The sequence below is a fragment of the Harpegnathos saltator genome, unplaced genomic scaffold (assembly GCF_003227715.2).
Source record: "Harpegnathos saltator strain DR-91 unplaced genomic scaffold, Hsal_v8.6 scaffold714, whole genome shotgun sequence".
In the NCBI taxonomy this organism is placed as follows: domain Eukaryota; kingdom Metazoa; phylum Arthropoda; class Insecta; order Hymenoptera; family Formicidae; genus Harpegnathos; species Harpegnathos saltator.
Genome location: NW_020230554.1, coordinates 813,842 through 937,924, shown reverse-complemented (window position 1 = coordinate 937,924; position 124,083 = coordinate 813,842). Strand labels below are relative to the sequence as shown.

At 39.6% G+C, this 124,083-nt stretch overlaps 17 protein-coding genes and 1 long non-coding RNA gene across 27 annotated transcripts; 8 read left to right on the top strand and 10 right to left on the bottom strand.

Moving 5' to 3' along the window:
- The first annotated feature begins 10,446 nt into the window (after positions 1 to 10,446).
- On the top strand, positions 10,447 to 14,924 carry Hmt-1 (ABC transporter ATP-binding protein/permease Hmt-1). Its single transcript, XM_011145782.3, has 11 exons — positions 10,447 to 10,776; positions 11,150 to 11,349; positions 11,476 to 11,638; positions 11,756 to 11,967; positions 12,083 to 12,229; positions 12,302 to 12,525; positions 12,810 to 13,090; positions 13,212 to 13,312; positions 13,418 to 13,761; positions 13,838 to 13,995; positions 14,098 to 14,924. The coding sequence occupies exons 1-11, from the start codon at positions 10,462 to 10,464 to the stop codon at positions 14,482 to 14,484; spliced, it is 2,532 nt and encodes an 843-aa protein (XP_011144084.1). The 5' UTR covers positions 10,447 to 10,461; the 3' UTR covers positions 14,485 to 14,924.
- Positions 14,925 to 15,738: 814 nt separating this feature from the next.
- Positions 15,739 to 16,653, top strand: LOC105185924 (oligosaccharyltransferase complex subunit OSTC). Its single transcript, XM_011145783.2, has 4 exons — positions 15,739 to 16,016; positions 16,093 to 16,166; positions 16,237 to 16,454; positions 16,522 to 16,653. Exons 1-4 carry the CDS (start codon positions 15,878 to 15,880, stop codon positions 16,538 to 16,540), a joined length of 450 nt encoding a protein of 149 aa, XP_011144085.1. The 5' UTR covers positions 15,739 to 15,877; the 3' UTR covers positions 16,541 to 16,653.
- Positions 16,654 to 17,125: 472 nt separating this feature from the next.
- On the bottom strand, positions 17,126 to 18,606 carry LOC105185925 (calcium and integrin-binding protein 1). Its single transcript, XM_011145784.3, has 5 exons — positions 18,323 to 18,606; positions 18,198 to 18,232; positions 17,859 to 18,106; positions 17,572 to 17,770; positions 17,126 to 17,496 (listed from the first exon to the last, which is right to left on the bottom strand). Exons 1-5 carry the CDS (start codon positions 18,371 to 18,373, stop codon positions 17,475 to 17,477), a joined length of 555 nt encoding a protein of 184 aa, XP_011144086.1. The 5' UTR covers positions 18,374 to 18,606; the 3' UTR covers positions 17,126 to 17,474.
- A 95-nt stretch (positions 18,607 to 18,701) lies between these two features.
- On the top strand, positions 18,702 to 19,468 carry LOC105185926 (uncharacterized). The gene is made up of 2 exons (XR_849986.3): positions 18,702 to 18,893; positions 19,221 to 19,468. It is a non-coding gene; the product is annotated as an uncharacterized LOC105185926 (long non-coding RNA).
- A 156-nt stretch (positions 19,469 to 19,624) lies between these two features.
- Positions 19,625 to 26,898, top strand: LOC105185927 (maestro heat-like repeat-containing protein family member 1). The gene is made up of 22 exons (XM_011145787.3): positions 19,625 to 20,008; positions 20,131 to 20,276; positions 20,385 to 20,593; positions 20,731 to 20,897; positions 20,972 to 21,251; positions 21,357 to 21,563; positions 21,682 to 21,772; positions 21,833 to 21,985; positions 22,054 to 22,197; positions 22,287 to 22,567; positions 22,685 to 23,225; positions 23,304 to 23,461; positions 23,539 to 23,623; positions 23,700 to 23,887; positions 23,960 to 24,218; positions 24,338 to 24,515; positions 24,617 to 24,807; positions 24,907 to 25,284; positions 25,392 to 25,709; positions 25,785 to 26,138; positions 26,228 to 26,397; positions 26,474 to 26,898. The coding sequence occupies exons 1-22, from the start codon at positions 19,966 to 19,968 to the stop codon at positions 26,661 to 26,663; spliced, it is 4,731 nt and encodes a 1,576-aa protein (XP_011144089.1). The 5' UTR covers positions 19,625 to 19,965; the 3' UTR covers positions 26,664 to 26,898.
- Positions 26,899 to 27,057: 159 nt separating this feature from the next.
- Positions 27,058 to 28,698, bottom strand: LOC105185928 (uncharacterized). 3 transcript variants are annotated; one of them, XM_011145789.3, is made up of 5 exons: positions 28,421 to 28,698; positions 28,137 to 28,303; positions 27,799 to 28,012; positions 27,426 to 27,542; positions 27,058 to 27,348 (listed from the first exon to the last, which is right to left on the bottom strand). In XM_011145789.3, the coding sequence occupies exons 2-5, from the start codon at positions 28,284 to 28,286 to the stop codon at positions 27,149 to 27,151; spliced, it is 681 nt and encodes a 226-aa protein (XP_011144091.1). In that variant the 5' UTR covers positions 28,287 to 28,303; positions 28,421 to 28,698; the 3' UTR covers positions 27,058 to 27,148. The 3 variants fall into 3 exon arrangements, with proteins under 3 accessions (XP_011144091.1, XP_011144090.1, XP_011144092.1); XM_011145788.3 differs by having other exon boundaries at positions 28,131 to 28,303; positions 28,421 to 28,690; XM_011145790.3 differs by having other exon boundaries at positions 27,426 to 27,506; positions 28,131 to 28,303; positions 28,421 to 28,689.
- A 231-nt stretch (positions 28,699 to 28,929) lies between these two features.
- On the top strand, positions 28,930 to 33,120 carry LOC105185929 (kinesin-like protein KIF23). The gene is made up of 15 exons (XM_011145791.3): positions 28,930 to 29,089; positions 29,256 to 29,819; positions 29,921 to 30,091; positions 30,169 to 30,367; positions 30,441 to 30,579; positions 30,639 to 30,838; positions 30,926 to 31,030; positions 31,108 to 31,193; positions 31,302 to 31,432; positions 31,518 to 31,621; positions 31,707 to 31,811; positions 31,883 to 32,029; positions 32,117 to 32,275; positions 32,383 to 32,619; positions 32,698 to 33,120. Exons 1-15 carry the CDS (start codon positions 29,079 to 29,081, stop codon positions 32,872 to 32,874), a joined length of 2,535 nt encoding a protein of 844 aa, XP_011144093.1. The 5' UTR covers positions 28,930 to 29,078; the 3' UTR covers positions 32,875 to 33,120.
- Positions 33,121 to 33,433: 313 nt separating this feature from the next.
- On the bottom strand, positions 33,434 to 35,153 carry LOC112590099 (uncharacterized). Its single transcript, XM_025305798.1, has 2 exons — positions 34,119 to 35,153; positions 33,434 to 34,057 (listed from the first exon to the last, which is right to left on the bottom strand). Exons 1-2 carry the CDS (start codon positions 34,305 to 34,307, stop codon positions 33,626 to 33,628), a joined length of 621 nt encoding a protein of 206 aa, XP_025161583.1. The 5' UTR covers positions 34,308 to 35,153; the 3' UTR covers positions 33,434 to 33,625.
- A 248-nt stretch (positions 35,154 to 35,401) lies between these two features.
- LOC105185930 (protein KIAA0556) lies at positions 35,402 to 40,106 on the bottom strand. Of its 2 annotated transcripts, none has more exons than XM_019842693.2 (14): positions 39,276 to 40,106; positions 39,089 to 39,211; positions 38,494 to 39,002; positions 38,002 to 38,348; positions 37,768 to 37,905; positions 37,415 to 37,552; positions 37,189 to 37,342; positions 36,873 to 37,135; positions 36,608 to 36,794; positions 36,370 to 36,531; positions 36,061 to 36,200; positions 35,872 to 35,973; positions 35,670 to 35,779; positions 35,402 to 35,578 (listed from the first exon to the last, which is right to left on the bottom strand). In XM_019842693.2, exons 1-14 carry the CDS (start codon positions 39,368 to 39,370, stop codon positions 35,467 to 35,469), a joined length of 2,580 nt encoding a protein of 859 aa, XP_019698252.1. In that variant the 5' UTR covers positions 39,371 to 40,106; the 3' UTR covers positions 35,402 to 35,466. The 2 variants fall into 2 exon arrangements, with proteins under 2 accessions (XP_019698252.1, XP_025161585.1); XM_025305800.1 differs by having other exon boundaries at positions 39,089 to 39,203; positions 39,276 to 39,414.
- Positions 40,107 to 40,529: 423 nt separating this feature from the next.
- On the bottom strand, positions 40,530 to 44,668 carry LOC105185931 (monocyte to macrophage differentiation factor 2). 2 transcript variants are annotated; one of them, XM_011145794.3, is made up of 5 exons: positions 44,502 to 44,668; positions 44,117 to 44,412; positions 42,351 to 42,596; positions 41,995 to 42,247; positions 41,651 to 41,905 (listed from the first exon to the last, which is right to left on the bottom strand). In XM_011145794.3, exons 2-5 carry the CDS (start codon positions 44,314 to 44,316, stop codon positions 41,651 to 41,653), a joined length of 954 nt encoding a protein of 317 aa, XP_011144096.1. In that variant the 5' UTR covers positions 44,317 to 44,412; positions 44,502 to 44,668. The 2 variants fall into 2 exon arrangements, with proteins under 2 accessions (XP_011144095.1, XP_011144096.1); XM_011145793.3 differs by having other exon boundaries at positions 40,530 to 41,905; positions 44,117 to 44,668.
- Positions 44,669 to 45,196: 528 nt separating this feature from the next.
- Klp3A (kinesin-like protein 3A) lies at positions 45,197 to 50,360 on the bottom strand. The gene is made up of 13 exons (XM_011145797.3): positions 50,216 to 50,360; positions 49,449 to 49,674; positions 48,927 to 49,362; positions 48,583 to 48,848; positions 48,064 to 48,504; positions 47,585 to 47,972; positions 47,147 to 47,513; positions 46,747 to 47,041; positions 46,552 to 46,679; positions 46,347 to 46,478; positions 46,038 to 46,232; positions 45,742 to 45,915; positions 45,197 to 45,611 (listed from the first exon to the last, which is right to left on the bottom strand). Exons 2-13 carry the CDS (start codon positions 49,672 to 49,674, stop codon positions 45,561 to 45,563), a joined length of 3,099 nt encoding a protein of 1,032 aa, XP_011144099.1. The 5' UTR covers positions 50,216 to 50,360; the 3' UTR covers positions 45,197 to 45,560.
- A 565-nt stretch (positions 50,361 to 50,925) lies between these two features.
- On the top strand, positions 50,926 to 58,739 carry Wdr81 (WD repeat domain 81). The gene is made up of 22 exons (XM_011145800.3): positions 50,926 to 51,141; positions 51,216 to 51,375; positions 51,463 to 51,718; positions 51,818 to 51,980; positions 52,104 to 52,508; positions 52,578 to 52,778; positions 52,846 to 52,991; positions 53,069 to 53,256; positions 53,328 to 53,923; positions 54,002 to 54,423; positions 54,502 to 54,798; positions 54,904 to 55,061; positions 55,165 to 55,869; positions 55,957 to 56,132; positions 56,210 to 56,499; positions 56,592 to 56,724; positions 56,811 to 56,985; positions 57,071 to 57,486; positions 57,584 to 57,877; positions 57,961 to 58,110; positions 58,199 to 58,305; positions 58,399 to 58,739. Exons 1-22 carry the CDS (start codon positions 50,926 to 50,928, stop codon positions 58,628 to 58,630), a joined length of 5,886 nt encoding a protein of 1,961 aa, XP_011144102.2. The 3' UTR covers positions 58,631 to 58,739.
- Rint1 (RAD50 interactor 1) lies at positions 58,586 to 62,252 on the bottom strand. 3 transcript variants are annotated; one of them, XR_003113996.1, is made up of 13 exons: positions 61,882 to 62,251; positions 61,571 to 61,809; positions 61,329 to 61,502; positions 61,111 to 61,245; positions 60,742 to 61,003; positions 60,428 to 60,653; positions 60,186 to 60,351; positions 59,958 to 60,123; positions 59,666 to 59,886; positions 59,422 to 59,587; positions 59,095 to 59,228; positions 58,781 to 59,019; positions 58,586 to 58,664 (listed from the first exon to the last, which is right to left on the bottom strand). XR_003113996.1 is itself a non-coding variant. In XM_011145804.2 (13 exons), the coding sequence occupies exons 2-13, from the start codon at positions 62,005 to 62,007 to the stop codon at positions 58,833 to 58,835; spliced, it is 2,202 nt and encodes a 733-aa protein (XP_011144106.1). In that variant the 5' UTR covers positions 62,008 to 62,045; positions 62,130 to 62,252; the 3' UTR covers positions 58,716 to 58,832. The 3 variants fall into 3 exon arrangements, 2 of the variants coding, with proteins under 2 accessions (XP_011144106.1, XP_011144108.1); XM_011145804.2 differs by lacking the exon at positions 58,586 to 58,664 and having other exon boundaries at positions 58,716 to 59,019; positions 61,882 to 62,045; positions 62,130 to 62,252; XM_011145806.2 differs by lacking the exons at positions 58,586 to 58,664; positions 61,882 to 62,251 and having other exon boundaries at positions 58,717 to 59,019; positions 61,629 to 61,798.
- A 2,364-nt stretch (positions 62,253 to 64,616) lies between these two features.
- LOC105185936 (forkhead box protein J1-A) lies at positions 64,617 to 71,293 on the bottom strand. 2 transcript variants are annotated; one of them, XM_019842691.2, is made up of 4 exons: positions 70,808 to 71,293; positions 66,644 to 66,934; positions 66,178 to 66,356; positions 64,617 to 66,000 (listed from the first exon to the last, which is right to left on the bottom strand). In XM_019842691.2, the coding sequence occupies exons 2-4, from the start codon at positions 66,888 to 66,890 to the stop codon at positions 65,521 to 65,523; spliced, it is 906 nt and encodes a 301-aa protein (XP_019698250.1). In that variant the 5' UTR covers positions 66,891 to 66,934; positions 70,808 to 71,293; the 3' UTR covers positions 64,617 to 65,520. The 2 variants fall into 2 exon arrangements, with proteins under 2 accessions (XP_019698250.1, XP_011144109.1); XM_011145807.3 differs by lacking the exon at positions 70,808 to 71,293 and adding an exon at positions 67,178 to 67,377.
- Positions 71,294 to 71,867: 574 nt separating this feature from the next.
- LOC105185937 (dual specificity mitogen-activated protein kinase kinase 4) lies at positions 71,868 to 75,108 on the bottom strand. Its single transcript, XM_011145809.3, has 9 exons — positions 74,786 to 75,108; positions 74,512 to 74,583; positions 74,314 to 74,428; positions 74,144 to 74,233; positions 73,896 to 74,073; positions 73,689 to 73,808; positions 73,322 to 73,621; positions 73,009 to 73,235; positions 71,868 to 72,915 (listed from the first exon to the last, which is right to left on the bottom strand). Exons 1-9 carry the CDS (start codon positions 74,826 to 74,828, stop codon positions 72,750 to 72,752), a joined length of 1,311 nt encoding a protein of 436 aa, XP_011144111.1. The 5' UTR covers positions 74,829 to 75,108; the 3' UTR covers positions 71,868 to 72,749.
- Positions 75,109 to 77,859: 2,751 nt separating this feature from the next.
- On the top strand, positions 77,860 to 79,814 carry zuc (Mitochondrial cardiolipin hydrolase zuc). 2 transcript variants are annotated; one of them, XM_011145810.3, is made up of 5 exons: positions 77,860 to 78,062; positions 78,255 to 78,669; positions 78,789 to 78,973; positions 79,075 to 79,386; positions 79,637 to 79,814. In XM_011145810.3, coding segments are annotated over exons 2-5 (894 nt in total). In that variant the 5' UTR covers positions 77,860 to 78,062; positions 78,255 to 78,274; the 3' UTR covers positions 79,639 to 79,814. The 2 variants fall into 2 exon arrangements, with proteins under 2 accessions (XP_011144112.1, XP_011144113.1); XM_011145811.3 differs by lacking the exon at positions 79,637 to 79,814 and having other exon boundaries at positions 77,862 to 78,062; positions 79,075 to 79,155; positions 79,235 to 79,356.
- A 7,314-nt stretch (positions 79,815 to 87,128) lies between these two features.
- meng (serine/threonine-protein kinase meng-po) lies at positions 87,129 to 93,553 on the bottom strand. Of its 2 annotated transcripts, none has more exons than XM_011145812.3 (2): positions 93,042 to 93,553; positions 87,129 to 90,354 (listed from the first exon to the last, which is right to left on the bottom strand). In XM_011145812.3, the coding sequence occupies exon 2, from the start codon at positions 90,352 to 90,354 to the stop codon at positions 89,191 to 89,193; it is 1,164 nt and encodes a 387-aa protein (XP_011144114.1). In that variant the 5' UTR covers positions 93,042 to 93,553; the 3' UTR covers positions 87,129 to 89,190. The 2 variants fall into 2 exon arrangements, with proteins under 2 accessions (XP_011144114.1, XP_011144115.2); XM_011145813.3 differs by lacking the exon at positions 93,042 to 93,553 and adding an exon at positions 90,526 to 91,176.
- A 7,265-nt stretch (positions 93,554 to 100,818) lies between these two features.
- Positions 100,819 to 103,823, top strand: LOC105185940 (uncharacterized). The gene is made up of 2 exons (XM_011145814.2): positions 100,819 to 100,917; positions 102,843 to 103,823. Exons 1-2 carry the CDS (start codon positions 100,909 to 100,911, stop codon positions 103,155 to 103,157), a joined length of 324 nt encoding a protein of 107 aa, XP_011144116.1. The 5' UTR covers positions 100,819 to 100,908; the 3' UTR covers positions 103,158 to 103,823.
- Positions 103,824 to 124,083: the final 20,260 nt, after the last annotated feature.

Below are 124,083 nucleotides of genomic sequence, written 5' to 3'. Positions count from 1 at the left end.
CTAACGGTTAGAGATACAGGCTTCGGACTGGTACCAATTAAAAGCCTTCAAAACCCTACATTTTGGACTACATGGACGACCTGCTACTCAGTAGAAGCGGAGTATCGACGGAGAAGGCTGGATATCGACGGAGAAAGGTTGGAAAACTTTAACTTCGATATCTCCTAAACGGTTAGAGATACAGGTCGGACAGTACCAAATTAAAGCCCTTCAAAACCCTACATTTTGACTACATGACGACCCTCTACTTCCCAATAGAAGCGGAGATATCGACGGATGAAGGCTGGATATCGACGGAGAAATGTTTGGAAAACTTTAACCTTCGATATCTCCTAAACGGTTAGAGATACAGGCTTCGGACAGGTACCAAATTAAAGCCCTTTCAAAACCCTACATTTTGGACTACATGGACGACTCTCTACTCCCAGGAGAAGCGGAGATATCGACGGAGAAAGGTTGGAAAACTTTAACCTTCGATATCTCCTAAACGGTTAGAGATACAGGCTTCGGACAGGTACCAAATTAAAGCCCTTTCAAAACCCTACATTTTGGACTACATGGACGACCCTCTACTCCCAGTAGAAGCGGAGATATCGACGGATGAAGGGCTGTGATATCGACGGAGAAAGGTTTGGAAAACTTTAACCTTCGATATCTCCTAAACGGTTAGAGATACAGGCTTCGGACTGGTACCAAATTAAAGCCCTTTCAAAACCCTACATTTGGGACTACATGGACGACTCTCTACTCCCAGTAGAAGCGGAGATATCGACGGATGAAGGCTGGATATCGACGGAGAAAGGTTGAAAACTTTAAACCTTCGATATCTCCTAAACGGTTAGAGATACAGGCTTCGGACAGGTACCAAATTAAAGCCCTTTCAAAAACCTACATTTTGGACTACATGGACGACTCTCTACTCCCAGTAGAAGCGGAGATATCGACGGAGAAAGGTTGGAAAACTTTAACCTTCGATATCTCCTAAACGGTTAGAGATACAGGCTTCGGACGGTACCAAATTAAAGCCCGTTCAAAACCCTACATTTTGGACTACATGGACGACCCTCTACTCCCAGTAGAAGCGGAGATATCGACGGATGAAGGCTGGATATCGACGGGAGAAAGGTTGGAAAACTTTAACCTTCGATATCTCCTAAACGGTTAGAGATACAGGCTTCGGACTGGTACCAAATTAAAGCCCTTTCAAAACCCTACATTTTGGACTACAATGACGACCCTCTACTCCCATTAGAAGCGGAGATATCGACGGAGAAAGGTTGGAAAACTTTAACCTTCGATATCTCCTAAACGGTTAGAGATACAGGCTTCGGACAGGTACCAAATTAAAGCCCTTTCAAAACCCTACATTTTGGACTACATGGACGACCTCTACTCCCAGTAGAAGACGGAAGATATCGACGGAGAAAGGTTGGAAAACTTTAACCTTCGATATCTCCTAAACGGTTAGAGATACAGGCTTCGGACAGGTACCAAATTAAAGCCCTTTCAAAACCCTACATTTTGGACTACATGGACGACCCTCTACTCCCAGTAGAAGCGGAGATATCGACGGATGAAGGCTGGATATCGACGGAGAAAGGTTGAAAACTTTAACCTTCGATATCTCCTAAACGGTTAGAGATACAGGCTTCGGACAGGTACCAAATTAAAGCCCTTTCAAAACCCTACATTTTGGACTACATGGACGACCCTCTACTCCCAGTAGAAGCGGAGATATCGACGGAGAAGGGTTGGAAAACTTTAACCTTCGATATCTCCTAAACGGTTAGAGATACAGGCTTCGGACTGGTACCAAATTAAAGCCCTTTCAAAACCCTACATTTTGGACTACATGGACGACCTCTACTCCCAGTAGAAGCGGAGATATCGACGGATGAAGGGATATCGACGGAGAAAGGTTGGAAAACTTTAACCTTCGATATCTCCTAAACGGTTAGAGATACAGGCTTCGGACAGGTACCAAATTAAAGCCCTTCAAAACCCTACATTTTGGACTACATGGACGACCCTCTACTCCCAGTAGAAGCGGAGATATCGACGGATGAAGGCTGGATATCGACGGAGAAAGGTTTGGAAAACTTTAACCTTCGATATCTCCTAAACGGTTAGAGATACAGGCTTCTGACTGGTACCAAATTAAAGCCCTTTCAAAACCCTACATTTTGGACTACATGGACGACTCTCTACTCCCAGTAGAAGCGGAGATATCGACGGAGAAAGGTTGGAAAACTTTAACCTTCGATATCTCCTAAACGGTTAGAGATACAGGCTTCGGACAGGTACCAAATTAAAGCCCGTTCAAAACCCTACATTTTGGACTACATGGACGACCCTCTACTCCCAGTAGAAGCGGAGATATCGACGGATGAAGGCTGGATATCGACGGAGAAAGGTTGGAAAACTTTAACCTTCGATATCTCCTAAACGGTTAGAGATACAGGCTTCGACTGGTACCAAATTAAAGCCCTTTCAAAACCCTACATTTTGGACTACATGGACGACTCTCTACTCCCATTAGAAGCGGAGATATCGACGGAGAAAGGTTGGAAAACTTTAACCTTCGATATCTCCTAAACGGTTAGAGATACAGGCTTCGGACAGGTACCAAATTAAGCCCGTTCAAAACCCTACATTTTGGACTACATGGACGACCTCTACTCCCAGTAGAAGCGGAGATATCGACGGATGAAGGCTGGATATCGACGGAGAAAGGTTGGAAAACTTTAACCTTCGATATCTCCTAAACGGTTAGAGATACAGGCTTCGGACTGGTACCAAATTAAAGCCCTTTCAAAACCCTACATTTTGGACTACATGGACGACCCTCTACTCCCATAGTAGAAGACGGAGTATATCGACGGAGAAAGGTTGGAAAACTTTAACCTTCGATATCTCCTAAACGGTTAGAGATACAGGCTTTGGAAGGTACCAAATTAAAGCCCTTTCAAACACTACATTTTGGACTACATGGACGACTCTCTACTCCCAGTAGAAGCGGAGATATCGACGGATGAAGGCTGGATATCGACGGAGAAAGGTTTGAAAACTTTAACCTTCGATATCTCCTAAACGGTTAGAGATACAGGCTTCGGACAGGTACCAAATTAAAGCCCTTTCAAAACCCTACATTTTGGACTACATGGACGACTCTCTACTCGCAGTAGAAGCGGAGATATCGACGGAGAAAGGTTGGAAAACTTTAACCTTCGATATCTCCTAAACGGTTAGAGATACAGACTTCGGACAGGTACCAAATTAAAGCCCGTTCAAAACCCAACATTTTGGACTACTTGGACGACACTCTACTCCCAGTAGAAGCAGAGATATCGACGGATGAAGTCTGGATATCGACGGAGAAAGGTTGGAAAACTTTAACCTTCGATATCTCCTAAACGGTTAGAGATACAGGCTTCGGACTGGTACCAAATTAAAGCCCGTTCAAAACCCTACATTTTGGACTACATGGACGACCCTCTACTCCCAGTAGAAGCGGAGTTATCGACGGAAGAAGGCTGGATATCGACGGAGAAAGGTTGGAAAACTTTAACCTTCGATATCTCCTAAACGGTTAGAGATACAGACTTCGGACAGGTACCAAATTAAAGCCCGTTCAAAACCCAACATTTTGGACTACTTGGACGACCCTCTACTCCCAGTAGAAGCGGAGATATCGACGGATGAAGTCTGGATATCGACGGAGAAATGTTTGGAAAACTTTAACCTTCGATATCTCCTAAACGGTTAGGGATACAGGCCTGGTTCTGGCACCAAATTAAAGTCCTCTCAAAACCCTACATTTTGCCGTAAGTGACGACTCTCTACTCCCAGTAGAAGCGGAGATATCAAAGGAGAAAGCTTGGAAAACTTTAACCTTCGATATCTCCTAAACGGTTAGAGATACAGGCCTGGTTCTGGCACCAAATTAAAGTGCTCTCAAAACCCTACATTTTGCCGTATGTGGCGACTCTCTACTCCCAGTAGAAGCGTAGATATCAAAGGAGAAAGCTTGGAAAACTTTAACCTTCGATATCTCCTAAACGGTTAGAGATACAGGCCTGGTTCTGGCACCAAATTAAAGTGCTCTCAAAACCCTACATTTTGCCGTAAGTGGCGACTCTCTACTCCCAGTAGAAGCGGAGATATCAACGGAGAAAGCTTGGAAAACTTTAACCTTCGATATCTCCTAAACGGTTAGAGATACAGGCCTGGTTCTGGCACCAAATTAAAGTGTTCTCAAAACCCTACATTTTGCCGTAAGTAGCGACTCTCTACTCCCAGTAGAAGCGGAGATATCAAAGATGAAAGCTTGGAAAACTTTAACCTTCGATATCTCCTAAACGGTTAGAGATACAGGCCTGGTTCTGGCACCAAATTAAAGTGCTCTCAAAACCCTACATTTTGCCGTAAGTGGCGACTCTCTACTCCCAGTAGAAGCGGAGATATCAAAGGAGAAAGCTTGGAAAACTTTAACCTTCGATATCTCCTAAACGGTTAGAGATACAGGCCTGGTTCTGGCACCAAATTAAAGTGCTCTCAAAACCCTACATTTTGCCGTAAGTGGCGACTCTCTACTCCCAGTAGAAGCGGAGATATCAAAGGAGAAAGCTTGGAAAACTTTAACCTTCGATATCTCCTAAACGGTTAGAGATACAGGCCTGGTTCTGGCACCAAATTAAAGTGCTCTCAAAACCCTACATTTTGCCGTAAGTGGCGACTCTCTACTCCCAGTAGAAACGGAGATATCAACGGAGAAATGTTGGAAAACTTTAATCTTCGATATCTCCTAGATGGTTAGAGATACAGGCCTCGGTCTGGCACCAAATTAAAGTCCTCTCAAAACCCTACATTTTCGACTACACGGACGACTCTCTACTCCCAGTAGAAGCAGAGATATCAACGGAGAAAGGTTGGAAAACTTTAATCTTCGATATCTCCTAAACGGTTAGAGATACAGGCCTGGTTCTTGCACCAAAATAAAGTCCTCTCAAAACCCTACATTTTCCATTAAATGACGACTCTCTGCTCCCAGTAGAAGCGGATTTATCAACGGAGAAAGGTTGGAAAACTTCAATCTTCGATTAAACTTTATTGAAACAATAAATGTTCCCCGGGGGCTTGCCCCCCGAGGTAAATACAATGTATCGTCAGGCATAGGCCCGACGCCAATGTTATATACTTTATTGTCAGGGGACAATTTGCCCCCCCCGACAGTGGTCAGAGAATAAATTTTCCAGTATGTATTATACTGGCGGGGGATATTATGCCCCCCCCGACAATGGGCAACACGACGCATATACCTATATGCACGTAGGAATAATAGTATTATTGCCCAAGCAGACTTGGGCAATGTGCTTCATCCTCCACGTGCTCTATTTATCACATTTTTAATATATTTTCTGCAGGATCACCCGCTCTGTGTCCCGCCCGCAAGAAGCAGAATTCTCTGCTATAGGGACGCCGGTCCTTCAACCAACCTGTTAGATACGCGACATCCACACTCGATTATCCTCGCGACACACACTCCGACGGCTCACCAAGCTGGGAGAGGGACCTGAGAACGCATGGTAAGTCCGTGTGTATAAGGCACGTCTTCCATTTACATTATATAAAAATAAAATTAAGGACAAATAAAACAATAAATAAGACCACTCTTTCTATATATGTACATTGAGCCTAATTAACGTCCGTCATCATAAAATATTTCAGCCATGGGGACAGGGAGGGAGGTCTTCCGTCCCCCCCCCCCGCGGCAGTCCATATTTCAGACAACACGACATATATAAACTAAATAATTAAAATAAGTATAATATAATGCAGTCCGCCGTCTAAAAAGAAATATCAGCCGCGGGCGCGACGGCGGAGCACATCCGCTACCGCCCCCGCGGCAGTCAACCCTCCCGAGGACGGACAAATAAATAAACATGAATAAGTATATAAATAAATAAATAAATAAATAAATAAGTAATATAATAAATAAATACAGAACTTATTTTTTGCTGCGGGAACACCTCTCCAGCCGGTGGCCCCACGCGATGTTCATCCGCTCGGACATTTATATCTCCGCCGCCTCGTCGGCTCGCGGGCCGGCCACACGGCGGCAAATCGCGCGCGGCGGCGAGACATCGGGAACATCGCCATCGGCTCGGCGTAGAGGAGCCCTATACTGGCGGACGCCAGAGACGTGCTCCACGTAGATATGTCCCTGGACCAGCGTATGGTGTCCGACACGATGAGCCTGCGCATCATGGACGCATACGTACTGCCGATACGCAGCAGCCTCAGCACAGGTTCATTGCGCGGATCCCAGGAGCCAAGCGCACCAACGACGAAGGCCGTCACGACGACACGGTACCCGAGTCGACCGAGCGCCTCCGCCAAGGGAGCGTACTTGGCGAGTTTATGCTCCCTAGCTTCCTCGAGCGCTATTGGCCGATTCTCGAATGGCACCGTAACATCGCCGAGTGTCGCATATGACGACACTCTTCGACGGCTCGTGCCTGATCACGAGATCAGGTCGTAGCTCGCCGAGTTCCCCCTCGATGCCCTCGACCCGCTGGTTCACGGTCACGTTCCCTGGCCAAGGAGATGCGAACCACCGACCTCAACCCCGCGAGCCCAGCGTACTTCCATCAAGCCACACGCTCTTTGAGAAGCTCGCTCCTTCATTTGGTTCATGAAGCACTCGCGATTTTCAATCGCGACTTTCTTGCAAATGCTTCAATGCTACGCCGTATCTTTAAGTGCAATGTTAATTTGTCATGCAAATCTATCGACACGAGTTTAGTCGAAATCGACTGCTATTGATCATCTCGTTGGATTCACGCCGAGAGTGAAACGTCAGTCTCGGCCGTGTGTCGGGAAACACAATCTCGGCAACGTTGCAAATCAGAGCGAGATGGAGCGAACACATTCCCTCTCTCTCTCTTTCGCTTGGCTCGTCAAAACAAGCCGAGCGGGGGCGGGACTTCAGACGGATAGACGGGAGCAGTTTTTCTGTGTGTGTGTGCCGACTACATTCTTACATAGAAACGTACGACAATTGAAAATGTTTAAGCATATACCCTGAGATTCTATCTGTTGCGTATGACACGTGTGTGTGTGTGTGTGTGAGTGCGTATATGCACACGTACGTCACGCACACTTTCAATGCAACACATGCACACGGACACAACTGTGCTAAAAAACGCCTGCCGTAGTATAAATAAATACTAACGTAACGCTGAAATATTTTGGAAAAATAATTTTGGGTACACACAAAATATTATCTTATTATCATATATTTATATATCGATATAAATCGTATATAATCTTCATGATGTTAATCATATACAATCTCAATTCTTATTTTTTTTGTGCATGTTAACATGTTAATTCATGTTACAAATGCATAACAATGCGCGAGACCGTGCTTGTCAAGTACGCTACTATGGTTGTAGCACGGACATAAACCACCTGAAAGTGGATGTAGCATGGACAGCCACCAGATGCAGATTTTACCGTCGAGACCTAAAAGTGGATGTAGCATCATAGTTCTCCTCTCAAAATGTATGCAGATAGCGACCATTCCCAGTGCGAAAAATCGGTGTCGCCAAAAACGCCGTGTTTGCCGCTCTCAGCTTCCTCTCTGGTTCTAGTGATGGGCAAATATCGATCGATGAAACAAGCATCGATTGTTATTTTCTTGAAAAATCGATTATCAGACCGATATTTGATTTGAGGCTGTTTATTCTCTAAATAGATTATTTTTTCGTCGATTATATTGCTAGATTTGTTACTAAATTTGTATCACTAGGGAATTTGTTTACTACTATTAAGGCCCCTCTACAATAGCTGCGGAAAATAAAGCTGTAACAGTAAACAGTAAAAAATAAACCAACAGTTATTATTATACTATATTTAACGACTATTATTAGAACAACCGACTTTAATTGGTTTATTTCTTGTAGCTTACGCTTATAGCCTTATTCTTATTCTAACATAAGCTTATGCTTGCAGCCATTGTCAAAAGGGTCTTTAAGGTTTTAATAATATATTAATTTATTGTTGCAACATATAACTCTTCACATTAATTTAAGATAAACTAGGAAAACCGATTATTTTTAAGAAAATATCGATTATACAAAAACAATTTTTTTGATAATCGATTAAATCGAAGACGATGCTTTTTTTTTGACGAAGCCCATCCCTAGTTGGTTCTATTTTTGGCTCCGGACTGTTCCGAAACAATGTCCACATGCCATTTTCCAGTTAAGGCTAGAAAGTCGCCTTGTTTGCATTTTTGACTTACACTCTTACACTTAAGGGAGAATTGGGGAGAAAAAAGCAGGAAGCTGAAAGGCAGACTCTCTTGAGCTGTAGTAGCTGATGCGCGCTTAATGCGATAGAGGTGGGGGGATTCTAGGGAATTCTATACGCCACCAATGCACGCATTAGCTGAAACGGAACGGTTCTGGATGCAGTTAATGCGCTTTCCATCCATCTTCGGAAATGCACCAATCAGAACGCAGTATTTTCATCCAGCAAGCAATCCAGCACAAAAACAAGCATCGTGTGCCGCTGGCTTTAGAGCTTACGGCTTAGAGATAAAATATTTTCTTAAAGAGAGGTTGTAGACATACACTAACGTATTTAAAGAGATAGCCAACTTCCTTAAATCCACTAACCAACCATTTAATCCTCCCTTAACGCAGCTGGAGAATGGCGTATGGGTACACCTTTCTACTTAAAGCCATATACCGAACTGAACTGAACTGAACTGATAGTGTAATAAAAGTCTTTGGTTCGCCTCCGTGACGGTTGGATGTGGTTCTTGTAACTACGCATTTTTTTTGATCGTGGGGACTGCGTATGCGCTGTCCCTGTTTTTCTTTTTACATCATACTACTGGGAAATGGCGTATAGACATTGCTGTATGCAGTCCGGAGCCATATAACGAATAACAAATAGTGTAATAAAAAGTGTTTACTAACCCAGACAACACCGGACATCCAATGGATGTACGTTTCACGTCCAATTTATGCCGGTATGTCCGATTTACGTCCGTGGACTTAAATTGGACGTAACAAGGATGTCCTTATTGGACATTGGACCTGTAAGACGTTCGATGTACGTCCATCGGACGTCCTATGTCTGAAGTTGTGACAAACGTACGTCCTATGGACGTTTTTTGTAAAAAAATGGACATAACGGACGTCCAATGGACATCCGTGTGCTGTCTGGGAAGCTGTTTTTCTTCTGAACGCAACCATTCTGATTATGTATATGAAAAATTTTAATCGTTTTTAACGCAAGTGCCGTAACTGCCATTTCACGGCAATGAAATCACGGCGTTGCGTCTACCCTGACCTTGATACCTGACTATGTTTTAAATCAGCAATATAATCTAGATAAAACAAAAAAAGTGAGAGATATAAAGTAACGCAGTATGAATTGCAACCTTTCATAATTATCAGTTATAACATAAACTGTGATAATTTAGATAAGACAGTGTGAATCAATTATTTGATGATATAAGCAAAAATTGGAGACCACTAAGAAAAAGGGAGCAGAAAAGAGAGGACGCGATATACTATGTTGAAAAAAGAGTAAGTATTTATGAGAATAGAACAGATCAGGGTAACGTGTCTAAGTAATTAAATTTCCGGGACGTTAATTTATAGTATTCGCGTTAGAACCAAACTCTTAACTTTATTATTCTAATAAAATACATTTGAAATGGTATAATAGACTGATAATTCGATACTATTAGTGTGTCTTAATAAATCTACCTACTCAACTCGTATCTCGCGCGCGCGTATACATCGTATCCATGATCCGTTACATGAGCCGGAATGACGATACACAATTTTCTGTACATTTTTTACGTACAGGTAATGTAACATAATTTAACATATCAAAGTTACCGATGAAAATAAATATTATTAGATATTAAAAGTTTGTATTCCATTCTATATTAATTTGTTGTGATTAGTTACAGAAATTCTTTAATTTCTAATTATATTTGATGTGGTAATATGACATATAAATGATACAAGCATTATAAAGTAAATGTAGTTTACAGTTGAATCTTAACAATGACAGATGTTTATTGATAAGAAAATATATATATGAAATAAATTTATAAGAACAGTGTTATCTTCTATAATAAGATATCATAAAATTGATATCGAAAGCATATTTCTAATATGCCTTAACGTCGCCTATTAATATGTTAATAGACATCATTTATGATACATATTTAAATATATTAATAACTATGTTTCAGATATGATTTAATCTAACTCATATGACATTGGATTCTAACATGCATATTATTCATTCAATTTTATAAAGGATTATAATACCTAAAGATTATAATATCAGAAACCAAATATATAGGAAAAAAGAAAATTTTTAAACAATGAAACAATATTGAATATTTTAAGCCATTTGAGGATAAATATGGATACAAATATGGAAATAAGATATTGTCCACCAAATGTTACATTTAATGAAATTTGGATAGAACATGGCATGTCTAAATGTTTCATGGATACTGTCAGTACTACTGTAATTTCCTTGTATTTAATTATATTTGGATCTATTCAACTTTGGATGTATCGCAAATATGGAACAGAAATTGATGCAAGTACATTGCCAAAAAGCAAATTGTACAATTTACAAAAATTTATTTTGTACTTTGTCCCTTTTTTGAGTGTATTAAGAATAATTTTACAAGCTACAATCTTGAATGATGGAATGGTATATGGTTACATGGTAAGATATAGTCTAGTATAATATAAAATTGTAGTATAATATAAGATTTCTGATTACATAAAGTCTGTTCTTTTTCGAAGGACTTTTGAACTAGTACAATAGCATACAAGTTGCAGTAAAACAGGTATACTTTCTTTTATTCTAACTTATCACACTAGTGTTTAGTTCAAAAGTTCTTCAAAAAAGAACAGATCCATAGAATATCTTGATGAATAACATGTTCTCTATTAAATTTTTGTGAATATACTTCATGCTTATTGTACTACTAATGCTACATATAAATTAAGTATATAATATATTAGTAAAAGAATGGTTTAGTGATTCTTTCTTTTTTGTTAATATGACTAAGTAAATAAGTCTTTTATTTTTGTAGATATTGACAACAACATTGACAGTAGTGGTTTATCCTTATTCTGTCTATATCTTGAGAGTTGAAAGACATAAGCTGTTGCCAAGTGTACCACCACATGGTCATGGATTAGTACTACTAGGTTTTTGGACATTAACATTTGTTGCTGAAAATCTTGTTTTTATTAACATCGGAAAGCTGGAATGGTGGTTCCATTTGAATTCGTAAGATAATATTTTTAAAATATTAGAAATAATTTGACGATCACAAAATTTTATGAGTGTAAAAAGTAGATAAATCTTCCTAAAGTCAAGCAGTTATTTAGTCTGAAATTTTTATATCTTTTGCAGTGTTACAGATCAGATTGAAATGGCTTTATTTGTCTTGCGTTATGTTAGTAATCTGCTGATTTTTGCTCTTGGTTTACGAGCTCCTGGTATTGCTGGTAATCAGGATTCTGATTACCGTATACTTAACGATGGTTTGACCAGGCAGTCGCAATTTTACCAAAGAGTAAGTAACATATTGTATGATATTCTATATAGTATGTGTGAGAAAGTATTAATTAATAAATATTAATTATTAATAGTGCATATGAGAAAATATTAATTCATACCAAAATATTTACAGAGGCCAGATGATAATTCTTCCACTTGGGCAAATCTGTGGTACAAGATTAAAATCTTGGCACCATTTCTATGGCCAAAATCTGATTTTCTACTTCAATTGAGGGTAATATTTTGCTTTTTGCTATTGATGTCTGGACGTTTGATAAATCTTTATGTACCAATTTACAATAAAAAAATTGTGGACAGTGTTACGATTGTTCCTGTGAGATTTAGGTGTGTAGAATCATAATATGATTAAATTTGTATAAATCTTTATGTACATACTACTTACTAAAATTTTCATAACATGTCAATTATCGCTTCAGTCAGATGCTTACTTTTATTACAGATGGGATATAATACTGATATATGTAGCGTTTAAATTTTTGCAAGGTGGCGGTACCGGAGGTATGGGTTTGTTAAATAATTTAAGGTCTTTTCTTTGGATCCGTATTCAGCAATATACTACACGTGAAGTAGAAGTAGAGCTATTCAGGTTAGTCTTTTCACAGTTATATATTTAATGAGTCAATGTGGACTTCATTATTTATCTTCATTTCTTTTGTAGACATTTACACGGACTGAGCTTGCGTTGGCATCTCGGAAGGAAGACCGGTGAAGTATTAAGAGTCATGGATCGTGGCACGGACTCTATCAATAATTTACTTAATTATATTCTTTTCCAAATTCTGCCGACCATCGTCGATATTATCATAGCCATCGTATTTTTCGTCAGTGCATTTAACAAATGGTTTGGTCTTATTGTTTTTGCAACTATGATTCTCTATATCCGTAAGTAATGTGATAGTGATGTTATAGTAGTAATAATAATTAATAGAGAAAAGTAGCAATAACAATGGTAGAAATAATAATAGTAATGAAAAATTCTGATAATGAAAAATACATCTTGCGGTCTGCCGTACACTATATAACTTAAGGGATCAGGAAGAATAATATTAAAAATAACGAGACAGATTATAGTGCCTTTATATGAGAGCTAACAACTAATTAATTGCAATCGGCGGACCGCAAATTACCAATTCTTATTTCTCATGCGTTCTGATTTCAATTCTTAGTTGCCACGATCGCAGTCACTGAATGGCGCACGAAGTTCCAAAGGCGCATGAATCTGGCTGACAATGCTCAAAAAGCGCGTAGCGTTGATAGTTTACTCAACTTCGAGACGGTCAAATATTATGGTGCCGAGGCGTACGAAGTTGAAAACTATAGAAAAGCAATCTTAGATTTTCAAATACAAGAATGGAAGTCCATGATCACATTGAATATTTTAAACACCTTGCAAAACATAATTGTTTGCGGTGGCCTGTTATCTGGATCATTATTGTGTTTGCACATGGTTAGCATCTGTGCCAAAATATAATAAATGCAATGTAGTTATTTTGAACGACTTGTAACAAACTAAAAGCGACAAAAAGTATGATAATGTATAATAATGAAATAATTTGGTTTCCCTTTAGGTTGTCGCTCATCAAGGTTTAACAATTGGCGATTACGTTTTGTTCTCCAGTTATATAATACAACTGTATGTGCCGTTAAACTGGTTCGGCACATATTACAGGTAATAAATAAAAAAACAATATAGATATTCTTTTGTCGTGACGAATTGCAACTTATACACGTTATTGATTAACGTATCGTTCACTCGATGTTTTTTTATTCAAAGAGCTATACAAAAGAATTTCATCGATATGGAAAATATGTTCGAGTTATTGAGAGAAGAGCAAGAAGTGATAGACGCACCAGGGGCCGGATTATTGGATGTCAAGCGTGGACAAGTAGAATTTTCCAACGTATCATTTGGTTACTCTCCTGAGAAACTTGTGCTCAAAAATATCAGTTTTATCGTACCTGCGGGAAAAACTGTTGCATTAGTTGGTCCGTCCGGTGCCGGCAAAAGTACCATAATGCGATTACTGTTTCGTTTCTACGATGTAGAACAAGGTGCGGTTATAATCGACGGACAAAATGTCAAGACCGTCAAACAGGAGTCTCTCAGAAGCGCTATAGGTATTATCTTATATTGTTATTATTGATTTCAACATTTATGCAAGAAGCCTGAAAATCTTTATTGTGCAATTTATAGGTGTCGTCCCACAAGATACGGTCTTATTTAACAATACAATAATGTATAATATTCAATATGGTCGTATCGATGCATCGGAAGCAGATATAATCGCTGCAGCGAAACATGCGGATATCCACGAGAGAATTCTTACATTTCAAAATGGCTATGAGACACAAGTATGTTCATCTAATTAATCAGATCACATTTGGCTCGATTAATCCCATTATCTACATTCACTTTGGTGCAATCACACTTACATTGTTTGATATCTCCCTCAGGTCGGCGAAAGAGGGCTTCGACTAAGCGGCGGTGAAAAGCAACGCGTTGCAATTGCGCGTACGATATTAAAAGCACCGAATATCGTACTACTGGATGAGGCTACGAGCGCCTTGGATACTCAAGCGGAACGTAACATACAAGCGGCATTAAATACAGTGTGTACTGGGCGAACCACTATCGTTATAGCGCATAGACTATCTACGATCATTCACGCAGACGAAATCTTGGTGTTGAAAGAAGGCGAAATTGTCGAAAGGGGCAAACACGAAGAATTAATTTCGCATGGTGATATCTATCATGCCATGTGGCAAGCGCAACTACAAAATAATCAGCAAAATAACAAGGATGAGAATTCCTCTACGCATGAATGCGATATTGTAATATAAATTAAATTAACAATGAAATAAGACTTGTAGAGTTCTATTTTTCAAATATACAGGGTGTTTGGTACCTCGTGTAGTCGCATCTAATAGAGGCATAGAGCTGGTTGAAATAAAGAAAAAAGTCAAATACCGTTTTGCAAAAATTGTAAAAATGATCGAGTTATATATCGAGAAAAATTGGATGAATTAGCATGCACCACGGCGGTAATGGGTGGCATACTCGGTCGCTCGAGTTTATATCGCGGCCCACCTCGCTTAGCAATAGCTACCGCTATACTACTGATCTTTTCTTCCCTTCGCCGCGTGCTACCAACTATTGCTAGGCAAAATGAGTCGCTACAAACTCGTACGATCAGATGTGCTATCCATTACCGCCATGGCCATATACTAAGACTGCGTTCCGATATTCACTGCCAGCACTGAAAATCTATATATACGTGACACAAATTATGTATTTTCAATACTGGCAGTGAATTTCGGAACACAGCCTAATTCATCCGATTTTTTCCATGCATAATTTGGTTATTTTTACGATTTTTGCAAAATATTTGCAAGATATTTGATTCTTTTCTTTATCTTATCAGCTCTATGTCTTCACTGACTATATCTACATGGGTTACTAAATACTCTGTATAATATTTATTGTTGATAAGATTATTGTACTGATACCGATGAAAGTCAGGGTCGGAAAACTTAAAGAGATCTATCGTTGATGTATTGTTAGTGTTTTTATTAATGATAAGTAAGATTAGACTGTATGGATCCTTTTAGCCAAAAACAATAATGTATCATGAATTTGTCAGATGAAATTTGTATATGTGTATATTAATTTTACTGAGTTTAAACTCCAATTATCATTAGTATGTTGAAGTTTGGATAAAGAAATTCATAATTAACAAGAAGTGATAATTATAATAAAATACTTATATAAATTTGATTTTATCCTTATGTATAAAGAAGAAGAAATATCTAGTATATGGTATTATTTCTCTATAAATAATTATAATAAATAACATGCAGGATGCATAGTGGAACAAATTGTTTATATCGTTACAAATTATCCTTTTCCAGTAATTGTAATAATGTTATCTTCTTTTTTTATTGATATTGATAACCATTTTTGTTACTTTGTATGTGTAACATATATGCATATAACAATTTGTAGATTTAAATTTAGATTTCGCATAAAAAATTAACCTCGCGGACTTGTGTGTAATTAGAACCAATAAGAACGAGGAGAACGGTTATCAATCGCCGGTATGTACAGTCTGATATAAAATGTCAGTCGGTGCACGTGTGTGACCAGTTGGCAGAATACGTCAACGATACCGGTGAATGTGTGTTTTCGGAGAAAAGTCTTTATTTTTCCATCGAGTAGTTTAGATTTACCGTGTCAATGGAGTATATTTACCGATTACCGTTCTTAGTCCTGGAAGTGCCTAATTTAAAATTAAAGAGACCGTCCTGGATGGGGAAACCTAGTGCTATGGTAGTCTTCTCCTTCATTCTACTCTCGTACTTTTTGGTGACAGGAGGTTAGTTGGTCTACATGCACGAAATATTATTTTTGATGCAATATTCTAACGTTTACAAGTGTATTACATTTCACAGGAATCATATACGATGTGATAGTTGAGCCACCCAGTGTAGGATCCACGACAGACGAACATGGTCATACAAGACCCGTAAGTCGAAAGATTCAGTTCAATTCATGGTTCACTCCATTAATATTATAAATCAGTGTAATTCTTGCAGGTAGCATTTATGCCATATCGCGTAAATGGGCAATACATAATGGAAGGTTTGGCGTCTAGTTTTCTCTTTACAATGGGAGGTTTAGGCTTTATTATATTAGACCAAACACATGGTCCCTCAACACCAAAACTTAACAGAGTTCTTCTGATATGTGTTGGATTTATCAGTATAATCGTGTCGTTTATCGCATGCTGGATATTCATGAAAATGAAACTTCCGTAAGATATTTTATATTTTGATATATATATTATTACATTACGTGACTAATTTGTTTCTAATTTTCAGGGGGTATCTGCAATCCTAGATATAAGCTATTACAAACTCTACGGATATAATAAACATCATTTTTATATCATTCAGGATATTGTAACAGTAAGTTGCTGATTTTTGTAATAAAGTGCAACAAATCAAATGACATATTTTTAGTATTCTCATTATCGATAATGTGGTAAAAAGATATGTACAACTTTCTATATTATAGATAATATTGTAAATGTTGAAAAACAAAATTATTAAATAATATTCTTAACATAGATATGTATTTTTTGAATACATTATATTTTTCCAGAAATACAAATAAAGAGGAATTATTGGTTTTCCTTGTTGCAATGTGAACAGATATTTAAATGAGATAAGTTATAATAAAGTAATATGATTACATATTTAGTACAGGAAATAATTTTTCAGGATTAAAATTCATATTTAACTGGTTGAAATTTATGTTCTAATATTTTGTCTTTTACTGTTTCTATATTGCACTATTACATTTACATATATTATATATGTTCATATATGTTCATTGTATGGTAGAGGAATTTTATACAGCATATATATATATATATGTTAAAATACAAGTTTATAATAATTTATAATAGACATATATGTTTAATAATCATGCAATATGTGCTTTTATAACAATACTACAAGAATATATATAGGACTGATGATGCTTGAAACTGGAAGCAACGCGAAAATAATTTTATATTTAGAAATACTATTTCTTTTATCATAATAACATATAATAATAGTTCAATAAAATATTAAAAAATTAGAGCTTCTTTGGTATTGTTTTAGGCCCAACTGTAAAGTCTTGGCACATTCCACAGATGCTGAACATATTTTTTTTTCCTTGAATTACATATTAGGTCTACTTTATCAATATATTATGTGGTACTCAATATTAACCAATATGCTCAGTCTTTTGTTGACTATTTTTTATTAAAAAATGTGTCATATTTTTATAAACGAATAGCAAAGCTCCTGTAAACAGACATCAAGTATAATTTATAAATTGAATGAAATTATAATTTTGTAATGAAGAATTTTGTTTCTTACTTAGAAAAATCACTGCTTTTTTCTATAATGTGCTCAAATTCTGCAAAGCTTAGAGCACCATCATCATCTAGATCAGCTTCATCAAGGATATATTGGAGAACTTGCTGCATGTCATTGTCATTCAATCTCTGGGGTGCAGTTAATCTGTCAACCACTTGCCTCAAATCTCCCACACCAAGCATATCATCACCATCAAAATCTTGAAATATAGCATACATTGATAATGCATTAAAATTTTTTAAAACTAAAGCACTACAGATGATTAATTAGATAATTCACATATTTACCAAATATTCTAAATGCATGTTCAGCTTTTACAGCCTTTGGAGCAGCATTACTAAATACTGACATCATGTCCAAAAAATCTTCGAAGGTACAGTCGCCATCCTGACTAGAGCTAAAAACCTTACAAATTCTATCCCCAAAGGGATTTACCCTAAGTTCAGGATATTGTAGAATTTTAGACATTGGAAGTTTTGCATTTCTGTTATGCCCAACTTTCTCTGGTGCAAGTGCTTTAAACTTTTGATGAGCACTATTAAAGAGAAAATAATAAAAATATATAATTTTGTAGAAATATATAATTAAGAATAAAATAGATTATTTAATAAACAAATGAAACTTACTGTAAAACCTCCTTCTTTGTAAAGTATGTTAAATCCTATTATTAGAGAAATGGTCATGTTAATCATTTTATAAAAGAAGAATATTACACAATTAAATATTAAAGATAAATACAAGAAAATCTTACCTGATAATCCTGCAACTCTTCTTCAGTAAATTGACTACTTCTTGCACCCATTTTTAAACATTGAATTCTACACAATAAATGTATATCTCAATCAACAATAAATGTCAATACCTCAATTAACTTTAACAGTCGTCTTTGATGTAGAATTCAATCGTTATCATCATTAATAATCATTCATTATTCATTTTAGTCCATTTAAATTAACCTCACATTTCCTTTGGAATGATGAGTAATCTTTTAACCATTGAGTAAATAAATCGTCCTAAACAGAGAGTTCAAAAGATAGCTATAAATTTAAATATAAAATAATACTATAGAAAAACTCGATAATTTTTCCTAATATAAATATTTGCCTTAACCACTCCCCCTCTACAGATGTATTCAATGTATTCACTACCACCGCTTTTGCGTATATCGCAAGAGGGCAGCTGCAAAAGAGACATCTATCAGCTAAGGTTAATAAAACGGTAATAGATCGGTTCGGAGCAAGATTTCACGACAAAAGACAAACAATGTCGTTGGAAAGGATTGGAAAAATAATCAAAGATGTCTACAATGATCCATTTAAGTGGTAAGTTATACACAACTTGTCGATTTAGATATCTTAGAGTACATTCGATACTTGAAGTACATTTGATAAAATATAACCTCAATTTACTTATGAAACAATTTAATGCGTTAATCGATGCCTTAACAATTAAATTATTAACATTACTATTGGCTGTTTGTATTAATTGATGTCAATGTATAATCTTGGTTTCTACTTCAAAAACTGTATTTTATTTTTTGAGTTAAACATTTTTATACAGAAGATTGCCATGTGACCAATGCTTTATATTTTTGTATGATATATATAAAAATTTATTTTTATACTATAATATCTTTTTTTTAACCACAGGTCAGCAGTAAAACACCTAGGATTTTTCATAATAGGTGTTAAGATAGCCCTCGAATGTGATGGAGTGACTCTTATGACACCTATTACTGTTTAAGTTTGCATAGAGAATCCAAAGAATATATTTAAATGCTACAAATGTTTCCATATCTTACACACCAATCACATCACCACGACTGATTTTGTCTATATAACTCTACTCATGTCATGTATAACAATGTATATTTTATAATTAAAACAAAGTTATAGAATTTATCTCTATAAGTAATTTGTTTCTTCTTACTGAATATTATCTTAATTATATTTGAAACTACCGCGTTTTCTCACATACATAACTTCTTTTTCCGACCAGAAGATGGCGACATAAATTCTTTATTAGGTTAGAAAGCGCGCGTGTGTGTGTTTATGTATATAAATACTTGATCTGTCGCAGATTACCCATACTGCAAGTTCATAGACGATATCGACGTTTATTTTATCGTTTCGTTAACGTTAATATACGTAACTGTTCCCAATTGTGCAAGTTGCTCATCGATAATTATATTTGTTTTGATGGCTAATTTCGTAAGATAACGTAATGTGTTAGTACCTTTAATAATAGCTGATAGAATGCTACTTTCTCATCGGAAAATGCGTGATAAGTTGCTTTAATGTAATGTTATTAATCATATAAACCTCTGATATACATATACACGCATACATAAGTACAACATTTCTAAGCTGGGTGTGACACCTGTAGTTTATCAACATGAAGGAAGAACTTGAGGGTAATGAAAATATAAAGTTACCAGGTAAACTATTATGCATTTATTTAAATAATATTGACAACTAAAATCAGAAAAACAATCATTTTATCTTTAAACAATACTTTTAAATATTTATAACAATGAGTAAGCAGGGAATTTATTTTTAGATATAATTGAAGCACTGTTAAGTTCTTTAGACGATAAAAATCATGATGTTAGACAATCTATAATTGAATCGGTTGCAAAGATAAGTGAGAAGAATCCAGATGTTGTCATTCAAACAGCTGTATGTTTTTGGGAACAACATAGAAAGGTTAATATCCAATATATATATATACATATATATAGTTCAGATTAGAACTTTATATCGTATATATAATATCATATATTAATAATTGTTGTCTTAAATATATTATTGTAGATATCTACAGAACACAAGGTTTCTTTATTGAATGTAATGTCCAGTATGTGCAAATATATATCTACAAGTTTAAATGCAGACTTAGCATCATCTGTTGCTGACTTAGCAGTAAATGAATTAATAGGAGAGACAGAGACTGGAGCAGCTGAATTGTTGGTTGCTCTTTCTAAAACACATTGTACTCAAGCTATGGGTGGACTTTTAAGTAGGTAAGTACCAATTTTTTGTCTCATATATATATATATATATATATATAGGTTTATTATAATATGGACAAATATTTTGTTTTAGAAGCTATATAATGTCAATTTATCTTTTATCATAATATAAATGATATTTCTTTTAGATTAGAACCTGGAGTACTCCCTCATCATGCATTAGTTTTCACAATAGGAAAGCTTGCAACAGCCAATCCATCTGGAATATTATCTTTTGTTAAACTAACACTAACAATTATTTTGCCAATGTTGAGCCAAATACGTGAAGAAAACTTGAAGCAGGCAATTTGTTTTAGTAAGTATATATACTTTATAATGTTTTTGGTAACAATAATAAGTTGTATATTATTATATATTTATGACTTTCAGCAACTGGCAGATTATGTGAGGCGATAAGTGATTGTATAATAAATACTGCAGAAATCAGTAGCCATACATACCAGGAAGAAATTTATTCTGTCTTTGATGTTTTGACTTACAGTTGGTTAAAAATGTCACGTGATTTCAAAACAATTGAAGCTGTTTTAACAGCATTAGTTCCTATGATACCTCTATTGCCTCAAGAAGTAATTAGCGAAAATATTGTAAAATTGGTGCCTGTATGCTTAAATCTTTGTAAAAAGCAAACTGTACGTTTGGCTGCTGTAAAGTAAGTTTTATATCATAATGTTTATGTATTGTCATATGAAAAAATTATATACCAAGTGTTCCTGATAAATGTAAAGAAATTACTTTGATTCAATTAATATTACAGAGTTTTGGCTGTAGCCTTGAATCATGCGACGATTATTAACGAAAAAGAAAATCTCCATCCATATATAGAACAGATACACCAAAATTTATCTGGATTTGTCAGTATATTTCCTTTTGAAGCGTCACGGGATGTACTTCTTACACATTATGAAGTTTTACAGTGTTCTAGATCATTGGTTATTTTATATCCTGAAGAAGGTCTCGATAGGTAATTAATGTTATTTATCGCACTTAGTTAAATTACAAAATTGAAGTATTAAATATAATATTAATTATGCATTAATTATTAATTATTAAACATAATATTAATGCTCCCTTTTTTGCAGAGTTTTACAGCAAGTGAAATCTTCGAATACCAGTCAACGTGTTCGTGCTCTGATAGTTCTCAGACACCTCATAAATACTCTTCCACCAGAGGTAGAAAAAATAGCTTGCTTAACAAAACTACGACTGATTTTTGATATACTATTTTCTTAGGATGATGGGTCATTGAACAGAATTGCGCTTACTCTGCAAGAGTCTCTCGGAGAGACTAGCGCTCTGCAGGTAGTCGGTGCCATAGTGGCGCTTGCAGCAAGACCGACTTTCTCTCTTTCATCATCGCAGAGAATTACATTTATTCGCTACATGGTACACTTTTGCACATTTAAACGATATATAGATACAATCAAGCAAATAATCAAATTCGATTAAAATAGGTATCTCATTGTGGAATCAAAAACAGTGACACAGAAGCGTACTCGGATGCTTTGCATTTGCTCGCAACAACGGTCGATGGAGCTGAATTGTGGCTGTGGCCGTGTTTGATAGATGTTTTGCTAGACCCGATTTATGTAGCATCTGTAAGTGACGATTTTATTTGTTAGCTTATGATACTATTGTATTAAATTTGATGTTAGCTTAAGTTTAATTATAATTTTTTTGTGCACAGGCCGCATCCGTGTTACGTGCATTATCCCCTTTAGCTGCGAAAATAATTTCTAGCGAAATTTCTTCAATGCCCGAGAGGGATTTTCCGGGTACAAAAGTATTGGGCAGATGTATTGAATTATTAGGTGAACCAGTTAACCGTTTGGCAGCAATTACCTTTCTCAAAGTGGCGGCATCCCTAGTAGGTCATCGATTGAAGCCTTACTGGGATAAAAAACTGTCAGAACTTTCACAGTTTTTACAAGACGATCAAAAAAGTATTCTGAGGAATTCCGCACAACGGTAATAATTTCATAGAGGTCAAAAGTCTATTAGATCAACGTTATCAATATTTTCTTGTTAACCAATGTTTTCTGTAATTTTTTTTTTAATTGTTATTTTTCCTCTTTTAATCGCCAGAAATCTCATTTGGGAAGAGAAGGTGGTAGAGTGGCTAGAAGAGAGCATAAAGCTGGAGGGAGATTCATGGGGTACTAAACTCGCTGATGAGCTGGCTTTGAAGTCGAGCGCACCCGGTGTAGCACCGTTGTTTGCGTTGATGTGCAACAATCATGCTCACATTATTCTACTAGTTGAACACGCGCGCTCTCATGGCGATAACAAGGAGTACGCGCGAGCGGTTGGTATCTGCGCCAAACGACATCTCAGTACCGTATTGAAAGTGATGGATGAATTCTGTACCGCGGAAGATACCCGGAAGGTCCCTGTGCGAATATTAGGTTTTATGAAAGATTTCGTAAAAGATTTCGCAAGAGCTGCTGACGCTACCGAGGCAGCGAAGACGGGTTTGTTGCAGTCTTATGCGGAAATTGCTCAAAGAGCAGATCCGGAGGACTTTTTCTCAACGTATGAGGAGCACGTGTTACCGTGGACTATTAAAAATCTGACTGCATGTAAAGAATTGTCTACGAAAGAAGCGGGACTATCGGTCTTGGAACAAGTAAGTTTGATTCACTTTAGGAAATTAAATATTTTGCCACTCTTACCTATCTTATATTAATAAGATATTTATTTCAAGTTGAGCAAAGCTGTTCATCCTACTAGATGGTTCGAATTTAAGGGCTTACACATGAAAGGTACCACTCTGGCTCTTCTAATGGGAATGTTGCAATCATCAACTGGATATAGACCGTTGCAACTTTATCCGGCGATATTGAAAGCGGCCGTCTCTATAATGTATTCTTTATTTGATCATATACATATCTTATTTTACAGGTATAGCCATAAATATGCATTTCTAAATATTTCCGCAGACGTATACCTCCGACTCTGAGTCACGAGGAAAATGAAATCTTTCTCACTGGGATACTAGATAAGACAATCGGGGCCACTACAGAGGTATTAGAATTTAAATTATAACTATAATATTGTGTATATTCTTAACTGCGAGTGATTAATTGATATTCTGCCTTAGATTGTTTTACTATTGCAACCAGATATACTGCAACAAGTTACGGATGAACTAAGCACTTTATCCAATGAAATTATATCCGACTCAGCGGACATGCTAGCCACATTAATTGACATATTGCTACCTTGGATGCAGACTAAATCGAGTATAGAGAGGAAGACCACTCTATTAGTTATGGATACTGTACTTAGGTAAATAATCACGTTTTCTCTTTGTGTATATATCAGAATTATAATCTGAATATGTACTTTTTTTATCCCCAGGTCCTACTATAATTCTATAAAATATACGTACCCAAACGGCAAATTGGATGCGGGAAAGCTTGTGGGAAGAACTTTATCTTGGTTCGCGATCGCTGAATCTTCGTTGAGACCATTAGTAATAGATTGCGTGCTTCTTTCTCTGAATATTGCATGCCGTCATCGCTCTATTATGTCCGACACCACGTTGGACGAAAACCTGAAGCGAATCAAGACAGACATTACTACTCATGATAAGTCAATAATTAACGAAGCTATGAAGGTCAGTAATTCAATTCTATCTGTCAGTTTGGATTTATTCGCGGCTGATCCTTTGTCGTAATAGATAGTAAATGGTATTAATGAATGGTTATAAGTTGTGGCATTTATTGTCGTAAATAGAGCCTAGCCACAGCCGTATCGGAAAGAATTCCTAGCAGCGAGATAATTGGCTTAGCGGAAGGACTGATCGAGGGCTTGTTGTTTGGCGGAGAAACGGGTTTGGTAGTCGGCATAGCTCTATCGCAACATTTCAAAATTAAAGGGTCAGAAATGTCCAGAAATGACGTTGGTTTGGTTGGTATGTAAAACACAATTTTACCATCGCTTGGTAATCGCTAGGAGACATTTTATTGATTTTGTGATATCGCTAACCGAAAATTCTTTCCGCTTACATCAAAGATAATATTATTACGCAAATGAGACACATGGAAAATGCGAACTGTAGGACCACTGCAGCGGCAGCTATAGTATTGTTGATGGCACATCATCCGGAAGAAGTGATTGAACGTTTGTTACTTCAGCCACTACCGTTGGATCGGGCAACCGAATTATGCTGGAAAGAAATCGGTAACGACGATCTTGGACATCGGGTATGGTTCTATGTTCTTACATGAAGCCGCGTACGCATACAATTTAGTACGTGTTAGATATATAAATTAACAACTTCAGTTACGTCTACTTCACTTCAGGCTCTAGAGTTGCTTCTGATAAAACTCGAGGCCAACAATTTGTTCGCTGAGTCTACTACGTCCACGCATCCTCAGAGGAATAACACTGCATCTTTCCAATCTTTGACGGCTATAATAGCTTTGAAACACCTACTTCAAACATCGAACGCTGAGAGTCTCATTGACAAGCAACTAGCGAAATTATTGTCAATTCTTCTTAAGTATCTCGCCGGTTGGCTACAAGTCGACGCTCCCGCGGCAGTGATGAGCACCAAGTATGGATATGTGCCGAATCTGGAAGCGAGGAAGATAAAACCGCATGCAGAAGTATATTCTGTATTAAGTAACGTGTTGATCACGGTCAATCCGAACGCTGCGTCGACTTTGTTGACGGAAATCGTATGTATCAAGACATGCCGTAAATTGATCGCGTTTCACCGTTCGTTCTCCTATAATTTTCTCCCGTTCTTTATCTTTTCACGTTAATGAAATCTTTGCTTTTCTAGGTATCCTTCTCCACGGCCAAAATCGAAGAGAATGTAATTTTGACCGTGCGGAAATTAATCGAATGCATATTAACTAGAAACGACGTTCTTTCCAACATGGCACAATCTATAGGCAAGCTGATGACCAGCACAATAGCGATACAACGGGCAGTCGCTGCTACATTCTACGCGGAACTGATCGGCAAAGTGGACTGTGGAGTTATATGGCTTGACGCCATAATCAATACCTTATACGAGGCTAAGACTGATTCGTCGTCTTTAGTGCGTACTCTTGCTACCACTGGACTCTCTAGAATAGCCTACGTGGACCAAAAACTGGTAATATATCTTGTTCCTTCGTTATCATATATTCTCTCATATTTAACGTACAGTTACAAATGATCGTTCTTTTAGATTGATGTATATTTTGACAATTGTATGGACGCTCTACTCGATGGACTGGAGGAGCCGGCTAGCGGCGAAGGAGGCAATGAAGTGGTGCTCGAATCGTTGCGCGGCCTCGCGGTACTATTGTCCGTTCAATCCAAGACACCTATCAGCCCGCGAGTGGTGATGGCTCTGAAACCATTCATCGAAAAGGAAAATGTGGACATGAAATTCGCCGCTATAAGTGTCTTAGGCGCGATAGCGACTAATTGGCAGACAACGGCTGCATTGGCAGACGACAACGATTTGTCGGACCATCTTCTGTGGTGTTTACCGTGCCTAATAGTAAGACTGGAAGACGCGAATATATTGGTAGCCAAGGTATATCGATGAGAAATTGAATTATTATAGAACAGCTTGTTGAGTTGTTTCAGGTTTCATTGCAATACGTATGTACTATTTGCCAACAGATCACGCAAGAAACCTTATACAAAATCGCAAATATCCTGCAATGTGAGAAATTATCGCGCACGATACGTATTAATTTGGGGTCGCAAGTGAAATTCAATTTTGAAACTTTTGCGAAGGACTTGGTAAATTGCTTGAAGGAGGAACTTCCGCAAAGAGCAGAAGAACTTAGGTACATACACGTACATGTGATACGTTTTCAGTCAGTTGTAGAACTACGCTCTAAATTTCATTATTGCTTTCTTCAGAAATGCTATTGTCCGAGGATATTCCAGATCAGAAAATCATCATACCAGAGCTACATCTGCGCTACTTTTAGGTTTGTTTGGCTCCCCAAGGTCTGAGGATATACAAAGATTGTTACAACTCTTAAATGATAAAGAAAATATTGTGAAGATACGCGCTTCGCAAGCTCTTTCTTGTTGTTTTTCGTTTTAATGTAAATGTACTACAATATGTTCCTCAAGTCAAGGAAAAACTGTTATTTTTGTGATATCGCTATATAGATAATTATATACCAATTATATGAGGGTCATATGTAAAATATAATCTATTTATGGAGTTAATTGTAATGCATATTCCTATAATGCACTTGGTAAAATCTCTTTTTCTTATAATTTTTGTATAGTTTAAATTATTAGAATTATCTGACGCAACATATAACAGTCATATTTAAAAAAATTCCTTTATAAAAAACATGATACATTTATACAACATATTTACATTTCCTAATACACATTGTACACTTATATAACAATCATATTTATGATTACAACTTCAGATAGAATGATGTAAAATATATATTTATATATTTTACACATATTCACAGTGATGTATTTTTTATGAAAACTTTATAATTGTATATTATAGTCATAGAGGAAAATGTTATTATAAGAACTTACAATACATGATATATTGCAAGATCATTTGCTATGTAATTTTTCTATGCAAAAACTCAATTGCTGGAGACGTTGAAGTAAATGTCGCATATTGGCACTCGATTGTCGAAGACCCGACTGCTCTCCACCTACTTCCTGCCGCTGGCCTAGCTCAAAGTGCAACCTGGCCAAACGTTCTTGCTGCTCTCGTATTTCCGTCATTTGCTCCATGCTACAATCCTTTCCTAATAAATGATGGACACTTTTATTACAAATTATATTATTTTCAATATATCTTTTCGACAAACTCGTATATACCGACCAAATGCTCGTAAGTTACCACTGTGAAAATCTTCCAACAATTGCAACAAAGCTTGCTCCATATGACGAACATCAGGCACCTCTGACAAAAAGCAGTGGTGTTTGCATGGCACCATAGCTTTATATAATACCAAAACGAAATAAAATGTATTTAAAGTAAAACATAAAAAACTCAATTATATAACTTTAGAGTTTAGGTTTGTATAACAAAATTATAAAATTAAACTAATTAATAAAACATTCAAATGTATGTATGTATGTGTATGTATATACTGGTTTATATTTATAAAGTAAAAATAACTGAGAATTACAAAACATATAATACATTATATTCTTTGATATGATATACCTGTTCGAGATAAAATACCAATTACCTTTGTGTTGACGTGCAATTCTTGGTGGATCTGGCCGATTAGGCCTTTGTTTCTCTTTCTCATTGAGATATGTCAATCGGGATTGATTGCAAGTGTAACTTGAAGTATTGGCAGCTCGGCCAGAAACCATGGAACCTTGACTAGTTGCTTGGCCAGAGCTTCCTTTACTAATGATTGGTGATATTTGCGTGTTGCTTTCCCATAATACTTGTTGCTGCAAACATATTACATAAGTAACTATATGTTATTTATGTTATTATTTTTGCCAGTAGTGTATACTGTTTTGTATACTACTGGCAGTATAATTGTATCATGTCAATGAGTTATTCTACCGATACATTGGAGTTCTGTGCCTCAGTTTTGTTTGGACGCTGAGATCTCGCTGGTGTTGAGGGAGGAGTAGCTTCTCCTCCATGACTAAGTGGTTCCTCACATTCTTCTTCTTGAACTAACTGCTGTAATTCGCCACACCCAACTGCTTCGACCATAGCAGTAATACACGTTACTAATTCATAAAAAAATTGTTTTATATTAGTTACTAATAAATTGTACTTTGTTAAATCTAAAAAATAACCAATACAAGTACAATATCTTATTAAAATATAAGTTTCAATGTACGTACATTATATCTTTACAGATAGAAGAGTAGTCATTTATTCACTTAACTATTTTTCATAAGATTTTTATCAATGAAAAAGTATCAGCAGATTGGTCAGCTGTTTCATCTGTCTTTACGGCATAAAGTCTGTTTTTTTAAATATCTGTTACTGCACTCTAAACACTAGCAATGTTATGATCGTAATATTTTTGAATGTTACAAATCTCAAGCTTTAAAATGCGTTTCGCAAAATATTAATAATATAATTAAGTTTTAAATGTTATAGAAGCTAGTAAATTATCACGAGTTTAGACCAAAATTATAAAAGTCGGTAAATTATGGTTTAAATCTCAGATAAAATTTTAGCCAAGACTTGAATCACAATTTATCAGCAATATTTCGCGACGGAATTTGTTAGCGAATATCGCAGTAACCAATCAAGATGCTGAATGGCTACCACAGTATTCCCTAGCCAATTTCTGCCGCGACAAGCGTGCCGCGTCCTGTATGCAACCAGTTGGTGGTACTGAAAATGCAGCGGATGAAGTTTTGATTCGAAAGATCACAACGACTTTCTGCTGTGCGTGGTCAATGTTGTCGCAATTTAATACAATTCGACACGTATTATCACTGCATAAGAAACAGATTTATATAATAAAAAAGTATTTAAATCTACATAAAGATGAAACCCGCGTAAGTACTGTGAAGATTAATATTGTGTATTGGAGTACAATATAGATCAATAATTGACGTCAACATCACCCTTGAATACCTCTATGATCGTGTAAAATGCAAGAATTCTGTACAAATATGCATTGTTACTTGCGAAATAAACACATTCTTTATTTATACATTCCAGTCGTTCAAAAACGCCAGCACGTAAACCAGTTAATCGACCAAAGGGATCTAATATGTTGTCAAAGGATCCTGTTCATGTTTATTGTCGTTTACGGCCAATGCAATCTTCAGCAGATGTATCATGCATGAAACCGACATCCAGCATGACAGTAGTCATAACACCACCAGAATCAGCAACCAATTTCAGGACTATAAGCAAGGAGATACAAACAACATTCAGTCATATATTCACATCCGATGTAACACAAAAGGAAATATTCAAAACAGTTGCTCTTCCTCTTGTTGAGAACCTCATTCAGGGAAGGAATGGTCTTCTATTCACATATGGTGTAACTGGGAGTGGAAAGACATATACAATGACTGGAGAACCACAGGATGGTGGAATCATGCCTCGATGTTTGGATGTTATCTTCAATACTATTGCAAATTATCAGACAAAAAAATTTGTTTTTAAGCCAGACAAATTGAATGGTTTTGATGTGCAAAGTGAAGCTGATGCTATGCTAGAGAGGCAGCAGGAGCTTCATACAGGTTTAACACAAAGAGGTGGCAAATCTGTAAAATAGTAAGTTTATATTTAGTAAGTCTATATTTAGTATGTAAAAGTAAATACTTCCTATAATATGAGTTATATGATTATATAATAGTTCATTATGAAATCAACAGCCGTAAGGTGGACAGTGATGGAGATAGCAATCCAATGGTAACTCATGAACGTAATGAATCACAAGTTGTGATGATTGATCCAGATAATGCATACTCTGTGTTTGTTACATATGTTGAGATTTACAATAATAATGTATACGATCTGTTAGATGAAGATGATATTAGATCAAAGTAAATATACAATATATGGGAAATCTTTTTAATGAAATAAATATCATGTATATTAAATCTTCTTACTTAATATATAGAGCACTACAAAGCAAAATAGTTAGAGAAGATGGCAATAAAAATATGTATGTACACGCAGTCACAGAAATTGAAGTAAAGAGTGCAGAAGATGCTTTTGAAATATTTCAACGTGGACAACGAAAAAGACGAGTCGCACACACAGCATTGAATGCAGAATCGAGTAGATCACATAGTGTTTTTACTATTCGACTTGTACAGGTACTATATCCTTTGAATTTTTTACGACTTTGTGTGATTATCAGTTTAAACTACAATTACATTATGTTTCCAGGCGCCCTTAGATTACGAAGGCGAGCATGTGGTGCAAGATAAGCGAGTGGTGTGCATAAGTCAATTATCTTTGGTTGATTTAGCTGGTAGTGAGAGAACGAATCGCACTAAAAATACCGGCCAACGTTTGCGTGAAGCAGGTTTGTTTATCTGTAAAATCTGTGAGAGCATCTGTGTACAAGAATTCAATTGTTTTTAGGCAATATCAATAATTCTCTGATGACTCTCCGTTCGTGCCTGGAAATTCTGCGGGAAAATCAGACCCAAGGTACAAATAAGATGGTGCCTTATCGGGATTCCAAACTCACTCACTTGTTCAAAAATTATTTCGACGGCGAGGGGCAAGTCAGAATGATCGTTTGTGTAAACCCAAGGGCAGACGATTATGATGAAACGATTGTACGTAAGAAAAAGTTGGATTTTTTTTTATTTTTTAAAACAGAAATAGTTTGCAGAGATATGAATTCCTTGAATATTTATCTGTAGCAAGTTATGAAATTTGCGGAAATGACTCAAGAAGTGCAAACCATGAGGCCTACTGCTCCAAAATTGGAACTTGGTTTTACTCCTGGAAGGAGGCAAGCGAATAAGGTATCGGTTATAACTATGATAAGATTGAATATTTCTTTTCGTAGAAAAGAAAATGATACAAGTTTTTATCGTTTTAGATATTTAAGGAAGCAAAAAGTAGATTGGAGAAAGAAGGTCGAGCAGAAGCTGCTGACCTAGACGTTGATCTAGGTTTAGTATATAGGTATGTTATAATCTAGAAATAGCTATAATTCAATGAAATTTTCTTATTTTTCGCGAATTCAGTAGTCTATGACGCACAATATGAATGGAATATTTGATTATATTGCAGTTTAGGTGGACCATTTCCTGAATTGGAAACTATTAATCCAGATAATGATCAAATAATACTCTCTTTGATACGATTTCTGGAGCAACGTATTAATAAGCGTAATATACTTCGTGCAGATTTAACAAGAAAACGTAAGATATTTAGCTTTATATGGATAAATCTTATAAATATTCCAATAAGACACTTTAATACGTATATTATTAATTTTATTTACAGAAAACGAATTTAGAAAAATGTTAGTGACAGTAGAACAAGAGAATATGAACTTAAAGGTCGAAGCCGCCGCACTGAAAGCTGCAAATTCACAGCAGAAAAGAAAGGTAAATATGTGTTTAGTAATATTTTTATCGCGAAGAAAATAAGAATATATAACTGTATTGTTTTATATATTTGACATTTTTATAGATAGCTGCGTTAGAAGGACATCTTTGTAAGACAGAAACGCAAATCGACACTTTATTGTGTAAATTAAACAGTGCTAATGATACCATACGAAGTTTACAGCAAGAGGTAAGCCTGATGTTAATTATACTTATACTAATTACTTAAATATATAATGTATATTATACAATGATTGATAGGTAAAAGAACGTGACTTGGCATTGAATCAACGTTTGATAGATAAGCAAAGAGTGAAACTGAAATATAACACTAAAATACAAGCTGAAACAGATAAAATGAACAAAGAATTAGAAATGAAACTGCGTCAACAGCGTGAACGTCTTCAAGTAATTATTCTAACTCAATGCCTAAAATTCAATCTTGTATCTTTATGATTTCTTGAAATGTTAACATATATTTTTATGCTTGTATAGAATCAAATGAAAGAGAAGGAAGATAAATTACGATTGGTGAAGCAAATCTTAGTGAACGACGATGATATCGATCCTGCAATGATAATCATACAAAAGGAACAAATCCCAGAATCGACAATGAAAGTCTTTTCTGATACAGAGACTCGAACGTCACGAAAGGTTTCTTATCGTTCAATTACGTTTCCTTTTGAAGTATTATGAACTGAAGTTATGTAAATTAAGAAATTAGAAAATAGTAACGAAAGTTTTCTTTTGGGTGTACGTAGGACAACATACCCGTTTCAAATCCGCGCTACAGACGATCACGAAGTGCAGATAGGTGGATTGATCATCGACCTAGAGCCCTTGTGCCGCTCGGTACTGTGTTACAACCATTGATGCAAAGAAGACGAAGCGTAACGCGACTTACTTCACCGAAAGAAATTACAGACGGTGCATCCAGATATTGTCTTGTCGCACAAGAGCAAGATACAGACGGAGAACTTGAAACAAAATTATATAAGGTTTCTAAAATGTTACAAAAGATATATAACGTTTATAATAACACAAATATCTTAAATTCTTTCCTATTTCTCAAACAGGGTGATATATTGCCAACAAGCGGTGGTGGAGCACAAGTAGTATTCAACGATATGGAATGTTTAAAACAAACATCGCCAAAGGCAAGGAAACGAAGTGGACCTCGAGAAGAGGTAAATCAAGTAGTTGTTCCTATGGAAATTAACCCGAAAAAACCGCGCATAACACCTTTAGTATAAAACCTGTAATAACTTACGTGTAAAGAAATAAAATATTTCATACGATTTATATTGCACTTTTTGTAAAAGGTGTGAGGCTTATAGTATTTTAATACATATTTTTATCCATAATGTTCTCGGATCATTTTTAATATCGAAAATGCATATCGTGTTTATTGCGATAATTTTGATACGTTTTTGTACATGATATATGTTTGTGTGTATGTATATATACGTAAGAGTTAAAATAAATGGAATTTTTATGTGAAGTATATATGATTGTTAATTACACAAGTATATACGGTTTTGGACCTGAGCAACCAAAAGCTGTTTCTAAGGTAATTTAGGGCGCTGAATCCGAATCTTCAATTCGTTTTTTAAGATTGGTTCTAGTTTTCGAGATATTCAATAAATTCATCTTTTATTATTTTTGACAATTAATGGCTATTTTATTCAATTAAAAGTTATAAATCAGAAATGAAGAGCAGTAAAACTGAGTCGTTTGTATTGTTTGGGATCCGTTTTACGCATTAGAGTCCAACAGTAGTCGCTCATCATGCCATCATCCCAAAATCCTTGGTATCGTCTTTCGATTTTCGCCATATCTTGGTGTAGCCGCTCTCCTTGCTCGTCGCTCGTATCGCCAAAGTTTTCAGGGAAAAAATCGAGATGTGAATGCAGGAAATGAATTTTGAGAGACATTCGAGCTCCAATCTTGCGGTAATTTTGCAACAAATTGCGGATTATTTGCTTAAAATCCGGGGATTTGCGGTTACCGAGAAAGTGTGAACAACACTTTGAAATGATGCCATGCTGCCGCTTCATCGGGCGTTAAACATTTTGTAAAGTTCTCATCGGCCATTAATTTTCGAATATCAGGTCCGAGAAATATTCCTTCTTTGATTTTTGCGTAGGACAATTTGGGAAACAACTTGATTAAATACTGAAAAGCCCGTCCCTCATGGTTGAGCGCTTTGACGAAGTTCTTGATACGGCCAAGTTTGATGTGAAGAGGTTGCAAGAAAATATCCTGTGGGTTCACAAGTGGTGCAGAGGAGACGTTTTGTTTTCCTGGCTCATAATTACTACGACTTGGCCAATCCTTTTTCACATAATGATGGTCAATTGCACGGCTATCCCACAGGCACAAAAAGCAGCAAAATTTGGTGAATCCAGATTGCATCTCAATCAAGAGACCAATCACCTGTTGGAATAATATGTAAATCAATTAATGCTTTAGATTTAATTAGAATAAATTTTCAAACCTTTAGATCGCCACAAATTTTCCATTGATGCTCATTATATTTTATCTTGGCCAAGATCTTTTGTGGATTGTGTCGTAGCATTCCTTCGTTTGTACTGCATGAGCAATCGGAATAGATGGTTTTTAATTTCCATTGTGTAGCAGAGCAGCCTTCAGGCTGTATTTCGAACCATCGATGAACAAACGCCATTCATTTCGATCATACGGTGTATTCATCACATCAAATCCGTTGATGTCATCGCAGAAACACATGATCTCTTCTTTTTTGAAAAACGGTAGAAGCGCCTGATTTCTGTTTCTATATACAGTGACTTTTGTTCGAGTGTCAAGATATTTCCACTCCTGCAACCGTGATGCAAGCAACTCTGCTTTTTGTTTCGATAAATTCAAATCACGAATCAAATCACTGAGTTCACTTTGCGAAATTAAATGCTTTTCTTCCATGACAAAATCGCTTCCACTGCTCGACGGCGATGAAGTCGAAGTTGCCTGGGCATTTGCACTTATACCTGGACAAACTGGCAATGGATCATTGCTCGTACGTGGAACTGGCTTAGATACTGATGATATGTCAGGATATTTATACTGTGCTAGTTTTTTGCATTTATACCGACGACATTCATCAAGCAAAAGTAGCAATCATCTACATGATTTTTGGTTCTCTCCATAGCATTGGCAATGAAAATGAAAAGTACACATTTTCACCGAATGACCACTTGTACAGCTTTGTTCTGCACGCGTTACAAAAACATTTCGGCACCCACGGCTTGTTAATGTTTGCTACAGAGAAACCAAAGTAATGCAAATACGCATCTCTGAGCGTATTTGTCATTATTTTGCCGCTTTTCCCGAGCATATAACATCCGCAAACGTAACAAAAACACTTTGAATCGACTTTGCAACGCTGTCTCTGCATTTTTACACATTCTTAAACAAAAACAATACCATTCGAATATAATTGAAATGATTTTTCTAGCGACGCCCTCATGAGAGTCGTTATGACAGCGCAATGCTGCCAACATGCGAGAACTCGAAAACTAGAACTAATCTTGATAAACGGATTGAAGATTCGGATTCAGCGCATCAAATAACATTAAGAATCGTTCTTACCTGCTCGGGTCCAAAAGTTGACCGGAATTTGTAAACTAATAATTATTAATGTAATGTATGATACACAGAAATTATACATTTTTATATGTACATGATATGTACATGATTTTATATGTATATGTTATTATATAATTATAATTATTTAAGATGGTATATTATATGAAAGTGAAAAAATTTTTGCAGCTATAAAATACATGCACAATTTTTTATAAGATATACATTATACCATACATATGTAGTTACGATTCTTTAAATTGTAAAGACGTATGTGGGCGAAGAGATGGATCCGGCAACGAATTAGTGCCTGAAGTATTTCTTCGCAGATTCAAGACTTGATTCTCTTGTTCTGGGCTATAATTACATAATGTCTTGCATGTAAAATTATTCTTTTGATGTCTAGATATGTAATTATATTAACGAATCATCAATTTTATCAACTTACCGATTTACTACATTCTCATTGTTACTACTTTCCTTTACAAACGTTACTAAACCGTACGAATTATGTTTATCTAATGTTCCATTGTAAACCAATAGATCATCCACCAATATCTGCAAATTAAAGATATTTTTGTTGAAACTATGAAAATAACAAAAGTCAAAGGAATTTTAACAGAGTATTATTATTAGTCTATTTCTTTTACCGCAAATTCTTTGACTCTTCTTTGTACAGTCTTTCCGTAATTCCATATCTTAATTGTTGATACCATAACAGGTTGATAAAATATTAGATACACACGATTCGTCTGAAAGGTGATGTATATAATAGAAATATTAACTCAAGAGTAGCTCAATTGTGACTTTTATGTGAAATTTGACTTATTTCTGCTCACTTGTCCAGGAAGTATCGGAGCCAACCAGGCATGACGACCGTCTTTAGCATTATTTATTCCATCGATAAGTTTATCTGGTGTGCGAATATCGTTGTCTATGCCTTCTATTATGTTAACGCTCTCTGGAAATGCAGCTACATCTGATAAGAATTAACTGACATTAAGTAACTATTAGTAAATATTAATAAGGTAAATCACAATTGTAAATATCTCAATTATTTTCAATTTTATTTCTAACAATAGATGTTTTTAGATATCAAGTTATTAATTTGTAATAAATGTATGGTAATTGTGACGATTTGAACGTACTCTCGGTAGTTAACATAATTTCATTTCCGTGATTGTCGTATATCTGTATTCCATTGAGACCAACATAGTAAGAATCTCCCCATGTCGAGAAAATGATTATCTGATATACGAATCCTTGCGGCATCGATGGAGCCTCGTAATTTGAATCTAAAGAACCGACCTCTAAAATCATATATGATACATGAGAAACGCTTCATGAATAAATCATCAATGATGAAAAATATTCGATGATACACACCTTCGGATGACTTGATTAAATTGGTAGGATGATTCGAAAGGCGTAGTTGGGAAAATGGCTTATTGATAAAACTGATTTCTTGAGCAAAATCGTAATGACAAGATCCCGGTGCGCGTCTCAACAAGAACCCTTCGAAGTTCTTATCATGTAATATATTACCATCTAATTTAATCAGTAATTGTTTCACCTGAGTGAAGGCACAAATTCGATTGTTATAATTATGGAGTTTTACTTCAACAAACGATAGGTATGTTGGATATCTTACTCCGCAATAAGATAGTTCTAAGGATGCATTATAATTCCAAATCCGCATTCCCGTCAGAGACACATCTGTGTTAAAAATAATGGTTATTATAGCTCTCTTATTTGATGTTATATCCGCTAGCCACATATGATCCATTTCCATGGTAACATTATGTCCATCAATCAGCCTCATTAAATGCATATCGTCTATATTACAGTGTAAGTTGGCGTTTACTAACGGGAGAGCTATGCCTTGATCCCCAATTAATTCTATACCAGTAAGACCTACAAATGACGTTAATTAGAACGCTTATAGTGCTTACAATACATTTCTTTACCTATCAGATGATGTAAGCCCCAATTGGAAGTAATAATTAATTGAACTTCTTTACAAGATAGAGCATTAGAAGCTGAGTTGTGATTTTCACTATTTGTAGATAAGTTAGAAGAATTCTCAACGAAATTGTTATTTTTATGTCTTGCTGAAATAATCTGAAAGATTGTTGCGTTATATCATTTTTTTTTTAGTGAATTTCATTCTATCGATACAATTAGCTTCCTTACATCATTGGTCGTTGCTGTAATCGGACGAATAGTTTCCATCTCTTCGGAGTCTAACATTGCATTATTGTATTCTATGAAGGTATTATCATGTTTTGATATCAATTCCAGAATATTTTCATCCGTCGTAAATAAAATGGTCTATATCAGCCAATATTTGCGTGCGTTATGTATCAAATTAATTTCAAATACATACATTCATACTACATATTTTGATATAAGAAATTGGAGTGATGAATGAAAGTTACTTATTAATTTAAATAGATTATCATGCCTGATAACAATGCTTATAACATGTAACATTCAGGGAAACTATTTTCTATAATCTGGAATTTATTCTATATAGGCTTTCTTACATCACCAAAAGTATCGAGACTACCCAGGTCATCTCCTGATGCTTTAGCAATTTCTCCATCAAAAATAATAACATTATTCAATTTAATAATAATATCTTTGGCTCCCCTAAAGGAATGTATTCTAGATTTATTATAGTTCTGAAAGAAAAGAGAAAATAGTATTTTAATTAAAATGTAATTTTTCTGTATTTTTATATTTACAGATTACTTTATGACTACTGTAAAGAATCTTACCCATATTCTAATCATTGCTACAGTTATTGTGTCTTCAAATATTATATATACATAATGATGGCCACCATTTGAATAAGGTGTTAGCCATAAATTTGCATCATCTCTCGTTCGATTAATACCATTAATCAAGTTGTGTATAATATGAGGATCATAGTCCTTATCTAATGATTTAGCGATACTCGAATCAGCATATATTTCTTTTATTTTCGCAGATTCTCCGGTATTTGAAAAGATCTCAATACCATTGAGACCTATGTAATGTTTGTCACCCCAGGTAGAAAGAATATCAATAACTAATGAGTTGCCAGATGGTAATTCAGGAATAATAAAGTTTCTATAGAGTTTCTCTATAAATAATATAAATACATTATGAAAATTGAGGCAACGATGTAAAAATAAAGAATAGAGGTTGATAAGAGATAATATTTTATGTTCTTAAATTTTATAAAAAAAGACTATAGAGATATAAAACTTCAAGATAAATACCACAACCTGTTTGAAAAGCATTATTTGATGTATATTCATTTACATCTTTGACGAAATCACTTTCAACTGAGATGTCAGACTTCGAATTTTCCTGATACTGTCTAGATGATAGTTTTTGCTTTTCTTTACTCTGTATACTAAATGCTGAATTTAAGTAATGATTGTCATCTAATAATTGTATCTGTTTTGTATCCATATAATTATAAACTGGAGGATATTTAGAATCAGCTATTTCACTGTAAGATCCTGTATTGTTACTATGATTTTTAAGTGCTAAATGATTGCCATGTTTTTCCATCTGTTTCCTTTCTAAATATGCATCTAATTTATGAAAATCATCCTTCGTACAACGCTTTGCACTCACAACAGCAGAAGAGGCACGTGTTCTTTTCTGTTTAACTTGTATCTCTCTACTTTTTGGTGTATTTGGCAGTGATTTGCTTGTAGATGCTTGCAATTTAATATTGCCATCGTTATCATACAGATTATTTAAATATGTGCTTGCTTGCATATCTCTATAAAAATATTGAAGGATATTATTTTTCTATTATATAAAAAAAAATATGTGTTATGTTTTACAGAAACTTATGAATAAACTTACAGATTATCATCTTCCTTTTGGAAAGTACTGTTCTCAAAGTAATGTTGATCATTGACTAAAAATGCTTCTGCTTGTGATACATGTGATTTGGCATTGTAACTTATATTCAATTTTCCTATATTGCTAATAAAAAAATATAACATAGGTCATTTTTTCTTATAAAAACATATGAAATAGTGATACATACTCAGTCATTTCCAATAACCATGATGGCATTTTATTTGTGCCATCAGGTATGAATACAGTCTTTTTCTCCATCCCTTCGTGCACAACATTATCCATAATTTATTTTCTTATTATGTCACTAGTAATGATCGCTTCTTATACTATCATCCAAACAATATTTCAGCAATGATGGCTTGTCAAGCTGAATCACACGTGATCTATCGTCGAATAAAAAAAAATTATTTGAAAACATAATTCTTTTTTCACGTTCCAAAATAGTACGACCATATAATTTCCATGATTGCGTTGAATAGATCGCAACTAGTAGAAGTATTTAATCTATTGTCGAGTCGTTCGATTGCACGTTTTGTTTGCCTTTATTACCATGGAAACCTATCGGGTGTCGACGTCTATATATAATCTCGAACAGTTTTGATTAATACGACTGTTATCTTCTATATGAACTGACATGAGTCAGTTTAGCGGAACAAGATATGATTTTTCACTAATATATAATTCTTTTATATTCTTTATTTTTCATTAAGAAATACATTCACACGTATCAGGAAGCATACCAATGTATGACAGCAATGCTACAGATTATTCCACAATATCTTGGTCCACTGCAAATCACAAGAACAAAAATTACACAGTGAATGAACTCGTAGTGAATAATCACTTTGTACTTTGTCTCTCGCGATATCACAATACACACACATATCGCAAGTTAATGTCTTCATTACAATAATAAGTATTCTTATATTATATGACGCCGACATTGTACACGTTACGTATACACAAGGAATATTATTAATTTTAACAGTACAATCGCAACATAAATAAATATGTACAAACAAAATAGTTTTATATTAATATAGTTACAAACAAAAAACATAAATAAATAATATATAAACGCATAAATATATATAATAATATATAAATAATAATACAATAAGTATCTTGATTATTGAATCGCATTTGCATTGTTAATGTATAAACATACGTAAATTAATAAGAGATCCAATCTGATGTCATAGTGCTTGCAAGTATATTAATAATAAAAATAAGGTCATTGTTCAACAATGTATACTATATTTCACAAAAAAATATTCTTATATATTTGAATATATAAACTTCCTTTTCCTTTATGTGGTAACATACTAAACCACACCTAAAATTATCGTACATATATATATATATATATATACATACACACACACACACACACACACACACACACACACACCAACTATATATATATACATATATAATTTTATTAAAATAATTATAAAGTATATTGCAATTTACTGAAGTAATACACTCATTTCTTTTTCCACATAGCAATTATATCATAAATGTATATCATATATACGTGTATCTATATTGTGTCTGTATTTCAATGCATTGGAGAGAACTACGTCAAGTAGATACGAATGTGAATTAAATTTTGGCACAATATATTTGCAAACAAAAAGATGATTGACACTTTCAGTAAAACCCAAGATTACGTATTCAGTCAATTTGGTTTCCATTTGCCAGTAAGCTATTATTTAACGTTTACATTTCATAAATTCTAATGTAAAGACTATTATAAAACTTATACAGAGTGTAAAACGAAATAGCGTCCGTTCGAAAAATAATACCTGTATACTGAATGGTACAGGCTATAAATCTGTCTTACAATAATTTGGCATTATACATGAATGCTGACCTCAATATTAACGTACTAATGTTCATTTCTACCAACTTTGGTTAACTTAACCGGTTGGTTACTCCAACGGAATTGACCAGTCACATTTGTCGTTAACTAGAATTATTAAATGCGAGTGATCCATTCCGATGGAATAACCAGTCGGTCAAATTAACCACGGTTGGTAGAAACGGACATAAATCACGCAAAAAATACAAGTTTTCATCATTCATTCATTCAATGATATATCCGAACTTGTAATGCAATTAGTAGTATAATATAATCGAATCATACGCGTGAATAATTAGTGTCTTTGCTAATATGTACGATATCTAATTTTTTTTAATTCTAATACAAACATTCATAATACATGAGTCTAGTTTCATGTGGCTGTCAGGTACTTAATTAACGAAGTTCGTGATTATATATTTATCGTGATTATATATACTACACACGGGTCTTTTGTTTACTGACCGATTTGGAATAATTAGGAAAACCTGGCTATCTATTGCGATTATAAAAGCCACGATTCAGGATGTAATAGTAGCCACTGTTAAAAATTAATTTGATCTTATCAAAAGTTCCTCTTCGAATAAATAGAAATAAAATATCCTTCTATCAGAATATAAAGAGTTCACTCTTAGAACTGTTGTTTTAGAATCTTTAGTATTTTAGAAGAAACGTCGTAGAAAATAGTATACAACACCTTATAACTCTAGATGTGATTTCAGTACGTTAGACATTGATGGTATATTGCTGGATGGTCCAAGAACATTCATCGGGTCTGTCTCGGGAAATACATGGCTCAGAATCGCATAGTAGTGAAATCCGGCTGCTGCGGCTACGAAGAGATGCCAAATTGCGTGCGCGAAAGGTATTCGACCATCCGATTTGAAAAACACTATACCAATAACGTATATCAATCCGCCCAGTTTCAATTCCCTGATATTGTAATAATTATACTGTAAAGACAACATATCGTAAAAATTATCATAATATTCTCGCTTCATACCAATCTAAATAAATCCAGACAGACCATTGATTTACTTACAACATTAAGAATTGCAACGCTAGGTCCAATACCCATAATTACATAGAAAATAGTTTCAAGCATCTTATATTTTTCGTGGAAGATCTGTTGATAAATAATGCCCATTATAGCCATAATCCAAACAATATATCGCATCGCGAATAGAAGCTCGTCATCTGAGAAATGATCCACGTTGAACCACGGGAAGTAACTGGCCGCTATAAAGATGTAAATCATAGCGCGATCACAGCGATGCAATGCGTCTTTCAATTGTCTAAAATTGTTACATAAATGTTATACATGCAATAAACACATGTTGTTCGTTATCTTGCACAACTAATAACAGAGAGTTATCAAGAAAAACGAAATAATGGCACCTGTTATGATTGCAGTAATGCACACTATGGAAGAAAGTTGATACTGCGAAGACAAGAATTAAGGAAGTGCCATATACACAAGCAGAAACGAGTTGCGCCCATGTTGTTGAACGGCGTATAAGCTCGATACCACCTATTACTGATGGTACAACCCATACTCCATGAGTTGCCACATTTGCCATGTGTTCTATAGTTGTAGGAATATATGCTTCATTCGTGCATGCTCTTGAATTCATCCATTTAATCCTGTAAATAATAACCATTTTATTTCTTATTTAATATTTTTCTTTCAACTGTGTGCTGTGTAAAATTTTATAAAATTGAATCTTTTAAATATATTTATCAAAATATCAATGATGGTGAAGCTATTTCTTAATATCATTTGTGTTCTGTCTTTAAAAAAAAGTGATATAATATTTATAAAATTAAACATAATATTCCACAACAAAGAAAGTTTTTTCTTAATATTTATTTGCAACACTTTCTTTCATCAGTACTAATATGACAGGAGATTATTATATAAGGAATCACAAATTGTTTCTTATATAAGACGAAACAAGATTACTTTAACTTTACTATGGCTGCAATCTAATTAAAGATAATATATAACATAGATAATAAAATTGAGGAATTTTGACATTATATTACAGTTTTAATTATATAATCATTAATAGGATACATCAAAGACTAAAGAACATAGCATAATTGAACAATACATTTCTAGCATGAAGCTTAAGTTAGCATTATGCCAAAATACATGCGTATTTAAGACAAGCATATATTTGCTTTATGCATATTGTTAATATATCGACTAATAGTACCTGTTAATGTGTTTTGTAGAGGAAACTTATTCCATATATAATCCAAGCTGATGATATGAAATATTTTGTGGTATGACCATACCACTAAGATGATCCATAGTGTTTGTTGATTGAAGATAACAATCTTTCATCCCTCTAAAAGCAGTGCTTGTGCATTCTGTCAAAGGTTTTATACTATCTGATGCATGCATGATTTTGAATTTATTTTAAGCTGAATCAATAGCATATAATTGCATAGTTAATGGATAAGCCCAGATGCAATATAATGAGACAGTTGTATGACAAAATACAAAATTTATCTTACTATACTGTAAAATTACAATCTCTCATATGTATGTATCTCATGTATATATTTAATGATAAAAAACATAACTAACTAGTACATAGTACACGGCTTGATAGCAAAATAAATATACAATGCATCATAAACATTTATCAACTATTATTCACTAAAAATACAAATGTAACTTATAACATTCAACTCTAATTACAGCTAAAACTATATTGTCACTTAAATATTTTACATGTAAGAAGCTGAATCATCATATAATTTGCTGTTAGAGAACCATATTATTACATGCAGATAAATTACTTTTATATATGACACATATTAAACGCCCAAGCAAGTTTTAAGGATGCAAAAATGTAAACTATGACAATAAAGATTGAATGATTGCGGGATAATTATCTAAAGTATGATAGGCTAATAGGCAATAAATAAGTTATATTTTTCTGTCTGGAAGTGACGTAAACCGCGTTTTGGCAAACCACGAAAATTGGCAAATTACGAAGATCGATTTACTTGCGCATATGTTACAATGACGTATATAAATTTGTATATACCTGCATCTCGTTTCAAAACTCGTGACATTTTAAAATTAGACTTACACCACTTCCAAACTTTGGACTTTAATATAGCTTTAAATACAAATCTATTTCTCTTACTCTTTGATTCGTTGCAGTTGCAGAAAATTTTTGATGGGTGTCGAGATGAATTGATGAAGGCAGGTACTGGCCATGGTGTCAGGACGATGATGAGAAATTTGAACTGACGAGCAGGTGTATTCGTCGATACCCGATGAATATTCAAATTTCTTGGATATCAAAGTTAACGGTGCAACAGCTGGCTGGTGAACGTCTTCCATCGCATATTGATCGATTTGCAATGATTGACATTGGGCATCGCAAAGTAGGTGATGATGGATGGTGTTGTATGGGAGATTGACGATTTGTCCCTCTCACTACGAAAGATCAGACTCGTTTCGTCGTGTTCAACAGCAGTTTCGGGAAGCCACTAAACACGTCTGAAACACAGCCCGTCTAAACTCACCTACTTTCCTCTGTACGAATACCACACCGGGTACCGACGGATACTGAAGAGCTCGTCGCTGTCAAAGTTCATCCGATCCATTGCCACTCGAGAACCTTTTATATTGTGATCGTCGCGAATGAAACAATTGGACGAGAAATAAAATTGATTCGCTGACAAGACTAAAAGAGGGATCCGACGAAACCGATTGGCTACGCCATATTGTATATCCCCTCCGTTGCATTGAACATACACTTTAACCCCGCTCAATGCATGCTTTATCAATATTAATCTACTGTCCATATCTTATTTTTATATTTTCAAGGATTCGAATTTATCGACTGAATCTCATATATTAATGTTGGGCATATTAAAAAAAGGGTATCTTGTCTCTTCTGTTTGTTGAGCTCTTCTTTATCATGAAATTAACGTAGTTATTCTTACGGCCTTGTAACGATCATTTATTGATGCAGGAATTTAATCATGCACTAAACTTTGATCTTATATAGGATGTCACAGAAATCAGCTAATTCAATATTGAAAAGCTAAACATTTAATCGAAAGAAAAAGAAAGGGGGAGAGAAAGAATACAAAATTAGATAACAAAAGCATTTTCGCTTTCATTCTCAAATATGTGAAATATCAGCAAAAAATGTTATTATGGTGTATATAATGTCATATATAAAATCGAGAAAGATATCGTGATTGATATATTACAAAATATTAAGCAAGTTTCCTTCATTGTACGTATTATGTCGTAGAATGAATTATGTTGTAGAATGAATAATCACATTATTTATATAAAACTATTAAAACGAAGTAAATGTGTTTATGACAGAAAAATATTATATATACAAATATAAGTCTGATACTAGTTGAGTCCAAATAAATATCATAATTGTCACGCCACTTGGTTGCTCGTGCTCCAGAGAGTTGTACGATTGTTTTTTACCTATTATCCGTACTTTCTAATAAATAAACGTGTACGACACAAATTCATTGATAAGAATAAAAACATAAAATCTTCATTTCAACGAAACAGTCTTTCGACGCATTCTTCTTCGTTTATTTCTTCTTTCTTCAATTGGTCATTACTTCGTTTTCTGTGATGTCTGAGAATAGCGTACGCAACTAAAAAATTATTAAAAATTAACATTTTTAAACACTTAAAATATATACACGCATACATGCACGCACACATATATATACACAATAGCTAATATAACAATATTAACATTATAAGAAGGTATGCATAACTCACATTTTTTTTATCTCTATTTTTACATTGTTCTGGATTACAATTACAATTGTTACACGTAATATTATTTTTACGACACATACACATCCGTGTAGCACATTTAGTCTTACAAGCACACTTTATCTCATCAGGCTCTAGTTTAAAAGGTAATTGTTGGATTGACAGCTTCGATTTGTTCTGTAAATAAAAAACCACATATAACTTTACGATTCCTTGTAAATCTTAATCTATAATAAAAGTTATCAGTGCAATCATATCTATTATTGTGATTACAAGTTGATTACAACTGTTATCCTTACCTGCAACTTCTGTATGCGATTGTAAAGTGGTGTATTTTTCCAATCGGGATCATTTTCAACATCGTCATCTTCAACGTCTATTGAACTATCATGAAGTGCATCAGTATTCTTAGTAGAAAAATTCAACGTATATTCCGTTTCCTGTTTTGTCTTGGACTGCTTTATATTTACGTTCAAGTTATTTTCCATTAAAACCTATAATGCAGAATAAAAGTAACGATGAGATCTTCATAAAATTAGAAATTTTTGATTTGCGAAAAATATTTCATTGTCTTTAACATTATTAAACGTAAAATTCTTGGTCATTACCTTTTCTTTTCGTGGCGGTGTTACCATGTTATTCGAAGACGTATTAGATGTATTTTCCAAAGAATACGTTTTATTTTCCTTTTCTTTTTTGGTAGATTCTTCTAATTGTGTTTGTAGATTTAGATATTTATCCTTAAATGTGCCAACTGTTTTAACAACTAGTCCAAATGTGTAATATGTATGATGTATATATATGTATACTAACTTTAAGTTCGTTAAATTTGTAACATTGTTGCTTTCTCTCTTGTGCAATCAGATGAAATGCTGTTTGACATACCACCTTGGCGTCCGCGACACTGTGTATCATGTTCCATCTCGTTTTTGCCCTGGTTTCTGAAAAGGTAACCCTCAAATGACAAGCTGCACTTTTATTGAGTGAAATAATGTTTGAATATCTAACCTTGATCTGACTCAACAATTTCCTTCTGAAGATCCGCGATTTGTGTATTGCGCAGCTCTATAAATTTTACAAGAGTTGCGCATTCCTCTTCGTTCGGATTGCTGCTTTGTTTAAGTTGTTCCAACTGATAAGATAAAGTGGCTCTGTCTTGCATAAGTTTTTCAAGAGACAAGTCCGCGTCTATCGTGGCCATTAATACTTCCAATTCCTGAGCCACCCACGTTTTTATTTCGTCTTTACCATTAGCCTTTTTTTCTTGTCGTTCTGTCGCCTTCTTTTGTATCTCCAATGCACCCTGTGCATGAGTTGTATATAGATTAATACTCAAAGAAAGAAGTAAATTATATCATATCCGAAAAAGAAAACAGGAAAACCGTAAACAATGAAATATGTAACTCACCTTTAGCCTTTTATTAACGGCAAACGCTTCTTCCATCTTCCTCTTGAAAACTATCTCCTGTTTATTATGTTGCATTTTTAAGCGTACCATTTCAAAAGCACGTTTGCGGTCCTGAGTTTTCAATTTATTGATTTCCTTTTCCCTGGACTGCTTCCACTTTGTAAAATTGTTCGCGTCATTGCGCATTTGTCTGATAAGCTTGACTCTGATCTCCTTTAATGATCGTATCTCATTGGATAGAGTTTTAATCCTTTGATCCTGCTTCTCTTTCGCCTTGATTACTCTGTTTTGCTCCTGGCATTTACGTGTTAACTCTGCTATCTTCTTTTCTAACTCTTGCACTTTTTTGCGACGTGTCTCGGCCAATCTATACAAAATACATGCGGAAATTGAAGCATCGCATTCACAAGTATAATGTTATATTCATTAATTGCTTACTTGGAGGTAATGTTGCGTGCATGAACTGCTTGTAAATGCTCCTCTCTTTCCACATGTAGCCTTTCGATTTCCTTTTCCATTTCCGCAACGTCCCTGTGGCTGTCCGCAGTTTGTTGAGTAATATTTTTAATCAGCTCAGATACAAGACTCTCTTTAAGTGCTAACTCTTTATTGATATTTTGAACCTCGTTATTTCGTTCTGCTTGTCGTAATGTATGTTCCTCTTCCTTTTTGTCAAAATAATCCAAGCTATCTTCAATATTGTTTAATTCACCTGTATGTACACATTCCGCATCTTCTTTCGTGAACGTGACGGAATTTTTAGAATCTATAGATATTTCATAATTCAATAATTCTTCAGATGCTTTTTTCTCATCATTTTGTATTTCTGCACATATAAAATAGATATTAAATTGGAGAGTTATCAAGAATTAAGAAAATTACCAAGTAAATCATATGAATAAGCGAGAAAAACTTACCTAACATTTTTGTATATATTATTTTCAATTTTTTACGTTTTTCATCGTCAATTTCGTGAGAGATATTAAAGTTTTGTAAAACTTGTTCAAATTCGTCTAATACTGATGCCATGGCGGACCTAATCTTTTCACGAGCTTGTTCGGCCATTTCAGCTCGTTCGTGCATGATAACGATTTCTGCTAAATTTGAATTTAATTTCTCCGTCATATCTCGAAGTTTTTGCTGTAATGTACTACATTTCTCCTCGAGTTCTTCGTGCTCTTTGGGGCATGTTATGCCAAGTTCTTGATTCATAAGTGCTAATCGTAGTTCTTGAATCAATTTGTTCAACCGATTGATCTCGGCGGTTTTCTGATCTTGATTTACCACAGGCTTGTTCTTTATTTTGCGTGCGCGATCTGCATATCTCAAAGTACTGAGAGTTTCATCCAAATTATAATCTAATAAAATAATTTTTCCTAATTAGTAGCATGTTCAAATGTAGGATGTATTATCTATGTGTCACATATGATACTGACCAGCAGGACTAATACAGGCAACCATGAGAGTCATGGAATTACCACCCAAGGACTCTTGTAAGAGTCTTGTGAGTTTGCTATCCCTGTATCCAATATAAGAGCCAGAGGCACCATCACCAAGTTGTGAGATAACATTACCCAAAGCAAGTAATCCTTTGTTTATATTTATACCTTCCTTAAATCTCTCCCCTGTGGCTTGGGTCTTTTTACTGCGTTCAGATCCCGCTAAATCAACAAGATGAAATTTTGCCACTGTGGCTGTATTCCTGTAAATAGAAAAACAAATTATTTTTCCTTCTACAAATTTGCAATGTTAAATGATGAAGAAATAATAAGTTACTTACGGATCATCTTTTTTCTGCTGACGTATACATATTGTAAATATCGCATGGCTACGACTGCTATGTGCATTCATTGCAGTTGCACCAGTTATACGGCCTATGGAACCTTGGTTCAGACATTCTAGTGTCTCTTGGGCATTTGTAACTTCTTTCTCTGTTAAACCAGTAACTTTTATACTTTTTCCATCTTCTCTGATGTCTACGATGGATTGATTCCTTTGTTTATCAGATAACAGATCATACAATTGTTCTTGATATAACTCCATAAATGAAACTACAACTTTAAAGTTCCAGTCTTCTTTAGACTTAATTGTTTCAAATATATCTTCTGTAACTCTTGGTATAATACCCTTTTCTTCGATTCCTGTATAATTGGTACCCATTGAATAGGTTTTACCACTACCAGTTTGTCCATAAGCCAATATAGTTACATTATATCCTAAGACATAAATAAATTATTTCTCCAAACAATAAAATAAATTATATACACTGATAAAACTACAAACACTGGTAAAAGATCTTTACCTTGAAAGATATTATCTATTAATCGTTTAATTGCTACATTATAAAATTCTTCTTGTCCAACATCAGGAGAAAAAACATAATTATATGTAAATGATTTGTCACTATTAAGTATGCGAATTTGTGGTTCTCCGGGAATTATATCTAAGCACATCTGACATCCTTTTTCAATTTCGCTTACCACTAATGGACGGATGCGTAAAGCAACACGAACAGTATCATCACACATCTGCAAGGTAATATTGTATGTGTAGGTGTTTAAAAAAGACAAAAATACTAATTAATGATTAACTTAAAATGATGACTTAAAACTCTTTATCATAATACAATGCATAGAATATTCCTAAAGAAAAATACTCAGTATGATTTAGTTGCAGGGAATTATATTTATAAATATATTATTTAGGGCAAGTTGTTCCAACTCCTTGGTAAATTAACTGATAGTGAAATCATATATCTGTCTTTGTTTAAGTGAAGAAAAAACAAAGATAAATATATGATTTAACCATCAGTTAACTTACCAAGATGTTGGAACAACCCGCCCTATATGTATATTAATTTAGAAATGATATAATTTATTTACTAATGTATATTGACTCGTAAATATGCATAAAACGTTATACCTCATCAATTTTATTAATATATTGCAGAGATGATACTTAGGTTGACTATCCAGAACAACCTTTGCTACGACGTACCAAAGTGAAAATAAAATCGGTGTCTTTTATGTATATCTACCCCATTTTTATTAGAAAACTATTTCCACTTACTTTTAATACTTATTTCAATAACTTTGCCAACTCGTCACAACAAATGTCTGCAATATGAGGCACACTGAGCCAGTAGGAACGAAAATTACAAATAAAACTCACAAGCTCTATGCTACTGTCCTCCAAACCTGGGAGACATCAGAGACGTTACATTTCAAATTTATTTAAGAGTGGACGGATCAAATAGAGATACAGAATGACAACTGTAAAAATGAAAAGTCACTAAAATCACTAGATATTTAAATTTTGCTGCGCATAGTGTTCTTCTTTATAATTGGTTCGTTCCTCTGTGCTTTATGCGTATATGCCAAGTTAAGCCAGTAGCACACGATGCTTGTTTTCGTGCTGGATTGCTTGCTAGATGAAAATACTGCGTTCTGATTGGTACGTTTTCGAAGATGAATGGAAATACACTAATCAGAACGCAGTATTTTCATCCAGCAAGCAATCCAGCACGAAAACAAGCACCGTGTGCCGCTGGCTTTATTTAAAGGTCTTTTGGCATCTGTACTTTAGTGTAGAAAGTTCAAGGAAAATACAAGTGAAACGAATAGATTTCTGTTATGGTTTATAAATCACAAATCAGCCGTTTTCGGCGTCAATCATGTTGAACGCGTGTTTTTTTGCCGACAAAAGTAAACGAAAATGAAACGGCAAAGTCAAAACTTTTTTTTGCGTGACGGTGCTTGAGCAATACGTGTGTGTACAAAATGGATATAATAAAGGAACATCTGCTGGTACCTGCTAAATACATGATATTGACAGATAGAAGAATTTGTCTGACAGTTCACAGGAACTGGCTCGCTCGTTTGCTAATGGTTGGCCCGTTTTCGTTTATCAATCATGATCGAATGTCCGGTGATGAAATTGCAGCGCAACCTACTCTCGAAGAATTAGGCTGCGATTGGATGAGAATTTATGCAAAAGTATATTTTTAGAATTCTTTTGGTTATTTTTTGCAAAATATATGGATATTTAAATTTATTATTATTATCATTAGGTATACATAAAACAGCACAAGAATGCAATTCCTCTGCCAAGAGAAAGACCTGCTACTAGCACAAAGAATCAAGCTGAATTGATGTTTGCACAGTTGTTGCATTATGTAGCTGAAACCAATTATCGAAATTTGTGGAAAGAATCATACAAGAAATATTATAGTATATATATCTAATACTATTTCATATTTCAAATTTTTAGCTTCATTTTAATTAACAACACATGTAAATAAATATGTTTACATACAGATCCCTGGAATTTTGTTGACCAAAAAGAGCAGTCTAATATTACTGCTAATATAAGTGATGTTGCCATCATGCATGAAGTATTAGCCAGGATGTATAGCTGTACTTTGATACAAGTGCAATATGGTACAGTTTTATCAGTATTAAATGGTGCATTGTCTGAAATACATTGTAATCTAGTACCAGTTCATTTTGTTGTGGAAACAACATCTGCTTTTATAATTTTTTATGAACAGACTGCTAATTATTCTCTCCGTGAGTAAGTATTCAATAATATGATCAAGTTTGTTTCTTCATTATGAAAATGATTTTATGAAAAGGTATTCCTATTTTATCATTTATAAATATTAACTTTTAGGTGTGTAATGTATAGTCCTGCTGCTCTTAACATAAGTCATGGAAAACCATTATTTGTAGTTTATCAACTACTGAGGCTGTCTAGAGATTTGCATGATCGTGGTCTTGCATTAGGAGAAATTACACTTAGTGATATATTAGTTACAGAAAATTTCACTATTCAGGTATATCATAACTTCTACTTATTTATATAGCAATAATTTTCATACTTCATTATATAAGATAAATATTAAACAGATAAAAATTCAATTTGAAATTACATATTACATTGAAATTATACATTTTAGGTGCTACCAAAATTAAGTGACAACATTTACCTAAAACCTGAGAGTGAACATATGAACTCGGCTATTTCTCAAGAGAGTAAAGAGAAACATTTTAATAACAATACTTACTGTAAGAAAGACAGCATATTTCACTCAAGTCACAGTGATTTTGGATTAAATGAGAGCATCGAAAAATTATGTGAAATGTGGGTGTATAACTGCATTAGCAATTTTGATTATTTAACCGCATTGAATAACTTGGCTGGTAGACGATATGGCAATCCTAGTTGTCACCATGTGATGCCTTGGGTAACAGATTTTACATCCAGAAACGGTGGCAATTGGCGGGATTTAACAAAGTCAAAATTTCGATTAAATAAAGGCGACAGACAACTAGATCTCACATTTGATTCTCAATCAACAGAGGTATGCTGACTGAATTCATAGAATCTTCTGTAATGTTGTTTCGAATAATTAAGCAGTATCGAATAATAGGTTGGACACCATGTTTCGGATGTTCTGTCAGAGATTACATATTATGTATATCTTTCGCGTCGATACAACAAATCTGTGCTGTGTAAACATGTACGACCGTTATGGGTTCCTGGAGAATATCCAGCTTCGATTCAGAGGTTACATGATTGGAGCCCTGATGAATGCATACCGCAGTTTTTCACTGACCCTAACGTCTTTAAGGTAGAATTGTAGTCATGATAATAAAATATTTTTTTTTCAATTCAATACCTGAAGATTTTGCTTGTAGTCCATCCATGAGGACTTACCGGACTTGGAAATTCCAACGTGGGCGACTTCTCCGGAAGATTTCATTGAAAAACACAGAGAAGCATTGGAGAGCTTTTACGTTTCAGAGAGATTACATTATTGGATAGACTTAACTTTTGGTTACAAGTATATATTCTCGAGCTTATTTAGGCTAATACTTACAGCTATGTACATAAAAAATCATATTTTTCCTATATTAACAGATTATCTGGCTCCGCTGCTATAAAATCAAAAAACGTTTGTTTGCAATTAGTTGACAATCATACTGACCTAACAAATTCGGGAGTTGTACAGCTTTTTACGCAACCACATCCACAAAGGATTATCCCATCTCCTTATTGGGGTAAAGTACCACCACGTCTACGATCAACAGTTTCAGCTAACAAAAGTAGTAAGTTCCTTTCGTTATCAAGAGTCTCAAGTATGAATGTATAAATTCCTCAAACTGATGTACGATTACAGAGAATGACCAATCTGCAAGTAGAATCAGTGATGATGAGGGCCACAGCTCTGGCATTGAAGAGGAAGAACTACCTGCAACGGCGGTGAATGCATCAAGATCGTCACCGCTTGTACTAAGTCGCTTATTGAGTCGTTCTCGAGGTTCTTTATTGTCGGAGGATAATATTAAATCGGAAAAATCCATTAGTCAGCCTATTATTCTTCCAAAGGATTTTAATCCCGTTGCGGCGATCATGCAAGTAGAAACTATGCATACTTTCATGAACAAGGTCAATCATCAAGTGTACAAACCCGCAATAGAGTCGCATGATTTTCCCACCAACTATAAACAAATTGTGGCCGGTGGTCGCATCAGGGAACAACAAATACTTGGCTGTTTAATAGTGGAGATATTTCTAGCCGGTAAATTTCGTGCAACGTGGAACGTCGAGAAAGCATCCTTCGCGCAGAGATTCGTGACGTGTCTGAATACTCTGCGAACGTCGGCGGATAATTTACCAAAATGTATAAGAAACATCGTATCGTTATTTCTGCAGGTCGACATTATGCCTAAGAGTTACAACATAGGCAATATGGAAATGAATGATATCTCGATGGTAATTGCAAGATATAAACTATCATTGAGTCAATAAGTGAAGTAAATCATTTATGATAGCGTCCAAATCTCTATTCAGGTAAACGAGATTCCTTTTCGTTATCCAACGATAACGTACATGGGTCTACCGCCACCGTCTGCGCATCAATTCCTACAACCGATATTATCCGGCAGTCTGTTTCCATTCTCTAAATATTGCCAATACCTATATAACATCGTGGAGATGTTACAAGAATATAACGGTCTGGTACGAGAATTAAATTTTATTCTGAAGGCCGAGGATGATATGGACTATGTGATCAAAACAAAGATAAAATATCTATGCAAAATCAGCGAGTGCAAGGTGAGAGCGATCGCTAGGGAGTTGGAACGTCTGTTGCCTTACGCCGGTGGTGCGAGAGAAGCTACACTGCAATTAATAGTTCCTCACATAGTACAAATTATGGAAGAACCTTACAGCGCGGTATTGGCCGTCTGGTATCTTTTCGATCCTATCGCGAAGTGAGTGTTACAGATCTTGTAAAATTATATCATGTAGTGTTCATACGTTTCTCTTTTACTTCGCTTTTTTTCTCATAGAACACTGGGACCGAAGGACACAGCCGAAACGTTTCTCTCATCTATCACAAAGTTGTACGAGAACGGTTCGATCATGGACACCACATTACATGCCGATGTACTGCCTGCAGGAACACTTGCGAAGTTCAGAACTACTCGATTATATCACAGAACGTTCCTGTTGAAACTAATAGTCAGATTAGGACTGCGTAGATTCTTAGACAACTTTATAAATCCTCTGGTGGAAGCGGTAGGAGGATACAAAGATTATTTGCAGGACTCGTTCGGCACATGCACGCATAGGACTGGCAATCTCAAGTAAGAAGAGATCATTAATTACTTTAACCATGACATGACTCCTTCCCATTTGATACACTGATGATTTCATATTACTTGTATATTACTTTGTAAATTTTTACAAAGGAGCTGTGATTTGAGCGGACCCTGCAGCGATGGGGAGGGTATTTTATCTCCGTTAGATGAAGATTCATTTGCGGATTCTGAACATACTGTTACTTCACCTATTGGACCGACGACCAATGATTATGTATCTAATATAACGATGGATAACGACGTCGAAGGTGATTGATAATCATTTGATGGTTAAATAAGTCGATAAAGACAATTTGATGAGTATCTCTCTGGGGAGAAGGCCTGTAATAATTTTCGTTGGATCTATTGCAGAGGTATTCACGATGGAGACAGAGGACAATTTGTGGGTCTCCTTAAATAATACTGCATATAATATTGACTTACATATAGATCTCAACTTAAATCTCAATGATGACTTGAATGACGATGCAAACAAAAATTCGCCGAGTGGTTCCGTCAAGTCGCCGACGATTCCAATACCCAAACAATCAAATAGTAGCGGTGTCAAGTTAGTAACAGAGTTTAATAGTATCGGTTGCAATGTCGGTAGCAAAACCTCTAGTGAAGATTTCACTTACAACAGCGCATACACCACGAATATCCATTCTGGTAGTAATCACTCTGAAAGTACGAGTGGCACAGACACCACGAAAGAAGACAATTCTGCTACGCTTTGCTCCGATCTCGATAACAAGTGCAGCGTTTCTATGTCCGGCGAAAGTATACATCAATTAGATCATATTTATCGAAGATCTATCCCGAGTGAATGTACAGTTTCCGAGATGAGTGCAGAATCGGTTATCTGGCTGTCGCACAGACTCGGCCCTGTGCTCACAGCGCGACACTTGTCACGAAATCTCTTAAGAATGTTGACGCTATGTTACGCTGGGAAGGAAAATTTGATGCCAATCGATGATAATAATTTCATATACTTGGAAAATATCACGTGGAAGAAACCAATCTTGGCCGGTGATCAAAATGCTGTTAAAGTATTAGAATGCCTCACAGCTATTGCAGGTACGTCATGAAAGGCATTTAAATTTTTTTTCTCACATCTCACACAATACTTGGTGCAATAATAATGCAATTACTCTATTTCGCCAGGATTATACGGCGAACAAATTATATTGTTGCAATATTTTGCACACATGGTTGAGTTATTAGCATTGTGTAAAAGGAAGCTGACGCAGAATCTGGAGGGAGGCCTGGTATCTTGCTTGGCTCTATTAAATCACATTACGTCGTATCTCAGCGATGCCACTATAATGGATGTTCTTCATGTAATGTTTATCATATAATTGATTATTATATGCTTAAAGGGGGATTTAGTGTCACATTCCTTCATATTTGAATATAGGAGCCAATCGTTAAATCCATACTGCATCCTACAGTACGTATACTATCAACTGCGAGATTTACATTTCCAAACGGAACGCTTGCGCGCATCGCTCTGGCTGAAAAATGTCTGGAAGCAATATTCACTCTTAGTTTACGACTTGGCAGTGTAATTACAAAAAATCACCTGGCCGTACCAATTCAACGCTTCTTTTTGGCTTTCGATAAAGCTTTCAGCGAGAATCTGTGTACCGAGGGACTTCTAGATAATCTTGGGCAAAAAACAGATGTATCTAATGACTGTCTCCCACGGTAATGATACACTTACTTGGACTTACAAGTGTTGAATGAATTAAAATCCGTCAGTACAGAGGTATCTGTTATTTTTAATATTGTACACGCAGGATAAGAGGTACCAATGATGGACTCGATAATAATGGAATTTACGTGTGGAATAAACTCGATACAGATGTGGCAGACTCGTATTCTCCTCCAATCTTGGAAAACAGCGATGTACCTGATTTACAGAGAAACAGAGTAAGTTGCAACAGAGTTTTTTTATGTTATACTTTTTATTATTTTTCGATGATATAAATATACTATAAGTTTCACATCTCTTATAGGCGTTTCAAGAGTTACGAGCTGTGTTCACCAGTGAATTTGCTCACAAAGCATACATGCTCTTTTATAGATGCGTTGATAGTGAGATGATGGAGCAGATACTTAAAAATCACGAGCATGTACAGGAGCTCTGCCATGATTATGAGCAAGGAATAAAAGCGACGTCTCAAAGCATCGGTATATGTCGCGTTAGATTCTTTTTTCATGATATTACATACAATGAAACATGATATGTTAATCTTTTGGTGTTTTACTGTTGAAGATAATGCAGACAAGTGCAATACGTTGCTTCCTACAGACTGCGATGTGATAGAGAACGTAGAGCTAGTCGACAAAGGTGTTTGTAGTTTCGGAAATATATCTGTGATAGGGAATCGATTCGAAATACAAAAAGACGATGCTAAATCTCAATCTGCGACGGAGGCAAACGCCACCATAAATCGTGAGACTTGTCTGCCATCCGTTGGCAGACAATTACGTGGTAATTGGCTGGCCTATTGGGAGCACGAGATAGGAAGGCCGGATAAAGATACAATATTCAATATAAAGCAGATAAAGCTTCAGACTTTTAGCGGACATACGAATAGTATAAGGTGTCTCTATGTGTTGGACAACGAAAATAGTTTTATGAGCGGCGGTAGAGACAAAACCGTGAAGTTATGGAGTTTACGAAGCCAGGTAAAATTTTGTTATTAGGCACTCACTATTCAAATAAGCAGCAATAAAGATTATTGTAATATCAATACTTAATTATTGATATCGTGGAATCATACAGGGCGATGGAAATACAGTCTCGTCATGTCAATATACGTACACTGGACACAAAAAGTCTATCCTTTCGCTTACATTCCTGGAGTCTTTAAGATACGCAGTGACATGCGACGGTGTCATCCATTGTTGGGATCCTTTTATGGGTTCACTTCTGGGATGTCCGGAGAGCAGCCGTCCCGTTCCTGTGAACACTTTAGCTTCGAGCCCTTCTCCATCTACGACTCTTCTTGTGGGAACAACAGACATCACTCTTAGAGTTATCGATTGCAGAACATTCCAATATGTCAATGAGATGAAGGTACGTATATGGTTATCTTTAAAGTTAGAACAGTTAATGTTACTTATGTAGAAATTAACGTTTTTAACGTTGATATCTGATAGGTTTCTATGAATCCAACTGGATTGATAAGATGTATCGCGGTGGCACCTAGTGGTTACTGGGTCGCTCTTGGTCAAGCATCGGGCTTCCTAACGATACTTGATACTCGCACTGGTTTGATTATCGCATCTTGGAAGGGACACGAATGCGAGGTAGAGATTTAATGACCGTTAAATCTCAATTTAAAAATATTGCATACGAATTTACAGTTTTACCGCTCCCTTATTTTTCTTTTTATAGATACTGCAGTTAGAAGCGATAAACGAGACCACTATAGTCAGTTCATCATTGGATCAAACAATTGCAGTGTGGAGTGCAGTGGATGGTAAACTTAAGTTTCACATGAAGTAAGATCCAAAGTTGCTGAATCGTAGTAAAGATTATGTTATTTCTAACGTAAACTTGGACATACAATATATTACATTTTTATCATGTTCCAGAGGCGCTACGGAACCCGTTCATTGCATGGCGACATATGAACAGGAATTAGTAATAGGAACAACAGCGAATCGAATTGGTGTCTATACCGCCGTAGAAATGACAGCATCGTTCTCTTCATCGAAATTGAAGTCTGATGCTTTTAAAGGTGTTCTTACTGCCATGGCTGTCCTTCCCCTTAATCGGTTACTTTTACTAGGTGCCGACAACGGTGGTATAACATTATTATGTTAAGAATTCCATTATTTATACGAAGATACATAGATGGCTGCGACATTAATTATATAATTAGGTTAAGTAGAAAATTATTTACATATATAATTTAATGAAGAATGTGTGTATGTATGTATGTATGTATGTATGTATGTTGAGTGATAAACTTACTACTGTATAATAAATTTCATTTTTACATATATATATTCAGAGAGAAAATTTTCTACATATGGATAAGATCTGTTCTCGTTGCTATCACCTTCAGAGCAAGCTCAGGGGACATTTTGTGCACGCCGACGTCCGCTAAAATTTCTGCTAATGCAGCTTTATCATTATTATTATTTAGTGCCTCTTGAAGCAACATAGCTGAACCTACTAAGATGTTTAAAAGTATACATGCTTCTCTGATTCTGAAAAAAATTAAAATACTAATGATTATATTTCTCTTTGATGATAAAATATTTGTAATAATTTTATGGACTTACAAAGGAAAAAATGACTCTGGCTTGCTGATGTACAAGCCAAACAATGGAAATAAGTTTCTTAAGATATCATATTGTAATTGTTCAGCACCACCACTATTGAAATGATTTACTAGTACAACTTCTTCAAAGAGAAACTATAATAAAAAACATATATAAAGTTTAAATATATATATATATATATATATGTATATATATGTAGTAACATATCTTTCACTTTTAACTTAGGGCGTTCCATTTCACGCATATGCGCGCTTTTTTATAATATACGTAACATAAACTATAGATAAATGTGCGCATATGCGTGAAACGGAACGCACCCTTACGTACTTGATCAAATTGAGCAGCTAAACTCTTCCAAGCTTGACGGAACAACGGTAGAGCGAGAGCATTATGCAATATATGAAGACGTGTGGCCAACTCTTGAAACATGGAACAGCCACTTGATGTTACTGATAAGGAAGCAACCTCCTTGGAAGATTGCATTGCAAACCACCTTAGAATAGAATACAAATTACTTTGTAAATCGAGAAATATCGAAGGTAGTAGTTTGACATATGGTAAAACTTCTTACTTATCAGTTCTATAAGCTCTACTTTTTGCTTTTACATCTAGGGCTACCGAGTCGCTGATTTCATTTATTAATTCTTTCTCTAATCGTCGTAAGAGAGCCACAGCTTCGTCAAACACTGTACCCTCTACTTCTCCAATACTTTCGCTAACGTCATTACCTCTGTCTGCAGCATTTTCTACAGCTTCAAATTGTTTCTTGAAGAAATATAGTTGTAAGAAATGCTATGTAAACAAAAGAGATTGTGATGAATCATATTTCGTTTACATTTTTTAATTATAAATAAGATACATACAACTGTTATACCCCATTCCTCTAAAACAGTTGCAACGTAATGTAACGTATTGAGAATGTGCGGCATGAGCGACGTTAACGGATCTTCATAATTTTCATGTAAAAGTTGTAATAATCGTACTCTCCAGTCGTCAATCAATTCCAATTGCAACTCAAGAAACTGCAATCTTTATGAACTATTTTTATAACAAAATTATCTTTTACTTATAATGAATTTCCTATTAATTACCTATGCCCAGGTTGTGGTAAATGTTTGTATCTATCAGAAATTGTGGTAAGAAGCGTGAGAAAAGCATCTGCGCATTCAGTAACTTTCATGTCATCTGTATCAGGCCCTGCCAGTCTTTCCCATGCTGTATTTGAACTTAATATTGCATCCATTTTCTCGGTTGCATCTGTAAAGAGAAAATGCATGTATATTATTTGAAGCAAAAGTCGAATATGAAGCATGAATTGAGTATTTTCACTTACACTTCTTCTCTATGTTGATCCATTTTACAAAAATGTGTGCTTGTGTCAGAACGAAGACAGTGGTAGGTTGTGTTGGAGGATATAGCAAAGTTTCTCGTAGTTCTCGCTCAAATCCTAACGCCTCGTCCACTAAATGTGCGAACAAAGCGTCATCATACTGTACTATAGGCAATTCGGAATGAAGCTTCTCGACGGCTAATTGAACTAGTGCACGCATAAATTCAGCCTATCAATGCAATGTAATTAATGTCTAGGGATTCAAATGTAACAACTAGTACGTTAAAAATTAATTAATAGTTTTGTAGATATAAAACCTTTATGTCCAAATGCCCAAAACCTGTAGTATCTGCTACAGGCTGAATATTCTTCTGTACCCATTGTATATGATCTTTAATCCACCTTAATATCTGTGTAAAAAACCATTCTGGTTTATCCTGGCGATTTGTTAGTTTAGATCCTGTGAAATGGTAAATAAACCTCTGTCTAAGTGGACGTACTAAAAAAGAGATAGGCAAGCTAACTGGTACAAAATCTGTTAACAGTGCAGACTTTACTACAGGTTTTATCATTTCTTCTCTAAAAGATTATATTAAAAGATACATTAAGGATAATATTAGCTTGTCAATTGAGTCCTTTTTTTAATAAGTTATTAAATAATTGATATGCCAATTATAGAAGGATACGGTAGTTGTAGATGAAAAAGATATTCAGTGAGTATCTTAAATCTTGTCATAACTTCTGGCAAAGGTGGACTGAGTGAATTAACATTAGTGCCACAGAAAGGCCATTTTAATGTCTTCAAAAGATCATTGTATTCTCTGTAAATTTTAACTACTTTTATTAAGTATAGTATTAATGCATGCAAATTATATTGAATATATATTCAAGAAGAAAAAGGTACTTTGATAATTTCTCCTTAAGTAGATTATGCCAAAAGTGTAGTGTTTCGTGCACATAATTAACCAGATGGTAACATACAGATGTTTGCAATTGACAGCTGATTTCTGTCAAGCTTGCGTATAACGTTATCATTGAATCATCATCACCTGATGACAAAAATGTCTCCATTTCATCACTAAACAAAAATATTATGTTTCAATAGATAGATAAATAAAAATTATATTGTATTTTATTAGCAATTACCTAATATTTTCAATATATTTTATGAAGTATAGGTAGGACAATGATTTATCTAACTGACCAATCTTATCAATAATTTCTTGCAACTCCAAATTTTTGTCATTTTCACCAAATGCCTCTTTAATCTTCTTGCTGAAATTTGTAGAGACTTCCTGCAAATGATCAGCTTTACCTTTGATATATTCCACATTTTCAATTACTGCTTTTACTTTAGAAGGAGCAGTGGTTGATGCCATTGATAGCTACACAAAATAAAAATTATAAATATATGTTTTGTATGTTGCACATTTATAAAAATAAGGTATATAACTCACAGATTTTTCAATCTCATTTTTTTCTGCTTTGAGATTTTCATGGAAATCATAGATTCCTTGAAGATTTTTTATGTCAGATCCCAGTTGTGCATTGAATCTTTGTATAATCTTCTGTTTTATGTCCATTTTGATGTATTGTTGCTTTGAGAAGTTAAAACATATTCCTTTACAATTTACCCAAAATAAACAACATTGTTAATCTGAGTAAAGTAGTTTGCAGCTGGATGTTTAATGCAGAGTTTTACAACCTTAAAAATGTTTTCTGACACTTTATCGTTCTCTTTGTGATACTGAATGGCCTTTTTAACTTTTCAAACCTTTTCCTTTTTACTAAAAACAAATAAATATATATTTATCAAATAAATATATATTTATCAAATTTGTAGCAATAAGCCTGTTCGTTTTGTCTGCACTGCTGAACTGGTGCAACAAGTTGAAGTGAGAAAAACTACATTTGTCTCACTTTAACTTAACGCACCAGTTCAGCAGTGTAAACAAAACGAACAGACCTAATGCTTCTATCTTAAACACTTATCACTTAACTTAACCCAACCTAACTTGTCATGCATTATTATTGAGTGACACTAGAGGATTTAAAAAATATACGCCTGTGCTTCCATCTTTCGGTAGTAAAATGAATCGTTTCTATAATTTTACCAACCGATCCTTGATGATTACAAAGCAATATCGATAGATGGCGCGACTAAGACCAAATATACGTTAAATTTCCCGCGTAAAAATATTAACTTGAGAGGTTAGCGAGGCCGATACGAGTATTTCAATTGAAGTGACGTTCTTCGATATTTATTTGTTATATCTCGTAAAGTTACATGTTAAATTATATAGATACAAATCATGAAGACAACCACACGTTGCACTGAGCTCTTACAGTATTGTGGATAAATAATTAGGTAGGAGAGGAAAAACAATTATGTAATCTTACTTCGAAAGGCACATATCCACTCTATTCGGGAATCACGCTCAATATATACGTGATTTAATCTGCTTTATGTTCGTTCTGTTGTTTGTAATTGTTTCTTTTTCGTTCTCAAGTTATGACAATCGATTTTTCATCCACATTCTTCTCTTTCTCTAGCGCATGCATTGTACAATCAGATTTATGTCGGACGGACAGAATGCGATCATCTCATTTGTCGCACATGCATATCGTCTGATAATCTCCCTGCGGACGGATAGATTCGGACGGACTTTGAAGAAGAAGCGTAAATTAGAACGCGGTAATTGACACGCCGCTTCGACTATATGGTTAGATATTATATCACACACTGGCGTACTAATATCTCTTCCGACAAATATATACTCGTTTGAGAAACAGCTTGAACATATTTCCCAACGAAATTAGGAGCATCTTAAATGGTCGCAATTGCAGATTACTATTCACGAATTTGTGTGGTAATCCCATTGTGATAGGATTCACAAGAATTCACGAGAAACGAAAATATTTTTATTATATTTTTATCTGTCGGATAAAAGTATAATAAAGAGCCAATTTATTTACATCACTGCACTGTCACTTTGGCTCCTATCATAATCGTTTATCACGCCAATTCTTCGTTTACAATTAACTGATTCACTCCTAATTTTATTATAAAAAATATATTCAAACCGTCTTGAAAACGAATGTATTCTAATGTTATCGTGTAATAATCACACGTCGACAATGAAACGCGAAACGTATGTGCGGGGTGCCGCTCAAAATATCTATATGTAGTCCCAAGTTCGAGTTTTAAAATTTTCAGTTGCGACCGAAATTATCGCCGACTATTTATTTCAGACTTTTCGTTCGAGGAATCGCTCTGCTTCACCATGTTTGCGGCCATGTTACCTAAAATTGAATCCCGCACGCATAGAAATCTCTTCTCTTGAATTCCAGATAATCGTAACGATACGTTGTCGAGGAGGAGGATATTTTTCGAGGCACCTAGCATATAACAGTGTAGGATTCTAACGCATATTTCTACGTTTCACCTACGGTCATACAACAAAATAACATATCGCTATAATCACAATAATAATTAATAATAATAATAATAATTAATAGTAATAATAATATAAGGATAATAATGATCACTTCTAATCGTCGATATAGGAATAATAAAATAGAGAAGTCGCGTGTACTACGGTCGTGTCCTGCTTGATGTATATCACGTACACATCGTATGTAAGATACGTCGATCGATTGTGTAAGACACAATCGATCGAGGCGGTGCATTTCTTCCGAAACCATTACGACGCTACCATTATGTACATCCTTTTTCTCTTTGCGATGTAAAAATAGAAGGGGAGCGAGGAGGGATTACTGCCAAAATGAACGTTGGAACGCGGTGAATAGAAAATATCGTACGCATCGCGCGCTAATCGATCGATCTGGCACACGTGGACTGACTGGGCGCGTTGCTTAAGAATTAATACAAGGGACACTCGCTAATTATTTGAAGGCACGATGCGTGAATCGTTTCGCCGCGAGGAGTACGATCATTCTCAGCGAGGAGGAATATCGGTCCGAATAATAAGTGTTCAGGATACGAGATGAAGAAAGAAAACTCGATCATCAAGAAGTTAAGTGAAACATCGAAGCCACGTGACGAGAGAGAGAGAGAGAGAGAGAGAGAGAGAGAGAGAGAGAGAGAGAGAGAGAGAGAGAGAGAGAGAGAGAGAGAGAGAGAGAGAGGAGAGGAGGAGAGGAGAGAGGAGAAAGGGGGGAGGGGAGAGAGAGAGAGAGAGAGAGAAAGCTAAATAGGAAAATAAGCTGTAGAAATGAAGAAGATTGTTCAGATAAATGGCGAGAGGAACGTTTCACACTTCCGATAATGATTTCACCAAAGCGCAAATATATGAAACACACACTGATATTCCTCGTCGCGTAATATGTCGCCGGGATATACTCGACGAGTACTTCGCGGCATAATCTAATAATACTTCAAACGCGGATCATTTATAATATATCTTGCCACCATCAGCCATTTTATCAGCAACAGTTCTCACACATTACAATACTCGTGTTTTTTTTTATACGTTTTAATGTTGGACGGCGTGTTAGTACGATTTCGTTGAATGTTGAAATTACAACGCTTATTATTACACATTTTATGTGTAATGTGTGTATATGTGTGTGTGTGTTTGTATAGCATGTCGTATGTATCTGCGGTTAAGGAAGAAGATAAAAGATGTGTACTTCTTTCCTCTATCTTCTCTTCCTTAACATAAATATCGCTTTTCCGACTCTTCGCTTTCCGTCGTCGCGTATTCAATCAAGTTTCAATTGCGGAATCGACATTTGACCCTTTTTCAAAGATACAGATATTAAATGATTAAAAATTTTGCATTTTTTTTAAGAATGATTCAACGCGTTATGTTAATTCAGTCGCGATAGCGTTACGATAACGCCGCTGTTTCACTATGTGGAATAGAACGTTCTTATGCGAAATGCAATAGAGATAACAATTGACTCATTCTAGGTCGAGCCGAGTCGAGGTTCGCGGAGGGTGCTGTTGCTTGTGTTCGATCGAATGGAACAGGAAGTCGAGGACTACGCACAGACCTGAGAACGTTCGTTCCGCTCAGAGAGAGCCAATGGATTCCTGAGATGTTTCGCGGGGGAAAATCGCCGGCCGGAGTTTAGAGGGTGTCCAGCAAAGAGTCTAGTAGATCTAGCTGATTCTCGTCCCAACCGGCGGTGGCGATCAGCAAGCCCGTGAGATCGTCCTCACTCAGGCTTACTTGTGTCGATTCCGGTACCTCGGACAAAGTGTCCGGGATCGGAGGTGACACGCTATTGGGTGGAGTTTCATACAGAGTGGACAAGCAGCTGGTGGGCGGCGTGCAGCTGTTGTGAAGAGCGTTGAGCGTTATCGTTGCCGCCGCCGCCGCTGCCGTCGTCGCTGTTGTCGTTGATGTCGCTGTTGCCGTCGTGGACGGGCACTGACGATTCTTCGAGCCGCGAATTCGCTGCGATATCGCGGAACGACGTCTAGATCGTTTGCCCTCTTCCATACGCTCAATGTCCAGCTTCCAGAAACCGCCTTTGCCCGGCTCGTCCTTGGAGCGCGGTAATTTGATGAAACACTTGTTCAACGAAAGATTGTGCCGGATCGAATTCTATTGCAGGACAATAAAATAAGAGAGTCAATATTCACCAAGGTAGTAAATGTGATGAGATCGTTTTATTTAATTTAGAATTGTATACGGTTTCAAATATTTTAGGGACTTTCATATTTCACGTTAACAAAGAATACGTTGTAACAAGCAGAATGGAAATAAAAAGAAGAATTTTACCTGCCAGGCCGGATCAGCGTACTTGTAGAAGAGGAAATTCTCGCGGATCCACGCGTAGATGTTGGAGAGGGAGACTTTGTTGTTGTTCGCGCGCATCGCAAGACATATGATAGTTGCATAGGAAAACGGCGGTTTCGCGTCGGGATCCGTCCGATACTTCTCAGCATTCTCCGCAAGATCTGGCGAAAAACCAAAGTAATTGTTTAATTGCACAGTATATATAGCAACATTATTGCGTATCATTAGTCGTCTTTATAATGATTCCAATTCGAAGTTCGAAATGCCTTATCATGTATTACATTCTTTGTAAATTCAGCCATTGTAAAAAATTTAGTTTCTTGATAAAACCTATTTCATGGTTTATCTATGTCGTGATAATAATAATCTCGATTCTCGGTTGACCATTTATTTTTCTCCACAGCTTCGTTCTAGATTACTCGAGTGGTTTACTTTCGGTGGAGATTACCTAATTCAGCTTTGACCAAGGGCGAGAGTTTTTTCGGGGGTTGACGAGCGATCGGTGGTGGCGACGGCGAACAAGGCGGCGTCGGTAGACCCGACGCGCTGGTTATGTCCAGCGACTGCAGCCAAGAGAGACTCGTCAACTCTGCCTCGACCCCGTCGTAATCATCCGTGTCCATGCTATCCACTGCGGCGGGCGAGCTGCTGTCTTCCGTCGATACTTCAACTTCCGCTGCCAGGTCTATCCTCATTTTCACCGTCTCTCATCACCCGAGTATACGAGCGCGATAAGCGCCTACACAGAACAACAATCATTCCTCGTACAGAGTGCATTTTTGCGGAGACATGTTCGTGGGATTTGTATTCGGAGAGCGATCGAATCACAATTCGCAATAACGACGACGCAATAACGGTTGGGAACGAGACTCTGCCGAGTAGTAGATAAAATATCATACTAAGTTTCTTTCATTCGCGTGGCAACATCGAGGCTTCGTCAGGACGCGTCAGGCGCATTTTCTGCGCATTTCACTCCACTTACAAGCACTGTATCGCCGATATCCACCCCGCGAGTTGATGTTGAATTCCGATTACGCGGACGGTTCTCGGAATCGTCCATGCGGTACTCGTGATTCACTGGCTCGCTGGAACGTTTCCCATTGACGTCACGGCGTTCCTTTGCTCTATTTCGCGCATAGATATCATATACCGATAATTTGTGCGTTTTGTTACAGTTACGTGAAATACCCCTGGTGAATCAGAAACGGCTGAGGACGCGTAGCATCGATTCCGCTAAGAAAGATGCACTGTCCGCATGAGATAATGCGTCATTCGTCGATAACTGTTCACGGAAAGAGAGGAGGCGATCGCGATAGCACACCGGAGCACGCCAATATTACATTCGTCAGTATTCGCCGCGAAATTATCTCACAACAAAACTTTGTGGCGCAGTACTCCCTATCATATCAACGATATTTATAGTTGTCGGTGCTGAAGTATTTGTTAAAAGCTTGCAACGAAATAACACAAAGTGGTGACACAAAATGACACACGTTGTTATACTACGTCTTCCAGGTCCTCCGTTCTTGTAGGAGAGACATTAAATCACATTCGCAAGTGATCGACGATACCAATATAACACTTTTGGATGATGTTTCCCGATTACCAGCGAATACTGTCGCTGACACAATACAGCGTAACACTCCTGGACAGGTGTGACGTACGTGCGAAATAATAAACGACGCGGGAGAACGAAAGCGCGTGTGCACACGGCACGGTCGGACGAGTTCGACTGGTAGCAAGGGGTGGTGTACGCGCGCTGCCTGTTGTCTACCTGCTCGTCAGCGACTTGGTGGCGGTAGTCGGTGCGCGTGCAGTGACAGGTGCTGGGTTCCCTTTTGCAGGTGGACCATGCACACACACCGGACAGACCCCGTCGGCGACCCTCTTTCCTTTTAGAGACCCTCCCCTAGCCAGGGAAATGAGTCGAGGGAGCTCACCCTCCACAAGTCTGGTGGATCATGGCATATATGTATCGCGCATACACGCCGCGCCGAAATATTTCAGGCATAATGGGAAAGCGCGACGATAAGGCCGCATATTCATTGACTTATGAAATACATCAATCACGCAGGCACGTGCGTTCCAAATCCCCGAAGCTGCTCTCCCGCGATAGAAAGATGCTAAAATTTTGAATGACAGATATCTTTGGATACCACGTGTTGATACGCATGTCGCACGGCCTTGAACTAACGCGGACTGCTTATGTTCGTTCATGATCGAGCACATAGCTTGATTAATGTAAAGATGCACGATTTATGGTTACGAGAAAAATCATTGGCTTCATATTCGCCAGAAACAAATATATTTCGAGAATAATGCTCGAATATTTAAAAGGATACGCAAAGTTGCACAGTTTGCCGTGCTTTTTGCGATGACGAGCCATTGATTTCGAGTTTTGCAAACACAAACTACTTATGCAATGTCTTTTCAAGCGAGACAGCTCGCAAGAAGAGAATGTAATGAGAAGAGACGGCGATACGCATTTCGTCCTGCTTATACTTCAACGGGGGGTGGACGTGTTCGCCCATTCGCCTTGGTACAGGTACCTCCATTGATCGAATCGGGGAGGCAGCGACCGCCAGTTACGATAACCAGCAGCGAGAAAGAGGGGAAAGAGCCGCAGCCATTCGACCAAGACGAGTATGGCGTGTGAGATTCGCCCGGACCTCATCATCATTGGTCGGCGTCCGTTGGCATCGTTAGCACGAGATTCGCCGGCCAGGATCAACACAGATGTAGAACAGTCCCGTAGGACGTACACGTAGACTGATTTGGGCGTTTTACGGAGAGCTGACCCACCTCTGGGGGTGTCCTGTGTGGCGAAAAAATATCACGAGGAGACACGCGACTTTTAGTGATCAAACAGAAATGATCAGGAAATCCCCCAGCAAGTTTTCTATCTGCGTCCGTAACTTGTTTATTATTTTTCACGTCAAATCATCCCCTTTTGGGGCTTACAGTTAAATTAAATTACAGATTGTTGTACTGCGTATATTGTGGAACATCCTACAATATTTTTATAAATCTATTCTTTGTGATGAATTCATTATTGAATTCACTATTAAATTCTATTATGTTTAAATTATAGATTTCGCGTGATAACGCGTGATAAAGCGCGAGAGGAATTTGAGCAGACGCCATCGCCAGTCGAAGTCCTCCTATTGGCTACATCGTCAACGTGGAAGTATCTGCACGACGGATCAATAATCTCCTGGGAACATCCGTTCCCTTGTCGGCCTTGCTGGGTTACCCAGCTGACTAGCTGGCTGGCTGGCTGGCTGGCTGGCTGGCTGGCTGGCTGGCTGGCTGGCTGGCTGGCTGGCTGGCTGGCTGGCTGGCTGGCTGGCTGGCTGGCTGGCTTGCTGACCACCTTGGCGGTGGTGGTAGCAGCAGCAGCAGCACCCAGTCAGTATCAGCAACCAGCAGCCAGCCAGCCGACACCTGCCGCCCTTCCCCGTGCGTCGCGGCGTCAGGTGAGTCACTACCACCTTTTCTTTATATCACGCGTTACATTACGTTTACCTGCCTATCGCTCGCAAAGCGACATATTACGTGCAATAACGTAACATTATGCGCCATGTAAAAAGACACAATGGGATGGGACGACAATATACAATCCATTTGAATCGATTTAGATGTTATTACATTGGCGATATTTTCCGTTAGTTTCTGCCACGTTTGATTGTATCGGGAATTACGATCGAATAGCTTAATATTGGCGAATCTTGGGAAAGAAATTGGGAAGAATATGTGGAGTACGGCGTAGAATGCGCGATCTACGATTACACTCGGCTATAATCTCGAGACCGCACGACATGTGAGAATTCCCGCGGTAACGTCGATTCGATCGCATTTAAGCGATCGCGATAAGCGCGACTGTCTGATTCCCTTTGTTTCAAGCGATTTTGAAATAAAGAACGCTGCATGATATTTGTATGTATGTATGTATGTGTATACGATGTGAAAATGTAGACGCGCAGGAGTGCGCGAACGTCCTCTCAAAGAGCGCAGGGGTTGAGCGGGCCGTAGCCTGTGGGGGTGTCCTCCTGAGAGATGGTTACAGGTCATCGCAATAACAATGATGTGGACGTATTTCAGTGGACAATTTAAAAGACTAGATAATACGCGGAGGTTACGGATATAGACGCGAAGCGAATATACGAGCGTGGAGTTCCGGGAGGGCGGAGGCGCTCGCATCAATTATTCAAGACAATTGATTTCGACGAGTGCAGCAGCAGTAGCAGACAATCTATCGCCGCAACCGTGGCGATAATGACGTCTGTGTAAAATTCATTAAATCGTTACGATCTTAGTCTCTCCTTCAGCATCGAGTCCTCGAAAATAACGAAAAAACGATGACAACGACGTCGTCGTTTTTCAGAGTCATCTGTCATCGAATTTTTATTTCCAAGGTAGCATCATTTCAAGCTATTTGAGAAATGTTCTTTCGATTTTCATGCTAGTCCGCAAGTCTTGTTTGCGTATTGCGTCCAAACGAATTGTTACAGAACTTCTCGATGTAATTTATTAAGCTAAATCATGTTAAAAAAATTACATGATATAATCGTATCTTTAAAAATAATTTGTAAAAACGTAAAATTACACTCACCGAGATTGCTCGCGGTCGAGCTGACACGGATGCGCACTTGGTTGTAAATTATGTTCTACAACGTTCTCGAAGATACAGGATTGTGAAATCAGACAAATAACTGTCTGCACCACTTTGAAGATTCCAACTGTGAATTATTGGCTTCGTCTTGTCGAGAATTTGCAAACTTAAATTTCGCAGAAACCACGCGTGATGTCATGTATATATAAATATATATATATATATATATGCACACATATACACATATATGTTTTAAATTATGATACGACACTGTACCACATCGAGTTCACGCGCACAACGAATTATCAAAAATTAATCGGACACTTTTAATTCTGTTACTTTGAATTCTGCGGACGAATTTTTCGTCGTACTCATCGCGAGGCTCGGAAATATTCAACACTTCTAAATGAATCGTGAAGCGCCAGTAGCTTTGTCAGAACTGACGAATATCGCTTCAGGAGCACCAGCACCGTCAACCGCCATAATACCAATGTACCGCCATCTTCTTACCTGTGCAAACGGTACCACTACGACAGGTGCGCGTACACGATCGCCAGAGTTATCGATTATAGTTATAATTTGTTCCTGCGAAGTTTGCTCTCGCATAAAAAACGACAAGGCGATTGTTTAGCCGACTAATGCAAACGTAAATATAAGAGCAATCTGCAAATATATACACGAAACGCTGATAAATGTTCACACTTGTTTAATTGAAAATCGAAGAATGTATATTGATCCTTTTCTTATGTAGACCTGCAGATACGTTCCGTTTGTAGCAGACGTCTATCGAATTGTTTCGGGAAATTTAACGGTAATAATTTCGGCAATTGTTCGAGTCAATGTACGAGAACGTAATAATTAACGAAAAATATCTTCCGTTCACCGGCGAGGCAATGCACCTGGGCCCGCAGCTTTAGAACCTGCTGGCAGATAAACGGTCGCTCCTGCCGGTAGATAGAAGTCCGTCGTTAAGGAATCATCAAGGCATAAAAATCCTCCGACATACGGGTCGGAGGAAATTCGACGTCGATGTGACACAGGGGGAAGAAGTGGCATTCTGTATGCGAGTGTCAATGATTTATTTCCATTACATTACAGCACTCTTCTTAACATTTGATACTCGTATTTCAATCTGTCCTAAGAAAATTACCGAAAAAACGGCCAATGTTGGATATTATCTTCTGTACCGTCCCGGCAGATTCATCTCGCCGGTGGTACCTACCGAGTTTATTCTGACGCTTCTTACAAAAAGTCGTGAAAATCAAGACTTTTAGGCAAGATATAATTATGCGTATATATAGGTATATACATAGGTACATATAGTTCGCACGCGCGCACCCACACACATATCCACACATACATGTATGCATGTATACATACATACATTCAACATACATACATATACACACACATACATACATACGTACATACATACACACATACATACGCATACATACGATTCGCTAAAAATTCATCGGGTTAAGTTGCGTCGGAGAATCAAGAGAATAGAGAAGAATTTTTCTTTCTTTTTCTATCGGAGCACAACGTACATATCTAGATTTTTGTATTGAACGAGAAAGGCAAGAGAAAAGGTGGAGATGATGGAACGGAAAGGGGGAAGAGGAGGAAGATGACGTACATCTTAGCGCGTATTTAAACAGGAGGGCTGGAGCTTTGGATCACTGCGCGATGCGTGCATTTTCAACAAACGTCAGCTTGCAGACGCGCACCCCTATTCGCTATTTGCGATACGGTTGTCACAATAACGCGACAAGACGATACGATTCTACGCAAGACGATAGTCGGTTTCGCTACCTGTACCTAGATCATCGAGAGTGCGGTAAAACCATTCATGTACGGTAATCGGAGAGTGAGAGTCCGAAGGACTGACAAAAATCAAGGTACTATGACGTGATGTGCCCTGTCGCGCTGCCATCTCGACTTAAGGTTGATTGGCCGTGAACGGTGTCACTCCGTTGTTAGCCATATTATCCAGGACGCCGCTGATGTACGCCGCAACGTCGATCGTCGCCTCTTCCGCTCGTCTGATGAACGGGTGTTCCAGAAGTTTATTGTACTTCGGTCGCTGAGTCTCCTCCTTAATTAAGCTCAAGACAAATAACATGCATATTATACAAAACCGTCGTGAGAAATGTCTCGAGTTATCAATGGAAATGACATCAGAGTAAAAGTTATTTTACCATGTATTCACAAAATTCACGAAGTCCATGGTGAAGCGATTTCCGTTCTCGTTGGGAGAAAGCCGCGGCGGGTCGCCTTGTACCACTTGATAAAGTTGCTCGAAGACAGAATTCCACTTAGGGTACGGAAAGTATCCCGTGGCAACCTCCATCAGCGTAATACCTAACGACCACACGTCGCTTCGTACGTCGTAGCCACGCGCCCGTTGCGGGTCTATCCTTTCCGGCTAGATGACAGCGATAACATAAAATGTAATTTAGATAACTTTATATGAAACATTCATTCATTGATTCTGATAATAGTTAAACTCACAGCCATGTACGGTCTACAACCAGCGTCCCGAGTTCTCGCGATCGAGTCTACGAGTTGGCCGGATATACCAAAATCGCACAATTTTATGTTACCACGTCGGTCCAGTAAAATATTACTAGGTTTCACATCCCTGTGGATTATCATCAGCTTCTCTTTGAGGTAATTCAGCGCTTTTACAGTGGCCACCGTAATTTTGCCTAGAATACATTCTGGTATCCTCTCGTTTAATCTCTCATAGATGAATTTATAAAATTTATCTAACGACGTGTCCATGAGTTCCATGCAAATCCAACAATCTCCCTGTGTGTGAGAGACAAAATGTTGTAACCAATCGCACATTGATTCGCAGTATCTTTTAGCTACATACCTCTTTAAATAAAGCCCCATAAAACTGCACGATACACGGGCATTCGTTCGACTTCATCACAACTTCTAAGTCCATTAATAGTTGCTTTTGTTCTCTTTCGTCCACGGTAGAGCGAATTCTCTGAAATTTAGAATAAATCATTTTCAGAAATTTCGCGCAAATATAATATTTAAAATATTAAAATTATTAGAAATTTGAATAATTTACCTTCACAGCCATAACAGTATTGCTTATCCTATGTATCATTTTATTTACAGTTCCAAATCCTCCTCTTCCTATTTCACCAAGATCTTGAAGATCCTCACTTGTGAAGTCATACACTACATCTGGAGATAATTGCAATTTACCAGTAGTTTGCATAGACTGGCACATTCGCAGTTTGTCTCTACAATAAGTTCCATTGTAATTTATTATATATATGTATTTTTCTTATTCTTCTTTTTATATTTTCATACCTAGCCTTATCAGGAAGAAACTCTTGCTGCTGTAACATATTGCGTGGTCTGACTGGCAGCTTAGGTAAAGGCAGACTTGGACGAGAGGATCTATTATGAATGAAAAAAAATACCAATTTTATTTTTACAATAAAAGTGATTATATAAATGGCAAAATTATAAGATCTCACATCGGTGGACATGCTGTAGCTCCTGTTGAATTTGACAGTGAAGAATTTGTGGAATTGGCAAATGACAGATTGCTGCCTTGCGTTTGAAAACTAAGTTTCAACTGTCTTCTTTTCTCTATAAGAACACACAGCACAGCACAGCAATCAAAGAACCAACCTGACATTTGACATTAACTTCTTTTGGAATCTTATACATACCTGACATTTCGTTTTGAACGTCATTGTTTGTTCGAAAATCTAATCGCTGAAGAGTGAAGGATCTACCAGAACCTGTAACGAACAATTGAAATGTAATCACAAAGTGATATAAAATATAGAAACTTTAGACAAAACAGTGAAATGTCGCGAAATAGGACGTAAACCGCGAAGGCTGATATTCTTAGCAGGCGATACTATCGTGAGTTAGGTTAGGTTTTCCATGATCGTTTGTACGCGGCGTCAACGCGCGTGGCAAGGAACATCGGCTACGTACCTTGACCGGTCTGACTTGACGAATTGTCCTGGTTCTCTGCCATTTTGGCCGGTTGAACTTAGTTTTTCGGGAGTCGCGCGCTGATACCGCTTGTAGCGCTTCCCTTAAGAGACCTCGTAAGATCTCAACAGCCTAGCATATGTGTTACATGGCAGTTGCACCATTTGTGCGGTCTCGCGGTTTCGCAAGCAACACACGCGACGAAATCCCCGAATGCGGATTAACGTTCGAAGTTAATACTGTGCCGTCGAGTTGCGCTACAACTCGTCAATCTCATACAAGACCGCACCGTAACTCGTCGCGAACATTTGGCTACTTGCTACAAAGTACACACAGTACACAATGTACTATAACGCGTAGTACACAGTGGTAAGGATGGGCGATATCACATAGTTGTGTTCCAATATTCACTGTCACTGAAAATCTATAGTTTATGTCACATACACTCTAGAGTTTTAGTATCGGCGGTTTTCCAGCAAGGAGCACTGTGTACAACAAAGCATTTTATTGGCTATACATTATTTAAGAAATATTTTAGATAATATGTAGCCACACACACATAACACATAAATAAAACATTTTTGTGCAATACAGGCTGCGTTTCGATATTCATTGCCGGTACTGAAAATATATAGTTTATGTCACATATATCATAGATTTTCAGTGCTGGCAGTAAATATCGGAACGCAGCCTCGGTACTCCATAATTAGAAAACGCTCAATATCAGAACGTATTTCACTTCGATTATTTTGTCTTATGCTGTCTTATGCGTTTTTATCAATCTTAGTTAATTTAAACGGCTGATTATTCCAATGAAATTAACCAATTGCATTTGTCGTTAATTAGAATTAACAAACGTGAATAATCAATTCTGATAGAATAAATATTCGGTTAAATCAACCATAGTTGATAGAAACATTTTTTTTTTGTAACGGTGGGGAAATCCATTATGGATACCCCCGCCCCTTGGGGAGGGCGAGGGTTATGCCGGACTCCTACCGGCTAAAACCCCACCGGGGTGTCTACCGCTTGGACCGAAGTAGGGGGAGTCAAGGGAACTACGCTTGCATTCCCTCCCCGACAGAAACAGACATTATGTCCGTTTCTACCAACTGTGGTTAATTTAACCGACTGGTTATTCCATCGGAATGGACCATCGGATTTAACAATTCTAATTAACGACAAATGCGATTGGTCGATTCCGTTGGAATAACCAACCGGTTAAGTTAACCAAGGTTGGTAGAAATGAGCATTAGGGCTATTTTTAGCAAGTTGCAGTTAACTAATTTAAGGTTATTTTCCAGCAAGAAACGCTGTGTTACACAAAAACATTTTATTGGCTATGCATTATCTAAGAAGATGTTGTAGATAATATGTAGCCAATAAAATATTAGTGTGTAACAGTGTTGCTCAGCTGGAAAACGCCCTAAAGCCAGCGGCACACGGTGCTTGTTTTCGTGCTTGCTGGATGAAAATACTGCGTTCTGATTGGTGCATTTCTATCTATCTTCGGAAATGTACCAATCAGAACGCAATATTTTCATCCAGCAAGCAATCCAGCACGAAAACAAGCGCCGTGTGCCGCTGGCTTTAGTAACCTTGCAGGATTTTAACTGAAACCGCCGTGAGTAAGAGAAAAAAATAAGGAATAAAGAGGCAAATTCAATTGGAATCCTGCAAGGATTAATTAATTGCAGCTTGGTAAAATGACGAAAGGTCATTCTACAATACGTGTCGTAAGTTGTAAGCCGTAAGAATTGGCGAATCACAATCAATTATTATAAAAATAATCGGCCATAATTGGTCAGTTCTTACGGCTTACAACTTACGACACGTATTGTAGAATGACTTTTACAAATTCAATTATCTTATAATATCTTTTCATCTCGATTATTTCCTAGATTATAATGTTTCGTTCAATGTTATTAGAACTGTTAATGGCGAATTCGATTAGATGCATATGCGCTAAGGACGGACAAGGTTTATTTACTTCGTTGCAGATAAAACACGACAATTCTATAGTATACATGACACAAACTATGTATTTTCAGTACTGGCAGTGAATTTCGGAACGCAGCCAGTTGGTCTGCTCGTTTTACCTGCATTGCTGAACTGGTGCAATAAGTTGGAGTGAGAAAAAATATAGTTGTCTCGCTTTAATGCACTAGTATTGTTGAACATGGACATGGAAGAGGAAGAAGGAGATGGAGAGGATGAAATTTATGAATAAATAAATAATAAATAATAAATGTATAACAGAATCGTAACTATCGTAAGCTTAATTCTCTTAATTAAGTTCGTATTGTTTTAAAAACATGAACATGTTTATTTATCTCTACCTTTTTCGGATGTCCCGCGGAGTATAAAGCCAGCGGCACACGGTGCTTGTTTTCGTGCTGGATTGCTTGCTGGATGAAAATACTGCGTTCTGATTGGTATATTTTCGAAGATGGATGGAAATGCACCAATCAGAACGCAATATTTTCATCCAGCAAGCAATCCAGCACGAAAATAAGCACCGTGTGCCGCTGGCTTCAGACTTACATCGGATGATTCTTGTCTGTTCTGTGTTCCCTCATTTCCATTTAATGCTGGAACATCCATTTCAACTGAGTCTGTATTATTATAATATATTTCATTTCTCGCCTTTCGTTGTGAGTCACTGCGCAGGCGTGCTCCGCATGCGGACCAGTGACTCTCATTCTTCTCGAGTCGGGATGCGTTCCGAAAGTTACAAAAAAACGGTCACAAACTATTATGCTCGCGAGTGTACAGCAACTGCCTCCCCTATACCCCTTCCATCGGGACTGTGCGAGAGAGGACGAACAGTAAAAACAGAGTATATCCTTTTCTACGTGAGCTATACTCCCACTCCTCGAACACGCAGTCTAGACATACTATGGCTGTGTTCCGAAATTCACTGTCAGTACTGAAAATACATAGTTTGTGTCACGTATACCATAGAATTTTAGTGCTAGCAGTGAATATCGGAACGCAGCCTATGTCTATGGCCTTATGATTGGTCTACGCTTTTGCGCATGCGCAGAACACATCTTCTTAAGGGTATATATATACCGGTACATTCGCTGGAATTCCCACTGTTTAGTTTAGTTCTTCGTACGGGAGAGTAGTATACAGTAGTTCTTGGCTTCCAAAATATTTTTATATGTTTGCCTGTCCATCACTACGTGGAATAACGCGGGAAATGAAGTTATAAATCTTGTGACAAACATTTTTTCGCGTCGGAAATTGCCGGAATATTTGGTAATATTATTTGGTGAGTTTGCTATATACCTCTTACATATTGTTATATACGGTAAAACAATTTCACTTAAATCTTTTTTAATGCTCAATTTTTTAATTTGTTTACTAAATAGAAGAAATGCAACATACTTAAGTTGAAAAGAAGAAACTAACTAAAATAGTATTAAAATTTTCGATTTTTATTCCTACTTTTTCTGCTTTGCAGACGATTGAAATTCATTCAAAATGATAAAAGGTATCGCTTTGATATGTTCCGGTGTATTTGCCGCAAATGCACCTCAATATTGGGACAAACTGCATAAATATATCAATCCTTCAGAAAAGGAAATCATAGACAACAGTTTAAACAAAAGTGATGACAGTATAGGCAAAGAAAGCACAAAAGAAGGTACTCCAAGTGAAGAAGCTACAAGTGTAGGAAGTAGTAGTGAAGGAACTAGTAGTGGAACTAGTAGTGGAAGCTCAAGCACAGAGGATATATGTAAAGCAATAGAAAGAACAAATTTAAATACATTAGTCCCTGAAGTTATGTTCTTCACAACTGAATCTGCTAATTGTCGATCTCATTTAGCAACTATGGAAGCTTGTTTAAAGCCAAAGTGTCCAGTAGGATATCTGAGGTAATTCTTTTGTGATATATTATAAAGTAAAATATATTTTGTGTGTATATATATTTATTTATATTTTAATATTTACTTATATAATATTTAATTTTATGCAATAAATGATATATTTACAGGAAAATAAAAAATATTTTGGATTCTGCAACTAAGTCGATGGATATATGTATATATATCCTCACATGCTCAGTTTTAAGAAAAGCAATACTTGCAGCACAAAAAAGAGGTGTTAAAGTTAGAATAATAACAGATAGCAGTACACTATTTCGGGCAGAAACTAATTATGAGGCATATATATTACAAGGTTGGTGTTAAGAGATATATTTGGAATATATTGTAAGATATAAAATTATATAAGAATAATAAAATGATTATAGTGTGTTAATATTGTTACTTTACTTGCAGATATTGAATTAAGAATAAAATATAATAGTGTTTTGATGCATCATAAGTTTGCTGTTATCGACAGTTGTATCTTGATAACAGGTAGTATAAACTGGACTATGACGGCATTCTTTGGAAATCATGAAAATGTACTAGTGATTAATGATCCAATACTTGTTAGACAATATAAAGATGAGTTTGAAGATATGTGGACTACACTTGGAAAAGAAAATAAAATGAAACAAAATCAAGGTTTTATCAAAAATAGGCAAAATCAAAAATTTGAATATCAACTTAAGCACAGTAACTATACAAAGAAAGGTTCTACAAAATGTAAGTTCTTCAATAATATAATAATATATTTAATGTTAATACTACATATACATGTATATACATTAATATTATTTTTATGATATAACAATACAATTGTTTAAAAATATCTAAGTATCTCACAAGAGAGAGAGAGAGAGAGGGAGAGCAAAGACCATAAATGTTTTTATATGCTATACATGTTATTATGTATCATGGAGATTCTAACAATTTATTGCAATTCTTTTTATTGTTTTTCTTTTTTTCTGTTTAGAATTCAGTCGTGCCTTATCAGTCTCAAGAAGATTAATCAGTTCCTATAGATGATAAGAAATATCAGCTTAATGTTACCATTTTATCATGATATGTGTGTTAGCACACATGTAACATTATTGTGATATCACAAAGACTGATTAATATTTTATTGTATATGTATTTTGTACATAAACGATATGACAATTTTTACATTTTCTATATTTTTTATACATTGTTAGTGTATAGTGTAAAATAAATAAATACTTTCTATACGTTTGATATAATCTAATTATTATTTCGAACATAATCCCTTTCCTCGAATTCTCCGTACGTTGTAAAGACATTTTATTCTATGGGTACAGCTTTAAATTAAGATTCTTTTAAAATTCATGTCGACTTAACCAAAGATGCGATTTAGCTAGCCGTTTGGGAAAACACTTTGTCGTTGCAAATTGTTTATAAAAATGTCGCTGCCGTTTCACACGACGTATATTCACATTCATCCTTATCTAAACGTCTCCATTCCTTTGATTTATTTAAAACACGAGAAAGAAGCGTCTGTTGTGCGTGGTATAATTCCGAGGATCGATGAATTCTTTATCACGCGGGAGAAAATCAAAATAGAGTGCGTGTAGGCTTCCGATCGGAATCGTTCGATCCGTACGGAAACGTCCGTTCACGCGCTGTGCTTACGAATGTCATTAGTTCGGTCCAGTGCACATCTCGTGAAGCCGACGGAGAAACAATTAGCAAGTTCGAGGCGATCTCGTCGCAATATTATTTGCGATATTATCGCAAAATTGTAAAGTACACAGCCGAACATGATACGAGTACACTTCTCGGTGCTCATTTAAATTAGAAACGAAGTTAGCTTCAAGTATTGCGCGAGCGATTATAATCGCATGCTTATTATCGATACCTCGTTCGAAAATCGTTATGAAGTTTCACTGCGCTAACGTCATTCGATTCGCGCTACGAATGTCGGATGCATTTGCGCGCGTAAAATTCTGGACTTGTGTCGTGTTTGTGGTTTATTTCGTTCGAGACGGTTTTTATGCGCTCCCGTTGCTTTTCTGCGGCCGATTTTAGAAGGCGAATCAAGACGCAGCATCGTATCGCGCCGGGACGTCGCCAAAAGGTTTCGACGAAGATGAAAACGTCGAAAGCGTCCGAAACACCAGCTCGGTAATGGCGGGTCGTAAGACGGCGAGCTGAAAGCGGTAATTCCAAGACGCGAGTACATTTCCGACGATGTTTACGACAATCACGCGCAGCAACGTAGACCGGGCGGATTTCGAGTTGAATCTTGGGGCAACTCAGTGCAGAGCGCGAAATGTATCGTTCGGTGAGTTTTGATCGATTATAACCTCTCTTGATAATGCAGAAATCCCCTATCAATCTCGAAATAAGAAAATAAGCCAACTTGCATACATAATGAGCAGTACGGTTCACAGCGAGAAATCACTCTCTGATAGATATCGAAAGAATGTCGAATCGACGTCGATTTGACAGTTTCGACCGTCGATAAGTCATTTCTTGCTAGGCTGAAAATGGCCGTTACGAGCAAAATGAATGTAATATTTCATATCTTTTCAAGTTTTAATGGTGCGGAGAAATACTACATTTGAGTTCAGGGCTGGTGTCGCATTATTCATAAATTTATTTATTTATCTAATTTGAAAACATTGTATTTCATTTCTTCAAATAGAAGAACGACCAGAAAGTCGTCGCTATAGATAAAAAGAGAAAAGCTTTTTAAGAAACGACCTTCTAGACTAGGTTAGAAGTAGATAGATTAGATAAATTAGGTAGAAACGTTTTTGTAATGTTATGTTTTGAAACATTAGGTCGTTTTTCTACCTGAAGAGGTGAAATGTGAAACAGCTGCGTTCAGTAACAAAAAAAAAGAATGGATTAGAAAGCGTAACGTGTTAAGCACATTGTATTTTCAGCAGCTTCAAAACTATTGTAAGATTTTCTAAGCTGCTTTTACTACTGAAGGTAACCGAAGGTCGGGTTTTTCAAAGGTCGGGAATGTATAAAGAATGTGAAACAAATCCGAAAGCCAGATGAAGCAAAGCAATGTCTTATTTCGAAAAATTTTATACAAACGTGTCTATATGCTGATTACATCACATCATATTCACATCAAATGACATGCAATTTTTATGAAATATTTTTGTACTTCTTTCATGTAAAACTTTATATGTATACGTGCGAGATGAATCCTCTAGCAAGGGGCTGATAATCTTACTCGTATGACATATATGCGCATACGCACACACACACACACACACACACAATGTGCGCGTCGTGTGAGTTTAATTCTAATGTGTGGTCGGTCGTATTGATTGTGTATTTTTAGATACACCGACGGCAACCCTGCCGTCGTCAAATATTAACCCCCGGTCCGAAATAAGTCCGCACCCTCGTTGGCTATATTTATTATGCCGAAAAGAACATTCATTATTTATTATTCCGACAAGATATTGGAAAATATGAACAATGACGTCGGAGCGCTCATTCGATAAGGAGTAAATTGCCTCGTATCATCTTCTCATGCTATTATTGCGATATCGAGACAAAATTTATGGTAATTGTGTGCCTAAATCCACCTAGGCTAATAGAAGAAAGGCAGCTTTAACGATCGTTTTATCGTTTGATTATAATGTATTCGTAGCTTTTAGTAAATGATTCATCATACAATGCGAAAGCAGGAAATAAAGGAAAAGATAGGGTTATATTTTCGATGCTTTCAGGTATTAGATAGAAGGATATCTTGATGATTCACTGAACAGAATGTATTCTCGTGCTGTTCCTTCATCATTTTTTATCTCGATATCGCAATAATAGCATGAGAAGATGATACGAGGCAATTTACTCCTTATCGAATGAGCGTTCCGACGTCATTGTTCATATTTAGTGATTTCTTTCAGTTAATATCTTATCTCGGCAAAATGATCCCTCTTTTAGTTAATATCTTATTTCAGTTCCATTCGATTCTTTCAAATTTCTAAAGTTGTTTTCATTTTACTGACAATGTGAATAGTTGACTAGAAATATATTTCACCGTAATAGAAATTTACTAATTTTGGGAGATTTGTCATTTTTGTGGCGGACTAACTTGTGTATTATTGGAGAGGGCGCAAGGTCCTCTCCGAATTACACTTGTCTCATTTGTCGAGTATTAATTTTCCAAATGTGCAAACGTAAGATCACCCGGCACATTGCATTCGAGTCCCATATCATTTTATAATAAATGATGCATTTTATGACATGATAATACCATCATTATTTATAGAACAGCAAATGCATATCCAACACGCAGCATTGTTGATTTATGTGCTTCAAATGCGACATTTACGTTAAAGTTATCGACTAGCGTAGAAATAGTGGCGATATTCTTAACTAACGGAAACTACGTACCATTACACACGTACGTATACACGCTCGCGACGTCGGATCCGAGAATATCCTCTTCGGAACGGAGCGCTCGTTCCGAATTTGCACCGCCGCTTTCGGTTTTAAGTTTGGATCGAGATTAAGGGCTGCGATAAGGGTCGACGCTGCGGGGTCGGGCGTCGGACGCGTTTTTATTAGCGCCGCTTAATGGACGCGAATTAAGAAAACCAGTTATTCCCCTTTCCTCCCGCTCCCGATGGTCGATAGCCGTCGAGGCGAGGAAGTTTATTCGCGATATCTAATAACGAGACATACCTCCCCCCGCCCCCCTCGCGTTGCCAGCGCGCAATCGCGCGCATCGTCGTCCTTATCATCGCAGCGTCTTTATAGGTTGCTTTATAGGTCCGCCCCGGAGAGGCGCTTGAACTCGATGACGGGGCGAACGACCTTTGATCCTGTCTCTCTCGCGAGGGCCCTCCCCCCTTCTCCGCATACGTATACACGAACGCGCCGGGTAGCATCCTGAGAGCGTTTTCTTTGACGTCAAAGAGGCAATCGTCCTACCGTCGAAATGCCCCGGTGGCTGCGTCGTAAATCCGCCCACTCGGATCGGTAGTCGCCTTAAACCCGCGAGAGATAAGTAATATCGAAGGAGCGCCGAAGGGTATCGGTAAGGTGAAAGGAAGGAAATAAAAATAAAAAGCGGATGGGAATGGGAAAAGCGAGGAAATTCGTCTCTGCAAAAAATCGAGAATTTGCGGATCTTCGAAATTCATACAGATCGATCCCGAATTATATCTCAACTCATGTCTCGTTTCGCTTCCGTTATATTTTAGAACCGTTCTCGACTAAATGAAGTATATTACGCAGATATTAAAAATAAGCCTAGAGAGAGAGAGAGAGAGAGAGAAATAGAGAGAGGAAGGGAGGGAAAGATGCAAGGAGAGAAGAGAGAAAGAGAAAATTAAGTATAATTAAGGTGCTATAAAAATATATACGTGTGCGCGATTCAAAGTTCAACGAACTACTCAAGAATTAAAATCCGATCGACGTCGCGAAATGATTTTTCATTAAAGTCTTTTAATACACCGCCGTATCCGGACGACATATTTGAAAAATCTCTTTTGAAGACAGATTTGTGTTTCGTTTCGGTTTCTTCCAGAAAGCGCTCCCTTACAATTATGTAGAAGCGGTCCGTTAGAATATTTTGAAATTTAGACGTCTCTCGAGACAAGAGCAGATTCATGTCCGAAAAGGTGTTAAGATGCTAAAAAGCGTCGCTGCGACCGGTGCGACTGGTTCAAGTGGAACGTTGTTCGTGTGTATGATGATATTATAAATAGGTTGGGCAGTATGAAAATAGACACCAGGGCGTTGGACCGGAGGATCGATGGCGATACTCGTCCCCGGTGGCGGCTTGCCCGACTTTATTTTTCGACAAGTAACCGCGTTACGCGACTTCGTCGAGACAGCGCGTCTGCGGACCGGCCGTCCGACACTTACATTATCTTTCGGTATCTGGGCTTTTATGTGACCGCAGATTTAAATCTTTCATTTCTGAGCATCCGGTATGGCCTGTGGTGTGTCTCTTTCTTTCTTACTTTCTTTCTTTATATAACGCGCAAACGTGCGAATTTGTTCGGATGCTGGTAACGACGATGCGTTCATCGTTTCATTTATCCACATCTGTCCTATCTCAAAAGTAATATCGAGTGAATTCTCTTTTCGCGTCATCATAGCTGATCGTTCGTTCTAAATATATTCTAATTAGTCGTTTATTTTGGCGGGGGTATATATTGGGTAATTATTATACGTATTATTCAATCGATTTGCCTTTGTCCTAGATTTTTCGATCAATATTATTACATCAAGTCAATTTTGGCTTACTTTCTTCTTCTTTTTATTTCGGTTACTGTTTGTTGTTGTTACCAAATAAATAAGAGATGTGACTTCTTTAAAATTAACGTCGATGTCAATTTGTCCGAGCAGGGTTAGTAGGGACTCGCGAAATGAACGGTAAGATTCGCGAGATCTCTCCGTTGCAACATTGTTTTCCCGATTCTTCGGGTGTTGTTGCACGTGCACACACTCGCTTTACTTTGGCGCTCCGGCCAATCTATCGATCGAATCCCTCGTCGTAACGCAATGTTACTATGCGTTTAAACAGCACGGCTGCTGTGTATGTACTTGATGTCCGCTTTGCGAAGATAACGTTCCGTCGGAGTAGTCGGTTCGGCGTTTGTCAAAACAAGCCTCCGAGAATACCATCACGTGGATGGAAATAGCAGCACGCGTGTCCAAAATACGCGTGCATCGGAAGGAAAGATGATGGAACGCGGGTGCATGTCGATCTTACCGTCTGATGTGTGTACGTCAATGGCATAATTAATAGTCCCGATTATAAGCCGGTTTTTACAAGGTCGCTTGGGGAAAGAAAAAGGACGAAGAGAAAAAGGACGAGAGCGAATGGGAAAAAAGTTGTAGCAAAAGAACCAAAGAGAGAGTTCGACCCGTTACGTAGTTGTACGGTTTAACAAATGAAAGAAAAAATTGCAAATACGAAATAGGTTTTAACTTTCATATGAATCTGAGGCTGGTGAAGGTTCTTCGTTAAAGACTAAACAATGGATACAATGGAAAAGGATACGTTCAAGCCTATTGTCATTAGTCAGGCTATTATGTTGTTTCCAAGGTTGCCAAGTTTTAAGAAATACTCGAGTGCTCGGTGAAAAAGCGAAAAGAGATAACAGAAAGGTTCGGTTGAAGGGGGATGAAAAGAAAAGGAAAGACAATAGCAAAAATAACGACAATAGCAAAAATAACGCAGTTTTGCCGGTTCTTTGTTAAAAATCGAACTTTTATGTAGAGAACTTCTATTCTACGATCTTTCCTTCAGCTTTCTCTAGCTCTTTCTCGTTTTCTTCTGTTTTCCTTTTTCTTTTTTTTTTTCTTTATTTAGCGTCATACACGCTCTTTTCAGAGGGTTACATGTGTTTTCCCCTACAAAAGAGAAGAAATTTGAAGTGTTCTTGAGACGTGGATGTAATTAGACTACCTCTCGGGACCTCGCGAGATGAAGTTTCGCATGAAACTCGTTATTCATGCTGCGCTTCTGAGGAAAATTGCCGGTGGCTGAAGTCCCCGGGCTCTCGCGTGCTCTCACCCCCGCATCAAGGTCAAGTCGATCTCAGGATATACTCACCTAATTAGAGTGCAGCACTAATGACTCCGTGACCGCGCGCGCATGCTTACGATGCAGCGGCGGTGTGCAAATATATCGCGGGGAGAACGGGAGATATTCGCGTTCGTGGTTGTTGCGTAACACAAGCGCGCATCGAATCGCTCATAATCCAGAAAATTTATAGTCCGTCAATCTTTCTGCCAATTATTTCGGTCGCGAGACAAGCGCGACATGTGTACGGGACAGCCGCGCTTCTACGTTACATCCCGCGCGCGGCGCATCTATTCACTTTGTGGGACACGATTCGCGGGAGAGAGGCGATGCCTGGCAGGGGCAGGCAGGGGAGAAGGCGAGGGTTGTACTTTGCTTTCAGCTGGCCCGGGTATCCAGGGTTCGTCGTCATAGCGACACCCACGAGCGGCGGCTAACCATCCCCTTTCCCCATCGTCGGGACGCGCGAGAGCCGCGCGATGTCGCAAATCTCGGACGACGCGCCCGTAATTAACCTTTCGCGATCCAATTCTCATTATTTTCTTCCTGAAGAATCGCGACACGTGATACAACTTCACGCAAAGATCGTGAATTCACGCGTGGGCGGCGGCGAAGTTGGAGTAGCGTCGAAACTTTGTCTCTACGACAGAGAGAGAGAGAGAGAGAGAGAGAGAGAGAGAGAGAGAGGGAGAGAGCACTTTTACTCGAGACAGTTCGGAGTCTGACGACGACAATATCGATAATTATGAATAACGAAGCGCGATATATTATTTATCGGTGTATTAGCGCGAATAATGTACCGGATATGCATAAGTAATGCCGAGCGACGATAAATTCCGGCTGCTACGTATTTCAACAACCCCGGAAGGAATGTACCGCCGGCAGATGAGAGTTGTCGCGGGGGAAATATTATCACTCTCGTCGTGCTTTCATTTTGTACAATTTCAAGATTTATTCCAATATATACAAAACATCGCTTCTCGCGCTTCTCAACGGAGGCCACTTACGTCGGCTTCCTCGCGAACGACTTGCTACTTGTCTATCGCTGACAGTTGCTGACAGTCACTCACGCGTCGGATAATATCGAGATACATCGATGAGATGATCGAGGTATTGTCCTCGCCACGCCTCTCCTCGACATTCAGCGTACAAATGTATCGAAACACACGTTTGCAAGATCCTCAGCTATCGACGCGTTTTTTTAAAGCTGACCCATCAGCTTACAGTTCGTCCGGATAACGATTCGGTTGCGAAGTTTCGGGAAAGAAAGACAGGGGATTGCATCCTTCACGTTAACGAGCGAGGGTTCTTTATCTTTCGTAGCATCGAGAAGATGAGACTCGTCAGAAGACTCGGCAGAAGTTGAAATTTATCATCGACTGCAATTGTTGTCGCGAACATTATAATCGGTATGATCGTTCGAGTGCGATTTGATTTTACGACTAGCTCGCGCTCGCTCGCGGGGATGCAAACTACGACGACGAGTTTCGCAACTGACTCGCGACTTTTGCTCGCGAGAAAACGAGCTCGTTTCCTCGGACGTGTTATTATCCGTAGGTGTTTTCGAACTGTGACGGGATCGTTTGCGAGAGACCGTTACGACAACGTCGATGTCGCAACGCGTGCGAAATTACGAATTACGCGCTATGTCTATATCACCGTTACCAAGTGGCGTGACTAACTCGTACAAACGGAATCTCTACATGTTACACCATAAACCGCTACAAGAATATATGTGTACTATATATATATATATAGGGCTACACATACATACGTATACACGTATATATATATATATATATATATGTACACGTATATAGCGAACGCAAATGTATATATCTGTCTCTACGTGTAGAAATGTATTTACATCTGTATGATTATTACGCATTTTGCCGTAATTAACGAATCCGGTAGTAGTGTTCATCGTGAGATCGTTCATCCTCGCCTTATGATCCCTTCACTTGTGTCTTTGCCACGGCTATGTCGGCTCTTTGAATATATTACGGCACTTTCTTCTGAAAAGTTCGCGTTTAACGAACGATCTATCATCTCGGAGGAACGCGTGCGTGCAGTAAGTTACGCAGAGCGCAAAATTCGAGCTCACGATCGTCCTACGTAGTATTCCACTAGACAGGACAGATCTTTTCCGAATTTACAGTTTTGGGTTATACAGTCTTTTCGCTCTTTCGCTTCTTGCCTAGTTGTCGATAGTTACGTCGCTGTCATATAAACGAGAACGGGTACCTTTCTTTTCTCTTTCCTCACAGACTCTGGCGATACAGAAAATATCTCTACGTGGTTGTCTCTAATCTCGCGTTTAGTCGCGCATAAGGCATCGCTAAGACCATCGGTTTACCATCGGGACTAACGTAACTAACTGACTAACGTAACGCAAGTCGTACGCAAGTCATCAGCATTATTGTCTCTACAGTTAGTACACCGAGCTAATTACCAGCTTGACACCCTCCGACACCGAATCTTTCCTCGGCTAAAGAGTGAATTTTCTCTTCGTCTACCTAGATACGTGTATATCACATTTACAATTAATTGCTAGAGCGTCTTACACCTCGAAAGACTATAAACTCAGACGCACCTAAAAGTCGGAACGTCTTCCAGACACATTTGTATAACGCGCTTTCCTTGGACATACAACACCTTCTTCTGGGACTGTTCGTTACGGGAGTTCGTCATTATCTAACTTGCCGATCGCTACGGACATTCTTGTCCCTCTCGAGCTCTGCCGTGTGAGTCCTCGTTCTCTCGCTAATCGAGGAAGTTGCTTTCGTTCTAATTGGTCCGCCTATGCATAGAATTTCCGACACTCTGGGACATCGGTGGAGCCGTGTTCTATTTCCCGAGTAGTGAGCAGCATTACTCCCGGGCTGGCATTACTTGGCACATCTGTGCGAGGTCCGCACGTGAAGGCTGCCCATTCGGAACTTGCCGAGTTCCTCCTGAGCGCGCCGAAGGCATGGCTCGCTGCAGGTCCTCGTTATCTCTCACATGTCCTCCGTGCTGTAACCGCTGATCAGGCCGGGCTCGTCCACGTTAGAGTCGCATTGCATCACCCACTCCCATATCCTCTTAGTGACGACCTTCTGGTCCACCGTGGTCTCCAGGCCGTAGCTGTTGAGTAGCTTCCTCAGCTTGTTCTTGTTCTCGTCGAAGTGATGCCGGTCATCCAAGATCGTGTCAAGGTAGAGCAGGCTGTCGCCGCGCCTCGCCAGACTCTCGCTCACGTCGACCGACGTGGAGGTCGCACTGTGGCTGATCTTGCTGATGCACCATGAGTCCTTGAGGTACTTGTTGATCTCGGTCACATGTGGCCTCTTCTCCGGCTTGTGCTCGAACGCGCGACGGAAGTAGCGCAGCAGTCGCGGCGTGAATCGCCTGAACGTCGGCGGGATCTTGGTAGTGCGTCTCTTCAGCCATCGCTGGAAGGCCGAGTAATCCGGGTCTTGGATCGGATCGGCGCTCTGCCACGGCGGATTGCCGGTCAGGCAGACAAAGAGCACGATGCCGAACTGCCAGCAGTCCGAGCTCCTTTTGCAGGCGTACCGCTCGTTCTTGATGACCTCGTGGATCTCGGGTGGCTGGAACGGCACCCAGGTGCAGCGAATCTTGTTCACGAGGGTGCCCTCGCGCCTCGTGCAGCCGAAGTCGCAGAGCTTCACCTTCGTCATGTCCTGCGCGAACACCAGCACGTTCTCCAGTTTGATGTCGCGATGAGTCAGTTGCTTCGAGTGGATGAAATCGAGGGCGGAGGCGAGCTGACCGGCGATCCTCTTGCACGCATCCTCGCTCAGCCCGCCGGCTTTCACGTTGCCCGCGAGGTCGCCGTAGGGCGCGTATTCTTGCGCGAAGACGAAACACTTCTCCGCCTTGAAAGCGACCGCGTATGAGCAGAGGATATTAGGATGCGGGCTCAAGTGGTAGGAGTAGTGGAATTCCCGGTAGAAGTCCTTCTCCGACGTGAGCTCCTGGTGAACCGCCTTCAGCACCACCCTGGTCTGAGTGGCCCTGTGCGTCGCTAACAAGACCTTCGCGAAGCTACCCTCGCCTAAGGTCTTCTCCACGTTGTACTCTTTCGGGAGCTCCAGCTCCTCGAGCGGCACCTCCTGCACCCTGTGGATGCCGGACTCTTTCTTCTCGTGTAACTTCATCTGCAATGAAAAAAGAGGCAAACGCTCGCTTACGGTCTTTTTATTTGATCTAATTTCTTTTCTAATGACGTGCAGAGGTGATAATGAGAGGTCTCGCGGGAGACTGGCCAATGAAAATGAATATTTAATTTAAATTTGTGTACGCGATTTAATTTACTCTTATAGATGTACCGCGTTTCCTTGATTGCATTCCGTATTTTCCGCATGTTTCCATCTCGATCTCAATCGCCGTCGCATATAATAGCCCGGCGTTTGTCTCTTGGCGGTTGCTACTTTCGCGCGAGCCGTCGTACACGTTCATTTCCAGCGAGGAAATTGGAATTTCATCCGTCGGAAATGCGCTCGCGCTGGGACGTCGCGCTTGGTCGATGTTTTATTAAAGAAACATCAACCATCGTGACAACGACGAGCGGATCTCGTACCCTAACGCCCACGATCGTCAACGCGACAACTATTCCGGAGCGTATTCCCACGCTTCCTTCCGCAAGAAGAAGAACAATATCCACTGTATCCTGACCAGCCAACGTGTCCCACTTCGCGAAATAACGTCACGTAGATCACCCTGAGTCCTCGAGATATCCGCGACTAGTCATGGGACACGTGGAGCGATTTTGCGCTATTTTCGTCATTCTCATAGTTCGAGCACTTCGACTTTGCTTATCGGTGCTTATCGATCACGCGAGTTGCATTAAGCAGAATGCCAATCTATCCGACGGTAACTTCGGCTGTCGGACGCCAAGCTCGATTTCTTTCAAGCCGCATCCGCCGCGCGTAGTCGCACGTGCGTCATCGGCTCCGCGGATGCGGCCGCTCTCTCTCTCTCTCTCTCTCTCTCTCTCTCTGTCTCTCTCTCTCTCTCTCTCTCTCTCTCTCTCGCGGGCACGCGCGCACGCGAAAATACGATCGAGTGTTGCGCTTCCGTTCGGTATTTACGATCGTCTCGCGGATCGATAATTCAGCCGGCGACACGCGGGAGGTGGCGAGGATCTTTTGGATCGCCGCCACCGGGACGGCGATCCCTCGTTCTCGCTTTAATGCCACTTGGCCACAGCCTGGTCTCGTTGCAGAGAGTCGCGCTCTCGCGCTGCAACGGGGAGCGAAACTGGGCGAGAGAGGGTGGTCGGGCGAGCCCAGGACGCTTTAGAGCCTCCCTAGATCAATAGCAAGGACCATGTTTCGGTCGGCGGCGCGCGAGCCTAGTCGGCGCCGAGTCCCGAAACTTTTCCGCCGAGCGAATGCGGATTCCTCCCTGAAGTCTGAAACGCAGCGTTACGTCTCTAATACGCAACGCCAATATCGAAAACTACGTCTTCACCGCAACGTGCCGTCAATGTCTGACGTAGGATGGGACGACTCGGCGAGATTTCACGGCTGAGTCTGGCTGAAGCATGTAGCTTGACGATCTCTCGAAGTAGGATCGCGTGCATTGTCCGATTGCTGCGCACGGGCATTGCTAACGGGCGATTTGATTAAGCCGCACAGAGACAGACGCAGAGTTCACCCGTTTATTCGCCCGACCACGACGAGAAACACGATCGCCGTATACGTGGTTGCGCCGCGAAATGAATGCGATACACGACTCGAACGGACCTTGTGGCTGGCGTGATCGTGTGCATTTTAATAATTTGACGCGCTATATATACGGGGAAGAGGCGGGCAGAAGGGGGGGGGAACCGCGAACTCTCTTCGTTTTAATTATCAATCCGCGTGAATTACGTATTCGTTTGCGCGTCGAGTAAACGTCGCTCGTGCTCGGTATTTAAAATACCGTGTTCTTTTCCTTTGCGATCTTCCTCTCGACGAATCGGGCGGCGCGGTTTCGCACCGAGTCGCCTATTTTCCGCTCATTGTTTTGTGTCACGGTTCTTTTTTCGTGTTACCGTCAGTTTGCACCGGTTAATTCCGACAAGCCTCAGAGTCGCGGGTATATTTAGCGTTTACGTTTACTACGTGTATTTTAATACACGCGAGCGGTTAGCGGTGTGTACACCTTGGCTTGCGTGCGGGCCGTGCGTTTAACGAAACGGTTTAGCAGACACGCCTGCATAAAGATCGACAATGAACGATTAAACGCGCCGCAAGTGTCGCGGAGATCTCTCAACGTGAGTCATTAATGCGTCGGAGTCTTTGGGAAACTGTGGTAGAGTGCTGATTACGATGTGTTAACTTATCGCGATGTCCCATCAAGGAGTTATCAGAGCTTCACGCTGTTATCGTTAAATGCTAATGTAACTATGATAATTCGTAAGCGGCATTTTTGTAAGCCGTGAAATTTGACGGGAAGACCTCGAGGAGTTACACGTACGGATCAATCGTGATCGCTGAAATTCATACCGAATGTCACTTTCATATTATGTATGTATTCGCGACCCTCAGCTCTCAGCGAGTACCGAGAAACTTTTCGATCATCCATGACATAAGAACGTCGTCTTGCTATTATTACAAAAATGTACAGGCGATAAAATTTCGAATTTGTGACTGTTGTCTCGTAAAGTACAAGTTAAACGAGCTTTAAACGCGAGCAGTTATATCGCGGCAATCCAAGGTGAAGTCTAATGGAAAATTTGTGAACGGTAATAATCGAGGAGTAAGACATGCACATCGGCACCAGCCGTTCGTGCAGGTTCACGTGAATGAAATTCATGTAGCGACGATGAATGTGAAATGACAGCACGACAAATACGTACCACGACAGAGAAATCCACACGACGATCGACAGAAACGTCAGCACACTGGCACACTGGCACAATAAATAATGAACGGCAATACGTCAGTAAGTGTACGCGTATAAATCACTCCCTTTCTTTCTCTCTCTCTCTCTCTCTCTCTCTCTCTCTCTCTCTCTCTCTCTCTCTTTTTTTCGTTCCCAATCAAGTCCCGGTCATTAAGCGTGAATCGTCTTTTTCACATCTTCGTGTGTCATGACGTCGTGACACGCGTACGTCAGCTGGTCACAAATGTCACAAACGCCGAATGAAATCAGCAGCGACGTCTGCGGAATTATGTCAACCGTGTCCTCTCTCTCGCTTTCGGGCAGGTGTCAGCCGACAGACGGCACAGAAATAGAGAGCGGAGGTAGCGAGGTATCGACACGACGAGCACGACTGCGGCGAGTATGACGACTACGGCGACGACGTTTGGTCACATTTCCCGTACTGCGCGTACCTCATCGTCTGGAGCGTCGCGATGCTCCGTGTCGCTTTTATAGACCCGGCCGCAGGGAGCCGCGCAGACGTGGATTGTAAAAGGGTGCGGGCTGCACACGGGGAGCGATATCGGGCGATAGGGGGTAGAACGAGCCGTGCGTCGTGCGGTAGCTTTTTTTAACGAACGCATTACGCGAATCGGCGAGTCGCGTGTGTTACATGAGCGGAATACTTGCATAAATAAAGGTGAGGTTCGCCGCGACTGGATTTTCCGCAGATGAGTAGATAGACAAAGAGAGAGAGAGAGAGAGAGAGGGAGAGAGGGTGGAAGAGAGAGAGAGGGAGAGAGGGTGGAAGAGAGAGAGAGAGAGAGAGAGAGAGAGAGAGAGAGAGAGAGAGAGAGAGAGAAAGAAAGAGCTCTTTTCCACGTGTCGCCATTGATCGCTTTTACGTCGTGGGATATCTTTAGTCTCGTGGATTACCATAGTCGCGTTTAAATAGCAACGCTCTGTTTCTATTGGTTTTTTCTCACTCGGCCGTAAAAAGGCATGACGAGACAACAGACGTACGTCGGCTAAAAATTGATTTTTCTAATTCCACCCGCCGTCGACGCGCCACACACTCGCGCGTTAATTGTCCTAGGCGATTGATAATATCGCTGCATTCTCGAGATTTAGGAGCAAGGACTCGATCACCGGTCGCTAGTGAGCGATGAGAATTCCTGCGAGCGGAAAGGAGGCGCGGTGAAACGATAAGCGTATGGCAGAAAGAGTTGAGGTCGATCTACCATATTATTTTCCACGAATTTCGAGAACTAACCGTGCTCGCCGAAAAAAATAACAGAATGTTCGGTTTTTTATTTTTTAAAGCTTTATTGTTTGTCTGACTGCGAGTTTTGCGAAATAAAGCCATTTCGGTGACGCTTGAGTTCGCCGAGTATATTTTTGTAGCTGCGCGAATGGATTATTGACACGGATCGACTTAAAGTGGATTTATTGACTTTTCGTACCGCCAGTTTACTACTGTTCCAGCCTCCACAAATATCGAGCAAAATAAGAGAGAAGCGTGCACGCCGCGCGAGCGACACTTTGCATTTAAGATTCATTGTTCTATCTCGCGCGTCCGCGTCGTACCGCGACGAGAGGTGTTTTTAATTATTGTCGTCTACGCGGTGGGAAGAGATAATTCGGAAGAGTAAACGATCAAACATGCTCCTTCCATTCTGAATTTTTCATTCATCTTCTCCCTGGACTACGTGTGATATAATTTTCTCGAGTTCCTCGCGAAAGTAGTTAAATAATGCGGATTACACGCGTCCGTCACGAGCCCGATTTTGCACCTGAAAGTATTTTTAAAATGTATGTCAAGTATACGAAGTCCATAGAGATGCGTTCGGCTGTGCACCACAGCCGGATATTAAAGATATAAATAGGAGAAACGGTATCGCAATCGATATAAAGTGCAAGTGCGAGTCATTGTGCAATCGTCGCGAATCGTCGCGAATCGACCTGCTTGTTAATCATCGCGTCCGCGACAAGTACGCGCGAAGCGTCTTGACGTCGGCAAAATTTCGAGAAAGCGGGATAGTGAAACGTATTGGCGTCATCGACCTCGCCTTCGTGCGAACGTATCCTCCGGGTTTCATGGGGACGCAGGCGGACTTAATTTACAGGAGCGTAAAGATCCCAAAACGCAAGATCGCGCGCACAGTGCGCCCGACGATTTTTTATTATTGCTGCGAGAAATCAGCGTAGGTGAGGAGTTTTATGTCGGTTTGTTGTTTCACGCAGCTCTGTATCTATACCGCCGACCGAGACCAGACGCCTCTATTGTCTATCTCGTGAATTTCGCGGAGCCGCGCTGGCATGATTACACGTAGCACGCATGATTCGCTTGCCAAGCTGCCACTGAACTTTCGGAATATTTATCATTCGCAGAAAAGCTGCCCTCCCGCTCCCACCTCCCATACAGTCGCTTTCTTCCGTGATAGTCAACTTTGTCACCCGACGATACTCGGAAGGAACCGAGGGAATAATTTGGGCGTTTCTCAATCCTCTCATGTGTTACCTCGCGCGTGCGAATTAGTATTTTCCCAGTAAGAGTGTTTATTTCGCGTATCGTTACGTGGACAAAGTTCACTCGAGACACCGCTCGTTGGTGCGGCCAGCCCTCGAGTAGTTTCACGGAGTACGGGTCATAGAGGGTAATACGAAGAGGAGGAAAAACGCGAAAAGAGGGAAAGATAGGAAGAGAGAAAACAAGGAAAAGATCGGGTTCGTCGAAGGGGCTTTACTTATCGCCGGCAAGTGCGTACTCGATCTCACTCCACCTACGCTGAAGCAACAATATACGCACGTGTACGTGGAGCACGCTCACGGGAATATGCGACTCGGTTGCACACACATAATAATGATGCAATGTCTGAATAAAAAGAGACGCGCAAAAAGAGTGGCAAGGGTAGGAGGGAGCGGAAGCACCCGCAACGACCGCAGCCGCGGAATCGAGAGTACATAATTATTATCGAGTCGAGACGGTTTCGCGGAACGCGGTCGATGAAACATCTCACATAGGAGAGCCGCGGGATATTCGCTGAGAACGAGAATAGCAAGTATTAGGTTCCTCCTTGTTGCTTGGAAGATTTCTCGAAGTCGAAGCGGCCGTTTTCAGATTTCTCAAATGGATTTCTCAAGCGGCACAATCGAAAAGGGGATGATTCCTCGTGCGAAAATAACTCGTGAAATAATCATAATTTTTTTTCATACGCTCTTCCGTTCTAGTGAATATTTGTCTGGAATATTGGAGACTCGATTAGTGTCTCGTTCCTCCGCTAAATTTGACCCCTGCTTTTTGCTTCAAGCCGTGAAATTTATCTCGACAGCATTTATTGGAACATGAATATAAAGTACACGGTTCCATTTGCGAGCATCGAAAATGAATGTTTTATTTTGTACTTCATTAATTTGCAGTAACTTGAACTATTTTTAACTTTCCAAGCAAAATTTTCTATTCTTTTCATTGCAGAACAATCGTGGAAATGACACCTTGGAACTGTCGGAATAACTGTTGCCAGAATTGAATGACTCGGCTTTCACAGTAATGCCAGCCAGTAGTGAGTTTTCTGTCGTTTGTTACAATGAGAGCTTATTTATTTATTATATTTTTTGGCAATCGCTTACGCCTAGACCGGCTTTGGAAGGAAATTCATTGCACGATTCAGTGCTCCGCGCACACTTTCCTCATCCTCTTTTCTCACAATGCAGCAGCTTCGGATTAACTTTATAACGACTTTATAATGTATGTGATTATTATTACTCCTCTTTATTGAGATGTACTTTAATGGTTTTTATATTCTTTCTTCGTTGTTGCGAAATTCTCGACGATGACAACGACGCACTGCACGCGCGTCGGTGCAAGACTATAGCGCAAGGGGAAAGAGCAAACATACGGTTCATGTTGCTTACTTACCTTAGCGCCGGCAGCGTGCGTCAAACTGTCTATTTTTAGTCCTCGCTGTTTTCATTTAGAACCTTAAGAAAAAAGAAACACACGGCAACGCGCATGAAGCAGGTGCCGAAACATTGCGGTTGGCGGCATAGGGCGGGCGCGGAGGAGGACGACGATGACTAATTTAAGAGTTGCGCGATGCACGCATTATTTTAATGCACTCGATTGAATGCGCCGTACGTGCGTTCGTCGCTCTCACACGAGGGTCGTTTCGATCGTATTTACACGGGATACCCGCGAATCTATCCTCGCGCTCTACGTCGTGAGACTGTTTGATGAATTTGAAAACGGTGTATATCTACAAAATGCGAACACACGAACCGAAAAGGGTATGAAACGATTTACATATTTTTTCTCTGATGCACTCCGAGATACATACAGTTCTTTGACTTCTAACGAACGAAAATGTTCTAACAATTTGATGAAAAATGTTTTCTCATTGAGCGTCGTCTTTCGAAATCTTTCGAAATTTCGAAATTTCGAAAAATCGTCAAAGTTTCGAAATATGCTGTAAAAATGGTAAAACTTTCTACAAATTATTGCTTACGCCGTTATGCAAATTAACGCCGTTATTGCTTTCAACTTTCGGTAAAGATAAAATGCTACACTTGAGGCTCCATCTTTCGACCATTCAACTGTTAAGCGAACGAGTTTTTAACGAGTCCTTTTGAAAAGATACTTTCACTAGCAATGAACAGACACAAAATTAAACACGGAGGAACACCAGAAAAAAGGTCATAAACCTTTTCTTTTGTTAAGGACGGTTTTTTTCTACAACATGCCTAAGTTACCTGAAATGCCATAAATCTTTCCTTTTGTTAATGACATTTTCTTTTCTACTTGCTTTATGCACATGCTTTATGCACATGTATCTAAACATTTTTAAAGACATCTGCGTTTCTGAAGAGTTTTATTGTATATACAATATTTTACTTTTGAAGTTTCTTTTTCTACAATATGCCACATGCACAACATGTGTCTAGATATTTCTAATGACAGCTGCGTTTTTGAAGAGTTTTATATATTTGCATATTTTGAAGAGTTTTGCAATATATTCAAAATCTTCTTATTCTTTTGCTAGAACTTTTAAAATTAGATGCGTGCTTGTACAAACGAAAAGAGATCGAGCAAGATGAAAACATTCGATACGCTGAATATGACGTTACCCCGGACATTTTACATTGCAATTTTCTTACGTCGTTACTACACAAGCGTCATGTTATATTCGCGTAGGCGTAGGCACCCGGAGTACGTCAGAAAAACTGGATTATCGAGCGTGCCCTCCTCGGTGAGACGGAATAGAATTCCGTGACGTCATCGTGCCGGTATACGGGCATTTCCTCCACGCGACTAGACCGTAACATCGCGCAACACCTGGTCGATCGAGTGAAATAGGGCTTCGTGGCGTCACACGACCCTCGGTGAGATCACTTGTGATCGCAAATGATGTCACCGTAGGTTCCTGCCGCCGTCACACGTCGGCCTGGCTGACGGAGCGTCATTCACCGCGAACGACAGCTCGATCTGTTTTAAGCCGAGAAAGATAAAGCCGACCGAGCTAACGCCTTTCATCGACATAATTCTGAGATAATTTTTCCCGCTAAACAGGGATTTATTTTTAAAATCGCTTTCCTCATCCTCGTCGGAACTCTACTTGCTTCTACGGTCTGTCTCTCTCCCTCTCTTTCTCTCTCTCTCTCTCTCTCTCTCTTTCTCTCTCTCTCTCTCTCTCTCTCTCTCTCTCTCTTTCTCTTTGTATCTTTTTCCGTTATTTCTGGCTGATGGTGGACGCGAGTGTGTGAGCACTGCGTTTTAAAAATATTCAATTACCTTCGCCCTCGCGAAATGAAAGTAAGCGGACATTTGATATCCAGGCTGGTGTGAATCATTTAGTTCGTGAAATTGAAGAGATTGAAACGGGAAGTTATATTACTGTAAAAATAGGCACTGTAGGAGGAGACAATCAAAGAATCGCCATATAATACCGTTTTATTATTGCGTACCGTATATTGCGCATTTTGCGAGATATCGCGCATTTCGAGACTTTTCATCCCGTAAATATGCCACTTCGTAGCGTAACGACTGCATCGCCTAGCAAATTAGTAACCTGACGGCACGGTGCTGTTAATTTTGGGTCGATGTACAATACTTTTGCGAACCGTGACGCGGACCGACACAGTTAGATACAACACGAGCGCTAGTCAGTTTTCAATAAATAAACGTCGTGAGGTCCTGATGTGAAATTTACTCCCATCTTTTAAAATAATATTTACATACGTGAAACACACCAATTGGTATCGATCAGTGTGTGATTCTGCGATTTGGCGAGATCGCCTTCTCATCGTAGTGAGCGGACCGCTCGATTATTACCGTTATAGCGAGCATTTCTAAGGACGTTTGTCGTCATAATCAATCAACCTCATCTTTGCTATCATCGAATTTTTCACAGCCAATTGTAAGCGGATAATTGGCGGCGCGACGAAGTTCCGGGTATAATTCGACGCTAATATTAGATTTAGTCTGCGTAAATAGATCCATCCGAACAGTTTATCAGAAGCCTCGAAATTCAGGCATACGGAGATTATGTCGGTTGCAGCTGGATTAAATTGAATCCGAAACCTGTAATAATCGCGTGTTCCCAAACTGATACGTACCGCGACCGTAGACTAATAATGTATCAACTATAGAATTATTCAGGCTCTAATTGTCGTGTCGACGATAGTGTGGTAATACGATGGCCCGTGGATTGCGTCCTCGTATACGTTTCGTTGCTGATGGAACGAGCACCTCCTAAAGTCGAGCAGGTGGAGTATGCTCTCCCGAGATGTTAACAACGTCCAAGGAAGCGCAATTTCTGTCTGAAAACCCGAGGTCTTCCATATCGTTGCTACTGCGCCGCGGCTTATTTTCGCCCGCGCGAAAACACCGGGATGCAGCGGATCGATCGATGTAACAAACGGCCGGTACGAAAACGCACAGGAGGCGACCGTGCGATGCGCGTGATTGTACCGGTGCGGCGATAACTAACGATCGTTTAATTGATGACCGCGGGCGAAACCAGTTTTCAAATCTCAGCAGAAGCCTCGTAGATACGTCATTGAGAATATAGACGGAAGTTGAGAGATAGGTGTGTGTCGGAAATTATATGCGAGATCCTTCAGGACACTAACGACTGGGAAAACCCATCGGAGCCTTGACACGACTGCGGGAAATACTCGATACAACAATTTGCACGTTGACGTATCGATAGAGTCATCAATCAGCGATACGCGTACGGTCAAGAGAGAAAGAGATGTCGGTACTTCTTTACAATACAAAAACATAAATCATGTTTAAAACTTCGGTTCTTTGAAGGTTCTCACAAAGTTTTACATTTCGAGGAGTTTCGAGGCATTTTACTCGAATAACGAAATTTGGCGTGAAGAAATGAGAATATTCGAAAGTTTAAATATTCGAAGCTTTGAGAGAGAAAGCTAGTAAGTACTTATGCAATTGAAGTTCAATTATAAATTCAAACTCGCAAACGTTGAATTATATTCCCGAGCGCGCGAGTTTCGAGGTTTCAAATATATCAAATATTATTGTCTGTACTTTACCCATTATCTTTCCGTCGCTGGTTAAAAATTACCCATCCACAAAAAGTCCGGCGGCTACGCCATTGCGGATGTGAACGGAGGTTGACGGTGGCTGTTGAGACTGATAACTCCATTCGAAAGAAAAAAAATAAATCCCGAAAGATCTCGCCCCGGGCGGTCGCGGGCGATCGTTTGACTCGCCAAAATAAAACGTCGATTCGTCGCCACGCGGTAAGACCGGTGCGTCGGCATGCATATACGCGTATACCTATATAAAAGTGTCATCGTGCCATTCCCGAGGATAGTCGGCCGCTGCGCATCGAGCGAACATGATCGAGGTAAGAGAGAGAGAGAGAGAGAATTCGAAGGATTCGCGGCGGGAGCGCGTGTGCTTTTCGGAGTGTGATGTCGAAATCGCGCTTGCGGCTTTGGTTCTGATCGCGTGATTTTTTTTTGTCGGCGGTTTGTGGAAAGCGAGCATTCTCCTGTGAATTCACGGCAAGTCTTTTCTCCGAAAACGAAACGCAGCAGACGAACCGTAAAGTTTTCTTTTTCTTATGAATCACAAAAAAAGAATAAAAAACTTCAAACGGTCATTGTGGTAAATTATCGGTTCTGAGATAATGTAAAATTATCAGGACCGATGTTGATTGCTAAAGTGATGTCGACGTTTATCGTCGTAACAAGATACCTCTTCGAGATAGTGTTTGACTGCTACTTTTACTGTATTTTGTAATGATTAAGTGATACTTTTCACCGTGCAGAAAATTAATATCTCCTTTATCGGCGGTCCGTCTCCTCCCTAAAATATTGCAATAAACGAAGCAGCTTTCGGGAGATAAATGGAGCCATTTCGGCCCTTCGCTAATTTTGCCTCGCCTTTAGGTAGCGAGATTTATAATTAAATTTCGTGGCTAAAATTACGCGAATGCTTAGCGCGGTTGTGTGGGCAAGGGAAGGGGCCGAGGGGCCGAGGGCTGTTCTCGTCGTTCGTATAATTTTAGCAAGAAAATCTAATTATACATCTGTCGTTGAAGGCGGGACGCGGTTACTCATGCAAAGTGGTTGACGGTACTCGGATAGATCATCAGCAATTAATATCGCTGGAATATCCTCGCGTGGGGATATAATCACGTCGCGTTCGCGATAAAAGCGATTAGCCGACCGCGAGGGATGGTCTAAACGAGATCATGCTGATCAAAGAACTGTATCGAATTTCGAATATCTCCTTCTATTTCGCGCTACTGCAATTCTGTCACGTAGATGGCTGGATCTGAAGTTGATTGAAGATAGGATCGACAGCTCGTCGAAGCATCAAGCTGATGTCACGATCACACCTGGTCTTCCTCCTTTGGTGTCCTTACTCAACGACGCGCGTCTCGCGAGAGTGATAAAATTAGCTATCGATTTTTTCTTTTTTTTTTCGAGGGCAAGGTGCGGTCACCTTATTTCGGTGACCGCACCTCGCGACCGGTCTCGGAGACTGGAAAAAAAAATCATTTTTATCCGCGGCAGAAATAACTTTGTCCCGTTCGACGAATCTCTAGTCAATCGCGAGAAAGTGGGTTATCTTTTAACCTGGTCGCGATTTGGGTCAAGTGAAGTGGAGGCCGCGAACGTGTCTATATAAAATAGTGGGGGTGTGTTGGGTTTCGCGTGTGTTGGACCTCTACCCATCTACTCATCTACGTAGCCACTTACCTACGCGAATGTCGCGTCAACTCTCGAAGGTTCTCTTGAAATTTCACGCAACTTTTTCCTCGACGAGATCCCTGGCCGATATACGGGAGATCTCCCAAATCACGCTATTTCATACCACAAATGTCCGACGCAATAGGCGAAAAAAAATCACCCGAGTTGGGTTCATGAATTTGCGGCCGTTATTCATTCGCGTGTAGCCGCGTGACGGCATCGAATTAATTTCGCGTAAATCCGGCGTAATGCGCATCACGTTCCGGAAATAAATCTAGCATGTGATCTCTCCACGATGGAGTTGCCTTTTTTCCCGATGCCAGCCACGTTACGTACGACGACAAACGTAAAACGTAGTAATCGCCCGATCCCGGTCGTTTTACTGACGCTGTGAATTGAGATGATCAAACGAAGAGATATTTCAAGGCACGACTTTCCATCGAGACTGTTCAATATTTCAATCGTAATTATTATTGCCCAATTGAACGTCGAATATTCCTCAATAAGCTCGAGTCCATTTAAACCTAAGCGTTATATGCAAATACGCTGAATTCGAATGATCTTTACACAGCTTTTGGTGCTTTTCCTTGGCATTTACGGGACATTGGCGGCTCCTCATTCGCATCACCTGAATGATGACGTCCATCATCATCTGGACAACAGTGCGGACGTAGTCGACGGTCAACTGCCCGGTACGGAGAACCTCAACGAGAAGGCACTGCCGATGTCTCAATTGCTCGCTATGGAAACGAATAATCTGCCGGCGAATAATAATTTGGACGAAAGATCTCAGATACCACATCGACTGCCCGGGACGGGCAATCTGGCGGAGAAACGAATTCCCGATGTCGTCCTGAAGAGATTGCAAACTTCCGACACGAAATGATGCGAGAAAAACCTCGAAAACCCGGCAACTCGTTCGATAATATTAACATTGGAAGCACGTACGCTGCTTCTTACTGCACGCAGAAATCGCTACGATGAAAATATATTTAAATGATTGGGACGGGCACTGATATGCATTCTGCATAGGCATTTAACTGTTTGCATATAATACCAGGGCTATTTACATAAGCTACGTGATTATATTTTTCTCCGTCAAGTGAGACTCTCTAAAAGGACGTTTTAAGATTATTTTATCACCGAGGATTTATTTATGAGAATCTTTTTACATTAATTAAGATTATATCTTCTCGCAAAAGGACGCCTCTACGTGTTATAATCATCAGTAAATTTCTTGCTGCAGTCTTTCTGCGGTACCTGGAACAGAGTAGATAATTTGGACTTGTTATTCGGTAACAACGTAATTTCGAGGGTAATGGAATGGCCGCGAGAGCGGATGAATTCGCACGGGAGAAAATATGCAATTTGCGCTTTCTTTTGCTCTCGGACACCGCCATTGCTTCACGAGATTGCTGTTATTATATGCATCACGACTGTAGTTGTGTATAGATAATGGTATAAAATTAGCGCTACTGTTTATTTTAAGCTAAGTTTTCAAAACGATGTACTCGCAAAGAATAAAGGAATGTGAATTCCATCGTAAACAGAATTGCACAATCTATTGTTTTACCTTGCATTCTACAAACTGGCTATAATATTTTTAGTTGTATCGTAAAGTAAACTTTGTTATAAATATTTCACGGAATTATCGTGTGAAATACGTAACATTTTAGAGAAAACAGCAGATACAGCAGTTGAACGAAAAGTAAGCGTAACGTTAAATTTAAATTATCATTAAGTTATTAACATTAAATTACTGGATTGTTTTTTGTTTTAAAGATAGTCTACGATGTTTTAAAGATAGTCTACGATGTTGCGCGTGTAACATTCGTAGGTATCGCGCGTGTAACGTCTGTGGGTAAAGACGAGAATATTACACAAAGATAAGATTAAGTTATAATATTTTATCAGTCGTTAATATAGAAGGAATTTGTTTTGATTATTGTTGGGAAGGTAGAAAACCGGCATTGGTAGCTTTTCCCTCAGTTATCACTTACACACAATTTACTATATTTTCCTGAAGATGGAGGCACCAACAAGATTGTGCAGGCTTAACAAGCGAGAGCGCGTTGATGAATAATTATGAATATAAAATATTTTTAAAAATATTTTCTCTCGCGATAAATTATCGAGCGAGATCTTTAAGCTTTGATAAAGCAAGATAATCAACAGAATATTAAATCGCAAAAACGTGCTTTATAAAAACGACATATATGACGAAGTAAAAGAGATATTTAAAGTATTGTAAAAAAACAGATTACTCCTTTTTTTACGATGCCTAAAGTATCTCGTTGAGATCCAATCACTTTTCTCTGCAATTAGTCTATTTTTCTTTTCCATCTTCTTTGTTTCTCTTTCTCTTTCTACTTTACACAAGAAAAGCGAAGGTACTCCGTTATACGTACTCAATGCTGCGCCCTCACGAGATTGACGTGCTACCCTTCAGCCGTTGTCGTTTCGTACTCGCTGGACATTATTCCGTCGGTGAATTGCACCAAGTCATGGCAGTCCTCCGTACGTGTTGGAACTTTAATCCAGCCGGCGTTTGGATTTAATACACGCAACCGATTAACAGCGAGATTACACAGGGCTCTACGTGCAGTCGTCGAGCTTATGGTAGCTTTAAACTAAAATTAGCTGAACTTTGCGTATCTTCGGTGCCGCGCGCCTTATTCCAAGCAGCGCCCGTGTGTTGATCGTCGAGCGCAGGGATAATAGGGTTTCCACCTCACCCCGAAAAATTTGACTTCATCGTGTCAGCGTCAGGAGTTCGTAATCTGTCGATATAAATGAAAATTTCCGAATTACTTTTGACGTAAAATTCTAACCGAGAAGGATCAAGCCGAGGAAGCTTGAAATTAATTGACGCTGATAAAGTGACGTCGGTCCAATTAGTCCTCTTTGTGCGAAGCACAATCCTGTAAGCTAGAATGAATCATACATGTAATTTGTCGTATATACGTAGTATATGGATTATCTTTAAAGCTGTTCCTCAACTACCCTTTGCATAAAATCCGGCCGATTACAAATCGCGCGTTATCTGCCCGGACATGTGTGACCTCGTCGAGCAGCTCGCCGCGGGTAAAACTGGCGAACTATCCGCCACCAGTGAGGCTTATCTTCCCTTCGTACACGCGCTATTACGTGCTATTAGTGCAGTGACATCTTCGCGAGGTGTAAAATCTAATATTCACGCCAAGTTGTTGCTCCAAGCGTGCCGGTGTCGTTCTCTCTTCTTCTCTCTCTCTCTCTCTCTCTCTCTCTCTCTCTCTCTCTCTCTCTCTATCCTTCCCTTCGTGTATTCCCGCACGTTGTATGCCGACACGTGTCGTTCTGGTCGGAGCACACGCGACTCAACCCGATGCGACGCGATACGCGGACGAACGAGCGAACGAGAAGGTGCGAGAGCATGAGCGAGACCGAGAGCGAGAGAGAGAGAGAGCGAGAGAGAGCGAGAGAGAGAGAGAGAGAGAGAGAGAGAGAGAGAGAGAGAGAGAGAGAGAGAAGGAGAGAGAGAAAACGCGTTTCTACAGCCGCTAATCTTAAGGGGATGCTGTTTGCACGGGGGTAAGTTGGGGATTGCGCCGGCGGGTTATGGTTTCGGGGCCGAGTCAAAGACACCGACCGCCGTGCTGGTGCAATGGCAATGCCCCCCGGTCAGACGGGTTAACCGGCTTCTAACTTTGAGCGATGCCGACCTGTGCCCGAAATCGGTCGATTAAAGCCGCCCACGCGCGCGCACGCACACACGTACATCCACCTGTATGAACGCGCACGCGCGCGCGCGCGCGCGAGAACATGTTCGTAAACTCGGTACAGTACATTGTGCGTTCAAACACGATGACTGCACTGTTCGGCAGATGCCGGTGATATAGAGGGACTCAAAGACTGCCGATTCATGTTTTGATATTCGTGAGAAATCACAGAGTTCTAGTGGCGATGGTTATGATCGATGCTTCGGTGATGCGACGTATCGGATGTGTGGGATAAAGTCTCCTTCGCGAACGTGTACTTTGGCTTTTCTCTTATCTTGAGTTATTTTACACTCTATTAACGTTGTTAACGATAATTAACGCCTAAACAGTGAAATGTGATTTTTGCTCTGAGCTTTATCCGGATAGAAGAGCTTCTGAAGCTTTTTTATTAAAAATGTAATAAATGTAATAGCCTGTCATCTATATTAATGTTACTATTTTACCAGATGAATAAACTGAATTGAAAGAAGTAAAATATTCCAGAACTATTAATTTCAGCTATTCTGTACTGATAGCCTCTGAGGTTCTTCTGTCTGTTATAAAATCATTCTATCCCGAAGGGATTAAAAGACGGATATGATTTAACGATGACGAGACGAATTTCTTCGTCTCGCAATTTCCCCGAGATTTCAATCGCGGTGTTTTGCGACGAGTTAACGTCAAACGTCATCTTTCGGATATGCTTAATAATTGACCAAACGGAACATTCGGCGAATGATGGCGAATTAAACAAGTGGTACGACGCGATTTTCAAAGTGTCGCGAATTATGCGTTTAGTCCATTGTGTTTCCCCTTCCCTACCCCGGAACGTTTCCAATAACAAATATATCTCTCTCCCGCGAGAAAGCTAACGACACGTCTATCCAATGGAGAAAGCGTGGCAGCGAAAGGGCACACTGCGCACTACTATGGCTACTCGCTTTTACAGTATCGGATTGCGATGCGGTAGAGGTATCTAGTGCTACGGTTTCGATGGACGAATGTACCTATCGCTGACATCGTTCCACCGAAGCGAAACTAACTGTTCCAGCGTTTCTGAACAGCAACGTGATACAGAGCAGAGTTATATTATTCGATATCACTCTTTTATTATAATATTTCAATTAACAACAGACTCCTTTTCTGTCTTCTACGATAATGCTCACTCTCTCTCTCTCTCGCTCTCTCTCTCTCTCTCTCTCTCTCTCTCTCTCTTTCTTTATCTATCTATCTATCTATACCTTTCCGATGCGAGATTACGCGAAAGAAAATTCTCACATGTCAATGAAAATTATATTTGTTCGAGGCCACCATGCATACGCACGCGCGCACATAGACACATAACTGCAACTTCCTATGACATAAAAATAACAATCGGTTCGTTACACGTGGATCGCTGACGGTCAAATGAACCGATTCTTCAGTGGGCTTAATTATCACCATCGTTATTCAACCGTAGCCGGCGTTAAAGCGCAGAAAAATTCTCGACACGGTGTCCCAGGGTGCGCGTTTAAAGTAGTGTATACGTTTCAGCGAAATGGCTAGCTTCGCTATGAAGTCATAACGTTTTAAGTTGCACGCGAAACACGTGAGGGAACTCATTAATGGAAAATGCTACCGAGTATCTGTGTAAGTGCGCGTGTTGTATGTATTTAAACGCGATATCGTTGGATACAAGTACTGCACGCATTTTTATATAAATACACGTCGTACGCTTAAATGTATATTCCGTAAGAAAATTTGGCAAAGAGTTTGTAAGAAACTAGATGATACGTAATTAGTCAGAATTAAATTATAATTAGTCGGAGCAACATGCAGGGGAAATTATTATTAACGACAAATATGTTGCATTAAATTGAGTTCCGTTGTTGAGTTTTTCGTAGGAGGACGAATATTGGAGGAGAGAACTAAATTCTCATTATGACTCATCAGATTTATTTTACGATAAATTTAACCACGTGTAATAAAGTTGTTCCCTGAAGTGACATTTTTTAGATATGAGTTGTAAATCAGCGCTGCAAGTAGTTCAGCGCGTTGCGCCTGCCGCGTTTGTGCGCCATCGATTCATCTGCAACTACTGTGAGTAAATACAGACACGCTATGACGGCCCGTCCGTCTGCTCACAGCGTGTCTCTACTACTTGTCTCGCACAACGTTTACCACCTCCTACTCTAAAAATGTGTTTAAAAAAATAAATTTTATTATGATATCATTGTATTTAATGTGAAATGTATAGTGTGTGTGTGTAAGAGAATAGAGGAATGAATTTTATAAGTAAAACTAATTTTACTTATAAAATTCAAATGTATATGTGTGTGTGTGTGAATTGGGTTCTTTTCTTCTTTCATTTCATACAACCATGCAAAATATTTCATAAGGAATTTAATCTAATCGCAATTAATAATAATTTCTGATGTCATAAATTAATAAGTTTCTTCCATCGAAAATGATGGAAGGCTAAAGTGTTTCTCGTGCTGACGCAGCATTATATCGATACAATCCGCGGATCAAAAAACATTTTGCAAGTGATCGACGCTTGTATCGCGGTGCTGGCATACAAGTGAATGATGATGGTCAAGAGATTGTTACATGTATATGGCTATTTATGTACACACGCGTGCTCGCGGTGTGAGAAAGCCACGATTGCGCTTAAACAATGGGATCTACCGCTCTGTTTGCCAGCTAAATATTGACGCTTATCGGGTTCCGAGCGCGCAAGAAGGGAGGATGAATCGACCGCCTCCCCGCCTCGCTTCTTTAAATATGAATCCCGAGAAAATCACTTCCATTTCGGAAAAATACTGTCCTTCAAAATCAATCTTTCAATAGATATTTCACAGTTTATTCTACTTGAGTTTATTCAACTTTGCAAAAAGTCGATTAAACTTAACTATCTGGCAAGGTTTGTAAATTATTTTCGTATCTGAGTAATCTTCGTAAAATCGTTCAAATTACAAATTAGAATATATTTCAGGACATGACGAGCCTTGTAAAAAGTTGTTTGCGATGCGTTGTTATCGATACGATAAACGCGTGTCGCGTAATATAAAAATGTGGCCATGTATTAAAAATGTACTTTGCCGTCCAAACTGTAAAAATGTATACTTATCGCTTCTCGGAGTTTCTACTGCACGTTTGGCTCTTTGAAGTGTCCGAGAAAGTTGAAAAGTCAAACGGAGAACTTGAAGAAAGCTTCATTTTCCATCGTCTAGGCATACCGGAGCATACCGTGAATCGTCGTTACTCGGAACAAGGCACGTAAAGTGTCTTTGCATTTGATTCGTAGTAGTTACAATGACGATTGCCTTCGCCGGAGCGCGACTGCAGCTCGCCATTGTTCCGCGAAACATGTTGCTTCGAAAAGGGCATTTCGACAGGGCGCAACTTCTCAAGACCCGCCGGCGATAGCCGACAAATCGTGTAATACACGGATCGGACCATATCGAATAGCTCGTGATTGCAGCGTTTGTTGGAGCGTTCGCGGCGATGAAATGTGTACCTCGATCGAGTTTCGTCCGGAGGCAATTAAGACCGGTAGAGGAAAGAAAAGCGCCTTGTACGTACGTACGTTGGATTGTATATAAACTTAAGGCGTTTCGCGCGTACACACCGCGCCGCAATTTCCAAATAATTACGTACCTTCCTCGTTGCGACCGGCACGATTCATCTCACTCGCTCTTTTCGAGAGAGCGTGTTGCGTCGCGACTTGCCTGAAGCGAAGTGCCTTGTAATATATAAGAACCACTCAATTGGCAGGTCGTATATAATTTGCACAACGACGGAAGATTGGGGAAGCAAAGGGGTAGCTGGAGGGAAAAGAGGGACCGGTGTTCTGAGCCGCGCGTGGAAAGAAGTACGTCGTAAAAATTGTAATAAAACGGTCGTTAACCGTGTGACCGGTAATGGACTGATATTTGCGTCGCCCTGCAATGTCCGCGTGGCTCGGTTTCCAACGGAGTTTTTAGAAAAATATCGTCGCTACAGTGACGATGCGCGTTTGCAATGTCGGTCATGTCGATCGAGAGAGAAAGAGAGAGAGAGAGAGAGAGAGAGGGGGGGGCAGGGGGTGAGGGCAGTAACGGTAGAATTCTATTTTCCGAACGTACTCACGAATGGCATGCCAATTATGGAATTGCTGTTATGTATCACTAGACACTAGAAGCGCGCGCTATTGATCTCTAAATTCTTTTCAAATAATCTCGCGCGTGTCGCCCTTCCCGCAAAAACTTTTGTCATCGGCGATCAATACGATTTAGTTTACACATTGCATGGGCTACATGCATAACATGACGCTTTGTCAGCGCTGCAAATTGTTCATTCATCGTTGCGCGTTGACATTCCGCGACGATGTCGAGTCATCCAGATCCTCCATGTCCTCAGCTTTCGTGGCGTCCAGTCTTTGTCTCACATCGCTCGTCCTTCACTCTACTTCACTGCGTTGTACTGCATTGCACCGCACTCGCGATCGCAATAATAACTTAAGACGTTTAACGATTGAATGAAAAGTGCACGAGAGATTACTGCGTTTCAGAAAATATAACTGTGAGTCGAGGAATCGTGTGTAAAAAAATTCGCAAACCGAAAACCGCGGTGCTTTCGACAACGTTGAAAACGAAAAAATAAAATATTCCGTTACGCGGACGTTTATATTTTGTCAAAAAACAAGATCTGAAACAAAAAACAAGTTTTCTGGTTAGTTATATTGATAGACGTCAAGCTTGTGTTATCGGATCAGGATAGCTTTTAAATCAATATAAAAATATTATAAGTGGCTGACACGATCCGAAGAAGATGTTACCGTTGTTCAAAATAATTTCTCTGTGGTAATTACGTGTACAAAATAATATAAAATAATATATCGCGGAAAACTGAGGCAACGCACTGAGATAATTCCTTTTTTAAGACATTTTTATGATGATGAATTAATCAATTCTCAGTTGTTTAATTACAATTCATGATTTAGCTCAATTAACCATGGCAGATTCTTCGCGATAGTTGATTCTTTTTCACTTGTTCCCATCAAAATATGTATAACCTATTATTCTATTTTGTACATATGTGAAACTACGAGAATTTGGTCGCGGATATTTGCATTTTATATGACGTTTCGTATCGATAAAGTAATTAGGAGAGAGAAGCGTCTTATTTTGAGCATTCATTTAGTTTGTCCTGATTTTTAGTAAAGCCAGTTTTAGCCAAATTTAATCGTCTTATGACAAAGAAAGGGGAAAGAGGAGAAGGAGAAGGGCGGAATTTAGGACGAACCGATATATATCGAGGACATTAAACGTTTAATCCATTCGATATTTTCGTCATGTTTACTATTCTGGGATGATATTCATGTCACGATATAGATCAGAAATACATTTTCTTCTGAACCAATCGTCAAAAGTAAGATGTCGCGATAAAACTGTCGGCTGTATTATGACTCGCTTCGTGGTCAAAAAGTATTTTATATTTATTATTATGCTCTATCGCTCTTTCGGCGGTTTCAGAACATGTTTTGTCGTAAATAAAACTTGCTTTTCAATCATGCCTCGCACTTTTTTCAAGCGCGACTTTGAAACGTGCTGGTATTTTAATCCTATTTAATGATTCGTCGATACCTTTCTTCCGAGTAAAATCGAAGCGCACGTAACAAAAGGAGATAAACGTCGAGATGCATGCGCACTCAATCTCTCTCTCGCGCGTTTCCGTTGCGTGAGGGAATAATTGACAGAAGCACACGCACTCGTGGATTGGACACGTCCATGTCGAAGGGGAAAAGGACATCGTAAAAAATGTAATAAAATTGTCGTTACCGTGACGGAACGGGATAAATGGGGAGTTCTGCCCCGCGAACTAAGTCGCTACCGGCACTCGCGCGATGGGTAGGTAGATAACAATTTTATATTTCGCGCGGAATACACTGTATTCAATAGTGCGCGCAGTATATTGTATTTGAAGACGATCCAAATCGAAAGTTCGATTCTTATTTATATTAAAATACTCTTTCTCTCTCTCTCTCTCTCTCTCTCTCCTCCTGAGAAACATTATTAGATATTAAATAATTTAATAATAAATCATGAGAGTATTAAGTACAATCGCGATGTGTAAATACAATGTTCAAATTTTCTTTTTCCTTATAATTTCTTTATTCTCCTCTCTATTGACGTTGAAATTTTCGATTGGACTTGGAAATCGCGGATATATCGCTGATTGAAACAAAGCATAAGAACTGAAAATGGATATTGAATATTGAGATGATCGAATGTCAAATAATTTTGAAAAAAATAACAGAAAGAAAATTTCGATTCGGAAATTCGCAATTTTGAGATTGGATAATTTTTTCAGTTGCTGCGACTTAGGATCCTTGAATATAATTGAAAATTGAAAATCCGCACGCGTGTCTGATACACCTACGAAATACTTTGGCCGCTTGATTGGAAAACGCCGCAAATAACAATGGTAATTTAGCGAGCGTTTTTTTGCCGGTTACGCGGATTTTACGCATCGGTTTTTGTTACACAACTATTCGGTGCGCTCCTGTTGTGCACTTTGGCGTGACCGTTTATGACAGCGATCGCAGTACACATCATTTTGGTCGGCGATAAAAAGCAACGTTACAATTATAGCGCGTCATAATCGTTCTCGCGTCTGCCTTGCGCGTTTCGCCGGGCGACAAAAGCGTCGCGAACAATTGGTTTTCGGTGTCACAAAATGCGAGCTAATACCTCTGCTACTCGCGATGGCCGCGGTGTCGCATGTCGTCGTAATATCGACGTGACGAATCCGATTACACTATTATCGCTATATTAAACACGTTGCTTGGCATTTTCATGGGTCTCGGACGCGGCGTACACACACACACACACACACATACTCACGTAACACGCGCTCCACACAACGGAATGCAAAAGAGAGAAAGAGCGAGGAAGAGGAGCGAGGAGAGAGCCGCGTACATAGCGTGCGAATTTTGTGCCAAATACGACTGTCTGGTTTCGCGTTTTATTCGTCTAACACCACAGACGCGTTTAATGCAGACGCGAAATGAGAATCAAACGGCAACGTTCAGTGCTAAATGCGCCGTGAGAATACGGGGGTTATTGTATACGTATAAAAGGTAACTCGACCGCGTTTGGTGTGTAACGTGTTCCGGGGAACGTTGTTGGTACAGCGTAATACGCGAGATAATAACATCGAATTGCGAAGATCGGTGCTGAGAAACGTTTCCCGCTCGCTTTATGTACACGAGTCTCTCGCGAGGACGCGAGCAACTGCGAGAGGTCGGCGCGCGGATATCACGTCGACTACAAATACGTTCGACGAATTAAAATGTCCTTTCATTTTTATCGCGAGATGCATCACACACGCAGTTTAGATTATTTCCTCGCGAGTCTATCTGTGGAATTCACGTCGCGTCTTGTTATTCTCTCGCGCGAATAAGAACAAGCGGTAACGAGTTACGATCGTATCAGAGTTGATATTCAAGATACCGCTGGTGAGGCAAGCTACACGGATGCACTGTGCTTGTTTAAAAGCCTATTAGTACAGTAACGGTGAAACCTCGAGAATATAGGATCCTTCTCTCTCTCTCTCTCTCTCTCTCTCTCTCTCTCTCTCTCGCCCTCTCGCCTCATGCGTTCTCCCCGTCCATATCGCACAGCGATACAGGAATGTCTGGGATGCTGCTGTACCAATAGTACAGAGCTCTGGGGTGGTTCTGGCGTAGCTATTATGGTGATTGCATTAGGTACCATCCTGTCGGGCAACCTCGCGCGGCTCACTTGGTTTATCGAGTGGACAATTCGACGGAGAAAGCCAGATCGCCGATTCTGAGTAATCCGTCCGCTGTCTCTCGACGTTACAACCGCGCTCGTATTGTATCGCGCAATTTGCGAAGGGGGATGATAACAGGCGTCTTTCGCGCGTGGACGGGACAAAATTAGCGTGTACCATGAACACACACGTACACTGTTCTGTCGTTCCTCCGCTTGCCGCCGCGCCGAGTTAATCGCGAGTGATCGCGGTACGTGTTAACTTTGTGTTTTGTCGTATGCTCGAAATTCCTTGTTTTACTCGTCGCCGTGATTTCCAAGATCCTGAACACGTGATATAATATCACGTCGAGGATCATGACGAGGACATGTGCGATTCATATAAGAGCGCAGAGCGCGAGATACCGAGAAAAATAGCGTTTGAGCGTCACCTTTCTAAGTTGATTTCTCACCGAGATACGAGAGCGTTTGAAGGGTCACAACAACAGCTTTTTATGGACCCCAACAATTTTTACATGCGGCCCCAATCGTCGGCGTCACGGTGGCACGGGTTTGGTATATTATAACGCGCTCGTGACTCTCGTGACTTCACAGTACGAAGTTCACACTTCGCTTCGAAGGTGACCGGCTCAAAGGAAGCGGCGTGTAATGTTGTGTCGGGCCTGAGTCTCGTTAAACGATTCGCGCCGCTCGTTGATATCTCCGTGTCATAGAAAAGTCATAGCGAGCCGGGGTAAGTTGCTGTTTACTTTTTGGCGAGAAAGTAATCGTGCAGATATACCGTTGATCGCTAATAGCAGAGTGTTGGAAATTGATTGATTTTACTTTGAGAGCTGATTTCTCCGCTCGAGTTTGAGCACAAGTATACATCACGATGATCACTCGTACACATTACGCGAATCGCACTGTGGACATCCAATTACGTAGAAAAATGTGCGACAGAAAAACTTTAGCGTCGTGTCATCTTTCCGACAAATTATTTTTATACATTTTATACTTTATATAAATTATTTATAAAGCGGCATATGCGTGTGCACGACGACGCGGCGCGGCGGATCACACGAGCCAAATCATTATTCCGGCGGGTAATTGCAACGGATGTTCGCTTCGATTTTAACCGCACCGCCAAGCGAAAAACAATCAATAATCGCCGCTGTTTTCGAAACAATAGGCCGCGCTGGTCTCGCAGTTTCTTTCATTCAACGCGAGTACGGTTTAACGCGCATTTTCGACGACGTGCAAATGTGTTCAATTGCGTCGTATATTTGCGCATTTTATTAAACGTATACAATTAACTGGCGGCCCCCCTTTAAAGCGCGCGTGGTGTCACGCCGCGATGCGATGCGAACAAAGTGCAGAACGATTTCGCGTATAGACTATTATAATATTAATTATCACCGCCATGTGTGTGTGTTATATACGTCGAGAGTGGCTCGTCACGAGTATCTCTGACGTTTAATATCTGCTGCTGTGTCGTGTAATTCGCGCGATGCTCACACAAGCTTCGTTTATTATATCCGACCGTAATATTAAGCATTAGCGCGCGTAATTTTTCATGCGGTCCCCGATCGCACTTATTCGGCGCTCGAGAGCTCCGTTTCTTCGACAGGCGAATTCGAACGATCTTTCTCCAAGGATATTCGACCCTCTCTCTGCGGTGACGTATAACTCCTTCTTCCCGCACACATCACGAAGTGCGGAAGTTTGTTCCTCGTAATAGGCTCGACGGCCTTTGCGCCTCTTTCTTGCCGACTTTACTCGAGCGAAACATTCCCCGGAGAACGCGACACGAGAGACAGAGACGGCGTCTCTCTTGGAAGCGCGACGGTATTTTACATCCCCTCCGATCTTTCCCTCCCTCCCTCCCTATCTCTTCCCTTCTCTCTCTCCTCTCTCTCTCTCTCTCTCTCTCTCTCTCTCTCTCTCTCTCTCTCTCACTCACTCTAGCTCTACTCTAGTGTGCCGTAGACTCGAGTTTGTTAGGTAAGGCAGGCATACGACGAGCACCCCTGTGCCTCGCTCCTCTTCCTCGTTTATTTTCGTTCTCTTTCTCTATTATGTAAATAGTAATACATTACGTTGTCGCGCGGAGCACAACGTTGTCGTAGCCGCGACGTGTCGCGGCGTGTTGCAACATTCTCTCTCGGATGAGCGGAGAGTACGTGCCGGAGTGACGTCGTCACACTAAGCACATTCCCCGGGCTAAATCTACATCGGCAGACGGGCTGGTCTATCTCCCTGGCTTTATTACTCATGTTATCGCGCGCGAGTCGACACCTCGCGAGTCGACGTCGCGAGGCCGATTTTCGAGCGCTCTGTGCGAACTTGCCGAGTCCCGCCGCGCCGTCGAGAAACCGTCGAGATCAAGCCGACGCGCGTCTTCGCCTCGCGTTTCTCGCCTCGTATTGCCGCGGATTCGGCTCAAGCAGCGTCGACTCGATAGGGCTTTAGTGCGGGACTCTCTGTAGGAGATGCGAGAGAAACGCTCGTGGAAACTGTCGCGGGATTCTTTACGAGGGCGCGTTCTCGCGCGCGTCTTTCGGTCAACTCGACGTCGCGGTACAATGCCAAAAGTGCCGCAGTTGCGCTTAATTCTACGAGCGAGCGCTCGTCGTCGAGTCGTGGAAAACGGCTGTGTTGTTGTTTCCTTTTGCAGCTGGTGCAACGTTTCCGGCTGGCGGTGGTGATGCGCCGTCGAGTCGAGTCGAGTCGAGTCGGAAACAACAAGGATGTTGTCGGGGTAGTTGGCTCCTAGTCGACGTGTTTATTTCACTTTCTCTCAGCTCTTTCCGCGCGTCTTGCCGGTTATGTTTGGAGCATCCTCTCTCGTTGCTTACCGCTTGCACTCCGCTTTCCTCTTCTTCTCCTCCTGCGCCTTCGCTTTCGTACGAGTTTCTCGCCTCGCTCTCGCTGGGCAAACCTTTCCACAATTTCCTTAAGCTTATTTCTCGAGCTGCGCTGGTAAACAACGTCCGATTCCGATCCGAGGGAGTCGTAAGAGACAAACATGGGGCGTTTTTAATCAAGTCGATACCCAGTTCCGATGAACCGTGCTCTCGCTTTATCGGAAACTATCGAAACGCGATTTCTGACGATACTGATGATGCAGGCGCGTTGCGCATTTCTGGTAAATGCGCCCGCTCGCGCTGGCGTATCTTTCGTGTTTTCGCGCTTATTTTCGTTGCTGCTTTCGCGTAGTATCACGTGCGAAGGCTGCTGACGCTCTCGGATCGTAATCAACATCTCATAATTGAAGCGGAGTATTAATATTTAAAGAGAACAAGAGGGTTTAATTAAATGAATTTCCCCAAATTGTCTGAGCATTATGGGTTCTCGAAATACAATCTTGCCGATTGAAATCAGCGTAAAAAACTTAATTAAGATAAATGCGGCGATAAAATATATTGCCATCCGCGATAGTGTTCAGCGACATTACTGTCGCGCGTTGTGTAATCAAATTTCGTTGGCTTTTGCGAAATGAAATCTCGCGCGGGCAAATATTCAGTGCGCGTGCGTCATGTGTATTACGCGAGCGTAAAATATGAAAAAGTCCTTTGATATCAGGCGAACGAGGAATGCAAAGGAGGCAGTGATTGTCGGCGGTAAATTGCGGCGAGCTCGGCATCGTAAGCGATAACCGTCATAAATTACGGCAGATAAATAATCGCGATTTCGATACGCTTGCGCGACCGCCGCGAAATCAACGCTCAAAACTCCACAATTATTTCCCAGGGGTATCTAATAATTAATTTCTCGGCGCGGCTGCGTGCTGAGCGCCGGCGCGCAGTATGCATTATACGGACAATGAAGTTAACGGGGAGGTGAGAAACTTGCTATCCACGTAAAGCCCGTTCGGGACAGAACCGTTCTCTAAAACACCGTAGCGCGCCCCGACCGACCGACCGACCAACCGGCTGAACATTCGCTTTGCGCTTATAATTGCGCAGGAATTTGCGAAATCGCGTGCGCATATAATATCGCGCTGATCGAAACCTCTGTTTATTTAGCCGATAACTTTTGCGGATTTACCTCCGTAATAAATCCGGAATATCATAATCATTATTGTGTGAAAAATCATTACCAGGGTTATCTTGGATTTTCAATCAGTCGACGCGGCTTGATCGTTGCGAATAATTTCTTTTGTTGCTTCATCAAGAAAGCTCCATATTAGAAGTAGGAACGTCCTACAAACCAACGCCGACACTAAATTTACTGATTGTTACTTATTTATATATTATAACGGTGCCAAGTTTCGAACGTAACAAGTCAAATATCTCGAAAACTAAATGATATCGAGGTCCGTTTCTTTTTTTAAGTTGTATTGCTTTAAAGAGGAAAACGCTTCTTTTCTCTAAGAATTCTTTTTCTTCTTGTTTTTTTCTGAATCTTTTTTTCCATTATTTTATCTTTAATTACTTTGAATATGTAGTTATTGAATTCGTCGTGACAAGAGCTATAAAAGTAAGTGTTTAAAAAATTAGAGTTTAAATAAATAATTCGACCTTTTTTTTTACCTTGACGCCTCTGCTTAAATCCATTTTATTTTTTATCAAAATGTATACCCTTCGGAACAATACATCATAAAACAAAGACGGCCCTCAATATTATTTAGCTTTCGAAATACTTGATTCGTTACATGTGAAATTTAGCACCTTGTATGTATGATACTTTTATGATATATATTTGCTAAAATTCGCGTAAAATTACGTGAGCTACTCTCTCTCTCTCTCTCTCTCTCTCTCTCTCTCTCTCTCTCTCTCTCTCTCTCTCTCTCTCTCTCTCTGGATGTTTTACTCTACATTAAAAACAATACAAAACTTTCTCGATGAAGTAATAAAATAAATTATTCCCTGCATGATCAAGTTGCGTTGACTTTTAACGCTTAAAATGTTTCGAATGTTTGTGTCAACTGTCGATCGATTCTAATGTGTTTCTATTAACGCCGTGCCGTCGCGTGCTGCAAGTTCGCGCAAACACCCCGAATTAGACACGACCAAGAAAGAGTTCGGAAGTCAAGACTGCTTCAGCGCGTAAACGTAACGCGGAGCTTGTCTTAAATATACAGTGGCGTTCGTATAAAACAGGCTCTCACGCGTAACCGGCTTATAGCTGGCTCTCGTTGCTTGGCGTTGCTACCGCTTCGCGAATCGCTTCATTCTCAAATCCTTATTGTGGCGAACGCGCGCGGTCCTCTGCCGCGCGCCGTAAATATTTTAATTTCCTCCATCCCGCGGCTCCCACGGGATCGTCGAAGTTAATGTAGCCCGGAAAAATCCGGGAAATCATTTCTCCCGCGTGCTCGCTCGGCTACGCAGGGAAAGGATACCCCGCAGGGAAAGGATGCGCGCGCGCACCGGGATTACCGGGCTTCGCGTTCCTCGACGAATGTAATATTCGTGCGCGCCGCGGTTCTTGATAAGGTTGTCAGTAATATGCTTTCTCTCTCTCTCTCTCTCTCTCTCTCTCTCTCTCTCTCTCTCTCTCTCTCTCTCTCCCTCTCTCTCTCTCTCCCTTAATGCGCCCTGTCCCTTTTTCTTTATTTCCCACCTTCGTCCTCCCTCTCCGCGTTACATTCTCTTCCCCACGCATCAATGTACTCTTTTTGCGTACGCGACTATCATTAAGATTACTATCGGCGGCGTACTCTCCATTAAGCTATCTAGAGCGCTGCTGGCACATACGGAAAGACGAGAAGTCGTCGAGGGAATAGGGTTTGAAAATAAAATGGAATCTAGCGAAGAGTTTTCGTCACGTCCGATGCCTATAACATCGGCGATATCGAGGACGATGAATGGGAGAGAGAATAAGCAGAAGGCCTTCGCATAGAGATGCGGCCGTGCGCGTTTTCGTGCCGCGCGTAATTAGCGCGAACGAGGACTTCATCGTCGGCCGACGCGCCCCGCGAGAAATTAGCGATTCGTTCGCATGCGAATCCCGCGTCTGTGAGTAATAACAGGAGAACGTGGCGGTGAGAATTGGCGAGGAACGGCGATTATCACGCGCGAGCGCGAGGAGGATCGCGCTCTGTACTCGCGCTGTACTCGCGGTATCCGAAGATTATTTCGCACGGACACGGCAGAGCGCGGTAGAAAGAAGGGCCAATGAATTCCTGAGCGGTCGCGCGCTACGAGAATTGGAATAATGTGGAGTAGCCTCGCGGACTGCTGTCGGAAGAAGATTCTCTCTAACGTGTGCGCGTTTCAAGTTCTCCGAGAAAACGTGCTCGAGCGTTTATCAAACCGACCTATCTACTGGTCGCGCGTATGTTGTAGATAAAATTTGACCAGAGAGAAGAAAACGTCGTTCGGAGGAGAAAACGCGGCCTTACCACACGAACACACACACATACGCGCGCTTATCCGGCGTAATAAAAATAACGATAACGTATCGCACAATAGCGTTGTAACCTAATTAGATCGCGTGCTGAGATGCGTATTTAAAGCCAGGGGCTTATCTGAACGCTGCATTGTGAAAGTTCAGGTTACGGCGACGGCTCGCGAGAGAGCGAGGAGGACTGTTTCTTCGTCGCGTCTGATTTTTCAGTCGCGAGCAGCGCTCGCGCTGCTTCTTTCGCGCGCGGCGCGTACAATCGAACACGCACAGTTGATCCTGCTAATTAATGCACGCGCGAAAATAGGAAGAAGCGTCCTGCGCGTCGCGACGACGTGAACGCGCGCCCGCCGCCTCGTTAGTTTTTCGGCACCAAGTCGCCGTGTTGTTGTTCCCGACTGGCAGTTAACCCCGCGTCGTCGCTGTCTACGATATAATTTACCGCGAGTAGTCGAACCCGCCGCTAATTAGCAACGAGACGTGTATTTACGAGCGCTCGCCGACCAGGTATTACCCGTCTGCAAATCCTCGCCGGTTGCTCCTCTCGTCTCTCGTCCTCGACGAACTTTCGCGTTTACCTCGCGCACAAGTTTAGCGAGCGCTTCGGCGCCCACTCGCGATCACGCTCTTTCCTTGCCTACATCCCGCTCGCGCGCGGGATCGAATGCGATGAGGCGTGCCGAAGGGAAGCTAATCGCCGACAAACCGACCAGCCCCGCCGAAGATGTCGATCTCCTCGCACTTTGCCGATCGGCATCGGCATCGGTTTGCGACGTGATCTTTCGCAGCTCGCGCTCAAGCGGGGCGCATTGCTCTCTTTCTCTTTTTAGCACTTTTAGCACTTTTAGTAAAGTTTTAAACTCGACAGTCGTCGCAGGCTCGAGTATCATCTACCGCGACGCGACTATTAATTGCGACGAGACGAACGTTCCAGCCTGAGCGCGCAATGACTTTAGTTTTCGTAGTGACGTTTCTCAGTTTTCTCGACGATTTTCGTGATAGAGAAAGGAAGGGAAAAAGAAAGAAGAAGGATCTCACTTCGCGTTCAGGCACGCAGTTCGTATACAGTTGGATCCGTCCAACTATATACACGAGCAATTCCGATTGCACAATTTTCATTAATTGATATCGGCGTGTACGGCTCAGTTGGAGCCCAACTTTCACGGACACCGTGTATACACGTGCAGAAAGGGCGGCGTAACTTAATGAGCGTATATATACAACGTCTTAACGTCGGGCCACTTTAGTACGTGCGCGTCCTTTAAACTTGCGAAAATATCGATCCCCCGAGGTCTAGCGTGGCAGAGGCGCGCGGTGTCGTAACGATCGGATCCACCTCGGTTTCCTCGGCCTTCGTGCTGCGGCTTCCGTCTCGAGATCGATCGATTTCCGTCGTTCGTGTAGCGGCGTGATGGATCGGGGTTCTTTCCGCGCCGGTAACGACCTCGTCGTTCCATCCCGCGCTCTGTCCCCGGCCGAGCGCGAGACGGATCGAACGACCGACCACCACGGGCCACCGCGAGCGGATCATAATACGGTGGTTCCCTTCTGGAGCAAATTCGGATCCGTGTAATCCCGCTTCGCCAAGTGTTAACACGGACGGATCGTGTATAAAGATCTCGGCGGAGAAGGAAGTCGCGTTCAGAGTATTGTTTCAGCATGGGACAATTTTTCAATCTCGGGAATGACGATATCTTTAGAGTTGGTCCATCGTAGACTCCATCGCGTGATAAGAGCGCGTGAAAGACTCTCTTTTTCCGAGAGAGAAAAAGACTGGTTATCTTATTTTTTACTTTAATTACTTTTTAAGCTCCGCTGTCCTGACGGCCAACGAGTAATCGATTGAGAGTATTGGACGGGGTTGCTTTCGGGCGACTCGAGACCGTGTGATCAGGGAGGAAACAGGTTTTTTCTGGTTTCGCGCGCGTTCAGTTTTCTCATTTCGGTCCGGCCGGGTTAATTCGAAAGCTCGGAAATTTTCCCCGCTGTTTTTCGTGGCCGAGCTGCCGCGCGCGGCAATTGCGGTGATATCATCGCGGGAACATTTCAACCATCAGGGGTGTGTCTTGCCAGCGAGCCATTGTTTCAACGTCGCGCGCCGAGTCGGCTTCGTACTTCCTCTCGCTTGGGTCTTCAACTTTGCGACTTCGTGCTTAACACGAGATTCCGTTCCAGCACGTTCTGGCACGTTTTGGACGGACATGCGAGCACGTATCCGCGGCTCTGTAAGGTCCGCTACACACTGCAGCTTTTTCACACAATTTACCTCAACAGGCGACTTTGTGTAAATTTACTGCACTACAAGCATAGTACTGCGACAACACTCTGTACGGAATGAGGGTGTTGCATAGATTATGTGTATGTATACTGTGTATACTGTATGGTACAAAGTATCTCGCAACTTACGACCTTAATCTTGACGAGTTTTCGGACAAGTTTGAAGGCAATTTTTCCCCGACGGTAACTCGACGGACACGTCACGGTTGATATTGGAAATTTTTTATGTATAGCGCTCCGCAGAGCCCTCCGTAATCGACATTTAAGAAACCGAACATTTTCATCGGATGGAGTCCCGCTTCTTTCTTTCTTTCTTTCTTTTTCCTCACTTTTCTGCCAGTAGCGAAATTTCCCCTGGAAGATACACGCTTCCGGTGTCGGTCCGCCTTTAGACGCTGCGCCGGGAGATCGATAAGGCGCAGCTCGAATTTGTATTCTCCCGAGTCGCGTTCGGGCGTGCGCGAGAGTTTCTTCGCGCGTCAAACGTTCGCCCGCTCAACCGCTCGCGTGTTCGCGCGCGCGCGCGCGCGCTCAGTACGCGCTGGTACGCACGGTTCAGGAGGTTCAGGAGAGGTTCGGCAGGTTAGAGGATGCGGTGTAGGTTGACCTACTTAATTTCGCGTATGTCAAAATCGCTGCTCGGGACGACGTTAACCCACATTCTTGCCGTTGCGACAGCCGGACGTCGCACGTCAAGTCGCGCCGTAATTGCCGCGATGGGCCGGCCGTGTCGTGGAAGAAACGCTCGTGAAATAAATATCGAGGACTCCATCGAGCGCTCTTCCTCCTCGCTCGAGCTTCGGTCAAGGGACATCGGAGGAGCGCTCGTCGATAACCACGCGTAATTTAACCAAAGAACGCACTCGTCTACCGGCGAAAGTTTGCGGGCGCTCAAATAGCGGAGAAGCAATTTTGACAAGTTCAAGTAGTATATACTGTCAGGCGATAGCTCAAGGTTCCTCCACTGCGGGCCCTCAGCGCACTCTATGTATCCTACAGTTAAAGATAGGAATACACTTCGAAAAGAAAGTTGGAGACTCTCACGGCACTCTCAATATTTTCCTCCGAGAGGAAATGAGAGCTTATTTATTTTACACTTGGTCCCTCCTCCGCCTCCCCCCCGCGGTATACTTTTCATCACCAATTCCGTGCTCATTTCCATGTGCTTCCTCGCGTTACTGAAATTCAAAGGAACAACGCTTCGCGCAGCGGAGCACCGTCGGCCGCGCTGTCGCAGACGATGGTGTCCTGCCGCCGAGTCGTGTACCACAGCGAGACAATAGCAGCGATTTGTCGCTGAGAGGCGCCGAGATACAAGTATTATACTTAATGAATTTATGCGGACTCACACACAGAACGGGTAAACACGCAGCAAGCTCACGTCGCTTATCGCTCGGCGCTCTCGCTCGCCGACGGATAGACAGCGTGCAAAGCCGGCAGCACGCGCGCGCGCGCGATCATCGTCTGGAACATTTTGGCGGAACGGGTTCTTCCAAGATCGGCCAAGATAGTTTCCCTTCCACTGTGCTAGGCTGATGACGGTGAGTGGGTGCGAAATTGTTTGCTGCCTCTCGCTCGCGCGCGCCTCCTAGCAATACCGGGCGTCTACCAGCCTTCCCCTCGTCTCCGTCGACGTTGAAACTACTCGCTAACTTTCGGGCCAACCGGTCTTCGACGGTCTGGGCATGCAGCTGCATCGAGATACATTACT

What these genes read in the sequence shown, in the direction of transcription:
- Hmt-1 (XM_011145782.3), top strand. Translation starts at nt 10,462, where the DNA reads ATGGATACAAATATGGAAATAAGATATTGTCCACCAAATGTTACATTT. An exon ending in AGTCGCAATTTTACCAAAGA is followed by an intron (nt 11,639 to 11,755) that starts GTAAGTAACATA and finishes AAATATTTACAG; the next exon opens with AGGCCAGATGATAATTCTTC. An exon ending in AACTATGATTCTCTATATCC is followed by an intron (nt 12,526 to 12,809) that starts GTAAGTAATGTG and finishes TTCAATTCTTAG; the next exon opens with TTGCCACGATCGCAGTCACT.
- LOC105185924 (XM_011145783.2), top strand. Translation starts at nt 15,878, where the DNA reads ATGGAGTATATTTACCGATTACCGTTCTTAGTCCTGGAAGTGCCTAAT. An exon ending in GTACTTTTTGGTGACAGGAG is followed by an intron (nt 16,017 to 16,092) that starts GTTAGTTGGTCT and finishes TACATTTCACAG; the next exon opens with GAATCATATACGATGTGATA. An exon ending in AACATGGTCATACAAGACCC is followed by an intron (nt 16,167 to 16,236) that starts GTAAGTCGAAAG and finishes TAATTCTTGCAG; the next exon opens with GTAGCATTTATGCCATATCG.
- LOC105185925 (XM_011145784.3), bottom strand. Translation starts at nt 18,373, where the DNA reads ATGGGTGCAAGAAGTAGTCAATTTACTGAAGAAGAGTTGCAGGATTAT. An exon ending in ACAAAGAAGGAGGTTTTACA is followed by an intron (nt 18,107 to 18,197) that starts GTAAGTTTCATT and finishes TCTCTTTAATAG; the next exon opens with TGCTCATCAAAAGTTTAAAG. An exon ending in ACATGCATTTAGAATATTTG is followed by an intron (nt 17,771 to 17,858) that starts GTAAATATGTGA and finishes CTATATTTCAAG; the next exon opens with ATTTTGATGGTGATGATATG.
- LOC105185927 (XM_011145787.3), top strand. Translation starts at nt 19,966, where the DNA reads ATGAAGGAAGAACTTGAGGGTAATGAAAATATAAAGTTACCAG. An exon ending in GAAGCAGGCAATTTGTTTTA is followed by an intron (nt 20,898 to 20,971) that starts GTAAGTATATAT and finishes TATGACTTTCAG; the next exon opens with CAACTGGCAGATTATGTGAG. An exon ending in AAATGACGTTGGTTTGGTTG is followed by an intron (nt 24,516 to 24,616) that starts GTATGTAAAACA and finishes CTTACATCAAAG; the next exon opens with ATAATATTATTACGCAAATG.
- LOC105185928 (XM_011145788.3), bottom strand. Translation starts at nt 28,286, where the DNA reads ATGGTCGAAGCAGTTGGGTGTGGCGAATTACAGCAGTTAGTTCAAGAA. An exon ending in CACAGAACTCCAATGTATCG is followed by an intron (nt 28,013 to 28,130) that starts GTAGAATAACTC and finishes ATATGTTTGCAG; the next exon opens with CAACAAGTATTATGGGAAAG. An exon ending in TGGTAACTTACGAGCATTTG is followed by an intron (nt 27,349 to 27,425) that starts GTCGGTATATAC and finishes ATCATTTATTAG; the next exon opens with GAAAGGATTGTAGCATGGAG.
- LOC105185929 (XM_011145791.3), top strand. An exon ending in TTACTATTCGACTTGTACAG is followed by an intron (nt 30,368 to 30,440) that starts GTACTATATCCT and finishes TTATGTTTCCAG; the next exon opens with GCGCCCTTAGATTACGAAGG. An exon ending in ACGATTATGATGAAACGATT is followed by an intron (nt 30,839 to 30,925) that starts GTACGTAAGAAA and finishes ATTTATCTGTAG; the next exon opens with CAAGTTATGAAATTTGCGGA.
- LOC112590099 (XM_025305798.1), bottom strand. Translation starts at nt 34,307, where the DNA reads ATGGCGTTTGTTCATCGATGGTTCGAAATACAGCCTGAAGGCTGCTCT. An exon ending in AAATTTGTGGCGATCTAAAG is followed by an intron (nt 34,058 to 34,118) that starts GTTTGAAAATTT and finishes TTATTCCAACAG; the next exon opens with GTGATTGGTCTCTTGATTGA.
- LOC105185930 (XM_019842693.2), bottom strand. Translation starts at nt 39,370, where the DNA reads ATGGATAATGTTGTGCACGAAGGGATGGAGAAAAAGACTGTATTCATA. An exon ending in CTCCGATACTTCCTGGACAA is followed by an intron (nt 35,974 to 36,060) that starts GTGAGCAGAAAT and finishes ATCACCTTTCAG; the next exon opens with ACGAATCGTGTGTATCTAAT. An exon ending in AATGAGAATGTAGTAAATCG is followed by an intron (nt 35,579 to 35,669) that starts GTAAGTTGATAA and finishes ATGTAATTATAG; the next exon opens with CCCAGAACAAGAGAATCAAG.
- LOC105185931 (XM_011145793.3), bottom strand. Translation starts at nt 44,316, where the DNA reads ATGGAAGACGTTCACCAGCCAGCTGTTGCACCGTTAACTTTGATATCC. An exon ending in CAACTGCAACGAATCAAAGA is followed by an intron (nt 42,597 to 44,116) that starts GTAAGAGAAATA and finishes TATTATTTACAG; the next exon opens with GATTAAATGGATGAATTCAA. An exon ending in CATTACTGCAATCATAACAG is followed by an intron (nt 42,248 to 42,350) that starts GTGCCATTATTT and finishes TAACAATTTTAG; the next exon opens with ACAATTGAAAGACGCATTGC.
- Klp3A (XM_011145797.3), bottom strand. Translation starts at nt 49,674, where the DNA reads ATGTGTGATGATACTGTTCGTGTTGCTTTACGCATCCGTCCATTAGTG. An exon ending in AATATATACAAAAATGTTAG is followed by an intron (nt 47,973 to 48,063) that starts GTAAGTTTTTCT and finishes TTATATGTGCAG; the next exon opens with AAATACAAAATGATGAGAAA. An exon ending in CCGTTAATAAAAGGCTAAAG is followed by an intron (nt 47,042 to 47,146) that starts GTGAGTTACATA and finishes ACTCATGCACAG; the next exon opens with GGTGCATTGGAGATACAAAA.
- Wdr81 (XM_011145800.3), top strand. Translation starts at nt 50,926, where the DNA reads ATGGATATAATAAAGGAACATCTGCTGGTACCTGCTAAATACATGATA. An exon ending in ATCATACAAGAAATATTATA is followed by an intron (nt 51,376 to 51,462) that starts GTATATATATCT and finishes GTTTACATACAG; the next exon opens with ATCCCTGGAATTTTGTTGAC. An exon ending in ATGCCTCACAGCTATTGCAG is followed by an intron (nt 55,870 to 55,956) that starts GTACGTCATGAA and finishes CTATTTCGCCAG; the next exon opens with GATTATACGGCGAACAAATT.
- Rint1 (XM_011145804.2), bottom strand. Translation starts at nt 62,007, where the DNA reads ATGGACATAAAACAGAAGATTATACAAAGATTCAATGCACAACTGGGA. An exon ending in TTGGGCATTTGGACATAAAG is followed by an intron (nt 60,654 to 60,741) that starts GTTTTATATCTA and finishes TTGCATTGATAG; the next exon opens with GCTGAATTTATGCGTGCACT. An exon ending in TAGCTGCTCAATTTGATCAA is followed by an intron (nt 59,229 to 59,421) that starts GTACGTAAGGGT and finishes TTTTTATTATAG; the next exon opens with TTTCTCTTTGAAGAAGTTGT.
- LOC105185936 (XM_019842691.2), bottom strand. Translation starts at nt 66,890, where the DNA reads ATGAGGATAGACCTGGCAGCGGAAGTTGAAGTATCGACGGAAGACAGC. An exon ending in CTTGGTCAAAGCTGAATTAG is followed by an intron (nt 66,357 to 66,643) that starts GTAATCTCCACC and finishes GTTTTTCGCCAG; the next exon opens with ATCTTGCGGAGAATGCTGAG. An exon ending in ACGCTGATCCGGCCTGGCAG is followed by an intron (nt 66,001 to 66,177) that starts GTAAAATTCTTC and finishes GTCCTGCAATAG; the next exon opens with AATTCGATCCGGCACAATCT.
- LOC105185937 (XM_011145809.3), bottom strand. Translation starts at nt 74,828, where the DNA reads ATGGCAGAGAACCAGGACAATTCGTCAAGTCAGACCGGTCAAG. An exon ending in TTTCTTCCTGATAAGGCTAG is followed by an intron (nt 74,074 to 74,143) that starts GTATGAAAATAT and finishes AACTTATTGTAG; the next exon opens with AGACAAACTGCGAATGTGCC. An exon ending in ATGGGGCTTTATTTAAAGAG is followed by an intron (nt 73,622 to 73,688) that starts GTATGTAGCTAA and finishes TCTCACACACAG; the next exon opens with GGAGATTGTTGGATTTGCAT.
- zuc (XM_011145810.3), top strand. Translation starts at nt 78,275, where the DNA reads ATGATAAAAGGTATCGCTTTGATATGTTCCGGTGTATTTGCCGCAAAT. An exon ending in TGTCCAGTAGGATATCTGAG is followed by an intron (nt 78,670 to 78,788) that starts GTAATTCTTTTG and finishes ATATATTTACAG; the next exon opens with GAAAATAAAAAATATTTTGG. An exon ending in TGAGGCATATATATTACAAG is followed by an intron (nt 78,974 to 79,074) that starts GTTGGTGTTAAG and finishes CTTTACTTGCAG; the next exon opens with ATATTGAATTAAGAATAAAA.
- meng (XM_011145813.3), bottom strand. Translation starts at nt 90,591, where the DNA reads ATGCGACGGCGATTGAGATCGAGATGGAAACATGCGGAAAATACGGAA. An exon ending in AATGCAATCAAGGAAACGCG is followed by an intron (nt 90,355 to 90,525) that starts GTACATCTATAA and finishes TTTTCATTGCAG; the next exon opens with ATGAAGTTACACGAGAAGAA.